Raw genomic sequence first — 144,179 nt, 5'->3', positions numbered from 1 at the left:
ACATCCAGATATTTATTAAGGGGAATTTTACAACACCAAAGTATAAGGTACACCTATCATATCCCCCCTCCCTCCCTCTCATGGGCCATTTCTAACATTATAGGGGGGGGAATCTTGGACAGGTAACCCTCTCCACTTCATTGAGAGATGAATGCCTAAATAATGGGTATTACTTGGAACAGCACCTCCTTAGTTACAATATTGGCAGACCACTGGACAGGTAAGAAGTGTCATAATACAAAGATATAAATACACACTGTACACATTTGAGCACATTTGGACATTCTGCTATTACCTAGCAAGATAATAATAGGATACAAAAACTTTAAACAGTGCCATTTGAAAGTATTCAGGCAGGCACTTGCACTACATGCTTTGGGGAATTCATCCATACATCTGACCACAAAAGAGGTGGGTATAGTGTGTATGGGTTTGGCAAAGTCAGCAGATAGATGATTGAGGATAGATAGAGAATTGGGATCAGCTGACTTAGCAGTTGGGGGGAGGGAGGGTTAAAAATTATTTGGGGACACCACAAAAAAAGCCTCTGGCACTCTGCCTGAATTTAATGCACAAATCAGATTTCTAAACATTTTAGAGTGTATTTAGGGTAAAGCACTACTATAGAGCTGATAAAATACATTAAGTGACTACATGATGTGAATATAGGGCAAGAGACCATGCTGGGGAGGTAAGTGAAGGCAAATATGTATGAAGAAGAAAAAAAAATAAAATTCCAGCATGCATGAGGACAAAGGGACATTCACAGCATATTACAATCATGGTAATTAGGGAATGAGGAAAGAAATACAATATATTATCAAACATTAAATACAATAAAATGTGATATTAAAGGATACAAATCTTACCTTAATATACTCCTTCTGCAGGAGCTGGATGATGGCAGAACAGGTCTCTGGGATAATGATACCCAGAGCCTGGGGGGAGATGCCTGTCGAGAACTTTAAGTCCTGCAGGCTTCTCCCCATCACCAAGTACTGCAGGGCAGCGACGAGCCTCTGCTCCGGAGTGATGGCTTGCCTCATGCAGGTATCCTGCCTGCTGATATAGGGGGTCAGTGAAGCCAACAAACCGTGAAATATGGGGTCCGTCATTCTAAGAAAGTTCCTGAAATCATCGGGATTATTCTCACGGATCTCACGGAGCAAAGGCATATGAGAGAACTGTCACGCTGAAGCAACCAATTCTTGGTCCATGAACTCCTCCCCACCCTGTTCATGGACTGGACTTGTGTCAAGGTCAGGACCCCAGCACCAAGCCCCCACACAGCACGAACTCTATGAGGAGTACATATACGCAACATGGCTAGAAAACGGTCGACTGCTCAGAACGAAGTAACAGAACGCACTGAAGAACAGCAAGGCCTGTGAAGAGCGACCTGAAAAACAGCAACGAACGAACAAGAACACAATGACTAATTCAAGTCATGCATAGCTTGCTTGCACGCACTGAAGAGCAGATACAAACCCACAAGCACAAACTGAACCGCAGAAAACGATCTGAAAGCCACGAGTCTGAAAAAGCACTAATCGTCTCTCAGCAAACTTTTACTAACACGAGATTAGCAAAAGGAGCCCAAAGGGTGCCGCGCTTGGTTCTGAAATGGCCTTTTCTAGTCTCGTCGTACGTGGTTGACGTCACCGCGTTCTTGGCGATCGGAAATTCCGACAACTTTGTGCGACCGTGTGTACGCAAAACAAGTTTGAGCCAACATCCGTCAGAAAAAATCCTAGGATTTTGTTATCGAAATGTCCGATCAATGTCCGACCTTGTGTACGGGGCATTAAACTATCCTACTTCGTTAAATGTATATGATGGCTGCGCTTAGGACAATAATTAGGTGTGCAGCCCCCCTGAAAGGAGCTTCCCTAGGGATTCTCCACCTAATTGCAAATATGTCTATAATGGGGTGTGGCGCTACCTAATGAGTTATATGGGATGGGCAGCTATATGGGGGGTGGGATAGCTACTGTCTAAATTAGTGAGCGTGTCCCTCCTGTGCCCAAAATGTGTGATAATTACAAAATAATTATTACCCAGTGGAAGTTGTAAATATCATCATTCAATTATTCCAAAGTGTAAGCTTCTCTGTGTGATAAAGTGGATCGTGATAGATGCCGTGCAGGTTAATATATGGTTCCTTCTAAAACTGAATAAGAGTGGAACTAGAAAACTATAGTAGTCCCCTATAAATTGTGATGTGCCAATGAAAAAATCATGCATATAACATAGTGGGGTTACACTGTACGAGGCCATATACTGCAACCTCTACATATCAATTCAAACATGTAATCATAACATCAAACAAAATCGTTTAGTGTTCATAGTCCGTAAATTATATAGGATTTATACAAAAAACGTGTTCAAGTTCTTCAAACAAAACCGTGACTGGAGTGCTCTCAATGTTCTTGGTGACTTTTGTGCTCCCCCTCAAGGGTCCCCACTCACCACATCCAATCACCCCAAAAGGGGCAATGTGCGTATGGGTAAAACCTCCACGATCTCCTCACCACCGTAGTTGTTAGGGCACCCAGGGTAATTTCCGGCTTCCGTATGGATGGTTAAATCATATTCATGATCGCTCCCTCTGACACCTTGGGTTCCATGCTGTAGTAGGATGTTATCAATGAGAAACTCACACAATGTCACTGAACCACTTAAAGAGTTTACTCGCCACAAAGATCCTCTCCAGAACTGTCTCTTCTCTCGGTACACCACTCCCAAAGTGATTCTATGGCTGCCCCAACACCAATTAAAGACATTTAATGATAAAAATAATATCCACTCACATTGTTAGCATCCAGAAACAGGCACAATATCCATGAAATAGCGTTGCCCGGAAACCATACCCAAATTGACGCGAAGCTGTCAAACTGAAAGTGCTCTTGCATGCTGGACCCACTCAGCTGTCAAAGTAAGTGATTTCTGCAGCAGCTGATGCCACTTGTGGCCTGGAACAGAGAGTAAATTTAACAGGCAACCGATTACTACAGTTGTTCCTTACTTTGATAGCTGAGTGGGTCCACCACACAAGTGCCGGCTTGAGGTTGACAGCTTGCCAGCTCCATTCCAATGCTGGCCCATTTTCCTGGCAGTGCTGTTTCATAGATATTGTGCCTGTCTTTGGATGCTAACGGTGTGAGTGGATATTGCTTTTATCATTCTTTATATCTATTTTATATTAACCCTTTCATGACACATTCTGTTCTGTTTGTATATGTAATAATATGTATATTATTGTTCTAGATCAGTACCTCATATAATAATGAAGCCGTTGAAACCAGCATGGCAGCCAAGCAACTAATATTTTTAGAGGAAGCCAGCAATGCCAGCTGGTTTCTTTGAAGGAACTTTCAGAATAGACCTTTCATGCTCCTGTGTTTATGCTTTAGATCAGGATGTAGGCATTCCCCATCCCATCCAACAATTCAGAGAAACTCCTCCTGAAAATCAGATGTGAGACATGGACTGTGCTAAGCAAATAAAGCTGGTTAAGAAGAGTTTTATGATTCAGAGCTGTATTCATAGATCATGCTGCTCTAAACACATGTGAATAGTGGAACTTCTGGTTAGGCTTCTTCCCTTTTATCAGTAAGTTTGTTTGATGTTCATAATTGCATTAATTAAACCAGAATGCCATTATAAGGATAGCATGCAGCTTCCCTTTTGAGTGTAAATTTTACCAGTCAGTAGCTGGCAAAGAAAACTGAAAGCTGTTGCTGTCACTTGAAATACAGATAGGCTTGTAACTCTTTCCAGACTCCACTGTATTTCTTCCATTTCAATCTCCACTGTTAGATGTACAGGTGCATCTCATAAAATTAGAATATCATCAAAAAGCCATGTCATCTGCTGGTGTTGGTCCATTGTGTTTTTATCAAGTTCAAAGTCAGCGCAGCTCTCTACCAGGAAATTCTAGCGCACTTCATGCTTCCCTCTGCTGACCAGCTTTATGGAGATGCTGATTTCATTTTCCAGCAGAAATTGGCACCTCCCCACACTGCCAAAAGTATCAATACCTGGTTTAATGCTCATGGTATCACTGTGCTTGACTGGCCAGCAAACTCATCTGACCTAAACTCCATAGAGAATCTGTGGGGTATTGTCAAGAGGAAGATGAAAGACACCAGACACAACAATGCAGACGAGCTGAAGGCCTCTTTTGAAGCAGCTTGGGCTTCCTTAACACCTCAGCATTGCCACAGGCAATCACCTTCATGTCTTGTTGCATTGATGCAATAATTCATGCAAAAGGAGCCCAGACCAAGTATTGAGTGCATACCATACTGTACATGGTCAGGTCATACTTTTCAGTAAGCTGTATTAAAAAAAAAAAATTTTATTGGTCTTATGTAATATTGTAATTTTCTGAGATGTTGAATTTGGGATTTTTCACTAGCTGTAAGCCATAATCATCAAAATTAAAAGAAATAATTGCTTGAAATATATTACTCTGCATGTAACGCATCTTTATAAAATATATGAGTTTTACTTTTTGAATTTAATTACTGAAATAAATTCACTTTTTGATGATATTCTAATTTTATGAGATGCACCTGTACATGTATAGTATGTATCAGAAGGGGATTAGTCAGAGTATAAATACATAGTAATTTAAAGTTTGCTGTTGCCCTATAATATCCTGTTGACCTAAGCACAGGCTTACTTTATGATACATTTTTCATGACAGCCTATTAGAATGAAAGCAAAAAATACTCTTGCGCACAGGTGTATTAGCTAAAAGATCCCAAGGGTTCAGGAAGGACTGTGGATTTCGGCCTTGCTGCTCTTTAAGGATGGGATGTCCTAATATTAGATAAAAAGAAAGAAAAAAAGAGCGCACCAGCCTAGTGCATTATCCTTGACAGATTTATTGATTAAAAACAAGATAAAATCTACTCACAAAGGTAGAAGAAAAAATCGCATTTGTATATGGCACAGCGGCGATTAGTCCAATGGTAGCAGTTTTCCAGGTCCCAGGAAGGAGGCGTACGGACTACTGCTGGCTAACGCATTTCGAAGGTTGCCCTTCTTCATCAGAGCCTTAGTAGTGTTAGTCTCCTGCTGGTTTTTATACATGTGTCCATCCAAACAATACTGGTCAGGTTGGTTCAAAAGGCTCCTCCCTTACTTGGTGGGCGGTTCTCTGAGAGGGGTGGGCCTAGGCTATATTGTTATTATTAAAAGGCTATAGTGAAAAAACTTTTTATGTTTAGTGTGATTTTAGTCTGATTTAATCTTAATTGTAGTAGTTACTAGTTCTAGTTCTGGTATTTTAATTTTAATTTTAAATTTTGATTTATAATTAATGTTTAGATCAGCGGCCATGCATATATTTGGGAGTGCAAACATCTACCAACAAATAAATTAAAATAGTCTAAAATAGTCCTGCCAATACTGTTACATACGTGAGCCAAAGCATAACAAATGCTCCTTGTAGCTCCTCTCCCCTCTTACCTATACATTATACACATCAAGGGACACTGACCAGAGGTTAAAAATCAAAAATCAGAGATGGAGTAGCATACCTTATGGTGTGCATGTCTGATGACAGCTCTTTTACTCGGACAGAATATCTCTGTAGGGACTGTAGCTGTACCGGCTTCCATTGCTGGCCGGTGACACGTTCCTGTGTACAGTAGAGCCTAGTGGAACGCACGCCGCTCCTCCGCTTCCGGGTTGCGGTCCACAGGGCGGAAGTGCGGTCGTGACGTCATATCCCGTGCGCCCTTCGGCGCATGAGATTGACTTGCTATAGTAAACAATAGTCTACATTTTGTCGTAGGCAAGGATAGAGGCAAAAGTGAGACAGAACCGTCTAGGCTATGAATTAGAGGGGGATAATAAATTGAGGTGGAGTTCCTGAAAGAAATATATATATATGATACACTAAATCGGATGATGCCACTAGAAGGGAGAGGGAGGGGAAAAAGGGGGAAAAAACCAGGGGAGGAGATAAGCCCAATTATCAGATACTGGATACAATAGTTAGCTAAATGTAAACTAGATGGAGACAGGGGCTATTAAAGAGATGATTCTAGAGCTGTAACCAAAGGTGACAGTATCCTGAACACATGTATTTAGAAAACCAGCAAGAGATACACTGAAAAAAGTAGTTATATAAAATATATAAAATATAATGTATAAAAATATATATATATATATATATATATATATAAACAAATACACATACATCAACATAGGCATATATGTGCAGCATAGAAATCAGATTAAAAGACAATATTAAAAATTGAAAGTGCTATTGTTCATACCTCTTTCAGACCCAAATCCTCCTTTTTTCCCCATTGGGCCAAAGGAAGATTCATTTCCACCTTTTACGATACGGTTTTTAATACTTTTAAAACAAAGTTTGACAAATCTATGAGTACCAATATGAATATAGATCAAAGTGTTATACCCATAGATGCCCTCAAACAAAACAAGGATGTGATCATCCGAAGGGCAGACAAAGGTGGAAACTTAGTCATCCAAAATAGAGACGAGTATATATCCGAGGCAAGAAGACTTCTAGGTGATACCCAAACCTATGCCAAATTAAAAAGGGATCCTACTTTCGAGTACACAAAGGAGCTCAAAATACTTCTAGACGATGCTGTATCTAAAGAAGTCCTTACTAAAAATGAATATCTTTTTCTATTTAATAAGCATGCCGTCACTCCACATTTTTATCATATACCGAAGGTACATAAAAGCCTTTCAAATCCTCCAGGTAGACCCATAATAGCTGGGATTGACAGCCTCTCTAGCAACTTAGGGTGCTATATTGACCACTTTCTGCAGGACATAGTGGTTGGACTGCCATCCTTTGTCAAAGATTCTGGTCATGTACTGGAGATTCTGTCAAATTATAAATGGATACCCGGCTATAGGTGGCTCTCCCTAGATGTAGCCTCATACATTTGGCCTAAGAGCCATCAATCATTTCTTACTTAAGGATGATAGAATGAACCCTCGGCAGGCCAAATTCCTATTGGACTGTGTGGAATTCTCTCTCACACACAATTATTTTTCCTTTTTTAGGCGAATATTTTTTGTAGACAAAGGGTACAGCTATGGGAGCCAGGTTTGCCCCTAGTTATGAGAATATTTTTATGGGATTTTGGGAAGAACACTTCATATGGAAAAACAATCCCTTTGGGGCAAATCTGGTCCTATATGCGAGATATATTGACGACATTCTGATCATCTGGGATGGGTCGGATAAAAGTCTTCAGAACTTCTTAGAACACTGTAAAAACAATCCGTTTGGGATAGAATTCACTCATGTTCTAGACGAAAAAGGTCTGGTCTTTCTAGATTTGGAATTACAGAGTGACCAAGATGGCGATATTTTTTTCAAAACTCATTTTAAACCCAGCGGGGGAAATTCATATCTACACGCTAAAAGTAACCATCATCCCAGGTGGATACAGAATGTCCCCTTTGGGCAATTTTGTCGCCTTAGACGGACATGCACCAAAAAAGATGACTATCTAGAACAGAGTAAACTCCTTATGCAGAAGTTTAGAGAAAAAGGTTATGAAGCCAACCATATAGAATCAGCCTTCTCTAAGTATTTGGCTCTTTATGATGATCCACCTGGTGGTGATTCAAACAATAAAAAATCTCGATACCAGACCACTTCTGATATCCAACAGGCCTGTTTCTCTACCCAATATACGAATAAAGCGTTCGAAATTCAGAATGTGATTAAAAAGAATTGGAATATTCTGAAGCATGACCCTGTTTTGGGTAAGACACTCCCTGATCACCCTAATATTGTTTTCCGGAAGCCCCGAGATCTTAGGAGCCTGATAGCCCCAAGTAGGGTAAAAACATCTACCAACAAACCAACTAATAGTTGGACAACAATATTTGACTAAAAAGGATGCTACAGGTGCGGTATTAAGAACTGTGGCACATGTATGTACATGTGGCACAGGAAAAAAACTGTAGCAGGGAGAGATGGGCGAGTTCATCAAATTAAACAATTCATAAACTGTGGAACAGAGTATGTGGTCTAGGGTATCGTTTGTCCATGTGGGCGTCTATACGTTGGCCGTACACAACGTCCAATGCGGGTTAGAATTGGTGAACATAAATGTGGCATCATAAACCTAAGAGACAAATATCCAGTCCCTTGACACTTTGTAGAGGCCCACCAAGGAGACCCCGCAGGCATGAAAGTATTCGGGATTGAGTCTATTGGAGGTGAGCTAGATACAGGAAGAAGACACCAGAGGCTATGCAAGAGAGAAGCCTTCTGGATCTTCACCCTTGGCAGTCTCGCCCCGGGAGGCCTAAACGAAGACCCAAAAATACATAAAATAGTATAACGCTAGCACTAAGCCACTGTGGAGGGCTAATTCTATGTTTATTCAACTTTATATTATTCATTTATTTTATCTATTACTGCTGGGACATTCATCTATCACTAGGCCCTACATATCGCTCTATACATAGAGTTTTTAGATACTATCATTTCATTTCCATTTTATCAAGTTATATCCTATTAGATCTTGGACCAATTGTATTTTAGTTTATAGATTACATTAATGTAACACCCCTCTCACAGGTGGTGTCCAATATGCATGTACCATAAGACTAGACCATAGCATATATGGGTCTTTTACGTGGTTGTGTATATATATGTGCTTATATATATGCGTATTCACGAGTAACCATATGTGTATGTATGTGTATATATGTATATATGTATATATATGCATTTATCTGTGGGCAGTGGTTCTATTTAACATTCTATAAATAATTTATTATACCCATATTTATTTTAATTAACCAATTTTTTATAATCTCATTCAATCTAAGGTAATGTAATCTAATCTTTATTGTCATCAAATATCATATTCAATACATCCTAACACTCTTTATAAAACCCCCCTTTTTTATATTTATATATTTATAATTTTTTATTACCATATATATATTTTTTTGTTATTACCATTTGTATTTTTTAAAAAATATAATAGAATTGGTGGTCTGATTATAACCTAAACGATTGCTACTATCATCATCATCATTATCACCATCATTTTACAAATCAATTTGATATAATGTTTCTGTTATTCCTTTCACTGGTGTCTATTTAATAACCCCTAGATATACCAGGAATAATGTAAAAACCACTATATGTATTATTTATATGTAGTTATAACGAACCCTTTTTATATTACATTGGCTAAGTACACATATATCTGTGTACTTCTATACGGATCTATTATTTTTAATATTGTCTTTTAATCTGATTTCTATGCACATATATGCCTATGTTGATGTATGTGTATTTGTTTATATATATATATATATATATATATATATATATATTTTTTTTTTTTTTTTTATACATTATATTTTATATATTTTATATAACTACTTTTTTTCAGTGTATCTCTTGCTGGTTTTCTAAATACATGTGTTCAGGATACTGTCACCTTTGATTACAGCTCTAGAATCATCTCTTTAATAGCCCCTGTCTCCATCTAGTTTACATTTAGCTAACTATTGTATCCAGTATCTGATAATTGGGCTTATCTCCTCCCCTGGTTTTTTCCCCCTTTTTCCCCTCTCTCTCCCTTCTAGTGGCATCATCCGATTTAGTGTATCATATATATATATATATATATATATATATATATATATATATATATATATTTCTTTCAGGAACTCCACCTCAATTTATTATCCCCCTCTAATTCATAGCCTAGACGGTTCTGTCTCACTTTTGCCTCTATCCTTGCCTACGACAAAATGGAGACTATTGTTTACTATAGCAAGTCAATCTCGTGCGCCGAAGGGCGCATGGGATATGACGTCACGACCGCACTTCCGCCCTGTGGACTGCAACCCGGAAGCGGAGGAGCGGCATGCGTTCCACCAGGCTCTACTGTACACAGGAACGTGTCACCGGCCAGCAATGGAAGCCGGTATAGCTACGGTCCCTACAGAGAAATTCTGTCCGAGTAAAAGAGCTGTCATCAGACATGCACACCATAAGGTATGCTACTCCATCTCTGATTTTTGATTTTTAACCTCTGGTCAGTGTCCCTTGATGTGTATAATGTATAGGTAAGAGGGGAGAGGAGCTACAAGGAGCATTTGTTATGCTTTGGCTCACGTATGTAACAGTATTGGCAGGCCTATTTTAGACTATTTTAATTTATTTGTTGGTAGATGTTTGCACTCCCAAATATATGCATGGCCGCTGATCTAAACATTAATTATAAATCAAAATTTAAAATTAAAATTAAAATACCAGAACTAGAACTAGTAACTACTACAATTAAGATTAAATCAGACTAAAATCACACTAAACGTAAAAAGTTTTTTCACTATAGCCTTTTAATAATAACAACATAGCCTAGGCCCACCCCTCTCAGAGAACCGCCCACCAAGTAAGGGAGGAGCCTTTTGAACCAACCTGACCAGTCTTGTTTGGATGGACACATGTATAAAAACCAGCAGGAGACTAACACTACTAAGGCTCTGATGAAGAAGGGCAACCTTCAAAACGCGTTAGCCAGCAGTAGTCCGTACGCCTCCTTCCTGGGACCTGGAAAACTGCTACCATTGGACTAATCGCCGCTGTGCCATATACAAATGCAATTTTTTCTTCTACCTTTGTGAGTAGATTTTATCTTGTTTTTAATCAATAAATCTGTCAAGGATAATGCACTAGGCTGGTGCGCTCTTTTTTTCTTTCTTTTTATTAGAATGAAAGCTATGAGGGCATCACTATTGCTACTAAAATATTTTCCATTTTGCTAAATTGCTTTAGTTTCAACCCATTCAATGTGTGGGGATATATCTACTACAAGTAAATAGACTGTTTACTTTGCAAGGAAAGTTGCCTTGTGCAAGAAAATCTTTGTCTAGAGCTTAGTGAATGTGGTGCAATTTACCTTTGCAAAAATACCCTATCATGGGGAAAAGAAAAAGCTGTATTTTTACTTGCACATAATTGAATGATGGAAGTCAGCAGGGAAAATCCCATTGCTACTTCCCATGTAAAGTAAGCAGTCTATGTGCCCCAAAATGTCAGTTTTGTCAGTTTTTTGTACAAGTGAATAGAATATGTTACTGTGGCTGTGTGAGGCCCTGCCACTGTGTAAAAGTAGGCAAAAGTAACACAGGGTTCACGCGAATGCAGAATGTGGAGCTGCAGAATATTCATTTTGAGCAGAGAAGACTGCCTTTTTAGTTTTCTCTGGGTCTTGTAATTCCCCGATTGGGATCCGGAGTCCAAAGCCTTCAAAGAGTATTGGGTTGGATGAAGCCTTTAACCCAGTATCAAGGTCTTGTTAGAGATCAGCAGGCTGTGTGTTCAGGTGTGCACAAACCTTATAATCAAATGCCTGACAGTAGGTCAGGGTTCCTGTTAGGAGACAGGTGTGCTGTACTCAGGAGACAGAAGGTTCTGGGTATGGAGCACTGAGAGAGTAAAGACAATGAAGCTAGTTTAGAGGACTGAGAGTGCCCAGAGAGCTGGGAGAGCTTGAAGAGCACATGAATACAGAAGTGATGTGTAAGAGGGTCTGAGGGACTTTACTTGAGGTCTGAGTTTGAGGTCTAAGCAACGTTGCTGCAGGAGTGAGCCAGGAGGCTAAGCATAATTTATTTCATGTATTTGAAGTGATGATGGAAATCTCTACATGGGAAATCCTAAAGTAAGGAACTTTGCGTTTATTTGAAAGTAAAATAAATCATCAAGCCCTGAAGTTGCACTTTCCTGGTTGGTGTGAAATCACTAAAAGCTCTGCGCAACTGATTTAATTTCCCCAATGTCACAATATGTATGCATGCATTTAAAAGAGTAAAATAATACTGCGCTGGGTGATGATAACCAAAACAAAAACTTACAAAATTATACAGAAGCAGCACTCAGTGTGCTTAACCACTTGCTGTCCGTGGCAATTTTTTCATTTTTCAAACACATGGTAAAATCATCATTTTTGCTATAAAATTTTTAGCTACCCCAAAACATTATATATTTTCTGAAATCAATGGCCATGGAAAGAAAATGGTGGATGTTTCAATGTTTTATATTGCATAATAGTTGCAAAGCCGATTATCAAATGTAACTTTTCAGAAAAAATACACTAAAATAAATTTTAGTATGCACAAACATGATATATTACCCATTTCTTTTTGTGTAAAATATAAAACATGATGTTACATTGAGTAAACACATACTGGACACGTTAACGCTCAAAACTGTGCGTGCCTGTAAAATGGTGACTAACTTTTTCATAGGCGACACTTAAAAAGCCTTTCCAGCTTATTATTATTATATTATACAGGATTTATATAGCGCCAACAGTTTGCATAGCGCTTTACCACATGGAGGGCACACAGTATAGTTATAATACTATTCAAAACAGGAGGAATCAGAGGGCCCTGCTCATTAGAGCTTACAGTCTAGGAGTAATATGTAGAGTAAATTGTGAAAGCTGGCCATAGCATTATTGCTCTTACTCTGACATACTGTATGTGATGCAATCGCTGTCAACATATTTGTGTGGTACCTACATTTGCATGTATGCACGGGGGGATGGGGGGTGCTTTACATTTTTTTCATTAATTTTATTTATTTTATCAATTTATTTTATCTTTTTTTTTTTCACTTAACTTTATTGCTTTCACAAGGGGGGCTTACAAGCCCCTATGTGATAGATTTGAGCATGTGACAGATACTCTTTATGGAAACATTAGGGGTCTCCCCTGCTCTCCAGTGCAGCTAATCAAACATAGATACTGCTCCTTCAGCTTCTTCTCTGGCTGTTACAGCTCTGAAACTGGAAGCAACAAAATCACTGTCCCGTTTGCCTTCATTAGTGACTGAGAGGATAAGGAAACGGATGTTCCTCCATCTCCACTGTGTGAAGTGATACCAGCCATTTCCCACAGTACTGGGCTAACCAAAGGAACAGCAGCGGGAGGGGAGGCAATTCGGCTGATCTGCTGCAGCCATGAATTTATTGGCTTGTGTGAAAGTTATAATGTCTACAAAGTATGGTAAATATATTTGAAAACTCATCAGTCCTGATGTACCGATGGCCTTACTAATTTCTTAAAGGCGCTTAAAGAGGAAGTAAACTTACATCTTTAAATTTTACCTATAATATAGGTAGTCTAAATATCTCATAAACGTGCACCGTTTAGAAGATATGTACTGTACATGCAGCCAGTGACATCACTGGTGCATGCGCTCTGAAGAAATGGCCACCCATGCTGTTCCTTTATAGCCCGGTGCCGTGACCGGCAGCTTCCATGAGCATGCGTGGGAGTGATGTCATCGCGGCTCTGGCCAGTCACAGAGCTGGAGTCCTCGAACCCAGAAGCAAGATGGGTGAAGATGGTAGCTCCAGCGATGACAAGGCTTCATGAAAGGCTTCATTTTTAGGTAAATTTCACATAATGTGCCAGTATGCGATTTTTTTTCATTAAATCATTTTTCATTCAATTTTTTAAACATTTTTTTTACTTCTTTTAAAAACAATTTTTTCTTATTATTTTTTTTACATACTTTCATTAGAGTAGTTCAGTGTCACCAAAGTGACACTGTACTACTCGGGGGGGATTAGGTTATTTTTTTTTTATACACTTTACTGTTACAGTGATGATTACTGTACCAGTAATGTTTTGAACTGTCATGAATGGGTTACATTTATAACAGCTGTGATTACTATTGTGTGCTGTGATTGGCCCACAGCTATCACATGGTACAGGGTGCGGTGACTGGCCCAGGTTCCATGTGATAGAGTGGGCCAATCACAGCATCACTATAGGAATCAGAGGTGTTATGAATAAAATAGTGATCACATGATCCCCCTGCTGCTCAAAGAGGCCAGGTACCGGAATGCTGCACGCCCCTCAGCTGGATGACGTACAGGTACATCATCCAGCCTGCCCATGCCTTCCTGCTGCAGTAAATGTACTGGTCAATTGGTTAAAATAGTAGATTTATATATTCTTTTATATATGCTCAATGAATTATTATTTAAATCTGTAACAATAAAAAACATATAATGTAAAATTATATAACAATCCCCACCACTTTAATTTTGTTGTCCTTAATTGTGCTATTTTTTGCAGCCCTATCATGTTTGGCTCATATTCAGGCATTTAACCAGCCATATAATAAACAAAAAACCGCGCTAAAATAGTAAATTACTAAAGTATGTGTAATCTTAGTATAGTCCGTGTAGTCCCATAAAAATGTCCACAGAAAAATGAAGAGAGTAGTACTTTTATACGTAATTAGCATGAAAGTGCATCCAATGTGATAAATAATAAAACGACAGTGGATCTGGAAAAAACACCAAAATGTTGCGCTTACCAGACGTAAGCCAAATAGAGGCAAATGGCTTAAACCCAGCCTGGGCCTTTAAACGGATGAATCAAGATGATCGCACTCGTCTCATATGCCCAGTCCATAGAGGTATTTATCCAAAAAAATATATAACACAAACATTGAAAACGTCAGGGTGTGACGAAACGTGTCTGGGAGGGACGTGCTGACGTCACCACGTTTGCTGTTTTTAACTTCTCTGAATGTAAGTGTTACTCTTATTTAAATAAACCGGATTATACAGTATCACACTATTGGCTATCCTTTACTTTATATGCATTGCTGAGCTTGGACTTGATTGGCCAGGACGTGTCTACGCCGCTCCAGATAGGAGCCTGTTTGTGCTCCATCTCATCTGTCTACTCTATAAGGATGTCTGGTAAGCAGAATATCCCCTAGGTTCGCTGGTGCCAATCTATTCTATTTTACACGTTGGGTTGTGTGGAACATTGCCTATACGAATTTGCCATTTGGTAAGCAGCCTGTGCATGTGACGTGCTGCTCGTAAAGGGTTCTTTTCCTCTTTTTTTCTTTCACGTTCACATTTTTTCTTTTGCCAAAATCTAATTTTGGGTGATTTGGTACAGCCCTGCTATTACCTGATTCTATCAAACAGATATTGGGTGTTGCTAATTCTCTTTTTATATAATTCACCCCACTTTATTTCTTTGCATGATTGCATGATACTCACCTACCACCCTTAGTTGCTGTGTCAACTTTGGATGATATATGACACAAATGATTAGTTTTTTGTTGAGTGTTGCACTTTTTTCCCATTTTGAGTGCTTTATAATTGTCAGTATTACACTATGTTTGTGTTATATATATATTTTTTTGGATAAATACCTCTATGGACTGGGCATATGAGACGAGTGCGATCATCTTGATTCATCCGTTTAAAGGCCCAGGCTGGGTTTAAGCCATTTGCCTCTATTTGGCTTACGTCTGGTAAGCGCAACATTTTGGAGTTTTTTTCCAGATCCACTGTCGTTTTATTATTTATCACATTGGATGAACTTTCATGCTAATTACGTATAAAAGTACTACTCTCTTCATTTTTCTGTGGACATTTTTATGGGACTACACGGACTATACTAAGATTACACATACTTTAGTAATTTACTATTTTAGCGCGGTTTTTTGTTTATTATCTTGTTTTTGGTGTGCCACACTTATAATCGCAGCTTTAATTTTTCTTTTTCCAAGCGCAGTTTTTTCTTTTTGATTTAACCAGCCATATTGTCCTTCACTGAAATTGCTGTCTAAATATATGCTGAGGTTTCAACCATATTTACTCTAGTTGGTCATAAGATAGAAGACACCTGACTCTCACATTTATATAAAATTGTTGGACACCCCATTACAAAACCAGGTGCATAGATACAAGCACACACTTGAGCCATTTCCACTGACAAACATTAGCAAACAATGACATTTTAGACAATCGTGTACTTCCAATCTTTTGTTAGCAGTTAAGCTGGCCATACATTAGTAAATTTTTGACTGAACATTCATACAAACATTTGTAGTTAAATTCTGATCAATGCATTCATTGACTTGACAAATGTTTTTGAAAGTCCTTCAAAAATGTTTGCTTTTGACATTCAGTTTTGGTGTGAATTGACTTTTACAAACAAAGATCATATTTACTGTTAGAAACTTGCTAATTCGATAAAAGATTTCCATCTTGTTCTCTCAGATGTTCTCGTCACCAAATAACAAATGTCAACATGAACCCACTAACAAGGGAAGGCCTTTTTCCATTCCAGCAAAACTGTGCACAAAGCCAGGTCTGTAAAAACATGGTTTAATAAGTTTGGTATGGAGGATATCGAATGCAGAGAAAAAAGTCTTATGGAAAACTTTCTTAGAACAGTAGAGGCTGTTATGGCTAAAAAGGTAGGTGTGTGTGTGTATGTGTGGTCAATTCTATATTAGTGCCCATAATTTCAGAACTAGATGTCTAGACGTTTATGTCTTTTTCAAATTTTCTTTAAATTTTCAGGTTTTTTTTCGGTTTGAAGCGTTCAAATTGATACATTTTGAATCAGTTGAATCTAAAACATTAGATTTTTTTTTTTTTTCGATTCAAATGTGGTAAAGTGAACAAACAAAAGAAAAATCTTCATCAAATGATTACAATGACTCCTTAAATCACCTTTAGCTTAACAAAGAAAAGCATTATTTTGAAATGGTACTCTAATAACACACCCAGGGGTTTATTTACTAAAGGCAAATCCACTTTGCACTACAAGTGCACTGCAAGTGCACTTGGAAGTGCAGACGCTGTAGATCTGAGGGAGACTTGCAAGGAAAAGAAAAAACAGCATTTTTGCTTGTACATGATTGGATGATAAAATCAGCAGAGCTTCCCCTCATTTTAGATCTTCCCTTCAGATCTAAAGCAACTGCACTTCCAAGTGCACTTGTAGTACAAAATGGATTTGCCTTTAGTAAATCAATCCCACATGTCACGATTACGCATGCCCACGGTGAGTAGCTAACCACGGTCGTGTGTTCCGTGACTGGGATATATGAGGAACTAAGGGAATAAGGGGGAGCTTATACTGAGCATGTAAGACTGGCTGTGGTACCTTCACAGCCCGCACTACCTTTGGCCAGTAGTAGAAGGAGACCCCACTCCAATGCAGCTAGCTGACCACACCCAGGCAGATACGAATCTTACATACAATCTGGTGCACTCTAAGGTTTGGGGAGCAGTCTAGCAGTTAGCACACACTTCTAGGGTTCCTTCAGCTATACTGCAAGCTTAAACCCCGGTGTTTATCACTCTTCCCACTGTCCCCACACCCACACACCAGTCACACAATAAACAATAGCCTGCCACCACCCAACAGTTTGTCCACAGGTCTGCTGAGCCACCACACACACAGATCTCCGTCTGGCATATCTGTTAGCGTACAATTTGCATGCAATCTGCCAACACACAGTGCAACTGCATACTGATTGGCACGTAACTTAGACCAAGTACTTAGTGTCAGAAATCATGAACCAGACCAAGACAGAAGTACAGTAAAATCACACTTGTTTATTAATAAAAATAAAAAGGTAAACAGAGTAAGCGTAGTAAAAGCATAGCCAGAGTCCAGTAACCGGATCAGGTAGTCAGCCAAGCCAGAGTTCAGTAACCAAATCGGGTAATCAGCCAGGCCAGAAGTCAGGGATCCAAGTAGAGGAACAGCAAGCAGGATAAGGAGCCAGAAGGGATGTCAGCAAAGCCAGTCTTTAAACAGGAACGCAGGAGATGGTTTCTTGTGATGTGATCAAGGCGAAGGCAGGAATGAAGTGAGCTGGAGATCATTAAGTAGGCGGGACTGACAAGCAGATCCGCAACAGCTGGTTAACCTGGAGAGAGATGAGAGCTGGCAATTAGCCGACAGCTGAGCAGCCAGCTCAGAGAAGGAAGGGCTGAGCCAGCCCTGACAAGTACCCACCTCATCAATGACCCCTCCCCCTCGGAGGACCACCGGGCTTGAGGGGAAAACATCTATGGAAATCATGGAGGAGGGCAGGGGCATGTTCTTCCGAGGATGAGACCCAGGAGCGTTCCTCCGGACCGTACCCCTTCCAATGCACCAGGTACTGTATGCGCCCACGGAACCTAAGGGAGTCAATAATGGATTGTACCACATTCTCCTCATGGTTCTCAACCTGTATAGGGTGAGGACATGCACCAAGGTGGTAAAGCGGTTGCAGACCAACGGTTTCAATAAGGAGACATGAAACACATTAGAGATGTACATACTAGGAGGAAGGTCCAACGCGTAAGCCACTGGGTTAATCCTGCAAAGGATATGGAAAGGCCCAATAAACCGAGGTGCGAACTTCAGTGAGGGAACACGAAGTCGGAGGTTGCGAGATGACAGCCAGACCCTGTCCCCAACCTGGTAAGAAGGCGCAGGCAGGCATCTGCGGTCAGTATGGAGTCTGTACCTATCATTAGCATGACGTAAAACCTCCTGGACTTGTGCCCAAGTGGAACGAAGACCACGGAGATGCGCCTCTAGCGCAGGAATACTCTGCTGAACAAATGAGTCAGGCAACGGGAAAGGTTGGAAGCCATAAGTCGCCATAAACGGAGATAATTGGGAAGCAGAATTCAATGCCCTGTTGTGAGCAAACTCTGTCCATGCTAATAGGTCTGACCAGTTGTTGTGATGGTCAGAAATATAGCAACGTAGGAATTGCTCCAAGGACTGATTGGCTCGTTCTGCGGCCCCATTAGACTGCAGGTGATACGCAAAGGAGAAAGCAAGCTGAATTCCAAGCTGTGCACAAAAGGCTCGCCAGAACCGTGGACACAAACTGATTACCCCTGTCCGAGACAATCACCTTGGGTAGCCCATGTAAGCAAAAGATCTCCCGAGCTAAAATGGAAGCCCGTTCCTTAGCAGTGGGCAACTTCTTAAGTGGAATACAATGACACATCTTTGAGAACCGGTCAACCACCATAAGGATAACTGTGTTGCCTTGGGAGTTGGGCAACTCCACAATGAAATCCATAGACAGGTGGGTCCAGGGCCTCTCTCCATTGGGTATGGGTTGTAGGAGGCCCACTGAAAGGTGTCGTGGAGTCTTACTCTGAGCACACACAGAACAGGCAGCTACGAAGGTAGTTACAACAGCACGTAGACTAGGCCACCAGAATTGTTGGCAAATGGCCCAAACGAGTTGATTCTTACCAGGGTGGCCAGCTGCCTTGGGAGAATGGTAACTCTGGAGCACGGCAGTACGGAGGCACTCTGGGACAAAGCAGCAGTCACAAGGTTTCTCAGGAGGAGCATCAACCTGAGCAGCAAGAATTTTGTCACCCAAAGGAGAAGTAAGACTGATGCGAACCGCAGCCAGAATACAATCAGGAGGAATCATAGGAACCGGAACTGACTCCAAATTGGAAGTGGAGGAAAATTGTTGTGAAAAGGCATCAGCCCTTACATTCTTAGTACCGGGTAAGAATGAGACAATGTAATTGAAACTTAACAAGAAAAGAGCCCATCGCGCCCTTCTGGGAGAGAGGCGTTTCGCCTCAGACAAGAATGTGAGATTCTTATGGTCAGTAAGAATGAGAACCGGCACAGTGGTACCTTCGAGGAGATGTCTCCATTCTTTCAGGGCTAAAATGATTGCCAACAGCTCTCTGTCATCAATCTCGTAATTGCACTCGGTAGGTGACAATTTCTTGGAAAAGTAGCCACAAGGATGCGTAGCACTCTCAGAGGTAGGATGTTGAGACAGAAGGGCGCCAACACCAGTCTCAGAAGCATCAACCTCAAGGATAAAAGGTAACGTAGGATCAGGATGTGCCAACACAGGAGCAGAAACAAAGGCAGCCTTGAGACTTTCAAAGGCCTTAATGGACTCCGGAGACCAACTCTGTAGGTTACCGTTCTTTCTGGTCATATCAGTCAGGGGCTTGACCAGAGACAAGAAGTTATGAATTAACTTCCCATAATAGCTGTGCAAAACCCAGGAAATGCTGCAGAGGATGTAACCCCACAGGTCGAGGCCACTGTAGGACTGCAGAAAGTTTCTCTGGGTCTATCGAAAAACCAGCAGTGGAAATTACACAGCCCAGAAATTTAACCTGTTCCCAGTGGAACTCACACTTCTCCAGTTTACAATAGAGATTGTTCTCTATTAATTTCTGAAGCACATGGCAGACATCTATGTGGTGGCTCTCCAGGGACTTGGAAAATATGAGTATATCATCAAGATAAACCACCACACATTACTGCAACAAATCTCAGAGGACATCGTTAATAAATTCCTGGAAAACTGCTGGGGCATTACAAAGACCAAAAGGTATTACGAGATACTCATAATGGCCTGTTCTGGTATTAAACGCAGTTTTCCACTTGTCGCCCTCCTTAATGCTCACGAGATTGTAAGCCCTTCTCAGATCAAGCTTAGTGAAAACCATTGCTCCCTTGAGGCGATCAAATAACTCTGTAATCAACAGGATCGGGTAGGCATTCTTAATCAATACAAGGTCTCAGTTCACCGCTCCTCCTCTTCACAAAGAAGAAACCAGCAGGAGACGAGGATTTGTGGATGAAACCCGAGAAAGTGCATCTGTAACATACTTCTCCATGGCTTTATCCTCCAAGACCGACAAAGGGTAAACCCGGCCACGAGAGGGAGTGGCACCAGGTTGAAGGTCAAAGACATTGCTAAAATCACGGTACTCCTCTGGCAGGGAGGAGAGTGAAGAGGTATACATGACCTTGGCTACCTTCCGGAAGCATGTTTCACTGCATTGTGATGATCAGGAGAGAACCTCAGCATGGAGCCAATCAAAAGAGGGGTTGTGCCTCTGTAACCAAGGATAACCAATAACCAGCCGAAACTTAGGAGAGGAAATCACTTGGAATTGGATTATCTCATGGTGAAGAGCCCCTATGGCCATGGACAATGGAACCGTCTCATGAGTCACATGGGCAGGCTGTAGAAGTCTCCCGTCAAGAGCCTCAATGGCAAGTGGAGTGTCACGCAGCTGCAGTGGAATTGAGTGCTTTGATACAAAGGCAGCATCAATGAACAGGCCTGCAGCCCCAGAGTCGATTAGAGCCTGTACCTCGATAGACGACTTAGCCCAAGAAAGGGTGACCAAAACCAGGGGCTTATCCTTCTGGATAACTGGGGATGACACAACACCACCTAAGGTCTGTCCATGACAGGACCTCAGGGTTCGGGTGTTCCCAGGATGGGTAGGACAATACTTAAAAAAGTGACCTGCCCAGCCACAATAAAGGCACAATCTCTGCCTCCTCCTAAAGGCTCTCTCTCATCCGCAGAGAGACCCAAGAAGCCCAAGTGCATGGGTTCATCTTCACTGACTGACTTGGTACCAGGAGGCATGGGTGGAACTGCAAAGCTTGGAGGCAAACGTACAGGAGGCTTCCGCAAGCGCTCCTTAAAAGAAAGTCTTTCTCTGAGTCTGGAGTCAATGAGGATGGCAAACTAGATCAAACTCTCCAGCTCAGTGGGTATATCTCGGGCTGCTATCTCATCCTTGATGGAATCTGAGAGACCATGAGAAAAAGCAGCCACGAGGGCCTCATTGTTCCAAGCAACCTCTGCTGCCAGAGTACGGAACTCAATGGCGTAGTCAGCAACAGTTCTCGTACTCTGTTTGATGGACATGAGGCACTTGGCAGCAGAAGCGGAGGGTGCAGGAACGTCAAATACCCTTTTAAAGGAGACCACAAACTCAGGGTAACTCAAGACAACAGGTTTTTGCGTCTCCCATAGAGGGATAGCCCAGGCCAAGGCTCTCTCAGAAAGCAAAGATATCATGAACCCTACTTTGCTTCTGTCCGTGGGAAACGCCTGGGACAGCATCTTAAAGTATATCTCAACTTGGTTGAGAAATCCTCTGCATTAAAATGGATCGCCCCCAAATTGCTGGTGAAGCGGGGAGGAACCAGACATACCTCTTATAGCAGTAATACTCAAGGCGGGTGCCTGCACAGAGACTGGCGCAGCAGCAGGGGCGGCCTGCAACTCAGGTTGTACTGAAGCAGCCACAGTGGGGGATTCCAGGTGAGCCGTGTGACTCAGGATCGTTTGTAACACCATGGCAAACTGATCCATGCGGTGATCTTGCTCATCCAATCTGGAAAAAATATTACCAACAAGTGGATTGACTGTATCTTCTGAATTCATGGCCTTTGCCTACTGTCAGAAACCATGAACCAAACCGTGACAGAAGGACAGTAAAATCACACTTGTTTAATTATAAAAATAAAAAAGTAAATAGAGTAAGCGTAGTCAAAGCATAGCCAGAGTCCAGTAACTGGATCGGGTAGTCAGCCAAGCCAAAGTTCAGTAGCCAGGTTGAGTATTCAGCCAGGCCAGAAGTCAGGGATCCAAGTAGAGAAACAGCAAGCAGGATAAGGAGCCAGAAGGGATGTCAGCAAAACCAGTCTTTAAACAGGAACGCAGGAGATGGTTTCTTGTGATGTTACATAGTTACATAGTAGGTGAGGTTGAAAAAAGACACAAGTCCATCAAGTCCAACCTATGTGTGTGATTATGTGTCAGTATTACATTATATATCCCTGTATGTTGCAGTCATTTAGGTGCTTATCTAATAGTTTCTTGAAGCTATCAATGCTCCCCGCTGAGACCACCGCCTGTGGAAGGGAATTCCACATCCTTGCCGCTCTTACAGTAAAGAACCCTCTACGTAGTTTAAGGTTAAACCTCTTTTCTTCTAATTTTAATGAGTGGCTGCGAGTCTTGTTAAACTCTCTTCTGCGAAAAAGTTTTATTTCTATTGTAGGGTCACCAGTATGGTATTTGTATATTGAAATCATATCCCCTCTCAAGCGTCTCTTCTCCAGAGAGAATAAGTTCAGTGCTCGCAACCTTTCCTCATAACTAAGATCCTCCAGACCCTTTATTAGCTTTGTTGCCTTTCTTTGTACTTGCTCCATTTCCAGTACATCCTTCCTGAGGACTGGTGCCCAGAACTGGACAGCATACTCCAGATGCGGCCGGACCAGAGTCTTGTAGAGTGGGAGAATTATCGTTTTATCTCTGGAGTTGATTCCCTTTTTAATGCATGCCAATATTCTGTTTGCTTTGTTAGCAGCAGCTTGGCATTGCATGCCATTGCTGAGCCTATCATCTACTAGGACCCCCAGGTCCTTTTCCATCCTATATTCTCCCAGAGCTTCTCCCCCTAGTGTATAGATTGCATTCATATTTTTGCCACCCAAATGCATTATTTTACATTTTTCTACATTGAACCTCATTTGCCATGTAGTTGCCCACCCCATTAATTTGTTCAGATCTTTTTGCAAGGTTTCCACGTCCTGCAGAGAAGTTATTGCCCTGCTTAGCTTAGTATCGTCTGCAAATACAGAGATTGAACTGTTTATCCCATCCTCCAGGTCATTTATAACCAAATTAAATAGGATTGGTCCCAGCACAGAACCCTGGGGAACCCCACTACCCACCCCTGACCATTCCGAGTATTCCCCATTTATCACCACCCTCTGAACTCGCCCTTGTAGCCAGTTTTCAATCCATGTACTCACCATATGGTCCATGCCAATGGACCTTATTTTGTATAGTAAACGTTCATGGGGAACTGTGTCTAATGCTTTTGCAAAATCCAGATACACCACGTCTACGGGCCTTCCTTTATCTAGATGGCAACTCACCTCCTCATAGAAGGTTAATAGATTGGTTTGGCAAGAATGATTCTTCATGAATCCATGCTGATTACTGCTAATGATACCGTTCTTATTACTAAAATGTGACCAAGGTGAAGGCAGGAAAGAAGTGAGCTGAAGATCTTTAAGTAGGCGGGACTGACGAGCACATCCACAACAGCTGGTTAACTGTGGAGAGAGATGAGAGCTGACAATTAGCCAACAGCTGAGCGGCCAGCTCAGAGAAGGAAGGGCTGAGGCAGCCCTGACACTCATGCCGCATACACACGAGTGGAATTCTCGGCGGACTGAACTCCGAAGGACATTTCGACGGAGTTGCGACAGAGTTCCGACGGAGTTCCAACTAAATGGACTTGCCTACACATGATCACACCAAAGTCCGATCATTTCGAACATGATGACGTACGACCGGACTAGAATACGGCAGTTCATAGCCAGTAGCCAATAGCTGCCCTTGCGTCATTTTTGGTCCGTCAGACTAGCATACAGACGAACGGATTTTTCAATAGGAATCAAGTCCATCAGAAAGATTTGAAACATGTTCTATTTCTAGGTCCGCCTGAATTTTCGACAGAAAAGGTCAGATGAAGGTCCGATGAAGCCCACACACGATCGGAATGTCCGACGGAATCGTTCCGTCGGACCTTTCCTGCCAGACATTCCGCTCGTGTGTGTGCGGCATTAGGCACTAGCGATCTTAGTACACAGAAGTCACTTATTAATTTTATCATTTAATATCCCGAAAGTGGGCAGTGCATAAAAGATGTACAAAGAAAAAGAGTTATCAAAAAAAATACAAAAAATACAGAAAGACACACAATTGGCAATTTGCTATGAAAATAAGAAAGGATAAAAACAGAAATGAACTTTACCAATGTCTATCCTTTTTGTAGACGCTTACTGGAACATGTGGGAACTCCCCAGTTTCGAACTGGCTTCGTGGAAGAACAATGTCCATATCTCAGGCTACCCAATTTATTGAAATATGGATGTGGGCTGGACTTTAGCCCCTGGCCAATTAACCCTGGGGGGTGTTCCTGTCTCAGCCCACAGGATGTTTTGTGTTCTGAAATTACCAAAGTCGAATTGGCCCAGAACGACGCTGATTGCTGGGTCATGGATAGGATTTCCGATACCAGCGCATCAGTCCGATCGCGACAGTACCAATCACTGCCTGCCTGCCGCAATCAGGTGCCATATAACGATTTTGTGTGGTTCTCTAAGATTCCACACATGCTAAAAATACAGAGTTACATGTACACGTAACCCATCACGTGTACTATCAAAAGGAATTATTTTCATCTCTCTGCCGCTAATATTTTAGCTTTTATGAGAGATAAAATAGGTTCCTTAGATCTGTTGATATTAATCAAAGTTTGTAGACAGGCCTTGCTTATGCCCCCTGCGGATCTGTGTAGCAAAAATGACTAGCAGTTTTCTTTGAAGCCTCAGGAAGGTGGTAATCTATGTTTACTCTAATGGGAACTTTTTTTGGCATCTAGGTGTCACTTCGATCCTAAAAAATTGGCTCTGTCCTTTTCAAATGCTAATGAAAGAACATATGTGCATGACTGACATAGAATACTATATTTTCAATAACCCATAATTAAACTACATCTACAATTACACTACTTCCACAGATCACATCACATCTCACTAAGGCAAAACTATCCTATGCTTACATTTTCGTTACACCACAGTCTTTGATTTCAGCAATATGTGTACAGTTAGAATTCGACATTTTTAACAGCCTTTTACTGTATATGCTCATCAGTATCATAAAAAGTTTCAATGATATCACCATCTAGAGGCTAAATGTAATTAATATATATGTGTGTATATATATATATATATATATATATATATATATATATATATATATATATATATATATAAACAGTACACCACTCAAATTTTTGTAAATATTTTATTCCATATTTTCATGCGAATTCTATCTTTTCAAGCATGTCTCCAGACCTAAACCCTATTGAGCATCTGTGGGGCATCCTCAAATGGAAGGTGGAGGAGCACAAGGTCTCTAACATCCACCAGCTCCGTGATGTCGCCATGGAGGAGTGGAAGAGGACTCCAGTGGCAACCTGTAAAGCTGTGCTTCATGCCCAAGAGGGTTAAGGCAGTGCTGGAAAATAATGGTGGCCACAAAAAATATTGACACCTTGGACCCAATTTGTACATTTTCACTTCAGGGGTGTGCTCACTTTTGTTGCCAGCGGTTTAGACATTAATGGCTGTGTGTTGAGTGATTTTGAGCGGACAGCAAATTTACACTGTTGTACAAGCTGTACACTCACTGTACACTCACTACTTTACATTGTAGCAAAGTGTAGCCATCGTGTTGCAGCTAGTAACAAACAATCTGCCAAATCACCCCATTGACAGACTTCATAGATCACTTCCAGAGACAATGAACAGTCTTTTGCAAGTTTTGTTTTTGTTGTTTTATTGGGGGGTACAACTTGGATAGGGGTTGGATAATGGAATGCCCATAGGATAAATCATTGCCATCATATTTTTAGGATTTTAGTACACTTTGATAAAATTAGAGCCAGAAGCTTGAATGTGCAAATTGAATTAAGTACGAATCTCCTCCTGCATCTCCATGCAGATTGTTGCTCCTCCTTTGCTCAACCTCAGCAGAATATTACATTTAAGAGTTCTCTTACCATCACCTTGTGAAGGACAGAGACATCACTTTTGACTCTCCTCCTGCCCAAAACTTATTTACTCCTGCACAGAACTTGTGGTTACTATTTCACTGACTGTCACATCCTCTTCTTTTAAGTGATAGGGGTCCACTCTGAATAAACCCCTAGACAGGCTCTGGTTCTTTGCCTAGTAGGTTAAAAGCAGTCTTTAGGATAATGGACTACTGTTCCCAGCCAGCCCAACTTGCAAATCATGTGCCAGCAGGCCACATTGACTTGACACAGATCCCCACAGTCTCTTCTCTGATTCAGGACCCCCCATCATCCACCGTGTTTGATGAAGGCTCTGCTAATTACCGTATAAAAGCGGAGTTCCCTCACAGACTCCTTGGCACCTCCAGCCCTCCACTTTGGTAACATTCACCGACCTTCCAACAGCCCTGAGTCCTTGATGAGGAACTTGACTGGACCATGCGTACCGACAGCTTCACCTGCCCCTCTGCTCCAGGAGTTCCTTGCCACCGACTGTGTGGTGACAGAGACATTGCCAATGATCGTGTAGAGGCAATGTTCCCTCACAGCTCTCCCTGGGCCTTCTCCTGCGATCGGACCTGATGGGGTGGCCTCCTGCTGCTGTCTAATATGCCGTTCCTCACTTCACTCAGCCGACTTCTTCCTCAAGTGGCATATCACCTCAGCTTATATATGAGACCCACCCCCTGCCAATACTATTTGGGGCTTGGTCAGGGCTCACACACAAGATGCCTGCCACTCCAGTCCCAGGCCCAGTCCCTCTTCCAGAATATTCTCCCCGGAAGCAGGGAAGGCGCCTCAGAACTGAAGTGCAGGTGGTCACACCCACTGCTACTCTAACCACTCTCAGCCCCCAGATCAAAACAGACAGGCCTAGCTTGCAGCATAGGCCTGCCTAAATTTGCCTGTGCTGGAAAATCCTAGTAAAATAACCCTTACTAGCACCTATGTATTGGTAGAGGGTGCTACATTCACCCCCACCAAAAATCACAGCTGCCCTCAGCTTTGGAAAAGAATTTACAAAAATTCCTCCTGGGCCCAGGAGTAAAGGGCCTCCCATCAATTTGGTTGGATGGGGAAAAAGGGTACACACTTGGACGGGAATTTTGCTTAAAAGTTCAAAAATATAGTATATACACTTTGGTCATATATTTACATTGTACATTTTACACACACATCCTAACCTACAGGTACCTGTAGCTACATCCATACAAGTGGAGACAGAACACTACTCCCGGACTAGGAATACTATGCCTACCACAGGTCTTCATCTGTTGTCCCACTGTGGGGATGGACAGCCGTCCCATCCCCGTGTTCCTAAGAGAAGACAAAACATACACACAGTCTATCTATACACTAACTATACAACATTCACCAGGTAGAGGGGGTTATCATCCTTTACTTGGTGAATAAAACACATTTTTTTTTAATGTATCATAAGTGGCATGCAGTCTTCTGCTTTTACTGTCACTCCCTCAAAATGAGTCTAAGAGACCTCCTGTAGAGTGCAGCCTAAACAGACATGCCAATATCAAAAGAAAACCTTCTGGTTGCTCCTAGGTGGAGGGGCCCCAACCGAATGTCAGGTAGCAGGAAGGTTTAACAGGGACAGTGCACCCTGGTGTCCATGATGACTTATCCTCCTATCAGGCACCCTGGGTGGCGGGCAAAAGCTGTCCCTGTAAAAATTTGAAAAGTGTCATTGAGGAAAACCACCCAGGCCCTGCCCTGTTCTTGCAGTCCTAGTGGCCGGCTCCATGTGGGCTGCACAGCACAGCAGTCCTTCCTCACACATAAAAGCAGGGATCCAGCAATCTCCTCTAACTATCCCCCTCCCCTCTGACTGAGACTGAATGGCCCCTGGTAGGCCGACCCGCCTTCACAATCAAGACCCAGTCTCTATGAATGGCACACCCCAAGCTCCACTCCTGCTTGATGTCTTTGAATCAGGCCCAGGCATCATTCTCTGGTACCTGGAGTGGCTTGGGGACATGCAGAAAGTCCCAAACCATATCATGCTCCCACTGTCCCCATTAACTAACTATGATGTTCATGGTCTGGGTTGGGACATAGGGGTAATCAAAGCCCCATTCCAAGGCTACCCTCCTTTGCACTTCCCGCTGGAATCTTGAAAGTCGGGGGAATTCCTTAATTTTCCCTTTTCCCGGCAGGACACAGGCATTTGGGGCCTCGATGACCCATTGCCTGTAGGTGGGTGCCCTGGTCTGGGTAGTGGAAGACTGATTACAAAAAGTTCTGCTGGTTTGCGCTGGGGTCAATGCTGGGGACTGTGGTTCCTCCAGTGCTTCAGATGGGGCATTAACAGATGGGGAATCTCAGGTCTCCCTTTCTTCCTCATTGCAGCCCTCCTCAGGAGAGGACCAGGAAAACAACTTCTCCACTGATCTGAACCTCGCCAACACTCTGGGTGAACCCCAATCTATGACCCAGCCCTTGCTCACCACATCCAGCTTACCTGAATGTACTCCCTCCTGAAGCATAGGCTCCCTCCGGATGGGCACAGCAAGGGTGTTATTTGGAGCTGGCTCTTCAAGGATATCAACCGGAGGCTGCACACTGATTCCTGTAGCCTCCGGGCCCCTGGCCAGGCCACATGTCTCCACAGCAGTCTCTTCTCCTCCTATGTCCCTGAATTCTGGGGTAGACGCACCTGTCAGACGCTCCTCTCCATCATTGGCAAGTGATCCTTGGCCCTTTCCGGCCCTCCGAATATCCTGTGGCTGCAGCGTGCATAGTCCTGTGAGCGGATGAATAATGTAGTATCTTGATTCCTGATGCACCGGCCCTAAGTGGGTTAGTGGATCCCCACAGTGACTGCACCGGGCCCAGTCGCTGACTCCGATCACTCCCAAGGCGAGTCTCCCAAAAAGTTACAATCGGATGCCAGTGTCAACTAGCACCCGGTCCTGCAGTTCAAGCAAACTCTGCACAGCGGGCATCCTCCAATCACCCTCCGCCATCTTCCTCCACCTCGTGTCTGGTTCTTTTTTGTCCTCCTCTGGGGCGTGACTCCGCCCACATGCTAGTTGGTTAAGCGTGCGAGGAACTGTAAGCAGACTTCAGACAGTGTGCGCTGTAGTGACGCCTGGTGGCAGGCGCTGGTGAATTGTGGGCACTGTCCAGGTTTAGTTTTAAAACTGCGTCATAGAGCTGGAACTGAAAGCAGGCAAACTGTACAGTGATCACCATTAACATAGTAAAGTCTCTCCTGTGATATCCTACGGTGTGGGATACCTATTGGGGATTGGTCAGGGCTCACACACAAGCTGCCTGCCACTCCAGACCCAGGCCCAGCCCCTCTTCCAGAATATTCTCCCTGGAAGCAGGGAAGGCACCTCAGAACTGAAGTGCAGGTGATCACACCCACTGCTACTCTAACCACTCCCAGCCCCCAGATCAAAACAGACAGGCCTAGCTTGCAGCATAGGCCTGCCTAAATTTGCCTGGGCTGGAAAATCCTAGTAAAATAACCCTTACTAGCACCTACCTATTGGTAGAGGGTGATATATATATATATATATATATATATATATATATATATATATATATATATATATATATTTTTTTTTTTTTTTTAATCAGTGATAAACATTCATCCAGCACAGGAAATAGCCTAGTAACAGTCATTTTTATTTTATTTTTTGCCCCATTCACACAGAACAAAGGTATATGCACTTTCACTGGGAATTTTTTTTTTAAATACACCCTATAGTATATATTTGTATTTAATATAGTTTACTTCTAATATAATATGATATTGCTTTAATTTTATTTGTCTTTCAAAAATCCACTTTTTAGGCTTCTATGATTTGAAGTAATTTCTACATTTGCTTCAAATAAAGTTAACATTTAATACATCATAATGTGTTACAAAAAAAGACATGAAAGGCCAAATTAGAGTAAAGTATGTTTTGTTCTAATTGGAATTCTTAGAACTCTGTGACCATAAATGATTGAGGACATTGACACAGAGGCCACTGTCTAATCTTCTGTGATGTTATTTTCATAGTTGGCTGCTTTTTTTCCTATTGCTCCGAACACAAACATAGACATTCCCAATTCCCAGGATGCAACACATCCGTGTTTATAGATAGGTGCTCAGAGTAAGTTTTACTAATATTTCTTTGTTCTGGCCTCCCTATTTACGTAAAAGCTTAGTTCTGAAAACAAATCTTGGTAAAATGATTTACATTTTACAGCTTAATAATAATATGAAGCTACAGCCAGGCACTATTTTGTTTATAGAAGACTTCCTTTACACCATATGTAATAAATGAAAGATATCTGTTCTGTGCCAACACACTTGGATCTATTTCAGAGATACATGACTCAGATTTAATATGGTAGGCTCTATTTTCGTACTGTACATGCAAAAAAAGGGAAAAACGTGTAATCAAAGCATGATCTGATATATTTCTAATTCATCAATGAGGTGACTTGAATTATACATTTTATTCATGGGATTGAACAAAAGTAGCTCTTTCACCCACAAAACATTCCAAACACATGTAGAAATTATTTTATTTCATTTTTAGACCCTCCATCATATGGTAGAGAATGCTATACTTTTTAACTTTTTCCAATACGTTTTTGCAAAAGATATGTTAAACTGATTAAAAGTATTACTGTCACTTTGCACATTTAGCTCACTTCCCCAAGCATGGTATAGTCACCCATCTACACTGTTTGCTGGTTATATGAGTTCTCATTCCACTACTCTAACGGAGCAGGGCTTAAATTATGAGGGAGAATGAGACTACCTTTAGGTACTTGCTTCAAGTGTCTGGTTGTCACGCTTACCCCTAATGCAGGTGGTCAGAAGCTATAGCTAGCTTCTGTGTCACCTATAACAGCCCCCTTTCCCATAAGACAAGCAGGCCTACTGATACTCGGTTGCCCCTAGGGCTTATACAGGATGCTATAGTGTCTGGCCACCACACCGGGAAGGCACAAACTGAGCAAAGCAAACAGGTACTTGCAGTTGGCAGACAGGCAGAGTGGTTCAATGACAGTCCAGGTACAAGGCAGGCAAGATTCAGAATAGCCGGGGTCAAAACAGCTGAGCAGGATAGACAAACAGAGAGCTTGGAGCATGCGTTACAAACACAATATCACAAGCTTGAGACTGCAGGCTTGGCTGGTTTAAATTAGGTTTGGTCTCCACCCAGAGACTGGCCACATCAATCACCTTACAGGTGGACAGACTAGGAGAATGCCACAACTAAAACCAGGATGCTGGAATGAGGAGCAGGCACATTACACGCCCTTACACTGGTGGAGAGGTCACATCTGGTGTGCAGCGTGGAGCAGCATGATGTTGAGTAGGGTTCGGACTGGAGCGGAGCAACTAGCAAACAGCACATGTGGTGTGCAACATAGGAACACTATAGTGGAAGATGAGTGGGGACCAGAGACAGAGGAGGATCAGCAAACTAGAGAATCAACAGAGCTGGGGGTTATCACTGAATGGGGGATCAGCAGAGTTGGGGGTTACTACTGAGTGGGGGATCAACAGAGCTGGGAGTTACAATTGAGCAAGGGATCAGCATAGCTGGGGGTTACTACTGAGTGGGGGATCACTAAAGCTGGGGGTACTACTGAGTGGGGGGTCAGCAAAGCTGGGGGTACTACTGAGCAGGGGATCTGCTGAATGAGGATACTAATAAGCTGGGGATATGCTAAAAGAGAGTACTAATGAGCTGAGGATCTGATGAACAGGGGTTGTAATTAGCTGGTGATATGCTGAGTGGGGGTACTAATGAGCACACTCTTCGGTCATTTTGCAAGCTTTGTTAAATCATCACCAAAGCATCACAGAAGCATAAAAGACACATCTAAAAAGCATGTTGAAGCGGTAGGCACTTTAAAGTGTGTTAAAGTCAAAGCAAGTGTAAATGAGCCTTACTGCTGCAACATTTGTGGGGGGGGGTGGTAATGATTCCCATTTCACAAGCGGTTCTACCTCACCAGGGAGTGCTGGACAACTATTTTAATATAAGGTTATTTTAAAATATAGTTAGTTGCAGAGGTTATATCTAGTACACTTAAATTGGTTGTAAACCCCAGACATGAAATTTGAACAAAGTATATCCCAATATATTGTGTACTTGTCTCAATTAAGAGCACTGGGTGTCATTTCTGTCTGCAGCTTGGTTCCAATGCTATCAGCATGAGTCACTTCTGACAAGTTTTTCTGAAACCAAGGGGGAAAAGGTGACTGTGTGCTATGTGAAGGTGTGTCCCTTCCCTCCACTCAGATCTCTTCATACTGAGCTCTGCAGAGTGTGACTTCAGCTCTACACCCCTGCTGTCTGACAGCTCACACAAGCTTTACAAATTCTGGACTTTGAATGGATGTTTAGAAGGTAAAACTGCAGATAAACAGGTACAACTTATGTAGGATGATTTGTTTTATCTCTGTGTATCACCTGAGGCCAGCCACTTCACTGGGTATATGTAGGAGTTTCCAAAAACTTTAAAGTGATTGTAAAGCCTTGTTTTTTTTAAATAAAAATAACAAACATGTTATACTTACCTGCTCTGTTGCAGTGGATTTGCACCGAGCAGCCCAGATCCTCCTATTCTTGGGTGCCTCTTTTGTGCTCCTGGCCCCTTCCTCCTGTTGAGTGCCCCCACAGCAAGCAGCTTGCTATGGGGCAACCCGAGCCAAGCTGCAGCTCCGTGTGTCCATTCAGACACGGAACTGCAGTTCGGCCCTGCCCCTCTCTCTCCTGATTGGCTAACTGACTGTGATTGACAGCAGCGGGAGCCAATTACGCCGCTGCTGTGTCTCAGCCAATCAGGAGGGAGAGTCCCGGATGGCCGAGGCATCGCTGGACAGAGATAGGGCTCAAGTAAGTATTAGAGGGGCTAAGGGGGCTGCTGCACACAGAAGGCTTTTTATCTTAATGCATTAAGATAAAAAACCTTCTGACTTTACAACCCCTTTAAACTTCTTTGGGCGCTATATGTGAACCTACAAGTATGCTTTCCACAGCTTTGCAATAAATGTATGCTCTGTAAGCTGGTTTCCTGTTAGTAACACAAGCACAAATACTGTATGTCCGATTTATGTTTGATAGAACGCATTCTGTGTATTTATTTTTGCTAAAAATTGTAGATAAACATAATATAATACTGCATTCAAATTGCCTTTGGTGTGTGCACTGATTTATTTTCCTGTACCTTTAGGGTTTATTAATCCCTACTGAGGATGAGCTGGTTTGTGTTTACCCACTTGCCAACCGCCTCATGCAGATAATAAAAATGCCAAAAAAAAGGCCATAAATCTTTCCAATAGTTTGCAGATGCTCTAATTTTGCGCAAACCAAGCAATATACGCTTATTGCAATTTTGTTTTGTTTGCCCAATGCACCGTGTCAGTACCTAAACCAAAAAGTTCCCGTTGCTTTCTATGAGCTTTAATATCCTGGCTATTATCTTAACCACTTACAGACCGTAAGACTTCTCTCCTTAATGACCAGGCCATTTTTTGCGATACGGCACAGTGTTTTGCTTTAACTGACGATTGCGCATCCATGCAACTCTGTACCCAAACAAAATTGATGTCCTTTTTTCCCCACAAATAGAGCTTTCTTTTGGTGGTATTTGATCACCTCTTTGGTTTTTATTTTTTTCGCTATAAATAAATATTTTTTTTTTACTTTTTGCTATAATAAAAAATCCCCCCAAAAAAAAAAAAAAAAACAAAAACAAATTTTTTTCTCAGTTTAGGCCAATATGTACTCTTCTACATGTTTTTGGTAAAAAAAATGCAATAAGCATATATTGATTGGTTTGCGCAAAAGTTATATCGTCTACAAAATAGGGAATATATTTATGGCATTTTTATTATTTTTTTTTTTACTAGTAATGGCGGCGGTCTGCAATTTTTAGCGAGACTGCGACATTGCGACAGACAGATCGGACATTTTTGCCACTTTTTAGGACCATTGACATTTATACAGCGATCAGAGCTAAAAATAGCCACTGATTATGGTATAAATGTCACTGGCAGGGAAGGGGTTAACATTAGGGGGCGATAAAGGGGTTAAGTGGGTTCCCTGGCAGGGTTTCTAACTATATGGGGGCTGGGCTGACTGGAGGAGGAGAAAGATTGCTGTTCCTAATCACTAGGAGCAGCAGATCTCTCTCTAACTCCCCTGTCAGTACAAGGATCTATCTGTTTACATTGACAGATCCCCGTTCTTACTCTCGTTCCCACGATCGCGGGTGGCCGGCAGACATTGCAGCCGCCGGCCACTCGCATCGGATCCCCTGCTATACAGCAGCGTGTACGCACCTGATAGGGCTCCTTGAAGGAGCCGACGATTTGGCGGTTTGCGAGAAAGTGCCGACCTATCGCCGTATAACAACTGCGGCTGGTCAGCAACCAGCAAGTCCCGACCAACTGCCACAGTTATACTGTGGCAGGTTGGCTCCCCTGCGCGAGCCATCGTAGCTATACGTCAGCTCGCGGGGTCAGGATAGAAGGCGCGCGCGCGCCCGCTGTACAGCGGGGGTGCCAATGCTCATGGCCGACTGTCACGATGACCGCCGGCTACAAGCGATCGTGAGCAGGAGACACAGAACAGGGATGAGTGTGTGTAAACACACACTTCCCTGTTCTGTTCTGACAGGAGTGACAGATCATGTGTTCCTATTAGCTAGGAACCACGATTTGTCACTTCCTCTAGTCAGTTCCCTCCATCTTCAGTTAGAATCACCTCCCAGGTAACACAGTAAACCCCTAGATCGCCCCCTAGTGTTAACCCTTTCACTGCCAGTGACATTTTTACAGTAATCAATGCATTTTTATAGCATTGATCGCTGTATTAATGCCAATGGTCCCAAAAATGTGTCAGAATTGTACGACGTGTCCCCCATAATGTCGCAGTCAGGATAAAAATCGCAGATTGCTGCCATTACTAGTAAAAGAAAAATAATAATAAATACATAATAAAAATGCTATAAATCTATCCCTTATTTTGTAGACGCTATAACTTTTAAGCAAACCAATCAATGTACGCTTATTGCGATTTTTTTTCCAAAAATATGTAGAAGAATACATATATCGGCCTAAACTGAGAAAAAAATTGCTTTTTTAAAAAAAAATAGGGATATTTATTATAGCACAAGTACAAAATATTGTTTGGTTTTTTTTCAAAATTGTTGCTCTTTTTTTGTTTAATGCGCAAAAAATAAAAACCGCAGAGGCGATCAAATACCACCAAAAGAAAGCTCTATTTGTGAGGAAAAAAGGACGTCAATTTTGTTTGGGTGCAACATCACACGGCCGCGCAATTGTCAGTTAAGCGATGCAGTGCCGAATCGCAAAAAGCTCTGGTCAGGAAGGGGGTAAATTCTTCTGGGGCTGTGGTTAAAGTAGACCTTGCATCAGGTGTATATGTTTTTCCAAGTGCATGCATTCTAATGTGTTAGTGTAACACTTGCATGTATTTTTTTTACCTTTCATGAAGATCACAATACACCCCTGACTATGCCTTACTGCATTTTTTTCATCAGAAGGACAGACCCGTCTTTGTTCTGGTATTATTCAGGATAACTTCCTATGTTGAGATCATGGCTCAGAGATAACAGAACCATGTGAACCCTGATGCCTGTGCCACCATTATTATGTTCTTGCCTGTGTGTACACAAGTCTCTAGAAAGAGCTGTTTTAGCCTACAACATTGTGCTTCATCATGTTCTGTAATATGCCATAGTAGCAAAAATGCCATTAACCAGTTGAACTCCAGAAATGCTTTACTGTGGCTAAATGGGCTTCAATGTTCAGCCTCTTCAATCTTTTTATCTAATAATAAAGATATTCCATAGAAAATGTGTTAATTGTTGTCTCATGTGCTCACTCCCCCTCCTATCTCTCACCTTATGATTTGCAACAAAGTTACAATTTACAGTTCAAGGGAAAGGTAGCTAGGGACTGGAGACTGAGAAAACACTTTCTTCTGCCTGTAGCAGAATGATGACATCATTCTTTCCGATTCCTCTTCTCAAGCTAGACATAGTCACTTAACTAATGCATAAAGACTTGTTTTCAATGATAAAAAGAGTATTTTTAAAAAAACAATTATATTGTATAATGTGATATGTAAGGAATTTATGGAGACCTTTAATGCTGAGCTAAAGTCTACTGTACTTACTTCCTCCTTATGGATGCCAAACTCCACTGCTTACATTCTTGCCTGCTCTTCTTCTGAGTTTGGCATCTTGGGCCATTTTAAATAGCTGGTAAGGATAATAAATAACTGGTGATGTAACTCCCACGCATGTGCAAAGCAAGTAATTGATCCCAGCACCAAGGCATGTGACTGGTGTACACTAAGTTGCTCATAAGCAGCTCAGTGTATGTTTTGGAGAAGAAGAGCTGGCAGGCAGAAGATGATCTTTTATTGAAAAAGAGACATACAGAGCTAACATAAAGGAGAAGAGTTCATTCAGTTTTCAAGGGGAAGCTATGCTGATGTCAATAATTCAATCATGTCCTTGCATGTTATTGGGTAATCTTTGCAAATAGAATTTTCACCACATTCACTGACGTAAGTGAAAATTCCCTCGCAACAGTAAAATACATTTTCCAAAGTGAACATACTTTATGTCCTTTAATAAATAAGCCACATAATGTTCCCTCTACAATCAAAGTCTACCTGCCAGCAAAATCTTTACAGTACAGGGGGTCCCCGGGTTACAAACAAGATAGGGACTTTAGGTTTGTTCTTAAGTTGAATCTGTTTGTAAGTCGGAACAGGTAAATTTTTTAAGTGTAGCTCCAGCCAAAAAATCTATTTTTAAGTTTTGTAGATAGCATAGGGAAGGGTTATCACCCCTGTAACATTTGTTTTGCTGTCTGTGCCCCTGTTCAGAAGATTTCACCTCACTTTCTGTCCCAATGACAATTGGATTTTGAAAATTTGGGGTTATTAGGGAAATAAGGATAGGTGATAAAGCATCAGTGGAGACACCTTTTTCCCATATTAACTCTTACAGGAGTGAATTTCCCTCCCTAGGGGTAGATTTCCTCTCACTTCCTGTTGTCTCCCTCCGTTTGTAAGTAGGAATCGTTTGTAAGTCGGGTGTTTGTAAGTAGGGGACCCCCTGTACAGTTATATTTACATCTTTAAGTGTTACTAAACCCACAACAGTAAAATTAGTCTGTATATGCAGTAAAGCATGGTCCCCCAAACTTTCTGAACAAAGGGCCAGTTTACTGTCCTTCGGACCTTGAGGGGGCCGGACTATGGTCAGTGGGTGTAGAAAAATCCCTTGGCGTCAATGAGAGAAAAAAATGCCCCATCATTGGTGTCAGTGGAAGAAATAGCACGCCATCATTGGAGTCAATGGGAAGAATAGTGCCCCATTGTTGGGGTCAGTGGTAGGAAAATTATACTATTGTTGGTATCAGTGACAGGAATTATGCTCCATTGCTGGTGTAGAAAGAATAGCTTCTTGTATCAGTGGGAGAAATAGTGTCCCAAGGGCCTGATAAAGGCAAGAAAAGGGCCACATCTGGCCCCCAGGTTGCAGGTTGGAGATCACTGCAGTAAAGCATGCTTGTTATACTCATTGTGGAACATAAGGGGATAATCCTTCGCATTGTATAAAAAGGCTGTTTGATCCTGTCTTCTCTGATTCTCCCATTCTTCTATTGTCTTTAGTCCATTGCTTTTGGAGTCACTCTGCACATGCTCAGTTTGGTGTGTATTGCTAGAGAGTCTTTATTTTCTTGGGAGGGTGCATGTGATCAGCACAGGACCAATAAGCATTGACCATACAGAGGGTCAGGGGTCCTGCAGCCCCATAGGACAGTCAGTGGAGACTGAAAACTCTTCCTACAAGCTTTAACCAGACACTGATAGAAGTCACATGAATGCTATATACTGCTGATGAGAAAAGGTATGTAGCAGTTTATATTTACTAAAATGATTGCATTTCCATGTTCTGTGTACTGTGGGAGGCCAGATATAGTGAATGCAGGGTCCTGGGTTTAGTAACACTTTAAGTAACATATTGGTTTACTAGAGTTAGCGTCTTCAGTTACATAGTTAGTAAGGTTGAATAAAGACACCAGTCCAACCTGAGTGAGTGTGCGTGTCTACAATTATCCCTATCCCTGTTGCATCTCATTAAGATGCTCATCTATTATATTATTATATATTGTACCCATATAGCGCCATCAATTTACACATACATTGCACACTCACATTGGTCCCTACCCTCAAGGAGCCCACAATCCAAGGTCCCCAACTCACATTCATATACTAGGGCCAATTTTGGACAGAAGCCAATTAACCTACCAGCATGTCTTTGGAGTGTGGGAGGAAACCAGAGGAAACCCACGCAGGCACAGGGAGAACATGCAAACTCCAGGCAGGTAGTGTCATGGTTGGGATTCAAACCAATGACCATTTTTACTGCTAGGTGAGAGTGCTACCCACTACACCACTGTGCCGCCCCAATCCATATGAAAAAAGTTAATCCGTATGAAAAAAGCCTCTCCAAAAGAAAATCAAGTTTTGGGTATATGACAGAGAATTTTCTATCAACTGGTGTTTTAAAGGCTATCTCCAGGAAAATATTAAACCCTTTCCCATCCGTGCTAACCCATCCTGCATTTTTTTTTTTAATGAGGGGGATTGGGAGGTAGGGGGGCCTGCACAATAGCTTTAAAGCATCACGTGCCTTTTCCAAACACTGCCTGTGGGAGCCATGCTTTTAACTGTCAGCCTTGCAATGCCTCATGGGACTTGTCGTTTGAGACCCCTGCTCTAGATAATATTTTTTTAATTTTTGTTCCTAGTAGGGATAAATAGCTCAGATCTGGTCCTGATCAGCATAATGCTCCTTGGAACTGATCAATGGAGCTATACTTTCTAAAAACATAAAACAAGTCTCTCTAAAAGAAAAACAATCTTCTAATTGCCAACTTATGAAATATGGACAATTTACTCAATCATGCAATATTAAATTTGTCATATTAAACCTTACTTTAAATGGAACAATAGTATATAAACACTATCTGGCCTGTACATGCCAGGAACAAAAGCCATTTTTGAGCAACCAGTAGCGAATATCAAATGAAAATTGCTCATAAAAATGCACAATGAAAAGATGTGTTCCATATGTGTCTTCAAGCTGTTCTTACAAATACCATCAGACCCATTTGGGAAATAACAGAAATGTTCATACTATATGCTCAATATGTGTTTCCTCTTGATAATGTAGCAGAGTATATTTATGTCAAAATGAACATAACTGTCACCGCTTTGCTTCCAATGTATCCACCAGCAGAGCACAGTGAATTAAGATGTTATTATTTGAGCTCACAAGCAGCTGAAATTTTGGATGTTTTGTGATTTCATGTTGTTACAACGTACATTAACATAAAGCAAACTGCTGCTCTGGTGGTTTCCGAAGTAGGGAGTAACAGGTGATGGGAACACCCAGAGGAACTTTTCCGGCATGGTTTCTTGTGCTTATATTTTTATCACTTTTCACACCCTTGAGTTATCTAAACTGCTTGTTTCCTCTATGTTTTTAAAGGAAGTCAATCTTAGATACTGTTTATTCCTGCCCCACGGCACATAATGCATTTATCTGGAGAGAAAACGTATTAGGTTTCTTCCCATGCCTGTTTTTTTAAAAAGCCAATGCCTTTCATGGCGTTTACATGGTAGTTAACACCTACACATAAAACAAAACATAACCATTAAGTTAAAGCACAAGCAAAAGAGCAAATATAACAGTAATGTGCAGCAATACATTGCCACATCATGTTCTTATATGAGTTACTGTACTTTACAATATAATTGTATACAACAATTATCAAACAAATCAACTTAAATGAAAAATGTACCAGTGGGATTCAGGACTGGGATAAGGGATGAGAGGAGGCAGCTGCCTTGAGTGCAGTGATTTAATGTTGGGGGAGAGCGCAGTCTGCCAGGTACTGCTGTGACCAACGCAGATTTTGCCGCAGGATGTATCACAACAGACTGCCCGTGGCTTTGGTCCTGCATGTAGGGCAGATCGTAGCACTACAGGAAGTAGGAGATGGAAAGCCGGCAACTCACTCATCCAAAATGATGATAATCTAAATGCAGGTAGAGTGCAATAAATACAAGGACTTACACTTTTTGGCCTGTAGCTTTAATCATAGCCAGATCCTAGCATTACATCTGCTCCCCTGCATGCACAGCGCACTGTACTATTTCCTCAGTACAGAATGGAGCAGGTGGGTCACATGAGGTTCGGAAGGCATCGGTTGTCAAAGCTTTTTTTGTCAATGCTTTTTTAGACCCTCCCACTCCTATGCTTGCCTACACAGTGGCTTCTGCAACCTCCCCCCTTCATTTCCTTCACTCCTACTCTCTTATTCACATTGTCCCTGAAGTCTCATACACATGGGGCACATTTTTTCAGCCCCCTAGTCTCCTGTTTCTTTTTGACTCCCTCCTCTGGACAATTCCTTCTCTGAATAGTGACTCCTCCCCCTGTGTCCTTTCCCTCGAGTCCCCTCCTCTCTTGCCTTACTGACAAATTGAGTGGCGCTCTCTCCTCTGTCTCTTTGGATTAATTAAAGACAGTCCATTTCTTGATTTCCATGAAATATCTTTAAATATTCCATGAATGCATTTCAGCACTGAGCACCATGCCCCAAGCTATACAATAGACTCCCCTACCCCATCAATTCCCTTCCCATTTTTCCCCCATCATTTATTATTATTTTTGACTATTTTTATTACACAGGATTTATAGTGCCAACAGCTTGCGCAGCATTTTACATCATGAGGGCAGACAGAACAGTTACAATACAATTTAATACAGAAAGAATAAAAGGGTCCTGTTCATTAGAGCCTACAATCTAGGAGGGAGGGTTAAATGATACAAAAGGTATAACTGTGGGGGAGGAGTTGATGAAGAAAAAATAAGTACAGTTATTAGATGGAGGCTACTCTAAAGAGAAGGGTTTTCAGGAATTGCCTAAAAGTGGACACAGTAAGAGATAGTCCAACATATTGGGGTAGGGATTTCCAGAGGATGGGAGAGGCTCTGGAATTGAGCATGATAGTAAGTGACAAGAAAGCTACAGAGTAGGAGGTCTTGGGAGGACCAAAGAGAACAATTTGATTGGCATTTTTAGACTACAGTAGATCAGTGATGTACCTGGGGGCAGAATTGTGGATGTTTTTTTAAGTCGTCGTTAGTATTTTGAATTTAATTTGTTGGGTGAGCTGAAGCCAGTAGAAGGATTGATAGAGAGGGGTGGCAGACATTGAACCATTGGTAAGGTGCATGAGTCGGGCAGCAGCATCCATGATAGACTGAAGGGGGATAGCCTATGTAAAGGTAATCTAATGAGGAGGGAGTTGCAGTAGTCAAGGCGAGAGATAACCAGGGAGTGAATTAGAAGCTTTGCTGTGTCATTGGTTAGGAAGGGGTGTATTTTAGAGATGTTGTGGCGGTTGAGGTGACCAGATTTGGACAGTGATTGAATGCAATGCCTAGAAGAGAGTTCAAGATTACACCTAGCACATTGGCATGTGGAGACTGGGTGATAGTTGTACCATTGATCATGACAGAGAACTCAGAGGAAGGGGCACGTTGGAGAGGAAATATTATGTGCTTGATTTTTGCTCAATAGATTAAGTTTGAGGAAGTGGTGTTACATATAGACTGATATGTCTGTTAGTAAATTGGAAATACTAATAACCCAATATCATCGCACTGAAGCTTACACTTCTGTTAGTAGTTATACATAGGATACGAATATTAAATCCCTGTATGTCAGTGATATATTGATATCTGTGATTTGTGAAAATTATGCATGGCTATGTCTTCATAAATAAAATCAATAACTAAACAACAATCAATTATACATTCAAAATATGTGCTGCCAGAATATGGTGTCATTGACACTGTCCGTAAAAATTGTACTGCGTCATAAGAATCTCTCAAACATGTAATTTAGTGGATTGGTGTTTTTTCTATGTCACCTTAAAGTTGCATTGAAAGGACCTCCTACCCAATTTTTATTTCTTTTTTTTTTTTTGGCTTTGCAAAATGTCCCCCAAACAGTGCTTAGATCCATGCAAATTTTTTTACAATAACTTGCCTATTAGCATTGTAAATGAACAGAATTTAGTATCAAGATTAGTAATCATAGACTTCAATGGGATTTACTGCTAAGCTTGAGCTTCAAAAATTTCAAACAGGCTTCAACGGACTCAATCAAACTCTGGCAGATTTGTCCATTCATTCTTTTTTATTTTTTAAAGATACGTTTGTTGAGTTTAAAAAGACAAACATACAGAAAAAACAATACACCCAACACAATGTACAGAGAAAAACTGTGTACATAAAAAACAATAAACAATACCTATATAATTGTCACAAAGTCTCTTGTGAGCATTAAACATGCAACTTATAAGGAATTACACAGACAGCATAACTCAAACGAACATAACACTTGTCAGAGCGGGGTAGATGGCCAGTACGAATGTATAGGGACATGGCTAATCACACGATACAGGGGTTAGAGTTAACGGATTGGCCACCCATCTACCCCAGAATTTATGAAATGTTTTAACTCTTTTCTGAATCTCAAAGGTGAGCTTATACAGATGCAGGGAGTCATTGACTAGTTTCAGCCAGAGGGATCTTGTTGGGGATAGCGATCCCTCATGACAATAGAAGGGACTTCTTTGCATAAAAATAGAGGATGCAAAGCAGTCTCTTGGCATGGGAAGAGATGGGCAGGTCACCAAAGATACCCAGAAGACAATTTTTGGGATTTACAATATTCAACAGACCCAATGCAGAGGAAATAAAGGAGCCTATATCCACCCAAAAGTCCCAAACTATGGGTCATGTCCAGAAACAATGGAAAAAGTCAGCAGTTTGGCCACAACCTCTAAGGCACTCACATTTTATATAATCTAGAAGGAGTAAGGTAAGAGCCGTGGAAGATCTTGAGCTGTATAACAAGGTCTCTAGTGGAAATGACAGAGGTCTTATATGTGTCACCAAACTCTGACCACTCTGCCTCCATGAAAGGTATATACCCAGAAGCCCACCTCACCTGAGAAGCCTGGAATCTAGGGTTAGAGTCTGCTATAAGGGCAGCATAATAAGTGGAGGTAATTCTAGTGGGGTCTGGGTGTCTTACCAATTTCTCCAGAAGTGGCACCTGAATAGGGTTATCTAAAGAGCCAAATTGTGCACATACAGCATGCTGAAGTTGATAATAGTAAAATAAGTAGGTGCGTGGCAAATTAAAGTCCATGCACAACTGGTAAAAGAGCCTAAAACCTTGTGTGGTATAGATGGTGATATAAATATTTAACCCCTTTAGAAGACCACCGCTGTTGATCAGGTAGGGAATATAATTCTTGAAGGCTAGGGTTTAACCACAAGAGGTTATTGTGGGATGTCGACCATGAGTCTTTGGAAATTTTTGCAACTATGGATTGAGACAGAGAGAGAGAGGTACGTAGAATCAACGTGCCTGGACATGTGCCTGAACACAACTCCTATAAACAATATTGTGGAAGGTTTCTAAAGAGGAGGCAATAGCCCTTTCTGTAGAGGTACAAGCATTGAGAAACTGGATGCAGCCAATCGTGAATGTGAACCAATTGTGATGCCAAATAGTACAAATAGAAGTTAGGGAACGCCTGTCCTGCCAAATGGGTCGGAAGTTGCAATGTTTCAAGTGCTACTCTAGGGGGATTGGTGTCCCATAAGAACACCGTACATATTGTATCAACACGTTTAAAAATTGATTTGGGAATTTTGTAAGTGGAATTGGCCATAACATTGAGCAGTTTGGGGAGATAGATCATTTTAATGACATTGGCCCTCCCAATGAGGTCTAGGGGTAAATCCATCCATTGTTTGGTCCGTAGTTGCAACTGAGAAAGCAAGGGACACAAATTATTATTAATATACCAAGATCGAGGTAATTGAACTACAATACCCAAATATCTAAATGAAGGAACAACCTGTAGTCTGGAATCCGAGTGAATCATAGATATAGCATCTTGGTGTAAAGGAAAAAAGTTGACTTGTCCCAGTTCACCCGGAAGCCAGAGTAATCTCCAAAGATATTACATAGTTACATAGTTACATAGTAGGTGAGGTTGAAAAAATTACACAAGTCCATCAAGTCCAACCTATGTGTGTGTTTTCTATGTCAGTATTACATTGCATATCCCTGTATGTTGTGGTCGTTCAGGTGCTTATCTAATAGTTTTTTCAAATTATCGATGCTCCCCACTAAAACCACTGCCTGTGGAAGAGAATTCCACATCCTAACCGCTCTTACAGTAAAGAACCCTCTACGCAGTTTAAGGTTAAACTGCCTTTCTTCTAATTTTAGTGAATAGCCACGTGTCTTATTAAATTCCCTTACGCGGAAAAGTTTTATATCTATTGTGGGGTCACCAGTATGGTATTTGTACATTAAAATCATATCCCCTCTCAAGCGTCTCTTCTCCAAAGAGAACAAGTTCAGTGCTCGTAACCTTTCCTCATAACTAATGTCCTCCAGATCCTTTATTAATTTTGTTGCCCTTCTCTGGACTCTCTCCAGTTCCAGCACATCCTTCCTGAGGACTGGTGCCCAGAACTGGACAGCATACTTCAGGTGCGGCCGGACCAGAGTCTTGTAGAGTGAGAGAATTATCGTTTTATCTCTGGAGTTAATCTCCTTTTTGATGCATATCAATATTCTGTTTTCTTTGCTTGCCATTGCATTCCATCCTAGATTCCTGTCATCTACTAGGACCCCCAGGTCCTTTTCCATCCTAGATTCCCCCAGAGGTTCTCCCTCCAGTGAGTAGATTGCATTCATATTTTTGCCTCCTAAATGCATTATTTTAGATTTTTCTACATTAAACCTAATTTGCCATGTAGCTGCCCACCCCAATAATTTGTTCAGATCTTCTTGCAAGAGTTCCAAATCCTGCAGAGAAGTTATTGCCCTGCTTAGCTTAGTATCATCCACAAATACAGAGATTGAACTGTTTATCCCATCCTTCAGGTCGTTTATGAATAAATTAAATAGGATTGGTCCCAGGACAGAACACTGGGAGACCCCACTTTCCACCCCTGCCCATTCCAAGTACTCCCCATTTATCACTACCCTCTGAACTCGCCCCTGTAGCCAGTTTTCAATCCATGTATTCACCCTATGGTCCATGCCAACGGACTTTACTTTACTTTGTACAGTAAATGTTTATGGGGAACTTTATCAAATGCTTTTGCAAAATCCAGATACACCATGTCTTTGGGCCTTCCTTTATCTAGATGGCAGCTCACCTCCTCATGGAATGTTAATAGATCGGTTTGGCAAAAGCGATTCTTCCTGAATCCATGCTGATTACTGCTAATGATACATTTGTCATTGCTAAAATCTTGTAAATAGTCCCTTATCATCCCCTCCAAGAGCTTGCATACAATTGATGTTAGGCTAACTGGTCTGTAATTCCCAGGGATGTATCTTGGACCTTTTTTAAATATTGGTGCAACATTGGCTTTTCTCCAATCAGCTGGTACCATTCCAGTCATTAGAAATTAGGAACAATGGTCTGGCAATTACTTGACTGAGTTCCTTAAGTACCCTCAGGTGCAAGCCATCTGGTCCCGGTGACTTATTAATGTTACGTTGTTCAAGTCTATTTCTAATTCTTTCCTCTGTTAGCCATGAGGGTGCTTCTGTGACCTGTCATGAGGATAAACATTGCAGTTTTGGTTACTGAAGCCCCGTGATTCCCTCATGAAGACCGAGGAGAAGAATAAATTCAATACCTTCGCCATCTCTCCATCCTTAGTAACCAGATTTACTTCATCATTCCTTATGAAACCATTATGATCTGACCTCCTTTTCTTACTATTTATGTACTTAAAGAATTTTTTGGGATTTTCCTTACTCTCCTCTTCTATGTGCCTTTCGTGTTCTATATTAGCCACCCTGATTGCACCCTTACATTTTTTGTTGCATTCTTTGTAAATTTGGAATGCTGATGATGATCCCTTAGACTTTTTTGAAGGCCTTCTCCTTTGCTTTTATATGCATATATTTTATCCCCCATTATGATGACACTTCCCATCCTTGCCGCTAATCCAAACTGTGATAGGAGGTCCGCCTCCACCTCCACCTCCTCCCTGTCTCTGGTTTAGGGAATCATGAGGGTCAGCCAAATATACTAAAGTGTCATCTGTGTAAAGAGAAATAAACTCCTCTGTAGTGCCAATAGGGACACCTCTAATTAAAGGGGAGCTACAGACATGTATGGCAAGGGGTTCCATAGCTAAGGTGAATAGGAGGGGTGACAAAGGAAACCCCTGCCTAGTGCCCCTAGTTATTAGAAAGGCATTAGTAACATGAGAGTTAACCCATATACTGGCCATCGGTGAGGTATAATAAAGTCATATCCATGCTATAATATGGGGGCCAAAGCTGTAGAGCTGCAGCACGTAAAATAAACAGGGCCATTCCAAACTGTCAAAGGCTTTACATGTATCTAAAGATACGATAGCATGAGTGGGGGGACAGTCATGGGGGTACTGTAAGTTGCGGAATAATCTACGAATAGTCATCCTAGTAGAGCGACCAGGTACAAAGCCTCCCTGATCACTCCTAACCAATTTCGCAACCACTGTGTTTAGGCGGTTGGCCAACACTTTAGCTAGGATCTTTACATCAACATTGATAAGGGAGATCAGGTGATAAAAATCACATTTAAGAGTATCTTTATGAGGTTTTAATAGCAGGATAATCAATGCCTAATGCATGGGGGGGGGGGAATCCCGTCCTCCAGAGCCTTGTTGTAGATATGAAGAAGAAATGGACACAATAGGTGGCAAAAGTGGGAATACCATTCAGCTGGAAATCCATGTAGGCCTGGTGTCTTATGTGCTGGTAGTTGTGAAATGGCTAGGGTGAGTTCCTCAACAGAGAGAGGTGCATCCAGTTCCTTACATGCACGATCTGACAGGGAAGGAAGCGATAACTGTGCCAGGTATTCACCTAGCTGACCTGCAGAATATTGAGCTCTAGTAGCATAAAGATCTTTGAAAAAAGATAGAAAAGCCTCCACAATATCCTGAGGGGTGTCACCAAGCTGACCCTGGGGAGTCAAGATCCGAGGGATAGATATAGGAGTGTGGTCAGGTCAAATAAGCAAGTAAATGACCAGCCGTGTTTCCATGCTCAAATGTTTTTGGGGTAATATAAAGCATGCGTTTTTTGATGAGGTCTAACAAGTGGAGCTCATATTCTCTACGTTTGTGCAACCAAGAGTCTTGTGTAACTAAGTCAGAGTTATTAACATGGCACTTTGCAATTCTTCAGTACACCGTTGGGTATTTTTACATAATGCACCTGCAACCAACATAAAAGTGCCCTGCAGCTTAGTCTTAAAAGCCTCCCATTCTGTAAAGGGGTCAGTAGTACACAAATTTGTATTCCAATAAGTCCCAATACCCTATCTACATTCTCCCTGCACCACCTCATCCTCCAGCCACTGGGAATTTAAATGCCATATAACGGGACTCGAACTCAGGAGGAAGAGAAGGTCCACAGAAAGAGAAGCGTGATCAGATACACCCTTGGCAAGTAGGACACTTTAGATACAATGGAAATTGTAACATCAAAGGCAAATGCCATATCTATGCGAGACATGGTGTGGAAAGAATCGGAGTGACAGGAATACTGGCAGACATCTGGATGTTTCCACTGCCATAACTCACCTGTACTCAATCAGTGAATGAGGAATAAGATCTACCACTACCCCCAAGCAATCCACAGCAGGGTCTAGGACAGCATTAAAGTCCCCTATGTAAAGCAGAGGACCAGGGTGCTTAGATAAAAGGGACAATTTAGAGATTAAATCTGGGGAGAATGAGAGGATGCATGTAAACGTTTACCAGTGTAAATATCACAGAGATAATCCGTAGAGTGAGTATAACAAATCTCCCTTCCGGTTCAGTCTTGACTTACAAAACCTCCACCAAAAGGGACTTAGCTAATAAAATAGAGACCCCCTGGGAGTAAGTAGTATGGGTGTCATGAAACGAGTTAGCCAGCCAAGGACGTTTAAGGGCCAATCATTTTGTGTCAATGAGATGCGGTTCCTGAAGACAGATTATATGGGGCTTATATGTCTTCAAGAAGGAAAAGACCAAGGACCGCTTCTGGGGTGAGCCTAAACCTGTAGTGTTCCAAGAAATTATTTTCAACGACTTAGACATAGTGAACCAGTCAATGCATAATAGGCACAGTAAGGATTTTAAATATAAGCAAAACATTGCAAGCCATACCACTCATGACATACACAAGCGAGGAAGGGTGAGACTAAAAATAGGAGCAAGTAAACGGGAAAAATAATATATAAAAAAAAAAAAAAAATCAAGCGAGAAGGGCCAGAAAAAAATCCTACCCAACCCACCCCGCTGGGCCATTCCAAACTCAGCGAGCCTTGGAACCCATAACAAAGAACACTCAACTGAGGTTATAAATGACCCATGGCCTCTCCACAAACTGGTGTGGGGGTGTGCTAAATCCAGAGAGGCTCATGGTAATGCGTATATTGTTCTTGCAAAGAGGAGAAGTTCATCTTCAGAGTAAGGCACAAAGAATTACGCAGTTACATGAGGGGATGCAGGGAAAATAGTATATAGAGCAGGTCGGAGACCATGTCTAGGCTCAGGGCAGTCATAGCCCAAAACTGTAGGCATGTAGAAAGATGAAAAATACCTTCCATGGGGTACATAAAGTAGCCAGAACATAATTAATGTCCACAGTCATGCCAGCTTCCTCATACGGATGTAGGAACCTGTAGGCGCCTGTATAGGAGCAAAAAAAAAAATTTTTTACAACATTGCAGTGACAGCCAAGATTAGTTGCGCATGTGTCTAGGTGCTGCTCCAAAACGGTCATCTAGCCAGGCCATAGCTTCCTTCAGGGTAGTGTAAAAGCAAACTTTACCATCATGGATAATTGTCAGCTTAAAAGGGAAAAGCATAGCATACTGCAGGCCTTCAGTGCGTAGGTGGTCTTTCACAGCCACAAAGTCAGGGTCACTGGAGATAGTATTGCCATTATATTTCAGCGTCCCTTTTTACCTAGCAAGGCGTAGAATAGTGACTTTGTCTTAAAAATTAGGGATCCTTGCGATTAGGGATTGTGGGGGGGCCCCTGAGGTGGGAGGACGTGGAGGAGTGCGGTGTGCACGCTCTATAACAAAAGTATGAAAAAATAGGTTTAGCCTCTATAGCAATAAATGTAGTGACAAGGAAATAACAAATTGTACCATCATCCAGAGATTAGAGATATTGGGATCGGGAGGATGGTCCCCAACCAAACCTTTCAGGAGAGCAGGGGCAATTGGACTATCATGGTACTAATTAAGCTAAGATAAATTCAAATTATATACACAGAGGTATGAAAAATATATATAAAATTTTATTAATACAGAATTAATAAAAAAGCCACATATAATCAAATACGAATTAAAAAGTATGGTATCAAGCCATGTATATCACCAATATAATGGTCCCCAGAGGGGGAGGATCACAGTGGCACAGTTGATCATATCTCAACTAGTTTTGCGGTCTAATGCCGCTTTGTCAGGGAAATATCTGCAATTTCATTGACAAGTAATCAATAACAATACATTTTGACAAGAAAACAATTTATAGCAATATATACATAGGGCGAAGAAAGAGCATTGCCGCTTACCCGTAGCTCAGGCCAACACAGGCCAATGGGCACCAACAGGGGCTCCCCCGCGGCGACTAGGGGGGATGCAAATCAATGGACTGGTATCTAAATAGATAGGGATAGAATAGGGGTAGAATAGTTTAAGTAGAAGAACTTCTAGTCCATCTACTTAAACTATTCAACCCCTATCTATTTAGATACCAGTCCATTGAGATGGATCAGAGACATGGCCATTATCTAAACAGAAAAAAGACAGCAGGGATAGAATCACTCACCCATGGAGTAGAGAAGGCTCCAACATGGCTTCAGGCATGTCTGAGGGATCGATGTCATCTTGTCTATGGAACCGAGCCAGCTTTTCCACTGTGGATAGGGGCGCGAGCGGCACGAATTTCACCATCATGCCAATGCTGGAGGGTGCCCACAGACTTGGGGAAGGACACAGTACCTTTTGGTAGGAGATAGGACACAGGATGCCTGCAGGATCGTTGGTTAGAGTTGGAGCTGTGGGTCCAAGCAGCCACTCGCTCTACCATCAAGCCACGCCCCCTGTCCATTCACACTTAAGAAAAGTTTGTATGAGTACTCTAACCATGAATCAACCAAGTTTTTTTTAAGTTTTTTTAGTCTTTTGTATTTTCTACAAAAAAATGAAAGGCACCCAATCAGGTTTCTGTTTACAAACTAATATATTATTGTTTCTGTTTATCCACTTGACCTCCAGAAGAATTACCCCCCTTCATGACTGGGCGTTATTTTAACTGACAACTGCGCTGTCATGCAACGCTGTACCCAAATAAAATTAAAGTCATTTTTCCCCACAAATAGAGCTTTCCTTTGGTGGTATTTGATCACCACTGCAGTTTTTTTGTGCTATAAACAAAAAAAGACAGACAATTTTGAAAAAAAAAAAATTTTACTTATTCTATAATACACATCCTTTAAAAATTGTAAAAAATCTAATTTCTTCATACATTTAGGACAATATGTATTCTGCTACATATTGTTGGTAAAAAAAATCCCAATAAGTGTATATTGATTGGTTTGCACAAAAGTTATAGCGTCTACAAACTATGGGAAATATACTGGATTTTTTTTATTTATTTATTTTTTTACTAGTAATGGTGGCAATCAGCAACTTATAGCAGAATTGCAATATTGTGGTAGACATTTGGACACTAACTGACACTTTTGACAGTTTGTGGGAACCAGCGACACTAATACAGGTACTCCCAGTCCTCACTTAACAACAAGGTTCTGTTCCAACGACCAGGTCGTTAGATGAATTGGTTGTTAAACAAGGAGTCACAAGTAATCAATATTTTAAGCATTCTTAACTACTGTACTGTGTAAAAATATTTGATCAATAACACGCTGTCAGTGAAATACAAAACAGCTGCCAGCACCACAAATGACAATTGTAAATAGCAGAAAATATATAAAAAGATGCAGCGCTAAATCCAAACTGGTGTTAAACCATATAGAAATGTCTAATAATTAGACATTGTGCGCAAAATATGTTTAGATGTATAAAAACATATACAGTATTTCACAAAAGTGAGTACACCCCTCACATTTTTGTCAATATATTATTATATCTTTTCATGTGACAACACTGAAGAAATGACACTTTTCTACAATGTAAAGTAGTGAGTGTACAGCTTGTATAACAGTGTAAATTTGCTGTCCTCTCAAAATAGCTCAACACACAGCCATTAATGTCTAAACTGCTGGCAACAAAAGCGAGTACACCCCTAAGTGAAAATGTCCAAATTGGCCCCAAGGTCTCAGGTGTGAATGGGGAGCAGGTGTGTTAAATTTGGTGTCATCGCTCTCACTCTCTCATACTGGTCACTGGAAATTCAACATGGCACCTCATGACAAAGAACTCTTTGAGGATCTGAAAAAAAGAAAAGAATTGTTGCTCTACATAAAGATGACCTGGCTTTAGGAAGGTTGCCAAGACCCTGAAACTGAGATGCAGCACGGTGGCTAAGACCATACAGTGGTTTAACAGGACAGATTCCCCTCAGAACAGGCCTCGCCATGGTCGACCAAAGAAGTTGATTGCACGTGCTCAGTGTCATATCCAGAGGTTGTCTTTGGGAAATAGACGTGAGTGCTGCCAGCATTGCTGCAGAAGTTGAAGGGGTTGGGGGGTCAACCTGTCAGTGCTCAGACCATATGCCACACACTGCATCAAATTGGTCTGCATCCCAGAAGGAAGCCTCTTCTAAAGATAATTCACAAGAAAGCCTGCAAACAGTTTACTGATGACAAGCAGACTAAGGACATGGATTACTGGAACCATTTCCTGTGGTCTGATGACCAGGATAAACTTATTTGGTTCAGATGGTGTCAAGCGCGTGTGGAGGCAACCAGGTGAGCAGTACAAAGACAAGTGTGTCTTGCCTACAGTCAAGCATGGTGGTCGGAGTGTCATGGTCTGGGGCTGCATTAGTGCTGCCAGCATTGGGGAGCTACAGTTCATTGAGAGAACCATGAATGCCAACATGTACTGTGACATACTGAAGCAGAGCATAATCCCCTCCCTTCGGAGGCTGGGCTGCAGGGCAGTATTCCTACATTATAATGACCCCAAACACACCTCCACTGCATTGCTAAAGAAGCTGAGGATAAAGGTGATGGACTGGCCAAGCATGTCTCAAGACCCAAACCCTATTGAGCATCTGTGGGTCATCCTCAAATGGAAGGTGGAGGAGAACAAGGTCTCTAACATCCATCAGCTCCGTGATGTCATCATGGAGGAGTGGAAGAGGACGCCAGTGGCAACCTGTGAAGCTCTGGTGAACTCCATGCCCAAGAGGGTTAAGGTAGTGCTGGAAAATAATGGTGGCCTCACAAAATATTGACACTTTGGGCCTAATTTGGACATTTTCACTTAGGGGTGTACTCACTTTTGTTGCCAGCGGTTTAGAAATTAATGGCTGGGTGTTGAGTTATTTTGAGGGGACAGCAAATTTACACTGTTATACAAGCTGTACACTCACTACTTTACAGTGTAGCAAAGTGTCATTTGTTGTCACATGAAAAGATATAATAAAATATTGCCAAAAATGTGAGGGGTGTATTCACTTTTGTGAGATACTGTATACATATAAAGTGCCAAGTTATCAACATTAAAAGTCCACACTGAGAAAAGTGATTAAAAACATTAAAATATAGTCCAAAACCATAAGTGAAAAAAAGATTTGTGAAAAAATATGTTTTATGAAAAAATAAATATATATATATTATTGAAGTTTTGATCACGATGAATATATATCAACCTCCAGATGTAAACATAATAGTGCATGAAAAATGATGAGAGAAACCACCACCGATAAAACTGAGGCTTACCGGAACATATGGACTCAATAAGGCATATGCCAAATGAGTCTTCAAAGCCTTTTGGTGACAATGCACCAATAATTGGAAACGTCAGTGTTTGATGATGCTTAGACACCGGAAGTTAGTGATCCCACTTTCCTCCAGGGAACACAGATCACAAGAGCAGAGCTTCAGAAATAGGGTCCATAGCATGGATTCACAGATGCATGGCCATAAATGAATTAAAAATCCCACATAGTGTGAATCTGTTTAACACAGGGGTCTTCAAACTACAGCCCTCCAGTTGTTCAGGAAATACAATTCCCATCATGCCTAGTCATGTCTGTGAATGTCAGAGTTTTACAATGCCTCATGGGATATGTAGTTCTGCAGCAACTGGAGGGCCGTAGTTTGAGGATCCCTGGTTTAACAGGAAATGTATTAAAATAGTATATAGAAACACTCACATTTGAGTAGAATAACAAGCGCTTGTATATCAGGATTAGTAACACAATGGAAACAGTATTCTTAATCTGATGCGTTTCATCTAAGACATCATCTGGGGTGTCGCCCTACCAAAACCATTGCGTTTACATATACAAAAGACCCCCAATAATTAGGAAACAATTAGGAGCCACATCATCTTCGGGAGGTACCTCTTCCCTGTCGGGCCTTTTGCTATTCATAGCGAGGCTTGAAGGGCACGCACCGCACCATGTTTTGGGAACTTATTACACCATTATTTCAGCTTATTTCCAGCAGGTTTGTTAACTAATTATTGGTCTTTTGTATATATAAACACAATGGTTTCAGTAGGGCGGCACCCCAGATGATGTCTTTTCAGATGAAACACGTCGGGTCGAGCCTACTGTTTTTTTGTATTGCTTTACTAATCCTGATATACAAGCGCTTGTTGTTCTACTCAAATTTGAGTCTTTCTATTTACTATTTTAATAAATTTCCTGTTAAACGGATTCACACTATGTGGGATTTTTATTTCATTTATGGCCATGCATCTGTGAATCCATGCTACGGACCCTATTTCTGAAGCTCTGCTCTTGTGATCTGTGACCCCTGGAGGAAAGTGGGATCACTGACTTCCGGTGTCTAAGCATCATCAAACACTGATGTTTCCAATTATTGGTACATTGTCACCACAGAGTCCATATGTTCCGGTAAGGCTTATTTTTTCGGTGGTGGTTTCACGCTGTATTATGTTTACATCTGGAGGTTGATATCTATTCATCGTGATCAACACTTCAATTATATATATATATATATATATATATATATATATATATATATATATATATATATATTTATTTTTTCACAAACTTATATTTTTATCTTTTTTCACTTATAGTTTTGGACTATATTTTAATGTTTTTCATCACTTTTCTCAGTGTGGACTTTTAATGTTGATAACTTGGCACTTTATATGTATATATGTTTTTATACATCTCAACATATTTTGCACACCATGTCTAATTATTAGACATTTCTATATGGTTTAACACCAGTTTGCATTTAGCGCTGCACCTTTTTATATATATATTTAACTACTGTACTGTACTGTAGTACACACAACTCCAGCTCAATAACGTTGTTTTAATCTGCATAAGTACAGAACACAAACAAAAATTCTGTACTGTACTGTACAATACAATGATGTATAGCGTGTTGTTTCGGTGTGGAGAACTGGTCGTAAGTCCGAGTGGTCGTTAAACAGGTAAGTCGTTAAACGAGGAGTATTTGTACAATGATTAGTGCTAAAAATATGCACTGTCACCGTACTAATGACACTGGCTGGCAAGGGCTTAAACATCTAGGGTGATCAAAGGGCTAAATGTGTGCCTAGCCAGTGTTTGTGTACACAGTGTGAGGTGCTTTCACTAAGGGAAGTAATGGATTTTATTTCCTGCTTTGCGGGGAAAGAAAATCCATTACTTTCCCGCTAACAGGACAGGGTTCTGCCTTGTTTACATAGGCAGAGCCCTGTCCTGGGTGTCTTCCCTACGATTGGCGGGTGTTTAATCACAGTACAGCTGGGTCACCCATGGCACACGCGCCCCCTACCCGGAAGTGCTGCATTAAGATCTAGTTTGTAATCTGGCACAGGAGAACTGCCTTACTATCGTATATGTAAGTTATATGGTCTGCAAGCAGTTAAATAACATGTAAGTCCACTTCAAGAACATAAGGATTTAGTTTAAGGCAGGGGAAGCTGGGAAGGAAATATTTTTATGCAGGGAATCTGACCTCTGGGGTTCATGCAAGGATTTTTTTCGTAGCCTCCCTGGCGGTTTTCCCGAGTGTGGCTCGGGGTTAAAATTCAGTACCATTAGCGGTAACCCCGAGCCACACTCGGGATCGCATTGCAGGATCCTGGGGCGGCGTTACTTACCTTGTCCCTGGGATCCTGCGATGTCACCCGCAGCGTCCGAGGGCTCCGTCCTCCTCCGAAGCCTCTCCGTGCCAGGCTCCGTTCCCTGCGAGTGGCGCGACGCACGGGGGCGGAGCCTGGCGGCAAATTAAAAAAAAAGTAAAAATCATAACACATACAGTACTGTAATCTTACAGATTACAGTACTGTATGAAATTATTTCACATCCCTTTTGTCCCCAGTGCTTTGGCCCATGCCCTGCATGCAGTTTTACATGATATACACTGTTCTTTCTGCCTGGAAACTGGAGATTGTCCATAGCAACCAAAAAGTGTCCCTTTACGTCAAAAGTGGCTTTAGACCAGCTAGAAAACAGCGATAGTAAATTAGAACACTTGCAGAATTGTGCGATAGTGAATTGTGGGGAAATTTATTTTATTACTATTTTTTTTATTTTTTTTTATTATTTATTTTTATTTATTATATTATAATTTATGTTTTTGTGTTTCAAACTTTATCATACCCGGGATATCTACTAGACTCTTGTTTGGACAGATTTAAGTGTGTTATTGTTAAGATTTACAGACCTACAATATAAAACGCCAAATTTCCATGCAAAATAATGGTACCGCTTTCAGCACCTAAAATCCGAAATAATCATACCGCCAGGGAGGTTAAAGTGTTACTAAATCTAAAAACTTTTTTACCCTAATGCAGTGCTTGCATTAAGGTAAAAAACGTTTTCAGTGTCCCTGTGCCCCCCTTCCCTGAGTGAAGTGGAAGATAGGGGAGAAGAGATCAGCGTTGTGCAGGGCTGCCTCTTTTCTCCCCTTACTTCCTCTTTACACTGCATTCAAGCATTGCTGCTTTCAGACAGAGGAAGTAGGGGCTCCGTAGACACACAGCTCAGGAGCGCAGGGACTACCTTTCCCCATAGCCAGCAGCTGGCTATGGAAGTCCCACAGAAGGAGAGGAGGAGCCAAGATCGCCACCGGGGACCCCAGAAGAGGAGGATCGGGGCCGCTCTGAGCAATACCACTGCACAGAGCAGGTGAGTATAACATGTTTGTTATTTTAATAAAAAAATAAAAAATGAGCTTAGTAACACTTTGATGTGCGCCAAATTTAGCAACAGTTGAAAAGTTGCTTTCCCCTGGTCCAAAACTGTAGGAATCAAGAGGTTAAACTCAAAGGACTTGCTTTTTTTTTTTTTTCTTTTTGAATATGTAGCTATATTATACAAATAGTGAGCTCTGAACTTCTCACCTTGTTCCATAAAATAAATCATCAGCCTAGCACTTCTATTTTCCATCACTCACTACAGAGACATAGAACTGTTATTGTTCACACTATGCAACTAGAAAACTGCAAATATGCACCTAAAATTGTTCATTGTCACTTCCTTTACACTCTATGCACAGAGAGAAGTATTCAATTTACAGTACATTTCCAGGAATCATGTTATTCAGTTCATTATACATTCAGGAAGAAGTCACGTTTTCCATTCCAAACATGGAACAATTTTTTTGCCAGTTAGCTGCTGATTTTACTATCTTGGCCTTGATACCAGCATTTATTATTGAAAACAGATTAAAGATATATTTCATCTGTATTCCAGGAACCAGAAGCTGCATGACAAACAAGAATAGGAAAATGCTTTGTGTGACAGACCTACAGGTGGCCATGACTATAGGAAAACTGGAATCATACATGCTCAAATATAAAGATACAGCTTTTGTCCAAAACTGGAATGCAGGGGTCACACGAGTGCTTCCATTTAACCGATGGAGCAACAGGTGCATGTTGAGGATTCCCAAAACAATTTTCTTGAATAAAAAAAAAGCAGCAGTGAGGCAAATTTTGGACTGGTCTAGACGGTCTCATCATCTTATCTATAACAGGAGCCTCAAAGACATTAGATTGTCATCCATTCCAGCTGCATGTATAGTGTTCAATGTATATGTGCACCTTTAGGGTAGAAAAAATGATGGATATTGTCCTGGGAACAAAAACACAGTGTTTTTCAGCCTTGACACCTGCTGCTATGCTTCAGAACCACAGGGAGGAAGATGCCCTTAGCACATTATTAATGCACAAAGCAAACATGCATATCCAGGATACCATACAGGAGTTAGGCAGTCTGTGACTGTACCGCTATTATCTTTCTGTGTGCATCCTACACTTCTGCCACTTGTGTGATGATATCACCCGACTCCGCCCTACGCATTGCGTCACTTGACTTCCTCAGGGCTCCTCTAAGCGAATAGTGAGCAGTGAATAAAACATAGACTGAAATAGACATGTGCATACTGAAATATTTTGTTTCAGAATTTCGTTTTCGTCCGCAAAAATAAATTTATTTAGTTATTCACGAAATTCGTTTTTATTTATTTTGTTTCATTAAAAAAATTAATTCGTCCGAAAATCTGATATAATTAAGGTCGAATCTGTCATTGAAGGCTTATGGTGTCTGTCGAATGTTTTAAGAAGATTCGACGGAGCAGCTAAACTGTACGACGCCGCAATTGTACATTTCCGGTCGAATGTTCCACCTACAAGCTATAGTAGAATTCTAATGTTGTATGACACTAGTAATAATTATATTTATTAATTATTATTACTAGTCAACCAACATTAGAATTCTTCTATAGCCTATGGGCGGAGCATTTGACCATAAATGTCCACTCACGGCGACTGCTTCGTCAAATCTTTATGTCAAATCTTTTCTCTCTATGTCGAATAATCTTGGACTAATTGAGTTAGGTTAGGCACTTTCAACCTTTTTTGCTATTGTCTCTATAATGTCGAATCTTTTCTCTCTATGTAGAATAATCTTGGACTAATAGAGCTAAGGTTAGGCACATTCGACTACAGGTTCGATGGACACAGATCGCTATTGTCAGCGTCATGTCGAATCTCCTATCTATATCGAACTGTTGTCGCAACGAAAATGAAAACAAAGCATTTGTTTAAGTCGAATCTTTCGGTTTTCGGATTCTGCACGTTCGTTTTCGTTTGTTAAAACGATAATGAAAATACCCGAAATTCGGACGAAAATGCATTCGGACGAAAATGCATTCGGACGAAAACGAATGCACATGTCTAGACTGAATTATGTACAGATATATTGGAGTTTAATGGCACATAAAATATGAAGGACTCACTAAGACATGCATGATTCATTTTTGTCTTTGTAAATTAAGAAGCACGGTGGATTGCAAATAATTATTGCTTTTTAAATGCTTATATCAGAAAGTAATTGTGTGTACAGAATGTAATAGTTATACGTAATGCTGTATATTTTTTGGAGGTTTGGGAATCACAAACAGCATAGGCGTGCGCACAGGGTGTGCCAGGTATGCCTAAGCACACCCTAATCACCCTGTGTGATGCAGATACCCCCTGTTTAAACCCCTAATATTTCACCAAAGCCCCCTATGGGGCTCTTAAAAAATTAGTAAAAATAAAAAATAAAAAAATTGCAAAAAAATAATAAGAAATAAAATAATACAAATAAAAACTACTGACACCAATCATCAGTATATATACACACGCACACACACATATGTGTTTGAGCTTTGAGGTGCACACTCTAATAGGCTGCACACACCTATGACAAACAGCTAGCTGGCTGCAACAATATAAAGTGCCCTACTAACAGTGCAGGGGAATCATTTGACATTGAATCAATACTGAGGTTATAAAAAGATTTTCTTAACATTAATCATAATTATTTAGTAACTCAATTTATTCATAAGGAAAATAATTAAATAAAAATTGGTATACTTTTAAATTTTGATTTATGACATAAGATCAAGGCTGCTATATATATATCAATGGATTTTCTTTCTCCCTTTTGTAGCCACCCTGTTACTGAATAGCATCATCTCGTCAACATCTTTGTGATATAACAGTTTAAATCCTTGCTTATTAGGTTTTTGCACTGGAACACATGTAAATATGGGTAAACGCACTGCAACACAATGGTAAGCATCATGATTATGATTTTTCAAGAAAAAAAAAAAAGGAAAAAAAATGCAATAGAACACACAAAAAATGCATGTAAATGGGCATGTGGAAACATAAAATGAATGTGAAAGTGCTGCGTAAACTGTCGGCGCTATATAAATCCTGTATAATATAATAATGCAGGAATTATGGTGTGAGCTGTCCCCTAACATTTCACAGATGAGGAAAAAAAAACATGTTTTGGCAGAATTACTGTTATTGTTTATGGTCATAACTGTGGCATTTATGAATATAGTTTTACTTGCATTTACAGCTAACACTTGGGACACTAATAATTGTTATGCTGATCTGTGCAATTACTTACTTACTTACGTTGAGTGGTATACCTATTATCATATGCATCCCCATGGTAGGTTCAGTGTAATCACATTTGAAATTTGTAAATGTATGCACTGTGGCAATAACGGATGTAATTACAGTATCAACATTATTTATCTGATGCATCTAAGTATTGTAATTCATAGTAGACGTGTGCTAATTAAGGTAAAAATATGCCTCTTCTCTAATCATGAATCTACACATTTACCAGTACCCTAATCCCACCTCAGTTGCTGGCATTTTTTTTTATTTCAATTCTTGAGCACACTAAAGCCTCATACACACTAGTCTCCGCTGCTGTTCTATTGTATTCTGACAGGGGGACCGCCCCACCTCAAGAACACTCCAGTCAGTGAGCCATTGACTGAGAGTGCTGATTGGGAGAAGATCGGCAGACCTTTTTCTGTCATGCCCCTTCAACAGAAGCCAGCCGAACGGCCGGCTTCTGTCCAACCGTTTCCAGTATACACGGGCCAAATGACGGCCAGTTTCTATTGAACCAGCAGATGCCGCCTGACATTCAGCCCATGTGTACTAGGCTTGAAATTGAATCAATGGGGTTGATTAATAAGGCAAATAGGTTGTGTACTTGGCAAGTGCAGTTGCTCCAGAGCTTAGTAAATGAGGGGAAGCTCTGCTGACTTTCACCATCCAATGACGTGTAGGCAAAATTGCAGTTTTTTTTATTTTCCTTGCATGTGAATGCGTATTCTTTGCAATGTGGGACGTCACCTCCTTCACTGGAGCAACTGCACTTGCAATTATACCATCTATTTGCCTTTAGTAAATCAACCCCAATGAGTTGCAAAGTTCAGACAAATCTAAAGTTTGCTGCCACCAGGAAAAGCATTCCCATCTATAAAACACCATTCTTCAGGATCCCCAGCCTTGCCAAAGCCACAATACAAGCACAAAAAGTGCTAAATTGGAAATGTAAGGGAGAGCCCCTTACCCCTGGGCGGTGACCCTCCTGCAGCTTGGAAGACTAGCATCTCAATAACAAGTTTGGATCCTTGATCTATGACAAGCAAAAAAATGTATTGGGCTTCAGTCATTTTAGTCTATTTACCTTTTATTGCTGAACTGGAAACTAGAAGAGAGTGTTTAGGGGTTCAGCACACCCAAAAGAGCACAAAGGAGTACAGGTCCTCTTAAAGGAGAAGTATAGCCAAAGCTATTGTGGCTATATGTCTCCTATGGATCGCAGGAGTGCAGTTCATTCTGCACTCCTGTGACCCATTTTCAGCCGACAGTGGGCTAATATCTGTTGTTAGTTGATGTCAGTCAGCTGGTCCATATTCATTAAAGATCTTACCTTGTTCTGGAGCAACTGCACTCCCAAAATGCATAGTCTTTTTGCCTTTAGTAAATCAACCCCACAGTCTTTCTTAAGTTGCAGTGAATCTCTCTCTTGAAGTAGTTGTAAACACTTACTGTACATAAACTCATTGAAGGGTATACTTAGGTAATGCACAGAGATGAAACAAATCCTCCTCCGTAAGTTGTACCTGTTTATCTGCGGCTATTTCTTCTTTAGTTTATTCTAAAAACACACAGTTCAAAGGATTGTTTCTCAGCTCTAGCACCAGGGGGTGGGAATCTGATGTCACACACATTGAAGAGCTAGAGCACAGAGTTCCCTGATCTCTGATAGCTGATTGGAGGGATTTGACAAATCACCCTATACACAGACTTACAGGCTCATAGAAAAATACACAGATCTATAGCTATGAGTCAACTGCTGTGTGCAGCTAAAGCAGAAAAGTTTGGATCAGCTGCATCACCTACCCAAAGATGATGATTCGATTCCTTTATTGAAAAATCATAAAAGCACTAGGATGAGTACAGACAGGGGAAGAGGAAAGGCAAGGTTGACGCATTTCATACAATTTACGTGCTTTGTCAAAACCACACAGGTACAAGCACAATACACTCTATTATAAAATTCAGATCACATGGCAATTTAGGTGTATTCAATTAAGTGATTGCACAAACCATTCTAAAAAAGCTTTCCTGTTATAAAAATGAAAAATGGAAAACATACAGTGTACCTCAAAACTACAAAAATTATTAAAAAAAAAGGTTCTATAATATATAGCATCTATTCGGATATGGGAAAAACATTTATTCCAATAGGGGAAGAGATAAATGCACACCATAAGTGGTCACCACAAATAGCCCATGGATGGGGAAAAACCCATAAGATTTGGATAGTCATCTATTATTGTATGGTCCTTATAAATGTCCAAAGTGCCAATAGGATTGTTTCTCAGCTCTAGCAGCAGGGGGTGGGGATCTGATGTCACACATATTGCAGAGCTAGAGCACAGAGTTCCCTGATCTCTGATAGCTGATTGGAGGGAATTGACACATCACCCTATACACAGACTTACAGGCTCATAGAAAAATACACAGAGCTATAGCTACGAGTCAACTGCTGTGTGCAGCTATAGCTATGGGCAGGGGCGTTGCTAGGGGGTGGCTTTTGGGGCTATAGCCCCGAATCTGAGGCCAATAGCCCAGAGTCTCTGCAGGGGTCCCCAAGGGGAGGGGAGGCTATCTGGGGACCCTTATGTAAGTGGGGGGGGCTCTCTGGGGACCCTGATGTAAGGGAGAGGCTCTCTGGGGACCCTGATTTTAAGGCCTAGGCTCTCTAGGGACCCAGATTTAAGGGGGAGGCTCTCTGGGGACCCTAATGTAAGGGGGCCTCTCTGGGAACCCTGATGTAAGTGGGGGGGCCCTCTGGGTACCCTGATGGAAGGGGGAGGCTCTCTGAGGACTCTGATGTAAGGAGGAGGCTCTCTGGGGACCCTGATGTAAGGTGATGTAAGGGGGGGCTTTCTGGGGACCCTGATGTAAGCGGGGGGCTCTCTGGGGATACATATACACCCACAGGTATATTACTGTATATACCTGTGTATGCCCGCCCAAGCGTATGACTTTCTTTGCTACGCTGCTATGGGCTCTAGCCCCAGATCTTTTGTAGACCTAGCAACGCCCCTGGCTATGGGTAACCTACTATGTGCTAGAAGCAGGTGAGTTGTGTCCCGAGAGGCTGTTGTGTTGGGAAAAATTGTCAGAAGTAGCTCAAGCATATAGTAAAGAGATCAGAGAAGAACCACACTCAGTGCTTGGAATTCATGCTAGTACACATTAGCATGAATCCAACGCAATGCATTCATTTCTCAATTATGGGGTTTACAACCACTTTAATTCATTTTTCCTACATTGTCCAAATGACAACTTCTACCAAGCTCCTATGCAACAATCTTTAGGAAAATATTATTTTTCAGCCCAGCTTCCTCCAGATATCCACCCCAGAAGCTAGCTAAAGTCCTTGGGCCCTGGCACATTCACTAGGCTGAGGTCAGGTTCAAGTGTAGAGACATTCCAAATACACATCCTTTCCAGGTAAATACCAGGAGAAAAACACTCTGGGAATGCGCCCCTAAATATTTATCATCTCCCAAACCACACCTCTGACCAAGGACCCCAATGATTGGTTTGATCAGATAAATATTCATAACTCTGGAATTTACATTCCCACACTGCTTTCTGGAACCTCCTCTGTAGTAAAGGAGCATAACCAAACAACCCAGTGAGCTTAAGGAAGTCCTGCAGATCCAAAAAAGGTAAACACCAGCCTATGCTGTTTATAGTCCATTGGCAACACTTCAAATTAAGTTAGCAAGGGTCTTCTACAGCAGTGTTTCTCAACTCCAGTCCTCAAGATGCCCCAACAGGTCATGTTTTCAGGATTTCCCTCAGATGAAACGGCTGTGGTAATTACTAAGGCAGTGAAACTGATCAAATATCCTGTGCAAAATAATGGAAAGCCTGAAAACATGACCTGCTGGTGCGCCTTGAGGTCTGGAGTTGAAAAACACTATTCTACAACATGAAGGAAGAGGACATACTTTTCTACTTAGAATGTGGCTGTTTTCTAAAGAAAACTAACTGCACTACTGTGTACAGTTTTTGTTTTAATGCATGACAAATGTTTTTAGCTGATTTAAACAGAAAATTTAATTGGGCTGTAAAAATTATTTTTGAAATTATGTTAAAATTGTTAAAGCTTCTATATGATTTTACCTATCCGGATTACACATATTTTTTTAGGTCCGATTTGCAATAATAGTGTTTCCTGCGCTGACATTTTAGAAAAGCACAGACAAGAATATTTATAGTCCAGTTTTTCTGGACTCCATCACAGTCTATTTCCCAATGAATGAAAATGGTGTCCATTTGCTGCATTTAGTGGTTTTAAAATCTGCTCATTTTAAAACTGTATTCCACATTTTCACAACACAATGAGTAGTTTAAAATTTGCAACTGGAGCATTCACAAGTCAGTTGCTCACCACATCTTGTCCCTTTGACGCTCTTTATTCACAGAAAAAGAAAGTTTAACACAAATATATCACTGTGGAGAATCATCACAATGTTCCTTTGGTTGTTAAAAGACACATGCAGATATCAATCTACACCCCAGGGGCTGTATATCCTCACCAACATTCCTTTCTGTGTCTTCTAAGACACAGCACTGCACTACAATAGTCTTATTCAGCTCCATTTAACAGGCAGTCTATATGGCCCACAAGGCAGAATGCCACCAACATATTCTGGGCACAAGACAAGAAAATACATTATAAAATGTGTTGAAATAATGTTATTAATCACTGTGCAATTCAGCTAAAAACATTTAATGTTTGTCAACTCTGCCTTTAATAACATTCTAAAGTGTACTACTATATCAAATAGCATACAATCTGCTGTGTCAGCCTGCAGTCTCTATAACTGTTAAAATATATGTGACATGTTTGCTTCCTATAGGCCATTCCTTATTACCCTTAGCTGGAACAACATCACTTACACATTCTGACGAGGTGTATTTTGAATAAATAAGGCTCTTTTGGTAATAATGATATGCACCTTGAAACTTCAAAAATGCATTTTAAATTTGTGAGCCCAAAATATTTATATCAGGATTAAAGGCCTACAATTGCAAAACAAATATTGTATTCTGGTAATCATATAGGGTTAACCCTTGAACTAATAGACATTAGTATATAAACTTCTTTTTTCACCAGCCTTTATTTATATTTTTCTCAATTTTTCAATGCAAACCAAGTGTCCAACAAAAGTGACAGTTACAGGGGTTGGGACAACCAAAATAACTTTGCCAGTGATGCTTAAAACAGTCAGTTTTTATTTAAGTGGTTTCAATTATTTTTTTTCAAATGAAAGAAAAAAATAGTTTTTCTGCACATGATGAGTTGGGCTTTAATTTGTCTTTCACTTGCTTAAAGCAAAGCTCCACCCCCCCCCCCCAAAAAAAAAATGACTAGCTGCTGACTTATTATTACAGCACTTACTAGTCCAGGGATCCTGCGGTGTCCTCACCTAAGCCGATTCTTAAATCGGCTCTCGGATGCTGGCACCGCTGCCTTGGGTAAGGAAAAACAGCCGGTTTTCTACTGCATATTTGCGAATCGCGCTGCACTTTCTCAAGGGGCTGGCTGTAGGGAACTCAGTAGGAAGTAGGAGTGGGTGCCTGTCAAAACCGGGTAACTGCTCCCTCCCCAAATGTGGCACCAGAGGGGGGGAGGAGGCAGACAGGCAGAGCTTCCCCTTTAAAGCTGAACTTCACTCCATAAAATACTCACCTCCATTTCACCAACATGACTGGATCCCTCTGATATCTACTCTAGGGCTTTTTCTGGGTGTCGGGTTTTTGGCCTCTTGATTGGCTGGTGGGGATGACATGACTCCTACATAGGCCGAAATGTGCATGCATGGCTCAGTGCACATTTGGCCTAGGTTCACACTTTTGCAACCTGCGTTTTGCGGGTAGGCAACCCATTAACTTCAGTGGGCTGCAAAACTCGCAGAAACGCAGGGAAAACAGTCTCTTTTTTCAAATCACGCCACACTGAGTCACATGGTGCCACAGTATCATACAATTTGTCCCATGAATCTTGCATAAAAATTAATGGCATCCCTGCCTGTCTGCTAAAGAGACGCACATCGTGCCTGCGGGCCGAGAAAATGCATGATTTTTGCAAGCATTACGGATCCGCGTGAATGTGAAACTAGCCGTAACAGAAGACTGTGATCAGGTGGGTATGTTTGTTTTATTGCAGAACAGACAGAGCATGTTTCTTCTGCAATAGAAAGCAGATTGCTCCCATTTTTTTTTTTTATTCTACAGAAGGTTTGTTGCACTTTAAAGCCAATCGGAAGCTACATGTCCACTTAAGACTACCCTGTCCACGGGGTGACAATACTGCTTTGTGGTTTCATTGCAGAATAAACAGTGTTGTCAACCAGTAAATTAAAAACATCAGATCTTCTAGGTAATAAAGCTACAGCAAGATCAAAAGGTAATAAAACTATGTTATATGAGGACTCATAAGAACAAAAACCGCTGTGATATTGCTTGTGACAGCATCATATATGTCACTTTTATTTTTCCCATAGCACCACTTTAAAATTTAAAAGAATACATTTTTAAACCACCACATCATTTATAATGTACTGTATATGAAAGTGAACTTGATATAACATTGTACCGCAGGCAGCAACACTGCAGTATTTGCTTTTAATTTTTAAATACACGCCCTTTCATAAAGTAAGGCTTCCTTCACACTAGTGTGATTTTAGATGCGACTTAACTACCAGTAGAAAATCTGTGGGTTTTGTATTATAAATTTTCAAACATTTCAACCTATTTCCCCTCACTGATCCATTTCCCTAACAGGCTTTTCTCGTATGTTAGGGAGATGGAATTAGAGCCCTTCTGCTCTATATCTATACATTATTCAACATGGCCCAGTTTGGACCCAGTCTGAACTTATTATTACATTGTTGCCTTGATTCAGACACTCTGTAAATAAACTATTTTTTTTTCTTTCAAACACGTAAAAGGAAACCTTAAACTAACTTTTAGATGTTGTTTGTAAACTGTTGACGCTCTGTAGTATTTTATGAACACTCATGTCTGATGTTATGACATACATGTGAAAGGTTATTCAGTTCAAGAGATAAAGTGCACATTTCCCATCAAATATTTACAAACCAAAACAAAGGTTTCTAAACTGAGATTTTTAGGAGCCAGGTTTGTCTGCAGTGATAGCCCAGTTTGTGATCTGTTGCAGTGATGCTGTCCAGACAGCCAGCAAGGGACAGGGATAGGGGAGAAAAAGGTTGCTGCTTTGTAGGAGGGAGCAGGCGGGGTCTGCCAATGACCGATGTACAAGTATTTGACTAGTGGATTTCAGACACATGCACATACCAAAGAAAGGTCTGATATGTTCACTGATGTCCACTGAGATGTTACAGGAGACTCTGTGCACAGGACAACTCACAAACTGCAATTTATGAACCTTAAAATTCCCTACTTTTCCTCATTCCTTACTAGTAGCAAGACAAATAATAAGGTAAATAACAACTAATTGTATTCACTTTTATAAATATGCTAAAATAGGTTTGTTTTAAATGTGCATTTTACTTAATTTAGCTTTCAGCATTTTTTTACCTGACAATACTTTTTTAAAGTAAATTAGAGAGTAATATATACAGTAAATGGTTACCTGTAAATGATTTAATATGCATAAATCAATAGCAATATTACTTATACATACATACTGTATAGCTAACTATTCAAGGCAATAATGTATCACGCATTATTATAATTATATCATAATTTGTATGTCTATTTGTTAAAACGTGTTTTGTTTTTAACACGAATTAAATAAAACAATATTTTGTGTTTTGAGAACTTTAGATATTAATTAAATCATTACATTGCTCTTGTTTAAATTCTGCTTTTTTTGTTTCTGCTACATTTTAAGTGATAGTCTGCTAAGACTGGCCTTGTTTTGTACATTAACAGAATTAATAGAATTATTATGCTATAGATTAAATCACAAAGTAGCAAAATCAAAAATGTCATGCATGTCCTTTCCTGGGAGCATCATTTATGAACAAAGACCAAATCATATTTATATGACATTTTGGGATTTTAAATCTGCCACCAGTAAGCAAAGACCATGTTGCATGTACCCAAAATAAAGATTTTTTTTAAATAAAAATGTGATATTTTTATTATACAAAGATATGTAAAAAAAACTTTATTTTGGGTATGTGTAACGTTGAACTTTGCTTTCCTAGTGGCACACTTAAAATCCTTAATTGTCATATAAATAATTTGGAATTATTATGCTATCATTTAGTTTAAAGTAATAAAATAAAAGTATAAAAACAAGATTAGGTTATAATACATTTATATTTTTGTCATTTTGCTCAGGTCCTGCCTGGATATATTGATTGATTATCCTTTTTTTTACACCTGCTTTGATTAAATAAAATAGCATTTTTTAACCTAAAGCACCATGCAGATCACAGAGCAGTCTGCAGGTTTGATGTTACTGCTGTTGTCTGCAGTTGCAGTTTTTGGAGAAGAGAATGGTCCATCCCTTCAGCCATTACCTAATGAAGGACTTTCATATTTGGGAAGCGTGCCCACGACAGCAAAGGCAGCTGATTTCAGAACTTTGAATACTAAGATGTTTAACCACACTGCATTTACAAACAAAGCTTTTGCTGGTGAAAGAAAATCGACCCCAATGTGTGATAGACAAGCTAGGATTCAGGACACATTCAAATATATTACCACAGTGGTGTCATGCCTGATATTCATAGTGGGCATCATTGGTAATACAACACTTTTAAGGATCATCTTTAAAGATAAAAGTATGAGAAATGGTACCAATTTACTGATTGCCAGTTTAGCTTTGGGAGATGTCATTCACATCATCATCGATGTGCCAATCAATACATTTAAGGTAAGAAAGGTTCAATTTCCCTCTGTGACTTCTAAGATTGTGGTAAATTAGTGAAATGTATGCTTTTATCATATACATGTATAAATATATATGTATGTATCTAATAGTCATTGAGGCACTAATAACAACTTGGATAGTACATCTGGAATATATAAGAGATTTAAATTAAATGTGTTTGCTCTTTTTCATTTATTAATTGGTTCTGGTTCTGGTAAATTATTGAAATGTATGCTTTTATCATATAAATATATATGTATCTAATAGTCGTTGTGGCTCTACCAACAGCTTGGATAGTACTTAATTTATAATTTATAAGAGATTTAAATTAAATGTGATTGCTCTTTTTCATTTATTAATTGGTTACTTTGGGAGTATATTACACCCAACCATTGATTGTCATAACAGAACAGAAATACTTGAATAACCCAGAAAAAATCAAGGGATACCATAGACACGATTTAATTTTACTATTTCACATGATCCATTTCATTATCCTGTTTACCTATTTTAGGTTTTATTTTGGTTTTATGCAGTTGGATCTTACAGGTAGCACTTTGCAGTTTTTTTTATTGTCAATGAATAAGTACTAACTGAATAGATCCCAGCATATATTTTTTTGGTTTTATTAATGTGTGATGTGTTTATAAACTGGGGTGAAATTATTATTAATGGATGTTTATATGATTCACAGTTTTTTTTTTTTTTCTCCAAATGCTAGAATGCATCGATAATGATTTTAACCAACTTGCATAACAAAATCAAGGGAGTAAAAATGTAACCATGGGTTTCAAAAAAAGGCTCTTATTTCGTTTGTATTGTTTTAGAAAATAGTAGGCTCATTCATTAAGTAAACCTCTGGGATTATCATGCTTTGTATGAGGTGTACACTCCCTCTAGGAATAAATCCAGTAAGTAATTTTAATGTATTGAAATAACGTCAGGAATGGTGTGCTGTGATCTAAGAGGAAGGAGAAGGGCAAGTACTGTAAATATACAAAACTTGACATAGAGGTTAAAGCAAAGAGGAAGCCATTTATAATCCTAGACAAGTCATGTAGTCACTGCTGAACTGGGATCAGATATTACATAAGAGGATTAGCACTGTAAACTATGTATCACAATGCTGCCATACAATGCTATAGGAGATTAGCTATGTTGCTGAAATGGAAACATAGCTTGCCTCCTTTGACTTGTATGTAATATATACAAAATAGAGTGGAAAACAAATGTATATATGATATAAAAACTTCTTTATTGAGATGTACTGTAAATATCTATACTATCAGTCACATTGCCCCTTGAGCTTAGACTTATTCTAAAAGAAATAGACATTCTTTGTATGAAACCTACTTAATCTGCTGGTCAGGCTTCCACAAACTGTTCATGCCTAGCAATTTTATTACTTGGAGCATTTCCATGCTAAGTTACCTTACAGTAATAGTTTACAGGCAGGGAATCTTGCACATGTAAAGCAATTCTTTAAGGTTGCAGATTGTAGTAATGTAGAAATTACTTAATTTTTAAATTGGCTTTTGCATTGCCAAATAATCAACAGTGGAAAATATGTGTTTTTTTTAAGTGCCTTCTTTTTAAACAGAAGCAGGAACTGTTGACATAGGTCTGTGCACGGACAATACAGATAAGTTATTCATAACGTCCACGCTGATGTTGAATATAACATTACTTTGTATTGTTAATCTAGGCACTGACAGATTCAGTGGAAACAGGTTACTTTACTCACTAGTAAAAGACTGCAAATGCCATCCCCAGGGACAAAGTGCTTTCAGCATGTTGCTTTGTAGAATTTTATCTATGTTTCTTTGAACAATATGTGTTAGATAACCACGGGAACTGCAACTCTAAAACCAATTTAACAATAATATATTTTATTTCACCAAGTCCATCTATGTCATTATAGCCATTCTGTTATCTAGATACGCTGAATCAATAATATAATTTAGTAAAGATACCATATGTAATGATTTCTAACAAGCTATGTGGCTCATGAGAAAACTATAATTAGAAGGAAAATATAGTAAACCTGTTACACTTTTCAGGCAATCGTGGTACTGTACAGACTGAAAATCTTCAAAAACTGCTTCTTTCGTTTCTTTACTTTATGCTGCCATAGACGCGTAATAAGCTGTAGCATATCAGTAATTTAACTCATTTAATTCATGTAATACACAGTTCTGGAGCTTTTGAGGAAAGCAGCAATAGGGATTACTATAGGGTGAACAAATTATGCAATGCTTTACATAATGTACATTCATATCAGTCCCTGCCCTCAATGACCTCTCAAAAATCTCATCTAAAATCCCTCTATCACACATGCAAAGATACATGCACATGCTAAGTCCAATTTAGATTGGAGTGTGGGAGGAAACCACCCATGGCCTTTGTAGACTTTTGCAAGCACAGGTAGAACATCCAGTCTTCATTGAGAGTACTGGCTGGGATTTGAATCAAAGACTTCAGTGCTGCATGGCAGAAGTGCTTACCACTAAGCCACTGTGTTGTGTTATTCAACATGGTTGTCCACAAGGCAAAACCAGCTACTTGCAAACCCCCCCCCCCCCCAAGAAAAAATAAAACTGAATGATCTAATGTAAGCATAAAGAGGGGAGGGCAGCCTGTTAGTCTGTCACAGCGTTTTATAAGGGTGAGGGTGAAAGAGAGGGGGTGAGAGAGAGAGGGGTTGAGAGACGGGGTGAGGAGGGAGATGACAGAAAGATCCCTAGCCCTGTCCCTGTCTGCAGTCTCTCCTCTGCCCCCTGGCCCAGTCTTTGCCTGCAGGTAGGTGTATATGATGCCCAGTACCTTCCATGCCAGCAATAGGACGTTTATGATGGCCAGCAGTGTGCAGGGCCCATTCTCCTTCTTGATCCAGGGGTTCTCTACACCTTTCAGCTGATCCCTGGCTGTCTGTGCCTCCCGCCCAGCCTCATCCTCTGGGCTCCCAGTCAGCCTGACCTCGGGGCCACTGACACTGTTGATGTTGAAGCAGAGAGGAGGTTGGAGAAGGAATCCAGGCTCTGGGAGGCGCTTCCATGCAGCAGATGCTGCACCCGCTGCTGCTTGCCTTTTTGGGTGTCAGGGAGACAGTGGAGCTCTTCTCCCTCCTGGGCTCTCAGGCCTAGCTGCCCTAGCTGTTCGCCTTCCCTGTGGTCTCTGTCTTCAGGACCACCTGCTTACCATGTGGAGAAAGATGCCCGCACCCCGAGGACCCCACTGTTTGCTTCCCCTCTCCCGCCGCCACCGAACTGGGACATGACAACCAGTGGCTGTGGCTGCGCCCTAGGTGGCAGTGCATCCTAGGCAGCTGATTGGTTTGCCTAGTGGTAGCACCGGCCCTGGCTGTCCATAGTAAGTTTTCCATTACAGTATAATATTAATGTAAAAAGAAATTGACATGTGAAGCTTCATGTAACTTCTGAACTTTCAGAACTCTTTTCATGTTGATGTTTTCCCTATAAAAATAATAATGACCTGCTGAAGAACTTCTTAACTATCTCAAGTCCACTTTCATCTCCTTCCTGTCCAGGCCATTTTTCAGTTTTTAGAGCTGTCACACTTTGAAGAACAATTACTTAGTCATGCAACACTGTACCCAAATTATATTTTTATAATTTTTTTGAGATAGACGTTTTCTTAGGTGGTATTTAACCACTTGTGGACCAGCCGCCGCAGTTTTACTGTGGCAGGCTGGCTCTGCTGCGCAAAATCACGTAACTGTACGTGATCTCATGAGGTCCGGATAGCGGGCGCCTGCGCCCGCCGTAAGTTCCGTGAGTCTGACCGCGGGTCCCGCAGACTCGATGTCCGCGGGGATACCTGTGCTCGTCTCACAGAGCTGATGTAAACAAGCATTTCCCCATTCTGCCTAGTGACAGGACACTAATCACCGCTCCCAGTAATCGGGAGCGGTGATCAGTGTCATGTCACACATAGCCCATCCCCCCCACAGTTAGAGTCACTCCCTAGGACACACTTAACCCCTGCAGTGCCCCCTCCTGGTTAACCCCTTCACTGCCAGTCACATTTACACAGTAATCAGTGCATTTTTAATCGCACTGATCGCTGTATAAATGTGAATGGTCCCAAAATAGCACCAAAAGTGTCTGATCTGTCCACCATAATGTCGCAGTCATGATAAAATTCGCTGATCGCGGCCATTACTAGTAAAAAAAAAATATTAATAAAAATGCCATGAAACTATCCCTTATTGTGGAGACACTATAACGTTTGAGCAAACCAATCAATAAGCGCTTATTGAGATTTTTTTTACCAAAAATATGTAGAAGAATACGTATCGGCCTAAACTGAGGAAAAAAAAGTTTTTTTATATATTTTCTGGGGATATTTACTATAGCAAAAAGTAAAAAATATTGCTTTTTTTTCAAAATTGTTGCTCTTTTTTTGTTTATAGTGCAAAAAATAAAGACCGCAGAGGTGATCAAATACCACCAAAAGAAAGCTCTATTTGTGGGGAAAAAAGAACGTCAATTTTGTTTCGGAGCCACGTCGCATGACCGCGCAATTGTCAGTTAGAACCGTCATTTTAGCAGTGCCGAATCGGTGCCGAATCGCAAAAAGTGCTCTGGTCAGGAAGGGGGCAAATCCTTCCGGGGCTGAAGTGGTTAATCACCACTAGGTTTTTTTTTTTTGCTAAACAAAAAAATACAAAAAATGTAAGAAAAACAAGTTTTTATTTTACAAATAAATAATCTTACTTCATAAATTTAGGTCAAAATTTATTCCGCTACATTTCTATTGTAAAATTAACCCAAATAAGTGTATATTATTTAGGCTGTAGGATTGATTTACTAAAACTGGAGAGTGCAAAATCAGGTGCAGATCTGCATAGAAACCAGTTTTTTTTGTCAAAGCTTAATTGAACAAGCTGAAGTTAGAAGTTGATTGGTTACCATGCAAGACTGCACCAGATTTTGCACTCTCCAGTTTTAGTAAATGAACCCCGGTGTGAAAGCTATAGACTCTACAAACTATGGTTTATATATTTGAAAATTGATCAGTCCTAATGTACTGTGTTGAAAGGGGAATCAAGCTATTTTCTTTCTTTCCACCCATGGTGGAAGGAAAGAAAATCAATTTATCTATGGCTTGCATTACTTAAAGGAGCAATCAGTCCAGCCAAAACAGAGATTTTTGGCACATGCTTGAGAGGTTAGCCACTGAAGGGTGTTTTTATCTCTCAGGATCTGTACTTGAGTTCCAAATCTGCACATGAGTCATTTACAAAGAGGTCTTACTGCAACTGCTATTTGTTATAATATATTATATTATATTATATTATATATTATATTATATTACTGTATTATAGTTTGCAGGTTATAATCATAAAACTATCTTTACTAAACACAGTAGGCTCAATTTAAAATGTTAAACTACCAGGATAAGGATCTTTATTTTCACAAAAGTTGTTTTTTTAACAGTTATGGTATTTTTAGTTGAATCCAAGTAGATTTGAAAACTATATGTACATACCTAAAAGTAAAACTCATCATTCGTGTGTAAAGCATGCATAATTAAAGTGCATCTATAGCCAAAACAATTATTTTTTTGTTTGTTTGTTTGTGTAGAGATTCCCTCACTCCCCCACCTGTCTGGTAAAAAGGTTGTCCCCAGGACATCAAGTGAGGGGGAAATCTCTTAAACAGCAACAAGGACAGAAGTAAAAATGTTTAAAGGGTTTGTAAACCCAACATTTCATATGCTATATGCCTGATGTAGCATGTTCTTGTATGAGAAAGATTCCTGTTCTCTTTGTATTTCTTCCTTTGTGTGAAATCCCTGGTGTTCCTGACAGTCTCTGACCATTCTAAGCAGGAGAACACATGAAGGTTCATTTTCTAGCTATGCTGGGAACTTAGCCTGTCCTCCTCCAATTAGCAGATTTGTCCTTTTGTTTCGTTTATTAATTTTCTAACGAATTCCACATTTTTAGAATGATTCAAATTCGGATCAGTTGAAAAATGATCGACCGATTCGAATTCTGTGTGAAGAATAGCTGGTTGTTAAGCAGCAGGCTGGAAAGCCGGCCACTGCGTTCATCAGCTGTCAGCCCCCCTGCCCCAAAGCACCCCCCCATGTTAAGAGCCTGGTATGGCTCAGGAGGAAGGGTTCTCACTCAGCCCCCCCTTTCCTGGCCTGCTGGGCTGCATGCTCAGATAAGGGTCTGGTATGGATTGTAGCGGGGGGGGGGGGTTCACGCTGTTTTTTTTTCTATTGCCGGCATTGTTTTGCCTACATTTCAGCTGTCAGTGGGGAAGCCAGCTGACAGCTGATGACTCATTGGTTGTTAAGGACACAGCGGCCAGCTTCCCAGCCTGCTGCCTAACAACTAGCTATTCTTCACACAGAATTTGAATCATTTGTTTATTTTTTGATCGATCCAAATTCTAATCGTTCTTAAAATTTAGAATTCGTTAGAAAATGAATAAACTAAATTAATTTTAACGAATTTCAATGAAATTAGTTACTATTCATTACTATTTCATTTAGCGATTCGGATACACCAAAAATTTGTCTGAATTTGTACTCAGACCCAAACGAATTACACGTGCCTATTAAAGACACCTAATACAGCCATATCCATACACAACCTGAGATGAAGGTATATACAAGACCAATATATAAAACAGATGCAATATTATTAACCAGCGACATTATAATGTTACACCATTATTTCCCTTTGGTTGATAGCTTCACACAGTTTATCAAGGGGTATAACATTTTAATATACCTAGTATGAATTGTAAAGAATTTGAATTACAGATGTTTTCTATGGATTGTAGAATATGATTCACAGTATTTACCAATTAAAGATGTATATTTATGACCAGTGAAAAACCAAAAGTATTCTATAAAACATCAACAATGGGGAAGAGAGTTTTTTTTTTCATTAAAGAAAGGAAGGGTAAGACCCTCAGATAAATTATTATTAATGGCTGTGTCCCTTTTGAGAAATATTAACCCCTCTATTTTAGTTGGTGACCATTGGCACAGGAACAGAAAGTAAGGGCTTGTTCACATGTGAAGAATGAAGCAACGCTCCTTAATGCACCTATAGCATTTATGACACGCTTTTGATGCATTTTTATTGTGTTTTTGAAGCATTGCAAAAACATCAGGAATGCTTGTTAAATGCCCATAAAAGTGTTGTTTTTCTAGGGGGAAGTGATGTAGAGGAAATGCTTTGGGGTATGAATAGGTTGTGATGTGATAGCTGACATTTTTGTGACTTTTCTGAAAGATAGATTTGTATAGTTTGATCTCTTTGACACTTGCCATGGCCCAGCTGAAGATGATCATGGAAAGAATGGCCTAGCGGAAAAGGAGGAGAGTTTTGCATTGGTATTGGGCGCATGCCATAGTCTAGCAGAAGATTTCCAAAGGGCATTTCCATACTCTTTACCACGAATTGCGGGCATACGCTCAAAAGTTCTTAATATATCTGCATGAAGGTGTTCACGTTTGATGCCTTTCTTGAGATTGTTAAACTTTAATTATTACTTATTTATTCACACTATTTATTTTTCTCTATTATTTCTCAGTACATTCTGGGATACAGGAACCTCCCACTGCTTTCCCTCCAGCTAACAATTTATAAAGGTTTTACTAACATACCATAACTGCTGTAGGCATTTTTAAAGTGTGGTTACAGCATGCTACTGTTGAAATTAATGGAGGCAGCTGATAAGCAGTGATGCCTCATAAAAGTGGCATGCTGTTTAATTTTTAACAAAACACATTGCTACAGTTCCTAAGCGTACTGCACTGTGTGGTGCACACTGTAATATTCATGGCAGTCATTGAGGGGCGATTATGAGGTTTTTTTAAAAAGCTGATTAAATGCTGCTTAAAATCTTGCAGACCACCCGCCTGCATTGTACTGTGGACGGGCAGCCCGCACAGGCACAGCTAAGTACTTGTCAGTGGCAGTTAGTCAGTAATCCCCCCCCCCCGCATCAGTTTGTGTCAAAAAAATTCAAATGTATGTACCACAGTTTGTAAACACAATAACTTTCACGCAAACCAATCAATATGCACTTATTGTTTTTTTTTTTGTTTTTTTTTTACCAAACACATGTAACAGAATACATTTTGGCCAACATTTATGAAGAAATTTAAATGTTAATTTTTTTTTTTTTATTGGATATGTTTTATAGCAAAAAGTTACAAATATTGTTTTTTTTTTTTTTTTTTTTTTCAAAATGTGCGATCTTTTTTTATTAATATCCCAGAAAAATAAAAAACCCAGTGGTAATCAAATACCACCAAAAGAAAGCTCTATTTTTGTGAAAATAATGATACAAGTTTCCTTTAGGTACTGCATTGCATGACCGCGCAATTACCAGTTAAATAGCACAGCGCTAAATAGTAAAAATTGGCTTGGTCATGGAGGGGGTAAAACCTTTCCGAAGCTCAAATGATTATTAATGCACGTGTGAACAAGCCTTAGTTTCAAAGTTTTAACACTCTCACCAGAGGTGAGGGCTCGTTTTCCAGTGGGAACATCTATTCTACTGGCAGTTATCTTAAAAAGAAATTTCTCTTATTTTGTGAGGTTCTTATTAACTTCCTGTTGTGTCTCCAGGTCAGGAAGTTAAGGGAAAATTTCCAATCTGTATTTAGACACCCTGACAAGGGTTTTTTCTTTTTTTACTTACTGTCAAAGCTAATAAAAAAAGCTTTGGCTTGACATAGACTTTGATTAAAGCCTATTTTCTATTTTTCCACTATAGATTTTAACTGGTAAGTGGTCATTTGGACAGACATAACAGCAGCAGCATGTTATTAATGAATGAACAGACAATAGCTCATTTTCAGTTATAGTGATCTCAGGTTTAACATATCCCATAAAATCATTTTCATTTGCAACCCACAAATTTTAGAAGTCAGTTTTTACATTTATGATGTACTTAAGTATATCTATTTTTTCTTTGAACACTCTACCCCCAACAGAATAATGCACCGCTTATTTGTTATAAATGGAGCCCCTGTCATTCATTATTATATTTAATATGAATTATTGTAACAGAAAAATTTCCTTCACTGTTTGATAAATTACCCCAAAAACTATGATGTTTTAAAACCAGCATATTATAACTGCTAAACATGTGTGAGATTAATTTTCATGACTCCCTGCGCTAATGTATAGTTGGAAACATGTTGTTTAACCCATGAAATGTCTCTGACATAATACATGTGGTGTTAAAGTTAAACTACAGGAATTACATTTTTTGCTTACCTACATTGGGCTAGCTTGGCTTGATGTGCTGTATGTATAAAACAGATATCTGGAGGGCTACTGGGGAAGCTGTAAATCAAGTAGTAGTCTACTCTACATGTAAGGAGAGCTATGATCTTCAGGACTTGCTCAGCACCTTCACCACTCACAGAATGTCTCGACATTCAATGGTTATGAGGCATTCTTTAACTGAGCATTGTGGAGATTGTGATATCACCACCCCTCCTCTCCACCTCATCTAGAGAACACCTTGTATTCATTGAAAAAAAATGCAAGGCATTCTGTGAATTGCAGAGGTGCCAAGCAAGCGACCCTCTGTGGTTAGTGTGCAGCAGGGAAGCTGTTTACCTGGATGATCACAGCTCTCACTGTAAATAGTGAGGACTACTACAGTGATTTACAGTATCTCCACTAGCCTTCTGGATATCATATATGCAAAGTTACATTGAGCCAAGATGGCTCAATGTAAGTTAGCAGAAAATATAACTCCTTAGAAAATAAATTCTTTGATGTCAGCTTTAATGTAAAATACAATTTTATCATGACAGACTTTTCTACTAAACTTAGAGGGACAATCGTTTAAACTCCTTAATATTGCTGTAGCTCCCTCATAATTTGGTGCCCTTTATTGTGGTCAACTGGCACTTTAACACGTTTACTAGGTGCATTCTTTGAGCAATTGCAGATTACTGCAGACAGACTTAAGCTGGGCATCCATGGGTCTTTCTTTTCAATCAGCCTGTAGCCACACAAGCAAGGTGGCTAGAGGAATTCCACCCACTGAGCTATTGTATACTGTCAGTGGGGATGCCTCTGATGATTGGCTGTTGTACTTATTGAACAAATTAAACAAATATGCTACAACCAGCCTACTTGTGAGAAGTTGATCATTAAATCAACTTCCCATAAATGGGAATGACCATAGATTTAATTTAAATTTGGCTGGTCCCTACTAAATCATCTATCACCAGCCTAATGCTCGTGTAGGGGATCATATAGTCATGCAAAGTATCTAGCACACACAGAAAGCTGTAGCATGAATAGGGATAAGCATTGCTTCCACCTACCGGATAGAAAGATTTAATGAGTTTGTATTGTTAAGGGTAACTGAAGGCAAAACTTTTTTTTCATTTTGGATAGTGTAAGAGAGGGTTATAACCCCTGCCAGTACCCTAACTTCTTGCCCCAAGGCCACAACAGGAAACATGAAGTGAGTGGAAATCCCTGCAAAGTGAGGGAATTCTGGTGTGTCAACAGTGTCACCATAACTATTGTCCCCAAATAGGAAGATTTCCCCTCTATTGGTGTTCTGATGTCAACTGAAAATCCCAAAAATCCCACTTTCAATGATAACAGTAAACAGGGCAAATAGAAAAAGAAAACTTCCATATTGTGGGCACAGACAACAATAAATACTGAAAGGTGTTCTAATCCCTTTCCAAAAAAAAAAAAAGATTTCCCTTTAGTTACATTTTAAGGGTACAGAAAGCTAACTCAAGACTTTCAAAAACAGAGCAGGACACTTTCAGAAATAAAATATACTTTGTGGCCCAACTATTGGATGTGTAAACAAATAAAATGTAAAATATTATTAAATACCAGAATCAAAATCACTCCTAAATTTGACATCAAGTGAAATCATAATAACTTTTTACATACAGTATGTACGTGGACAGCATAGGAGTTGAGAAGTGTTCATGTTTGACAGACAAATACAAATTCCATTGTATTGTATCCCGAGCTGAAGCAATGCTTCATATTTTCCTTTCATTTCAGTGTACTGATGTGATCCAAGGTGGGACAGAACCTTTGTTTTACTTACACAACTGAACTGGAAATTACCAAATCCAGAAAATATTACATATTTATATGAACATAGCTCTAATAACATCAGTAATGTGCAGGCCTGTACTTCACTGCCAAGATCCAGCTTTCTTTTAAGGGATGGTCAGCTAACAAGGCTCTCAGTGCTTACATTACTGTACCCTCTTCCCCCACCATCAGCACCACCCTGTTTTCACAACACAAAGAAAAATACATTTAAAAAGAAAAAAATCAGTAAACATATCTTAAATATGAAATTAAATCATATGTTAAATATGAAACGATATATGCATGAAGTGGAGAGTGGAAAGAAAACACTGGACTAGAAAAAATGAGCGTATTTAAGCTATGGAATCATCACTACATTCAATGTTATAATATGAAAAAATCAAGTAATACTGAATGACATTGTTATTATCCCTCCTCACCCTTACCCAGACAAATAAATGTACCAATCCTAGCTTAAGTGCATAACATGCCTTTTAAGCCAGGGATGAGATAGGACCAACCCTTAAGTTGGCCATACATGGACTGAAATTCGCCCGGTGCAGCAGGGACCAGTCAAATTTCCATCCATGTATGGCCACTGTGGTTGTACAGAAGTCTATGTATCTATTGACTTTTGTTCAACCACCCTGTCGGATTTTCCTTACTCAATTGGCGCTGCAGGTTATAGTCTGCAACGCTGATCAGTCTATTCTGACCGCAGTGACGTTTTCCCACTGTCAGTATGAAAAGGCTCAGCAGGGTCAATTCCCCTATCCATCTTAAGTGTATGGATGAGAGAATTGAGTCTATTTTTTTATCATAGACAGAACTGGATGAATTTCAATCCATGTATGGACAGGCTGATTGTACTAAAGTTGATCTATAGATCTACTTCAGTACAACCAGCCTATCATTTTTTTTTTTTTTTTTTTCGATCACTGCTGGAGACTATAGCCACAAGCACTGATCACTGGATTCTGATGGAGTGGAAAACCCTTGCTGACAGGACACAATAAGGCAGCGGGAGTGATTCTTCCATCAACACTGACTGTGTTGATGGGGGAATCAAGCAATTTTCTTTCCTTTAACCCATTTTTTCACCTAAATAGGGCCTTCAAGACTGCAGGCAGGCATATGCAGACATTTGATACCAAAGAAAAAAGAATAAGCTATTGTGCTGACTGGAACCCAACCGTCATTGAACAGGCCACACAAAAGGGCCAGGAGAGTGGTAGGGAACACCAGGTAAAATGGATGCATCTCCTCTCAAATTAGGTCTTCAGATCATAATGCACATATAAAAAACAAACACAGGCAGTGCCTCCATCTAGGTGTAACGATTTATTAAAAATGCATAAAAGACAATTAAAATGCACTCACTAGATAAAAGCAGATCAAGGCTTGTCATAAACCCATACAGACCTTCATAGAATCACCGTGAAGCTACAGAGCTCTGCAGGCATGTGGCTGGTTGAAGCAGAGTTCTTGAAGGAAATAGAACTGTCAGACTTCAGGCTGGAACATAAGCATCAGCAGCTTCCAGAAGTGGCAAGATGGCTGCAGCTCCAAAACAGCACCTCTCTCAACTGGGTGAAGACAGAAAGTAGAGGGGATGTGGCTACATGTTTCAAGGCAGAAAGGAGGGCCCTTTATCAAACCATAGGGGGGCAGGCATTTACTATTTGTAGAAAGCAACATTCATGAGCCATCTTTTTCACTTTCATCTGCCCAAGACTATTTTATGTAATGTAGCTCATACAGAAATGAAATAATCTTAACAACTGCATTTCCATAACTGGTAATTTTTTACTGGATGGTAGGATGCCTGGTTCCTCTCAGAACAGGCTTAGATTTGTAGGTTTTCTTACAAAAGTGGCAAACATATCTTTAATTGTGGAAGGAAAGTATACAGTATCTCACAAAAGTGAGTACACCCCTCACATTTTTGTAAGTATTTTTATATCTTTTTATGTGACAACATTGAAGAAATGACACTTTGCTACAATGTAAGGTAGTGAGTGTACAGCTTGTATAACAGTGTAAATTTGCTGTCTCCTCAAAATAACTCAACACACAGCCATTAATGTCTAAACCGCTGGCAACAAAAGTGAGTACACCCCCAAGTGAAAATGTCCAAATTGGGCCCAATTAGCCATTTTCTCTCCCCGGTGTCATGTGACTCGTTAGTGTTACAAGGTCTCAGGTGTGAATGGGGAGCAGGTGTGTTAAATTTGGTGTTATCGCTCTCACTCTCTCATACCCGTCACTGGAAATTCAACATAGCACCTCATGGCAAAGAACTCTCTGAGGATCTGAAAAAAAGAATTGTTGCTCTGCATAAAAATGGCCTAGGCTATAAGACGATTGCCAAGACCCTGAAACTGAACTGAAGCACGGTGGCCAAGACCATACAGCAGTTTAACAGGACAGTTTCCACTTTGAACAGGCCTCACCATTGTTGACCAAAGAAGCTGAGTGCACATGCTCAGAATCATATACAAAGGATGTCTTTGGGAAATAGACGTATGAGGGCTGCCAGCATTGCTGCAGAGGTTGAAGGGGTGGGGGGGGGGTCAGCCTGTTAGTGCTCAGACCATACGCAGCACACTGCATCAAATTTGTCTGCATGGCTGTCGTCTCAGAAGGAAGTCTCTTCTAAAGATGATGCACAAGAAAACCTGCAAACACAAGCAGACTAAGGACATTGATTACTGGAACCATATCCTGTGGTCTGATGAGACCAAGATAAACTTATTTGGTTCAGATGGTGTCAAGTGTGTGTGGGGGCAACCAGGTGAGGAGTACAAAGACAAGTGTGTCTTGCCTACAGTCAAGCATGGTGGTGGGAGTGTCATGGTCTGGGGCTGCATGAGCGCTGCCGGCACTGGGGAGCTACAGTTCATTGAAGGAACCATGAATGCCAACATGTATTGTGACATACTGAAGCAGAGCATGATCCCCTCCCTTCAGAGACTGGGCCGCAGGGCAGTATTCCAACATGATAACGACCCCAAACACACCTCCAAGATAACCACTGCCTTGCTAAAGAAGGTGAGGGTAAAGGTGATGGACTGGCCAAGAATGTCTCCAGACCTAAACCCTATTGAACATCTGTGGGGCATCCTCAAATAAAATGTGGAGGAGCGCAAGGTCTCTTACATCCACCAGCTTTGTGATATCGCCATGGAGGAGTGGAAGAGGACTCCAGTGGCAACCTGTGAACCTCTGGTGAACTCCATGCCCAAGAGGGTTAAGGCTGTGCTGGAAAATAATGGTGGCCACACAAAATATTGACACTTTGGGCCCAATTTGGACACTTTCACTTAGGGGTGTACTCACTTTTGTTGCCAGTGGTTTAGACATTAATGGCTGTGTGTTGAGTTATTTTGAGGGGACAGCAAATTTACACTGTTATACAAGCTGTACACTCACTACTTTACATTGTAGCAAAGTGTAATTTCTTCAGTTTTGTCACATCAAAAGATATGATAAAATATTTACAAAAATGTGAGGGGTGTACTGACTTTTGTGAGATACTGTACATAGAAAGGTGTTTATGATAAGGCACAACAGACTTGTACCTAGATGCATCACTACATGAGAGGTATTACATAGTTACATAGGCAAGGTTGAAAAAAGACACAGGTCCATCAAGTCCAACATACAGTATGTGTGTGATTTTATGTCAGTATTACATTGTATATCCCTGTATGTTGTGGTCGTTAAGGTGCATATCTAATTGTTTTTTTTAAATTATCGATGCTCCTCGCTGAAACGACTGCCTGTGGAAGAGAATTCCACATCCTAACCGCTCTTACAGTAAAGAACCCTCTACGCAGTTTAAGATGAAACCTTTTCTTCTAGTTTTAGTGAATGGCCGTGTGTCTTATTACATTTTCATTCGCTGAAAAGTTTTATCCCTATTGTGGGGTCACCAGTATGGTATTTGTACATTGAAACCATATCCCCTCTCAAGTGTCTCTTCTCCAAAAAGAACAAGTTTAGTGCTCGTAACCTATCCTTATAACTAATGTCCTCCAGTCCCTTTATTAGTTTTGTTGCCCTTCTCTGGACTCTCTCCAGTTCCAGCACATCCTTCATGAGAACTGGTGCCCAGAACTGGACAGCATACTCCAGGTGCGGCCTGACCAGAGTCTTGTAGAGTAGGAGAATTATTGTTTTATCTCTGGAGTTAATCTCCTTTTTAATCCATGCCAATATTCTGTTTGCTTTGCTTGCAGCAGCTTGGTATTGCATGCCATTGCTGAGCCTGTCATCTACTAAGACCCCCAGGTTCTTTTTCATTCTAGATTCCCCCAGAGGTTCTCCCCTAGTAAGTAAATTGCATTCCTATTTTGCTACCCAAATTCTGATTCTCTCGTGAAGACTAGGGAGAAGAATAAATTCAATACCTTCGCCATCTCTCCATCCTTAGTAACCAGATTCCCTTCATCATTATTTATGTGATCAATATGATCTGACCTCCCTTTCTTACTATTCATGTACTTAAAGAATTTCTTGGGATTTTTTTTTACTCTCCTCTGCTATGTGCCTTTCGTGTTCTATCTTAGCCGCCCTGATTGCACCCTTACATGTCTTGTTGTGTTCTTTGTAAAGTTGGAATGCTGATCATGATCCCTCAGCCTTGTATTTTTTGAAGGCCTTCTCCTTTGCGTTTATATGCATTTTTACGTTGGAGATAGGCCACCCAAGACTTTTATTAGCTCTTTTAAATTGATTTCCCATTGGGATGCACTGGCTAATGCCCTTATTTAATATGCTCTTAAAGCACACCCATTTTTCCTCCATGTTCTTTGTTCCTAAGATTTTATCCCAATTATTATCTTCTAGCAAGGATTGTAGTTTAGGGAAGTTGGCTCTTTTGAAATTCAGTGTCTTTCTATTCCCCTTATGTTTCCTATTTGTGTGATTTATACTAAAACTAATTAACCTGTGATCGCTGTTTCCTAAAATGCCCCATATTTCCACATACATGATCAGGTCTGTATTGTTGGTAATCAGTAGGTATAGTAACGCTTTGTTTCTAATTGGTGCATTTACCATCTGATCCATGAAATTGTCCTGCAAGACATTTAGGAACTGACGAGCCTTACAATAGATGAATGTGCGGTTCCTTCCACCCAGTCTATGTCTGGATAAATAAAATCCCCCATTATAATGACACTTCCCATTCTTGACGCTAATCCAAATTGTGATAGGAGGTCCGCTTCCTCCCTGGTTAGGGGGCCTATAGCATACTCCCAGTATTACTTTCCCCTTAGTTTCCTCCCTTTGTAGCTCTACCCATATACCACCTCCTCCCTTGCTCCCTTAGTGATGTCACCTCTCACATTCACTTATACATCATTTTTGATATACAGGCATACCCCTCATCATTTTTTATCCTCTCTATCCCTGCGATATAGGGAATATCCTTGAATGGTTGCCAGGCAATCATGACAGCTGTTGAACAAAGTCTCTGTAATTCCTACAAAATCAAAATCCTCCTCGTAAAACAGTAGTTCTCCCATCTTGTCTGCCAGACTCCTGGCATTGGTCAACATGCTATGTAGTTTAGACCGGTCACATACTATCTCCTTATTGGGTGCTCTGGCGTTGCAAATACAACTTGTTACTATACTTACCTCGGGTTTAGGTGCTTTAGTCAACCTACCACTAATGCCCTCAATACTACCCTCTGGAATATGTTCCACGCTGACTATCTCTACCTTTGGACCCTCCCCCCGTCACCTAGTTTAAAAGCCCCTCTAACTTTTCGGCCATCTTCACTCCCAGCAGATCTGCGGCCTCCTCCTATTTTTAGCGGCGTTTTACCGTTGGATTTGCGGCACATTTCGGCCACTAGCGGGGCGCTTTTACTCCCCGCTAGTGGCCGAGAAAGGGTTAAAACCGCCCGCAATTCTCCGAAATAGCGGCGTTTTGCCGACGGTATCCCAGCGCTGCCCCATTGATTTCAATGGGGAGCAGCGGTGGAGGAGTGGTAAACACACCGCTCTTTCACTGCTCCAAAGAAGCTGCTGGCAGGACTTTTCCTGACATCCTGAAACAATGGAGCAGCTGTTTGAGGGCGGATTGCAGGCGCTATTTTTATCGCTATAGCGCCTGCAAAACGCCCTCGGTGTGAAAGGGGTCTTAGATGTAATTGTAAAACTGAGTATTTACCAACAAAGTTAATTAAACCTAAGACTACTGGAATTTGGAATGCTGCAAAACTAAGCAAGATGAAATACACTGTCCAAACTATTCTGTAACTGTTTTCTTAGCCCTTTGTCCTACTGTCAATAACTATAATCCTACTAGAAAGGAACTGATTTGATGTGTACATTCGACTATATGAAATGAGCACAGAGCAGAGTGGAAGTTAAATACCTAGAAAGTTGCTGCAGTTACACTATATACAGTGTATATATATGGTGTATATATGGTATATATATATATATATATATATATATATATATATATATATATATATACGGTATATAGTACATTTTTTGGGTTCCAAACTTAAAGCGGTAATAAACCCCAAAACAAAAATGTAATAACACACTTCCTGTCACAAAAAAAGTCCATCCAGTTCAACCAATAGAAGGGGAAAATATATATATATATATATATATATATATATATATCTATATATCTATAGAGATATATCTCTATAGATATATAGATATATATCTATAGAGATATATATCTATTTATCTATATAGAGATATATATCTATATATACACATATATATATAGATATATATCTATATATATATTTACAGTCCTATATACACAATCCTATACCCACAGATGATCCAATGGAAGGCAAAAAAAAATCCCCAATAAAGCATGCTCCAAGGCAATCAGATATTCCCTGAATCAACTTTACCTATACAGGCTCTCCTCACTTAACGACCAGGTTCCATTCCAATGACCAGGTTGTTAAACGAGGTGCCACAAGTAATCAATATTTTAAGCATTCTTAACTACTGTACTGTGAAAAAAGGTCTAAACACAAAACTCAATAACGTTGTTTTAATTTGCATAAGTAGAGTATACAAACGAAAATCCTGTACTGTACTGTACAATACAATGATGTATAGCGGGTCGTTAGGGTGGGGAGAGCTGGTCGTAAGTCTGAGAGGTCATTAAACAGGTAAGTCGTTAAACGAGGAGTATCTGTAAATATTAGTGTCCAGTTATAATTTGTGTATGTAGGAAAGAAAAAGGGCATTTTTAAAAACAATCTACTGAGCTGGACATAACCAGCTCTTGAGGGGGTCTATTCCACATTTTCACAGCACTTACTGTGAAGAAGCCTTCCATATTTGGAGATGAAATCTCTTTTCCTCCAGATGTAAAGAGTGCCCCCTTGTCCTTTGTGATGACCTTAAAGTGAAAAACTCAACATCAAGTTACCACTTGGACCACTTATGTATTTATACATGTTGATCATATCCCGCTTAATCTCTTCTCAAGAGAGAGTAAATTCAGTTCCTCTAATCTTTCCTCATAGCTGAGCTCCTCCATGCCTCTTATCAGTTTAGTTACATTTCTCTGCACTTTCTCCAGTACCCGAACCGGTGCCCAAAACTGAACTGCATATTACAGATGAGGCCTTACTAATGATTTGTACAGGGGAAACATTATGTCTCTCTCTCTCTCTGCAGTCTATACCTCTTTCAATACAAGAAATGACTTTGATCACTTTGGAAACGGCAGCATGCCATTATTAAGCTTATGATCTACCAAAACACCCAGATCCTTCTCCACCATTGATTCCCCCAGCTGTTCTTCTCCTAGTATGTATGTTGCATGCATGTTTTTAGCCCCCAAATGCATCATTTTACATTTATCAAAATTAAAATTCAATTGTCACATAGTTGCCCAATTAAACAGTGCACTGAGGTAAGTTGGAGACATCTTAAATGGACATAATTCCATTGCATAGCTTGGGGTCATCTGCAAATACTGAAATAGCATTTTTAATCCCAGACCCTTTATCATTTATAAATATGTTAAAAAGTAAGGGTCCCTACACTGAACCCTGGGGTACACCAATGATAACCTTAGACCATTCAGCATATGAATCATTAACCAACACTTTATGAATACAATCCTTTAGCCAGTTTTCTATCCATTTACAAACATATTTTTCCAAGCCTTTACCTTACTCATGTAGACTTTACCTTACCAATTAGCCAGGTGTGGGGAATTGTGTCAATCTCTTCTGTAAAATCTAGTATACTATGTCCACAGCCACTCCTTTGTCTAAGGTTCGGCTTACCTCCTCACAAAAAGCAATCGGATTTGTTTGACAGCTTTTTTCTTTCATAAATCCATGCTGTCTGATTTTTAAAACATTTTTTTTCTAGCCGAGACTCATCTATGTGGTCTTTTATTAAAATCTCAGGTATCTTCCTTGTCTTATGGTGTCTCCACTGGATTGAGGAGCAAAGGAGACACCTTTGGACAGCAGCACTGTCACTGACATATTACTGTAAAACTTTTTTTTTTTTTTTTACCATGTTTTTATTGAAAATGTTTAAAAAAATGAAAAATACAAGCAAACGAATAGAAAAATTTTAGTTTTCTGTCAATAGTAAGATAAGTACAGAAAAAACAAAACTTGGTCCATTTAATGCAAACAATGTAAAAAAAATTATAATATAATCGAACAAACACTGTGTATTAATAAATACTGTAGCAGTTTTAGATAGACTTGACTAAAGAATTAACGGAAGACTCCTGATAACACTTTTAAGCCATTATTAAGCTTGGCCTGTTAGAGGAAGTTAAACATTAACAGACTTTCTAGATCAACACGTGAAAATAAAGATAAAATAAAATAGAAGACACCAATGCAACCACCACATTTAAGAATTAGTAAGCTGCAATATAGTTTTTCTTTGTGTTTGGGGTTAATACCTATGCCATGCACAGATGGCCAGTGTCTTTAGGAATCATGAATAATGTAAACAGTTCAATCAGACAAGAAGGATTGTAAAGAACAATCTGAGACACAGCGCACAAAAATCAGGCGCTGTAATAGTTATGACGCTTGTTAAAAATAGAACATAGCATAATGCTTAATACCAAAATGTTTATTTGTATGTAGTCTGAAGACCTGATGACCTAATAGACTAAAGCAGACCATACATGGATCGAAATTTGGCCGGTTCAGCAGGGACCAGCCGGATTTCCATCCATGTATGGACAACATAACTGTACAGAACTCATTCTACTGGTTGACTTCTGTACAACCGTTAATCAGATTTTCCCCACTTGACCAGCATTGCAGGCTAAAGTCTCCCCTCTGTCAGAATACAATGACACAGTGGACAGAATTCCCTGACTTGCCTTAAATGTGGGTGTCAGGAACATCCCACACTCCGCTTGAGTGCTTCCGTCATATACCGCTTCCTAAGTTCTGGAACACGAGTCCAATGGATCTGGCTATAGGAACCCCAAGAACTAGACAACACCAGTCTTGGAGTACATCAGAACTAACTTTTTATTTGAGATCTCACAGACATTTATACAGCAGGGATGACTCAAAGCTAACCTAATTAACATGAGCTAATTTACTACAAAATGTACCCAGACCAGATGACAGACTTGTGGGCACCGAGCTTCACACATTAATATAAACACAATAGCTGGAGCTAATTACAATTAAGAATACAAACAACAATCTACCCCCTCCTCAGCCTAGACCATTCGTCTCCTAGCCAGTGCTGGTGGCTAATGTGATCAGCTCTCTCAATTAACATAAACACAGGTTGATGACACCAGCATCTCCTCACAGGATGTGTCCCAACAGAATGAATCAGTCTTATCAGCAGGGGGCTGCTGGAGGAATCCCCCCTCCCTCTTCAGGGACACAAATCTACAGTAAGGAGTCCCCATGCAATATATACATATATACACGACTGAGTCCGATTAGTACAGTTCAGACTGGATTTCTCATTCACCTCACAAAGAGTATTGTTCCATTGAAAATCCAGGGCCCATAATCAAAAGGCAACAGGCTTGCATTCAGTCCTCTTCAACAGCCTCTGTCCCGGCTAGGTCTGTGACAGTGGGGATAGGTGAATGGGGTTTGATTTTTCTGTTCAATCTACTGGTTGAATGAAAAAACTGACTAATGTATGGGCTGCCTAAGCTTGCAATGGGAAAGGGCTCAAAAGACTTTACAACATCAGTTTTCTAGTCATTGAGTGCACGTCTCCATAAACTCCAGTCCAAAATTCCAGTAGTAGATGGCTGCTTTAAAATACTACCTAATGAAGGTATATTTTTTGTTAGAGAAACAAATTATTGTTTTAAATGAAAAATCTAATAATGTTTAATTTTAGGCATGTCCAGGTGAGTAATGTTGTCTTTATCTACACTATTTCCTTTTATAGCTCATAGTGACTTTGGGACACCATCTTTATAATTATAGTACCATAATAGTAAACAATTGAATATACCCACTTTAACATGGACAGTGAAATATATAAATATCTCAGAGACTAAAACTCCATTCATGACAAGGCAAATTAGCATCACACACAGCCCACTATCTGGATGTTTTTCACCTAATTCAATGTAAAAGGGATGTATTGTCTTGTCAAACAGTATTCTTCTGAAAACCAAGTGACCCATGTCAACAATTCCCTGTTGTTGATGTGACAACACAGAAACATTGAGAAATATAGTACCACCCACAGGCTGCACAGTCTGTAGTGAACAAGTACATTCCCATACTTAATAGTATTCACCTATCGTCAATTGCCAATCAAGGCCAAATTTCCCACATTTTGTCCTTCTAACTCCCAAATCAAAACGGTAGTATTGAATTTCGGTAATTATGAATGAATAATTAGATGCATTAAGGATAATTGAATTGACAACCTGATTTTCGTTTTGTGTGTGTACTACAATTATTTAATAAATGAGTCCTGAAATATATTTTTTTTCTATCTTTTGCAAATAATTTATAAAAGCTTCATTGTAATTTTTTTTTCAAAATCAATTCAATATTATTTTAATCTGTTGTCATGGGGCCCTTAAATGGAATGAGGCATACAAGCCAGAGCCTACTCTGCCTATTTGGTAATCCAGCACAGCATTGGGGAGACTTCATCTCACCATCTGTTTTCTCATAATAAACACACATAATCTCAAGATGTATGCTGTATGCAATGCAGCTTTCATATGGACTAGGCACCTATCCATTTGAAAGTCACAAAAAACTATCCCACCGCAATGCTGAAATTTATTTCAGCGTTTCAATGTTTTTTCTCACAAAGATCTAAGAGTCAAATTATGATAAATAAAACAGTAAAAAGTACATATATAGTATATATGTATATATATATATATATATATATATATATATATATATACATAGGGGCGGCACAGTGGTGTAGTGGGTAGCACTTTCACCTAGCAGTACCTACTTGCCTGGAGTTTGCATGTTCTCCCTGTGCCTGCGTGGGTTTCCTCTGGGCACTCCGGTTTCTCCCACACTCCAAAGACTTGCTGGTAGGTTAATTGGCTTCTGTCTAAATTGGCCCTGGTATATGAATATGAGTTAGGGACCTTAGATTGTAAGCTCCTTGATGGGAGGGACCGATGTGAATGTACAATGTATATGTAAAGCGCTGCGTAATTTGTCGGAGCTATATAAGAACCTTAAATAATTATATATATATAGGTATATATATATATATATATATATATATATATATATATATATATATATATATATATATACCTATATATATATATAAAACTTTTATAGACTATATTGCTTTCAATGGGACTGCCTCCTGCAGCTAATCCCGCTGGGACTCCCACATGTAATTGCACAACGCTCCATTCACAAATGAATGAATGGAGCCTAAAAGCTTTGTTGATAAAGCCCATAATTTGCTGATAAAGCCACATAACTACAGACAGACAGATTGTATCACACAAAGGACAGACCTTGAATCTAACCTAACTTTAACCCTAATGCCTGGTACACACAATGATATTGTTTTTTTGCATGCTAATCTCAGATCGAACTCGAAGAGTTTACTAAAGTCATGAAAATTCTTGTACGACAGAATAAAAATTTGGAAGTGTTGTAATGTGTTGTAGTGTATTTGTATTGCATTTTCGAACCACAACTGTACTGATTAAACGAAAATCGTACGATCTGGCATTGTACGAAAAAAAAATTCTGTGCATGCCCTATTACTTATATGCGACACACATGTTGGTGGCCAATCCCGAGACCCTTAATCAAGATGGCAGACAACAGTGCATGCATGGAACAGCATGTGGTGATGAAGTTTCTTGTGAACGAAGGTGTAAAACCCTCAGATATCTACAGAAGACTTCAAGCACAGTATGGAGATGAGATGCCCAGCTGCATTAAAACATTTTAATGTTGTAAACATTTCAAAGAGGGCTCTATGTCCATCAGTGATGATCCCGGATGTGGTGGTTCCCAGCCCACAGCAGTCATTCCTGTAAAACATTTAGCACATGGAATGCCTGATCCTAGATAATTGATGCATAACCTGTCATGAAATTGCACAAGAGATTAATCTTTCTGTGGGAACGGTGAACACTATCAACAGTGTTCTGAGTGATGTGCATATGCATCTGCGGAAAAAAATAGCCTGGTTTGATCAATAAGGGTGTCCTGTTTCTCCAGGACAATGCACAAGCTCATACTGCTCACCACACTATGTGCACATTACAAGGTAAAGATAGTTAAAAAACGCGTTCTGAGCTACCCATATGGTGTGTTTGCTACTCAAATCAAATAAGTTAATAACATAAAAAAATTATAAAAAATATTATATAAAAAATGTGCCACTAAACATATATGTGCTTGCAACAAATAATATGAATGTGCCAATCCTATCACCTTTTAACATAGATACTATAAATAATGTACATTGTTTTAAAAAAAAAGCAGGAAAGTCCGAAGTGAATGCAGGCAAAGACATAATACTTCAACACCAAAGTGAATGATTGTGCACCGTGTATATACACCGACATGTGTATATACAGCTCACTCACCAGAGCCTCTTGACCCCCATTACAGCAAGTCAAAAACAGCGTTTGGTAATCTCTAGTTGGCAAGTTCTAGGTTCAGAATTCTTCACTTCTATCCACTCGCATCTGGCCAGATATTCAATTGTACAGAAGGGCATCCAGAACCAAACTCTGGCACTCCTGAGCTTTTAAACACACAACATATAGCTTACATAAAGAGAAGGAGAGAAGAGGGACCTCTCATAGTGTAGCATGTATAACATTTATTAAGAACAAAGTAAAATTGCACTTACACTAAGGTATAGCAGTTTCAGCATTAAAATGAGAGTGGAAATGCCGGTTTGCTGTCCTCCTGCGTTCCAAATGGTGGAAGTGATGTGTCTTGGAAGTCCCACCCAAAGCGTTTCATCAGCGTGCCTCTGACGTCATCAGGGGACATTTTAGACCTATTATTTACCTATATGTGCGCATTACAGCAATTGGGCTGGGAGGTATTGCCACATCCCCCGTGTGAAAAGCAGAAGTAGGTATGGTGCTGCCCTTATGGCCCTTATAGTTCTGACTTCACTCCGAGTGATTTCCATCTGTTTGTACCCCTAAAAGAGTTCCTTGGAGGTCAGCATTTCAGCACTGATGACCTTTCTATGCTGAAGTTTTATGCATTAGTTGAATGCTGGGATAAGTGTATAAATGTAGCAAGGGGCATATGTCAAAAAATAAATGCAGTTTCCACTCCTTGAAATTTGTACTTTTATTATATAAACTGAAAATTCCCAGCTTGATTTGAACTCCCCTTGTATAAATAATGTCACCTGGTTGGCTATGGAAGAGACCAAACACATGGGAAGAAGGGATGGGCATGCAAAGCAACATAGGGGAACTCACCATTTTCACAAGGAACTAAAAATAGTGCTAATGCTTTAACATTAGATAAATATTTGTAGATGTGTCTACTGTATATTGGGTGTATTAATGCAATATGGTTCCAGTCCTGGTCCACAAAAAATCTACTTATCTCAAGATCAAGAATCAGGAGAGGCCAATGGTGGACAGGTTACAATAAAAAAAGCCCCCATCATGTATTTATATATTCAGAATGTGTATACATTCACAAGCCAAAGGGGTTAATACTTAAAATGTATGTATATGCCTGTAATTCAATCAGTACTTATGACTAACTCCTATTTAAATTACCTTCTGTTTAAAGCTTGTTACTCAGACTTGGCCATTCGGTGCTGAAATCTGCAAACTAGTCCCATTTCTGCAGAAGTCTTCAGTGGGAATCACAGTCCTTAGCTTGTGTGCACTCATTATTGATAGGTAAATTTCTTTTTATCATACATTGTTTACTATTTGAATTAAGATGACTTTTTTGTTCTGTTTTAAGCTGTCCTTACATGAGCTGATTTTCACTGGAGATGATGTAATTTTTATTTATTTTATTTTATTTATTTCAGGTACTTATATAGCGCTGTCAATTTACGCAGTGCTTTACATATACATTTTACATTCACATCAGTCCCTACCCTCAAGGAGCTTACAATCTAAGGTCCCTAACTCACATTCATACATACTAGGGACAATTTAGACAGGATCCAATTAACCTACCAGCATGTCTTTGGAGTGTGGGAGGAAACCGGAGTACCCGGAGGAAACCCATGCAGGCACAGGGAGAACATGCAAACTCCAGGCAGGTAGTGTCGTGGTTGGGATTCAAACCAGCGACCCTTCTTACTGCTAGGCGAGAGTGCTACCACTACACCACTGTGCCGCCCAATTTTAGATCTAATGTTCTACTACTATAAACTGATCTGTATACAGTAAGTTACAAATGACACCTAAAGCCCAACAATATCAGCTATGCCTGCACAATAAGTCCATATAGGCTTCAATGAGGTTGTATATAGAGGATCTCATTTCATTGTATAGCCTCATTTAAGTAAATGCACAAGCATGGCTTGTGTTAAAAAGAATTTCTGCAGAAAGTATGGAAACACTGGAGCAGGCCACTATTGTGACATGAAGGTACGAAAGCAGCTGGGTTAGGTGAGTTAATGTAGATTAGGAGGATGCGAAAGTGTAGGCTGGTTTTAGTTCATAGAAAGGTACAGTTGCATTGATTTTTAAATGTAGCAATCAATAAAAAACGGAATCAAACTCCATTCAATAACAAGTCAGGCTAGAGTGTGGTTGCTAAGGGTTGTGTCAATTAAGATATATATTGGAGCATTATGTGGTTTCTAAAGATATAGAAAAGCAAAAGCTGGTCATACACAGCCCAATATTTGCAAGGATATGGCCAGTTTTTGCATTGCTTGCAATAGATGGGTGATATCAGGTCAAACAGGGTTTCTCTAATGCAGTGTTTCTCAACTCCAGTCCTCAAGGCGCACCAACAGGTCATATTTTCAGGATTTCCCTCAGTTGAAACGGCTGTGGTTATTACTAAGGCAGTGAAAACTGATCAAATCACCTGTGCAAAATAGTGGAAATCCTGAAAACATGACCTGTTGGTGCGCCTTGAGGACTGGAGTTGAGAAACACTGCTCTAATGGTTCAAAATATGTGAATCTCACTATCAAAAGGGCTTAGTATAGCATGCAAAGATTTTAAATCCCTATGCGCTGCATTCATCCACTGGTCTAGAAAGTCCCAGTCATATACAGTATGACCTGCCTGTTGTTATCAGTGAGATATTTAGCTATGACCAGCTCCACATCCAGTGCAGCCATTTTCTTTATAACATGTACTGCAATTTTGTGAACAAAGAAAAACATGGGTAGAACCATAGAAAATCACATGTCTCACAAAGTTTTAGAGACCGTAAGATGTTTGCATATCCTGGAAACCCCTGAAACCTTCTGCATTGGCTGACAGCAAAAGAGACACAGGGGTTGATTTACTAAAGGCAAATAAGCTATTAATTTTGCAAGGGAAATTCCACTAGAGCTTGGTGAATGTGGTGAAATTTCACTTTGCAAAAGATACCCAATCATGAGCAAGGAATTTTGTTTTTAAAACAGCAGAGCTTCACCTCATTTGCTAAGCTCTAAGGAAACTTCCCTAGCTGAGTTAACAATCTATTTGCCTTTACTAAATCAACACCACAGTTAACTAATGAGATGAGGACTTTATAAACTTTTTTAAAAGTTTATAATTCATGTGTAGAATTATTGGCACTTAAAATATTTTAAGTGCGCATTATTGCCTCTAAATCTGACCACATATGTTACAATAAGTTGCAATCTCCTTTAGATTTAGCAGCAGCTTGCAATATAAATGTGTAATCTATAGTCATTGTACTTTACAGTAGATCTGCCAAAACTATGTAGCAGAATCTCTGGCTAAGCAATCCCCCCAATTTGTTGTCAGGTAGGCTCTTCAGCTAAACAAGATTGATCAATCAGATTGTGAGATGCATGGCCAAGATAAATGAGATTATACAAACAATTTTCAATCATACTACAATGTATATGGCCAGTTTTAGTATAGTCCTGACCTGATACTTGTCCAAGTGCTGGCAAAAGTATGGTTACTATAAAGTGATTGTAAAGATGAATTTTAATTAAAATAATAAACATGTTATACTTACCTATAATACCATTGCACAGAATGGCACCGAAGCTCCTCTTCTTGGGTCCTCTGCCAGCATTCTCCCAGCTCCTCCTCTTCTTGGTGCGCCACCATAGGAAGCTGCTTACTATTGGGGTGCACCTTTGGGTTTGCTCCTGAGGCGGCTGTGTGTATCTATTAACACAAAGCCCAGCTCAGCCCTGCGCTCTGCTCACAGGATTTGAATGACAGCAGTAGGGTACAATGGCTCCTGCTGCTACCTCTGTGAGCACAGAGAGAGGAGAGAGCTGCTGCAGATGGGCACAGTGCTGGATTCAGAATAGGTCTCAGGAAAGTATACAGGGGGTAGGGGAGACATAAATACAGGGATATTTTTACCTTAATACAGGGAATGCATTAAGGTAAAAATGTCCAGCCTTTAGAACCAAATTAAGAGATAAAAGTGAATGAAAATAATCTGTGGGGATGTGATATATATCTATATATAGTGTATTGGTTTTCTCACTGCTCAATATTTTCTGTCCATGTAGATATAGAGCTGCAGTATCAAGTAATTGTATTGGTGGAAGTAGAACATCCAAATTGACTCTGCTAGAAATTGCATTTATCTGGGTTTTATCAGTTGTGCTGGCTGTGCCTGAGGCCATAGGCTTTGATATTATCAAATTCAACTACAAAGGACATAGCATAGAAACGTGTATGCTCCTTCCAGAACAAAAATCATCCTTTATGCAGGTAAGCTGTGTTTTATTACATCTTGCACCCATTCATATATTATAAAGGATATCAACAAGAATTGATGTTCTAATACACATAGATCTCTGCATTAGGGTGGATATTAAAGAATATTTTGACATGGTTCTATCAAAAGGTTTGCTTACATAAGCAATGTTGTTAGTAGCACACATATATCCCAGTTTACTGAAAGATGCCTTTCCCATTTTAGTTCTACAAGACCTACAAAGACCCATGGCTTTTCAGCTTCTATTTTTGCCTTCCTTTGCTTGTGACAGCAGTCTTTTATACTTTGATGAGTTATCAGTTATTATGGAAGAAACGTGGACTGGGGATTTCAATGAATGACCACTTTAAACAGGTAAGTAATAAAATAAATTAAATATTTTTTTGTTGTTGTTTTATTTTGGATAATGTGGGGAAGAGTTAAGCCGCATACACTGAAAGCTCAGGTCGGAGCGGCTGTACTAATAATCCGATGTTAGTACAGAGATCTCCCCTGCTGTGCTATTGTGTTCTGACAGGGGGATGCCCCCTGATCGGGAGCTGGTCAGCAGACCTTTTTCGCTCATGACCCTTTGACGGACGTTTCTATTGAACCAGCCAATGCCACCCGACATTCTGCCTGTGTGTACTAGGCTTTGGGCTAGGTTCCCACTTGAGCTTGATCTTCATTAAGCGTGTTTGGAGCATTTTCTTTTGTACATCTGTGCATTTTTCAGAGGTTTCAGGCTTAAGTGCTTTTGTTTTAGCAAAAGGAAAGCTAGTTACTAATAGAAGGAGAATCAAGAAATCACGCATAAAATGTGTGTTAACTGCATTTTTTAATATGTTCCTATTGAAGTCTATAGGGACAATAAACATGCAACTATGCCCCAGTGAAGCTCCTCTAGTTATTCCAGTTTCAAGCAACAAGCTTCAAGTGACACAACACTCAAGTGTAAATGAGCACCATACAATATAATACCAATCCTGTTGTTCTTCTAGAAATGTATTTTTAATCACTAGGTGTGTACTAAGCTTAAGGGCCTCTGGTTTTTCTTTTTTACTATTGTCTGTGTCCTTGTTGTGAAAATCAGATCCTTTTTTTCTTTTCCTGGTGGCAGTTGTCACCAGACAGAAAGTGACGAGAAATCCCACCAATATGGGGACACCTGTACCAGTGACAGCTTTGAAGGTGTGATTTCCCTTTATTTTAGGAAGACTTCCTACTCCCACTTCTTTCTCTGTCTTACAACAAGAACAAAGTGCAATTCTCCTCAAAGATGTTACATCAGATGATAAAAACAAGGGGTTATAGGCCTTGCTCGTTCTATTTTTAATTTGCAAATTTTCGGGCTGGCATTCTGCTTTAATAGCTGTACCATAAATACAAATATCTAAAAAAAATGTTAGATTATTGGTTTTTCATAGCCCATGTCTTAAAGCCTTCTTCTATTTGTGGTGATCATTATTTTCACATAGAGCCTGTTTAATTTAGCTGTTAGAATTGCAAGTATAAATGAGCCTGTGGAGGTGATCACCAATAAAAAAACAGAGACATTGTCAAAGGCTTAAATCACAGTGGCTAACCCGTAAACTCTGGAATGACCCATGAATATTTGGATAGGTGTTAACTACTCTGTATGTCATGCTGCACATTCCCCATTCCAGACTGCCTCATATTTCCATGCTGTTCACTTCAAATTCTGGCTACCTCATTCTGTTTTTGTTACTCTACATTTCATATTTTGGCTGCCATATTCTGTATTTGTTTTGCTGTAGATTTCATCTTCGTTCTCACTTCATTTCATACAGCATGCTGTACATTCCCTATTTCAGACCACCAATATATATATATATATATATATATATATATATATATATATATATAATTATTATTATTAATAGTATTATTATTATTATTATTATGCAGGATTTATATAGCGCCAACAGTTTACACAGCGCTTTACAACATTAGGGCAGACAGTACAAATACAATACAATTCAATACAGGAGGAATCAGAGGGCCCTGCTCGTTAGAGCTTACAATCTAGGAGGGAGGATCAAGTTATACAAAAGGGTAATAGCTGTGGGGGATGAGCTAATGGAGAACATAGTGCAGTTGTTAGATGGAGGCAGGATAGGCTTCTCTGAAGAGGAAAGTTTTCAGGGATCGCCTAAAAGTGGATAAATTTGGAGACAGTCTGAAAGATTGGGGTAGGGAATTCCAGAGGATAGGCGAGGCTCGGGAGAAGTCCTGGAGGCTGATATGGGAGGAGGTGATGAGGGAGCTAGAGAGCAGGAGGTCTTGGGAGGAACGGAGATGGCGATTAGGTTGGTATTTTGAGACTATGTTAGTGATGTAGCTGGGGGCAGAGTTGTGGATGGCTTTGTAACTTTTGTTAGTATTTTGAATTTAATTCATTGGGTGAGTGGTAGCCAATGGAGAGATTGGCAGAGAGGGGTAGCAGACACTGAGCGGTTTGTGGATGAGTCTGGCAGCAGCATTCATGATGGACTGAAGGGGGGATAGTCTATTTAAAGGTAAGCCAATGAGGAGTGAGTTGCAGTAGTCAAGGCGAGAGATAACCAGGGAGTGAATCAGGAGCTTTGTGGTTTCACTGGTTAGAAAGGGATGTAGTTTAGAGATGTTGCGGAGGTTGAGGTGGCAAGCTTTGGAAAGTGATTGGATGTGGGGCCGAAAGGAGAGTTCAGAATCCAGGATAACACCTAGCACCCTGACATGTGGGGATGGGTGGATGGTTATGCCATTGCTCTTGACAGAGAAGTCAGGGGAAGAGGCACGTGGGGGAGGAAATATTATAAGCTCGGTTTTGGACAAGTTGAGTTTGAGGAAGTGGTGTGACATCCATACAGATATGTCGGTTAGTAAGTTAGTGATGCGTGAAGAGACTGATGGAGTGAGTTGAGGGGTGGAGAGATAGATTTGTGTGTCATCAGCATAGAAATGATATTGAAAGCCGTGAGAGGCTATCAGCTGACCCAGGGAAGAGGTGTAGATTGAAAATAAAAGAGGTCCAAGAACAGAACCTGGGGGGGCCCCCGACAGAGAAGGGAAGAGGAGTGGAGGAATATATATATACGTATATATAAGTTATCCTGTACATATCTCATTCCGGACCACCTCATTCCATATGTCATGTTGTACTTTACTTATTCCAGTCCACCAATGTGTATTTCTGCCTCCGGATGCATTTCTGAGAACTTCTGATTGGGTTCAGCTGGCACAGTTCATTAACCCATTATTGATGTGCACTGGTAGGAGTAGTGATTGTTTGGCTGACACCTGTGTCATTTGCTCTTTTAATTACTTAATGGGAACATAATTTGCTGTGGGATAGTTAGTCAAGTCAAGATTTCTATATTTATTTATTTTTTTAAAAGAGTTTTTTGTTAAAATTAGGTATATTATTTTCCTTGACTGTATCTGCTCTTTTTGCTGTTATACTGTATTATGGTTTGGGTTTTTCTGTATACATTTAACCAGGCAGATATTACCCATGACATACTTAGGGTACATGCATACTGTAATGAAAAAAAGGCCAGTTCTTTTGGCAGAAACAAACGCCCATTTAGAGCAATTTTGTGCAGGCATTTAGGAGCACTTAGTGCCTCTAACCATCCTACTGTGCATGGATGCATAGGATAACATTAGTTGCTTCTACAGGCAAAACGCTTAACTCCTCAAAAAACAGAATTTGTTTAAAGCCAATGTGCATGGACCCGTAAAGATTTCTTTTATGCTGTTTTCTCACATGCCATGGTTATAGTGTGAACTGTTAGTGCTCTGTGACTTGAACATGGGATTAGGCAGAGAGATGCGAATTTCAACTGACAATTTGCTGCCTTGTCAGTTGCTCTAGTGGTAACTTTATTGAATATCATTAGGCTGTAAAAAACACAGAAATCAATGCAGTTTAGTAATTGCTTTAAATTTTGTATTTATCTTTTAGAGGTGGGATGTGGCTAAAACTGTGTTTTTCTTAGTTCTTGTCTTCGCCATATGCTGGCTACCCCTGCACCTCAGTCATATGATCAAGTTTATATTTTATGATTCTGAAGATGTCAAGAGATGTGATCTTCTCAGGTAAAACCAAATATTCTTAATGTGTTTATTTTTTAAAGCAGATGTATTACTGTCAGGAACAGAACTTAAAATGGGATTCCAGCAGAGGATGCATACAGTATAACATAACCTGTTAAGGGGTTTACCATGGTGCAGAGTATGCACTGATTAGTACCCATGGTTTGTATTGTGCTGCTTATGACAGTGTTATTATATGTACCTCTTATGAACAGCAAATATTAAAAAATAGTCTCCAGATGGCAGCCATGGAATCTTAAAGTGACTGTAAATGCTCACCTATTTTCTCTTAAAATTCTAAACATGTTATACTTACCTGACCAAAACCTATGCACAGAGCGGTCCTAAACCTCTACTTCTGTGGTGCCCTGCCAGCACTCTTAGCTACTCCACTTCTGGGTCTGCCCCCATAGCAAGCACTTGCTATGGGTGCAGAACTATGGGCTTGGTCCTGAGCTGAGCTTAATGTGTCCATAGTGCGACTTGACCCTGGTCTGCTCTTCCCTCACATGATTTGATTGTCAGCAGCAGGAGCCAATAGCACCTGCTGCTGCCTCTGTGCCTGTGAGGAGAGAGAGACTGCAGAGATGTTGTTCTCGGGCACAGCACTGGATCAAACGAGGAGCCATGTAAGTATTTGGAAGAGCTGATACTGGAAGTTTTTTTTACCTTATTACATAGAATGCATTAAGGTAAAAAAAAAACAACCTTATGCCTTTAGAACCACTTTAAGGTGTCTTCCAGATCTACACTTGCATCACCGCTCAGTCTTGCCTAGGTGGCTTTCATGCACATGAAAACTTAAAGTGGAATTTAGCTTAGTGAATGTGGTGAAAATTCACTTTGCAAAAAATACCCAATCACATGTAAGGAAAGTAAAAAAAAAAAACTGTATTTTTGCTTGCATGTGATTGAATGATGCAGGTTAGCAGTAAAGTTGTTCACTGAGTGAACAGGCTATTTACCTTTGGTAAATCAACCCTTGTATGTAGTTAAAGGCCTTTTAAAATAAGTACTTTTGGAGTTGTGCATGCTTCAATAGGTACTGAGCTCCCAGCAACTGTCCCTGTAAGAATTTCATATGCCTGGCGATGATATCACATTTAAAAATAAAAGTTTCTTACTATAGAAACAAGGTAAAATAAAACATGTATGTTCAGAAATTCTCTAGATGGGAAGGGAGATTTGAGTTAAAATTGGTAAGGGCCTTTAAAATGTAGTTAGTACTTTTATATTCATATTCTGCAAGGGTGGCAAAATAAATTAGGTAGGATTGCTAAATGCTGAGCATTAGTATTTTTAACGATAGTGGGCATTAGTACTACGCTTTATACAAAAATACAGGATATTATTGCCGAGTTACTACTGCTGAGCATCATTGTTTATGGCAAACATGCATTTTTTAGTGATGCCTTTTCAATTAACTTAAATAGCACTAGTAATGCAACTTTTCAAAAATGTAGCATGCAAGACTTTTTCACCACTTTTTTTGGTGGGGACAGATTTTATAAAACAGTATTTTTTTTTTGTACATTCATACATTGTGTCTTCCATGAACCAAGCCTAAATGCCCTATCTTGTAATTGGTCTAATCTCAAAGATTATTCACCAAGCAAGCTGGCTAAAATGATCTGACACACATGGAGAGTGAATTAATGGGAGAATCGACAAATCTATACAGTATCAAATACCTTCTTAAAATATACAGTACCATAAAAGTAATTCATTAGTTACATCAAAAATACTGTAACATTCATGTATTACTTTGTAGTAAAAATTAAAAATTTTTACTACAAGCTTGTAACTGTATCTTGTCTTCTTGGATTATACTAAAAATACTACATTAATTAAAAAAGTTTAATATGTGACTTTGACTATAGTGTCTGTCTGCTATATAAAAATGACAACAAACTACTTTTTTTTTTTCAATTGCAGCTTTCTGCTCCCGTTGAACTATGTTGGTATAAACATGGCCGACTTAAATTCATGCATTAATCCTATTGTGCTTTACTTAGTAAGCACAAAATATAAAAATAGTTTTAAGGTAAGATTTTACAAAATAATTATTACTTCTAACATACATATATAGTATTGTTTACATCCCAGGTGAATTCTTGCACTTTCTTTATAGCCCTGTGTCCCCAAAATGTTATGGTTTGAAACTGATTTATGATTGGAAATTTATAAAAATTCCTCTTTTTTCACCCTGCAGTGCTCTAGGCTGGCAGAGCTGAGTAAAAGCCTCACCTCTCAGGACAAGTCTTCTTATACTGATTGTATTACAGAGTAGGGGTGGGAGTGTGTCTGACCAGTTCTGTTACATTCTAGATTTTACTAAGTCTAACTCTGGAACCTATTACAGTCACATTTAAACTCACTGCACAGCTTCTGTTACAGGAAAGTTAGACTACCAAAATGTAGGTTGTTAGTACAAAGTATCTGACTGCATGTGCATATCTATTTGTGTCACCTCAGTTGGGTTCTATACTCAATAAAAAAAAGCTGTGTGTATAAAAGGTAACATATGTTTATGATCTTCAAAAGTTTTTAATTTCAAATTTAGAAATATGCAAGTGCAAATTTTGCTTACTGCATCCTATTGCAGCTGTGCCTAAAGCAGAACTTCACTCAAAAAGGGATTTTCCTCTCTTCCTCCATATTTGAATTTTTTTTTTAAGGGGGGGGGGGGTGAGTCCCTGGTTTTGGCAGGTACCTGCTCCCACTTCCGTTGTAATTACCTAGGCAATCTAAGCAGACGTTCAGTCCCCCTCCCTGCCCGTAACCTTATGGGACATGTTACAGGTCCCAGGAGGCTGCGGGACCACTCGCAATGCACAGCACGGCTTTTCTAATTGCTGAGGGTACACTGCTGAATAGGATTGCTTTGTATGTAATGACTGTCTGTAATCTAATGTTGTTGGTGACAGGCCTTATTCCTTGCTACAGGACCAAAAATGTATGGATCATATTTTTTTTTCCAAACTGTGCGTCATACAACAAAAATAAGACATGCTGTAAATAATGCATGTTATATAATTTTTACTGAATTTAATTTACCAAAAGTTTATAAAAATATAAAAAAAATAGTTCCATTAAATTGTAATTTGGAAGTCCAGTACAGGATGTAGTTCATGAGATTCGACTTAAAATAATATCACGCATGATTTCTGCAACCATTTTTCACTACTACTTGGCAATTAAGTGATCTTATCTAAAGCCTACCATACATGTTACAATTTACCTGTACAGTTTACGTACAGTCTTCCTCAGGTTTACACTAACTATATAATATGATGACCTAACTAAACTATCCAGTCAATCTGTATCCAGTCAGACAGGCCCTTGCAACTAAAGAATTGTTGGTAGATCTAAAAAAATTGCAGTCAGACTATAATGTTTGTGAGCTTAATGTTTGCTCGTGGATCTACGTACATAACAACTACTGCTCTAACTAAGTTCTAGGTGAATAATGAGAAGGCATTTTAGTAAAAATAAATAACCCCTTGTCTTGACAAGATGCTACAAGGCAAAGAGGGCATCTAATATATCCAATTTGTATTCTAAGATGGTGGTCCAAAAATTGATGCATAAATATTATTGTTACTTCATTAAAGTGTATAAAAAGTCAGAAATGTTTTTTTGTTTCATGTAAAATTTAGAAGGTTTAGAACCTTTGTCAGGTTTTAAATACTGTATCCCTGTGGGGAAATTTGTTCTCATGTGTGACTCTGGTGACCATTGGGATCGGAACAGAAAATGATGGGAAATCCAAGTTTTTGGAGATTTCACGGGAACAGGTGGTGAGGGAAATCTTCCAAAACTCTAAATAACTGTCTAAGAGGGGTATATTCTCACTTTAAAAGAGATCTCTGCTGACTTCCTGCTGTATGTCTGGGAGAATATATGAAGGGAAATCTTCCTGATAGGACAGAGACATTAAAAAAAACCTGGTTGTGGTCTTAACCATTCCCTTCCTGATCTAAAACAAGACAACATGTATTGGTTTATATACACATTACAGTACTCCTGAGGGTATTATTATTTACACTCTATTGCCTAATACACACAATAAGAAAATTACACTGACAGAATGAAAGATTTTCACGTAATTAGTATAGTATTTGTATGAAAAAAATCATGTGTCTAAGACTTTGCATGCTCGAAGATGAAAGAATATACTACAATACAATACATCACATTACACATACAGTTGTATTCTGTCTTAAGAGAATTTTTGTAATTTTATTAACCTATTGGTTTTCAATATGAGACTAGCATGCAAAAAAATGGACTATCATTTGTCCGATATTCTTATCGTGTGTGCTAGGCATTAAATATCAGTGGCTTTCAGTTGCTTCCCTATACTTTTATTACATATCATGCTTTGCTGTACTAACCAAAAGTATATGTTTCTGAACTCTAAAATGAATATTTGAATATTTTGATTTTCTGTTCTAAAATATTCTTGCATCTAACAGCCAATTACATAAAAGTATCAACAATGAATATAATATTACAATGTTTTTATTCATTATTTTCCTTTCAGTCATGCTTGCGCTGTGGTTGTCAACCCAACGAATCAACAAATATTGAAAATAGGCAATCCTGTATAAAATTTAAAGGCTGTGATCATGCCTATGAGACTTTTTCTCCAACAACTAAATCCATTCTTGTTGAAACAGAAGATGTGTCCATATGAATATTTGTATTCAAGATCAAAAGGAAATTCAGAAAGGACTGGGAATTCTGAAGATTGGCAATGTGAGAACTTGGAACCCTTTAGAATAGGCAAAAAAACACTTCAGTAGGTCTGCACCTAAATGGCACATTTATGACTACAAGTTGCATCTGGTATTTGTAAATGGCAAAGATAATGCTGCATTTTTTAGGTATAATAATACAGCCAATGAATAGGCATGCAATCAACTGCCAACACCTTGGCTCGTGCAAGCCCAATAGAAGAAGAAAATAGATATCTGAATTAAGGTCTGCTGTCAATTATTAGTATGGTGACCTGCTGGTGGTAGAGTTCATGGCAGGTTAACAGAAGCTAAGAGAACTACACTAGGTGAAAATGTAAGCAATTTGGGCCAAGCAGGTCTTTGGCGCAAGCTATCCTTATGATGTCCCTTTGCTCTTTAATGCTGAAAGACAGGCAGATATAACAGACACAAATTAATGCAGTCCTGTATTTATCACTACATCAATACATCTGATTAAAGCTTACAACTAATATGCTTATATTCTGCCTTTTCTGGTCCTACCCCACCATGACCATTCTTAAGAGATTTTTATAGAAATATTTTTTCTTTTTAATTATATACTTTATTTTAGACCCAGCAGTGTCATTTCTGAGCCTCTCCACTTCTTTATGTAATACAAGAAGATCATGGCTGTTGGGAAGGACTGGCAGTGTAATGTACATAGGTTCCTGAAAACATCACAGCACCCTGGCCCAGTACACCTCTCAAGACCCCTAAGGGTACCCTGCTCCATTATACCTCTCAAGACCCCTTTAAGCATCCTGCCCCCAGTACATCATTTAAAACCCCTAAGTCCTGATTAAAGCAGTGGGCAGGCTCTTGGGTGGAATTGTGTAAATATTATAACGCATTAAAGACTGGATGCCAGTCTGGAGGAGAGGATGTTACTAGGAAGACTTCATTTTTATGTAGACCACCCTAAGTAATGACCAAATGTAAAGTCCATGACTGAAAGAACCAATACACAACAAATATAAATGGTGGGCAAGAGACAATAAGGCTGAGGAGGAAATGGCTGTACGTTGCTCTTCCAGTCAGGAATTGAAGCAGGCTTTATCTGACTTAATTAAACTTGTAATGCACACTATAAGAAGCTTACAGTTTGTTGTGAAATCAAAGTAAGCAAATTCAGAACCGGAAAGGAGCCTGTACAACTATGAAATACTGAAGGTAAGGCTGGAGTTTAATACAGAACAGAGCTCCGAGATCTCTCTGAGCTGAGAGAAAGTATCAATACAATGAGCCAATCAGTTATACTACTGTGCTCAGGTACCAACAAAAAACCTGCTGATAGGAGGTGTGCTGTTCTATTTTCACTGTCCAGTCACAGCCTAGGTGTGCAGGGGGGACATGACTTGTATATGTTAACCAATCACAGCAGAGAAAATTCAGATCTTTCATTCTGCTAGACAGGGCCATATTTTGAGGCAGAGATGTGTAAATCTAAGGATTCGATGGATAGAAATACAAATGCTTTGACAGGTAACATTGTTTTTATATATGTATATCAAATGTTTATGTAGCTGTTTGTCTGGAGTTAAGCTTTAAAATATGATTCTTTTTTATCTATTTCGGTAATTAAAATACAGTGAAATAAGCTTTAGGACTGGTTCACACTGGAACACGGTGCTGGAAAGGTGCATACCATGCATGTTTCCCACACTGCATGTGAATGCAATGCCCCTGCGGTACATGAAAGGATACCATTACTTGGTAAATTGCTGTACCATGTGGTTGGGTACAGCATGCCATGAAAAAGCAGTGCTTGTACTACTTTTTTTCATTGTCCATTGATATGAATAGGCTGTCAAAACAGAATATGCAGGGCCACAACAGGAAAGCACATGTTCTAGTTTTGAACCAGCACCTAACCTTAAAAACAAGCCCCTTGTACTGTACTTTTTGAAAAATATTAAAATCAATAAAGTATTTACAGAAAATTATATTTTTGTTAGTTTTGGATAGAGAATGGTAGGAAGAGAACTGTTTCTTATCTTACTTTGAGAGGTACAGTATGCTCTCACTTACTTGAAGGAAAAATCTTCATCAGCAACACAGACAGTTTAAGTAGCGTACGGGAATACTACCACACCTGTCAGCTTTTTATTGGTGTGTGCCCTCACTTCCTATCTGGTAACAAATTCCCACTGGGACAATAAGTGGGGTAAATCTCTCCAACAGAACCCTAGATAACAATGGAATCCCAAAGGGAGTTCTAATCATTTTCTAATCAATCAAAACCATTTTGGCTGGATGTACCATTTATTTGTTGTGTACATAGCTTGTGAAGAATGAAACAATATGATATAAAATGTGCGTTCAATTGCTTTTCATTTTGTCATGTGTTACAAAACAATTGAAAGGCAGATTTTACAAGTACTTGGAACTTAGTGGCTATTTCTCCTGCAATCAGGCTCTGAGGAAGAAGGTATCCCTTCGAAACATGTCAGTCAGCAGTGGTTCTTAAGTCCTCTCCTTCACCATCTGGAGACTGTTGTACCTAGATTGACTGCTACCATTTGGAGGCTTTTTTCAAAATGAACTTCACATATTTGTGAGTAGTTTTTAATGTTTTTACAAATAAATGTACTAAAGGATAATGCACAAGGCTGGTGCACCCTCTTTTCTTTATTCCCTCCCTTGATTGCTAGGATACACCTATCCTGGAGGGCACCAAGGCCTGAGGAATTATCCTTTGAACATTAGATCACCCAGATATCCAACTTATGCACAAGAGTATTTGTTTGCTACATTTTTAGATTTCCATTGGTCATGGGGATGTGTTCAATGTCTGCGTCTGCTTTAACATTTTTTTTAAACATTTTTTTAAAAGCCAGGGTATATTTTAAAAAGTAATACGTCACATCCTCCCCATCAACAATATAGCAGATATCCATTTACAGTATTTAATGCCTGTTCACACAATAGTGTGGTGACTGCCATTTTTCAGCACTAGAAGAACACCAATCACCACTAGAACACATAGAATACAATTGTTTCCTATATGCCCTGTTTATACTACAATGCAGCCCGCACGTGTGGTGCACAGTGGAAGGGACCACATGTCACCGCACAGCAGTGTAAAGCACCATGCTGCTGTGCAGTGACATAAATGAAGCTAACACAACAAAAGGGAACTGTGTGATGCGCTGAAACAAACTTTATGCCACCTCCTTATGCTGGCTCACTGCCATCAAAATAGACCACTGCCCACATGCTAAACTGATTCAGTTTAGAGTACGGGCAGTGTGACAAGGCCCTTAGTGTCCTGGATATTTCCTTCAAGGATTTTTGATAATTTGCAACAAATACTGATTCCATAGCGCCTGCATATTTTTTATGTATCTGTGAAGTACATAACATATTTAAATGTCAACTATGTTTAAATTGATGGGAGGTACTGTGATACAAATAGTTAGAACAGGTGGTTGGAGAAGAATGTGATCCACAGGATTTGCATTTCTGACTTTGGGCTGCCACATTGGTGGCTCAATCATGGAGCTGCATGTTGCAATGAAGATTTAGAATGTATAATGAAGAAAAAATGGGGCACAGCTACAAGTGCAATGCTATATAGGAGTGTATGCCCATCTACATGCCTGGGTATAAGTCCAAAATCACCACAACACTTACAAATGATCGTAACTAGTCTGAATCATTAATCTTCAAAAATAGAAAAAGCATCCGTGCTTGAGCAAAATGGATAGTTAGCCAATAGATGTTAATGGTCAGGGTCCACAACACATACAGATCATTGTCAAACAACCTGCATTAGAGTCAAATGATCTCAACTTTTGAATTCAGCTTGCTATGTGATCTGTAAAATGTTTTATCTGCAATGATGTGCTAACTAACCATACACCTACCTGTAATCAAATGATATTACGTATTTAAATCTAAATAGTAAAATGTAAAAAATGTATTTTTGGATAATTGATAGATTAGCATTCAGTAACCAACCTATCAGAGTTGACAAGACATGCTAAGCAAGTGGATATTTTTTACTGATTTTGTACCTGGACAGGTTTATGCTACAGTAAAAACGGGTAAAAGCAAAATTATTTAACAGACAATGTTAATTTTCATAACAATTTTCCTCATGTATTTTTATTTTATTCTATTAAAAAATCTATTTAGAAAAAAAAAATCATATATGTGTCTTTATAGAAATTTTATAACATTGTATATGCAAAATACATGTCAATAAAACTATTTTAGTTACATTTTGTGGTTGTCTTGCTTTCGTAAAGCCGGTAAAGCTAAAAGTGAGATGATAATATCATGGGACAGCAATTCATAAGACTTCAAATTCATGCTTTAAAGAGTAAATAGCAAGTAGGACTATGATGTTTTTCTTTTAACATTACAGGTACTTACATCCATTATGCTGTAGCGTACTGCTGTCCAGAATGTACAACGTACATTTCCTCAAATTGTTGTTCTTCCACACAGGAAGTAAAGTGTAGGAAAAGAATCCAGCTAGATCTGCATGTATAGTTTACCACCTGGTATCCATGTCAGGGATGAGATGTACACAAGCAAACACAACTCATTCCTTGGCTGTCCACAGAGATCTGTGCTCCAGCACACACATGGGCCATTCCATGGCAGTAGTGATATTTGCACCCAAAGCTCACTACACAATATCCATTCCACAGGGGAGACCCCACACAAGCACATACAGGGAGTTATTTACGAAAGGCAAATTCACTTTGCACTACAAGTGCAAAGTGCACTTGAAATTGCACTGAAAGTGCACTTGGAAGTACAGTTGCTGTAAATCTGAGGGGTAGATCTGAAATGAGGGGAAGCTCTGCTGATTTTATCATCCAATCATGTGCAAGCTAAAATGCAGTTTTTTTATTTTCCTTGCATGTCCCCCTCGGATCTACAGCGACCAAGTGCACTTTTAGTGCTATTTCAAGTGCACTTTGCACTTGTAGTGCAAAGTGGATTTGCCTTTCGTAAATAACCCCCACAGTTTCCTTCCTGGTATCCATAACATGTATGAGATCCTTGGAACCTTAGATGAGCCTTGTGATAACATAAGGATTTAGGAGATATTACAGTAGGTTCAACTGACAAAGCTTTAGTACAAGAATATGTATCTATATTTTAGACAGATGACTGCAATTTCCAAATACCATAACAAAAATGTATTAACCATTAAGCCAATCATATTTTGTTTTACAATAGTCAGTGAGTGTAGGCAATGAGTAAGGGATGGTCCACCCTGGTTCCTGTACAGAGCCTATTTCAATTTACCATAGCAAATTAGATATTTTACATAGTAAGTTCCCAGTAATGACATTAAACTTTGTACAGTCTACTTTTTTTTTTAAGATTTTTTCTTTTGCACAGTCAGGTTGTAATGTGTATGACCATATTTTTCACATGTTCAGTGTACCCATATTTCTATTAAGTTTAAGTTGAATACCAAGGAAGAAAACACACAGAAAGCATTAGATGCTGCTAATAACAACGCAAAAAACATAATTTAGCATAATTTGTGCCTGACTTTATACTGGAATTCAATACATTCTTGAGGCTTTCTCTAGTCTATTACATTAACAGAGTAACCAAAAGACCGGTAGGCAAATACTACACTATCTCCTACCAGGGGCGTACCTACAGGGATCAAAGGGGTTGCAATTGCGATCTGGCCCCATGCTGTAGGGGTAGGTACACCTGGATAGGAGGAGCAATGGGGGAAGTTGCATATGGGGAACCAATCTCTCCATTTTCCTCCTGCAGCTGCTGAATGCCCGTGGGAGGGAGAGGAGGAGAAGCGGGCATTCATCAGCTGAAGGAGGAAAATCAAGAGATCGGTTCTTCTATATGCAGCCACCCCCACTGCTTGTCCTATCCAGCTTCTTTATGCTGCCCACTGTGTGCATTCTAGCTCCTCTGTGTTTTTTACTGCCCTCACCCCTCATACCTGTCATGGATGGAGAGTGGGGAAAGGGGCCAGTAAATGTGTAATTTACCATATCCTTCCTTTTCTGAATAGAGAATCAGTAATACGTAGCGATAACTGACTCTGTCCATTTATAACTAAAACATAGTAATCTGTTTTACATTGCTTCAGTTTATGAATGAACAGGAAGCTCTGTACAGAGCTATTCCTGTCCATTTACTCTGTGTAGCTGAGGTTGCAGAGATGGAGGTTGAGGGCTGTGTCCTCAATTTCCTTTCTCTTTCTCAAAGGTGGAACATCAGAGATCTGTTTAGACCCCTGATATGTCACCAACCCCCCCCCCCACCAGAGGGGGCATTCATTGTTTCTTGCACAGGGGCCCTGAAGATTCTAGTTATGCCACTGTCTCCTGCAAATCAAATTTGATATTATACTTTCAGGTCTATTCTATAAACAGAAGAAATAGTGACAGGATGTTCAGGGGGCTGTAACCCATAGCACGCAATCAGGTCAAGCTTACTGGAACAGGCCAACACGTGATTTTTGGTTTCAGTGGGTTATTGCTTTTTTGCTCTGTGCTACCTTTCTGTTTCTCTCCTCTTTAACAAGAAGTACAACATAGATGTCATGAAATAATTCTAGTACTGTGCACAATGGCAGTATAGTATTTCCATCACTGGAGCCTGTAGGCACATCACCTTTGGTGTCCAAAGAATTGCCCCTCTGCTAAAATCACCTCTACATAGTATTTTTGTTTGTATGTTTTACTGGTTGTAATCTAACTTACTATATTGTGACAGCATGTAAATTAGCTTACAAAAATCACTGTATTTTGATTGATGATGTAAAAAAATGTGTGGCTGATGGCATTACAGGGAAAAGATGCCTCTTTGCCTTTGACACATAAGCATAGGCCTACTGTACTTAATGGTATGTCCAGCCCTGCCACACACTACTCCCAATTGCCAACCAAATGTACACATATTGGCTAGTCAAATAAAACCCAATAGTTGTCTCTTAGTTTGACAGATTAAATGGAAAATCAAAAAGAAATGCTCTATGGTGCTAAGCTTAATTTTCACATTGTCTCATCCCACCTTATCGTTCATCCACCGTTAACATCACGTAATATAATATTATCTTCAGTAGTTCAATACCTCAAATAGTTATACCGTAGGATCAATAGAATGTTTGTAAATAGAATTCCTCACCACATTTGTTTAAACCACTTATATTCATGTAAATGTCTATTTATCTATTTCTTTTTCTCATAAAACTTTTATTATACATTATGCCGCATACACACGACCGGACTTTATGGCATACTTGGTTCGGCAGACCGGAGTCCATCGGACAATTCGTTCATGTGTGGGCTCCAGCTGACTTTTTTTCCCCATGTTTCAAATCTTTTCGACGGGCTCGAGTCCGGTCGAAAAGTCTGTATGCTAGTCCGACGGACAAAAATCGACGCTAGGGCAGCTATTGGCTACTAGCTATGAACTTCCTTGTTTTAGTCCAGTCGTACGTCACCACATACGAATCCGTCGGACTTTGATTGATCGTTTGTAGGCAAGTCCGTTCATTCGCAAAGTCCGTCGAAAAGTCTGCAGGATAAGACTTGCCAGCCTTTTCAACATGTGATAATTAACACAATGCATTTATTTTTGTCCTGTTTGTACTGCATGTAATGTATGTAACAGTATATGGAGCAAGACACGATGTGAGTTTATAAAAGGCAATCTTTATGGAATTGTATTTAAGAAAAAATGAGAAGTACAGATTGATTTACAACAGCTGTAGTAAAGTAGACCAGAGCAAAACTGGAATTGCAACCACATTGTTTGTTGCAGCTGAAAGATTGATTGGCTGCAATGGGCAACAGTCACTTACAGTATGTTCTTTTTTTGGTAAATCGGGCCCATGATCCATTACAATACAATTGTTTCCAGGCCATGGACATATATACAGGGGAGGGCTGGCAGCCTGGGGGGCAAGTTCAGTCAAGTGGCCCACTGAACCACCGAATAAGCTCACCATCACCAGTGCCCATCAGCGCAACTTCATCAGTGCCCATCAACGCAGCCTCACCAGTGTCCATCAGCACAGCCTCACCAGTGCCCATCAGCACAGCCTCACCAGTGCCCATCAGTGCCCATCAGTGCAGTCTGATCAGTGCCTATCAATGCATCCTCACCAGTGTCCATCAATGCGGCCTCACCAGTGCCCATCAGCTCAGCCTCACCAGTGCCCATCAATGCAGTCTGTTCAGTGCATGGGGATTAGGGAGGAGAGCAGCCGGATTACATAGAGCGGAGATCTCCCGCCTTACCCAGCGTGGTCACTGTCATACGAAGTCCCGCCTCCTGGACTGGCTCCTATGATGGACATCATCAGTGTGCTGTCTATCATAGGAGCCAGTCCAGGAGGCAGGACTTTCGTATGACAGTGGCCGCCAGGTAAGCACCCCAATAGGCACAGACCCTGGGTGCCCTCCCACTGCCCTAGCTCTCGGTCCACCCGCCCCCGATCGGCCCTGGTCCAGGGACAGTATCTTCAGCCCGGGGACTGTCCCTGGAAACTGGGGACGTCTGGTCCCCCTAGGCTAGTGGTCAGCAGGACCCACAGGTCAGTGGCCAGCAGGACACACAGGTCCGTGGCCAGCTCTCAGCAGGACCCACACGCTGTGGGGTGGGGGTGTGAAGTGATGCTCCTGTCCTGGGGTCAAGTAAACTTGCAGCCTGTGCCAGTCACGTGGGTCCCAACCCCCTGGCATGCCTTGCTGCTCAGGGGTGGACTGACAACACCCAGGGCCCCCAGACCAAATAAAGCAAGGGCCCCCTGTCAGGCCCTGCCCATGACCCATACCTGGCCCTACCATGACCCACCCCTGGCCCCGCCCCTTGATTTTGCACAAAGTACAACCTTTTTTAAAAAAACACTGTTTAACAACAGAGTCTAAGGGGACCTGGAGGGGGGTCTAATAGTGTCCATTAGAAAGTCTCTGTTAGAGAGAGACTCCCCCCCTCCAGGACCCATTGGAGACTTCAAAGGAGTCTAATGGGACCTGGAGGGGGGTCTCTATAACAAAGGCCAATTCAATCAGTGTCCATTATAGAATCTGTTAGAGTCCCCTCCAGGTCCCATTAGAGACGGAAAATGAGTATAATGGGACCTGGAGGGGGGCCTCTTTCTAACAGAGTGTACAGTGAACGTCTTCATTCACTCTGGTCCTCATGGGACCCCCTCCTTGAGCCATGACTCTCACCCCTGCCCCAACCTCTCACAAAGTAAAAATAAAATTGGCACTGTGTAGCACTCCTCTTACCTTAACTATGGGTGCTGTAGCTGTGGCTGGCTCCCGCATCCTCTGTGGCTGGCTTGCTCAAATGTCCACTGTGGCTGGCTCCTGTGGGTGGCTGGCTGGCAAAGGGGTGGTGGGCTGACAGAGGAGAGGTGGCCTGACACAGAGGTGTGCTGACAAAGGAGGGTGGGCTGACAGAGGGGGCAGGCTGACAGAGAGGGGTGGGCTGACAGAGGGGGGGTGGGCTGATGGGGGGGTGGGGGTGGGCTGAAAAATGGGGGGTGGACTGACAGAGGAGAGGTGGGCTGACAGAGGGGGGGTGGGATGACAGAGGGAGGCTGACAGAGAGGAGGGTGGGCTGACAGAGAGGGGTGGGCTGACAGGGGGGGCTGACACATAGGGGGCTGATAGAGAGGGGAGCTGACAGATAGGGGCTGGGCTGACAGAGGGGGGCTGACAGAGTGGGGGGTGACAGAGAGGGGGCTGACAGAGAGTGGGGCTGACAGAGAGGTGGGCTGACAGAGAGGGGGGCTGACAGAGGAGGGTGGGCTGACAGAGAGGGGTGAGGGGGTAGATGAGAGAGACCTCAGAAATACACAGCGCCCCAGGCAGAGAGGCAGGACTCCAGCAGCAGGTGGTCGCGACCGGCCCTGCCTGGCCGCATCCACACGTGAGCAGCTCCGCCGAGTTATTTGCAGGGCGCTCGCATGGACTACAAGTCCCAGAATGCCACAGCATGCGACCGTGCTCTTGGCCGACTTCCTCAGAGAAAAAGAAAATGGGCAGCGGGCGACAGCCAGCCGTTTTGCATATAAGTCGGGGCGGCCTGGGGGGAAATCGCCACCCTGCCCCCCGGTCCAGCCCGTCTCTGCGTTATATAGATATATATATAGATATATATATATATCTATATAAAAATTCAGAAAATGGGATTGCTGCACCAACACTTCTTTATTTAGAAAAAGTTCATCAAAAAGACATCAACATGACATTGATGTCTTTTTGATGAACTTTTTTCTAAATAAATAAGTGTTGGTGCAGCTATCCTATTTTCTGAATTTTTTCTATATCGAAGCCTGTGGAAAGGCTTGATTGCTAAGCACAACCAACTGTGACTGATGTGCACCTCACCCCTTGGATTGGATCGTTTATATATATATATATATATATATATATATATATATATATATATATATATACACGCACACACACTGTATATTTACATATTCTAATCCATCAATAAAATAATCCTTCACTGACCTCTTAAGTGTAGAAATGTAGAAATTCATCCTTCAATTTAAGAGCTAAGCCCTTGCCTAAGCCAGCTTCGCTCTGTTTGCCCCCCCATTAGCAGTGGCTTGGTAGCCTATGAGCCCTCTATTCTCTAACATTAACCCAGATAATATATACAGTATAATATGTAGACGGTAGAAGGCCCTGTTAGATATATATGCTGCTGGACTGAATATTGAGTTCCAAAATTTACGTTTGATGTCCAAAATAAATTTAGTAGATGATATACAAGTGTTTTTCTCATTTTAAAACCTGGTTTTATTTAAAGGATTACTGGAGGCAATTCACATCGTCAATTTAGGAAAGATGGTGCCAAATCTCTATGAAAACCAGAAAACATGGCAGTTTAAAAAAAACGTAAATATAAACCAGTAGTAACCTAGGCTCCATTTCACCCTTGAGAAAGTCTCATGGCAAGTGATGAAGCACGTAGGGCGGAGCCTATGACATCAGCCCGCATACCTGTAAGTGGGCGAATAGCTGTAATCTTTGAGTTGCCAATCTGAAATCCTCTTAAGGGCAATGCAACATTATACTGCAGGGAGACCAGTTCATTGTGCATAATACAAAGTGAGCGTATTTTCGGTATCTATTAATAAAAAGTGATTTTAACAAATGGAAAGCATGACAATGGTTCTATTCTTTTAAATCACATACTGAAGAGATTTCTGCTGGGATAAGGTTGATTGCTATAATTGACCTAAGGAACTATAGATTACGTTAGTGATCCAGAAATGTCTGGGAGGTGTTTAAGGCCCAGTATGACCTATCATTTCATATAGGTTAATATTTTCAGGTGAGAGCATAAGGTGACAGGTGGTGAAGCATGTGGGATTGACAGTATTGGATTCATTTACTGGCACTTCTGATGAACTTACACGTTGGACTTTGTACATCTTTGCTGAGCCAATCTATATAATATTTTGATTATAGTATATGGTGTGACTGTTGTAAATAAGCGTTTTTTCCATTACTATATACTATATATATAAATTATATGACATTATTTCCAGCACGCAGATTATTTTGTATTTTTATCTTCTGGTGTGCAAAATAATTTCATGTAGCTGTGCGACACTATATAAGTATTAACACAGAAAAATAGATTTTTCTAAAGGATTTAGGCTCGGTTCACACGAGAACTGGCTGCGGAACACACAGGAACGCTGTGCGTCCCCATTCTCCGGTTCAGGGATGAATCAGGGCTGAATCTTTGCCTGAATTTGGCCCTGAAATGGAGCTAACCGCTTGCTGACTGCCGCATGTACTTATACGTTGGCAGAATGGCACGGCTGGGCAAATGGGCATACCTGTACGTCCCTTTGAATTTGCCGCCATGCCATCATGTGCATGCGCTCCCGCCGCGAGCTCCGTGAGTAGGATCGCGGGTCCTGCGGACTCTATGTCCGCGGAGATATGTAAACAAGCATCTCCCCGTTCTGCCTAGTGACACTGTCACTGATCATAGCTCCCTGTGATCGGGAGCTATGATCAGTGATGTGTCTCACACACAGCCCCTCCCCCCCACAGTTAGAATCACTCCCTAGGACACACTTAACCCCTCCCTAGCCCCCTAGTGGTTAACCCCTTCACTACCAGTGTCTTTTTTACAGTAATCAATGCAATTTTATAGCACTGATCGCTGTAAAAATGACAATGGTCCCAAAAATGTGTCAAAATTGTCCAAAAAAAATCTCAGATCACCGTCATTACTAGTAAAAAAAAAATTATTAATAAAAATGCCATAAAACTATCTCCTATTTTGTAGACGCTATAACTTTTTGTGCAAACCAACCAATAAACGCTTATTGCGATTTTTTTTACCAAAAATATGTAGAAGAATACATATCAGCCTAAACTGAGGAAAAAAAATGTTTTTTGATATATTTATCATAGCAAAAAGTAAAAAATAACGCGTTTTTTTCAAAATTGTCGCTCTATTTTTGTTTATAGCGCAAAAAATAAAAACAGCAGAGGTGATCAAATACTACCAAAAGAAAGCTCTATTTGTGGGAAAAAAAGACGTCAATTTTGTTTGGGAGCCACGTCGCATGACCGCGCAATTGTCAGTTAAAGCAACGCAGTGCTGAATCGCAAAACTCTGGTCTTTGGGCAGCAAAATGGTCCGGGGCTGAAGTGGTTAAAGACGCACAGCGTTTCTGTGCAGTGCACTCCGCAGCTGCCCCCGCATCCAATTGGCATAGGTGTGAACCCAGCCTGAATATTTTCACACAATAAATTATATGAATATTCACTCCAGTTTTCCAATCATGTGAAAAGCAAATTCCTGTTCACTTCTTTCACCTGCTCGTGATTAGATAATTAAAGTGAATATTTACACAAATTATTCCACTTCTTTAGTAAATCATCCCAAACGCATATGTTTAGGAAGCGGGATCATTGGGAGCTGAGCTGTCTGAAAGTACCACCTGAAATCTTTCAGTGCTTTTCTTGTGAACATTGATGCAGTGTACACACGAGCGGACTTTTCGACCGGACTGGTCCGACGGACCAAGTCCGGAAGACAATCCAATCCTGTGTGGGCTTCAGTGGACTTTTCCAGTCGAAAATCTGACAGACTTTAGATTTGAATCATGCTTCAAATCTTTCCGACGGACTCGAGTCCAGTCGAAAAATCATCTCGTCTATATGCTAGTCTGACGGACGAGAACCCACGCTAGGGCAGCTATTGGCTACTGGCTATCAACTTCCTTATTTTAGTTCGGTCGTACGTCATCACGTACGAATCCGTCGGACTTTGGTGTGATCGTGCATAGGCAATTCCGTTCATTCAAAAGTCCGTCAGAAGTCCGTCAAAAGTCCGTCGGAAAGTCCGTCGGACCAGCCCAGTCGAAAAGTCCGCTGTGTGTACACGGCCTAGGGATAAATAGCCCTACAGCACCTGTGTGCTAGTGGCGGTGCTTGTTTAAAGCTTGTTTACTGTTTGTTTAAAATATGTGACTACCTAAATGTTTATAGGCTGGCCACAGACTTTAAATTTCTCTGTATTAAGGAATGATACAAAACAACATACATATGGACATTTGACAGCACCTCCTCTACCATATAAAAAAGTCATGCCACTTTCTTCAAACTTTTTTGGAAAATATAAACATGAAATATTACAAAGTTTATAAAACTCATCTGCTGAGGTTTCATCATTAACTCAACAAATGACATGGTACGTACATTCTAAAGCTGTGATGGTTCAATTTTCAACACTACTTGGATCAAGCAAGGAAGCCAGATGTTTATTTCATTGCACCAGCCTTGCAAGCAGGCCAGAGGATCAAGGTGAAATCTACACAATGACAAAAGCAAGTAGACTGTAAAGTAAACACATTGTACACATTACACGCCACTGTCCACATAGCACAAGTCTAAGACCCCATACACACTATAAAAACTTGTGTTGTCTAATTTCCTTTAGATTTACCAAAACCATGTAGTGCAAGGCCCTGCCTGGTTGCATACAAATTGAAAAAGGAAAAAATCCACAGAAAATTGTATACTGTGTATCCAGCTTAAATGACTCTATAATTAAATTAGACAAAAGTCACTTCCCCAAATTTTAGTGGTGGACTTCAAAGAAAGGAAACATCAATGAGGCTCCATGCACAATGGGCTTAAAAAACGTACTTGCAGAAAAAAAAGTTCATATAGAACATATTTGTAGGCGCGTTTAGCAGGAGTTTAGCATTTTTTTTTTCTCCCAGAAAGCTCCAATCACGCAAACCAGAAGGGTTTTTTTTCCTGCCTCTAAACTTTGAGCTCAAAATATGCTTGTAATCGTCCTAATGTGCATGGACACATAGGATAACATTGAGCTGCTTCGATAGGCAAAACACAAAATCCTGTAGAAGCAAAATTTTTTAATCCTGTGTTTCTAGCTGTGATTGGTCACAGTGAACACATGGTACAGACAGCCCAATCACAGCCCATCTGTTCCATATTATTAGCTTTGATCAACCACAGCTAATTACAACAAAAGACACTGAATGAAATTGTTTCATTCAGTAAAAATGGTTGCTTATACCAATTAAAGTGGTGTTCCACCCCAAAAAACAAAAATTCATAAATGTGCATGAAATCAAGTCAAAAAAATAAATTGGAGAAGTTTTTTTTTTTTTTACTTACCTTTTTTTAACTTGTTGCTATGTGGTCCCTTGAAATCTGCCTCCTCCAGTACCTGGGCTCCTGACGTCACTTCCCACGGCGCTCGTGCTCCTGGGAGATGTGTGTCATCATTTGCCAGGAGGCAGTGGGCAGCTCCGAGGGCTAGAATCGCGGTACTTCAAAACTGGAAGTGACACGATTCTAGGGGGATTTTGGCGCCATTTCTGATATGGGAATCCCTTTGTTTACATTCTGTAATAGCAGAGACAGAGCGACCAGCATAGGAGAAGGACGTGCGGCGAGAGGCTCGAGCATTGCTTACTTCTATTGATTGTTCATCAGCAGCAATTTTGCACAAACAAAAGGTAAGTGATGACTTATTTTATTTTTGGTGTATTTATGTATTAATTTTTTTTTTTTTAACATTTAATTTTTTTTTTTTGTTTATTTTTTTTTTAAGTTCGCAATATTGTTTATTTATTTATTTATTTTAAATATTTATTTTCGATTTATAAATTGACTTTCTTTTCCCATATCAATTTTTTTGTATTGTTATTATTTGTATATTAATTTTTAATTTTATATTTCAGATTTATTTTGTTTCGTATCCTCTGAACGATTGTTTTTTTTTTGTAAAATAACTATTCTCGTCAATTGGCAGGTATTGATATTTAAAAATATATTTATTTTTTTGTTACAGTATATATTTTAGATCTTCTCTTCTCTATTCCACCATTTCTCATTCCCTCTCACCTCCCTGCTCACTCCCTCCAACCTCCCTGTTCAATCCCTCACACCTCCCTGCTCACTCCCTCCCACCAGCCTGCTCAGTCCCTCCCACCTCCCCTCTAACTCCCTCTCACTAGCCTGCTCACTCCCTCCCACCAGCCTGCTCACTCCCTCTCACTAGCCTGCTTACTACCTCCCACCAGCCTGCTCACTCCCTCCCACCTCCCTGCTCACTCCCTCTCACTAGCCTGCTTACTACCTCCCACCAGCCTGCTCACTCCCTCCCACCTCCTTGCTCACTACCGACCACCTCCCTGCTCACTCCCTCTCACTAGCCTGCTCACTCCCTCTCATTAGCATGCTCACTCCATCCCACCTCCCTGCCCACTACCACCCACCTCCCTGCTCACTCCCTCTCACTAGCCTGCTCACTAACTCCCACCTCCCTGCTCACTCCCTCCAACCAGCCTGCCTACTCCCTCCAACCAGCCTGATCACTAACTCCCACCTCCCTGCTCACTACCACCCACCTCCCTGCTCACTCCCTCTCACTAGCCTGCTCACTCCCTCTCACTAGCATGCTCACTCCCTCCCACCTCCCTGCCCACTACCACCCACCTCCCTGCTCACTACCACCCACCTCCCTGTTCACTCCCTCTCACTAGCCTGCTCACTAACTCCCACCTCCCTGCTCACTCCCTCCAACCAGCCTGCCTACTCCCTCCAACCAGCCTGATCACTAACTCCCACCTCCCTGCTCACTACTACCCACCTCCCTGCTCACTCCCTCTCACTAGCCTGCTCACTCCCTCTCACTAGCATGCTCACTCCCTCCCACCTCCCTGCCCACTACCACCCACCTCCCTGCTCACTCCCTCTCACAACCATGCTCACTCCCTCCCACCTCCCTGCTAACTCCCTCCCACCAGCCTGCTCACTCCCTCAAACCAGCCTGCCTACTGCCTCCAACCAGTATGCTCACTACCACCCACCTCCCTGCTCACTACCACACATCTCCCTGCTCACTACCAACCACCTCCCTGCTCACTACCACCCAACTCCCTGCTCACTACCACCCACCTCCCTGCTCACTCCCTCTCACTAGCCTGCTCACTCTCTCTCACTAGCATGCTGACTCCCTCCCACCTCCCTGCTCACTCCCTCCAACCAGCCTGCTCCCTACCACCCACCAGCCTGCTCACTACCACCCACCTCCTGGCTCACTACCACCCACCTCCTGGCTCACTACCACCCACCAGCCTGCTCACTACCACCCACCTCCTGGCTCACTACCACCCACCTCCTGGCTCACTACCACCCACCTCCCTGCTCACTACCACCCACCTCCCTGCTCACTACCACCCACCTCCTGGCTCACTACCACCCACCTCCCTGCTCACTACCACCCACCTCCTGGCTCACTACCACCCACATCACTCCCTCCCACCTTCCTGCTCACTACCTCCCACAAGCCTGCTCTCTCACCTCCATGCTCACTCTTTCCTCCCTCCCTACCACGTCTCTCATCCATACTACTTCTCTTCATCCTCCAAAGTACATATCCGTCCTCCCTAGCATGGTTCTCATCCTTCAACTGGAAATGTTGATATTGTTTTAATTATTATGCCAATTGATTATTTTATTTTTTTAGGTAATACAGATCCAAAGCAACTGTAATTATCCTTCATTGATTACATTTCTTCACTTTATATTACAGGTAGGCATTATATTCATAGCTCTATATCATAGCCTGCTTACTACCTCCCACCAGCCTGCTCACTCCCTCCCACCTCCCTGCTCACTCCCTCTCACTAGCCTGCTTACTACCTCCCACCAGCCTGCTCACTCCCTCCCACCTCCTTGCTCACTACCGACCACCTCCCTGCTCACTCCCTCTCACTAGCCTGCTCACTCCCTCTCATTAGCATGCTCACTCCATCCCACCTCCCTGCCCACTACCACCCACCTCCCTGCTCACTCCCTCTCACTAGCCTGCTCACTAACCCCCACCTCCCTGCTCACTCCCTCCAACCAGCCTGCCTACTCCCTCCAACCAGCCTGATCACTAACTCCCACCTCCCTGCTCACTACCACCCACCTCCCTGCTCACTCCCTCTCACTAGCCTGCTCACTCCCTCTCACTAGCATGCTCACTCCCTCCCACCTCCCTGCCCACTACCACCCACCTCCCTGCTCACTACCACCCACCTCCCTGTTCACTCCCTCTCACTAGCCTGCTCACTAACTCCCACCTCCCTGCTCACTCCCTCCAACCAGCCTGCCTACTCCCTCCAACCAGCCTGATCACTAACTCCCACCTCCCTGCTCACTACCACCCACCTCCCTGCTCACTCCCTCTCACTAGCCTGCTCACTCCCTCTCACTAGCATGCTCACTCCCTCCCACCTCCCTGCCCACTACCACCCACCTCCCTGCTCACTCCCTCTCACAACCATGCTCACTCCCTCCCACCTCCCTGCTAACTCCCTCCCACCAGCCTGCTCACTCCCTCAAACCAGCCTGCCTACTGCCTCCAACCAGCCTGCTCACTACCACCCACCTCCCTGCTCACTACCACTCATCTCCCTGCTCACTACCAACCACCTCCCTGCTCACTACCACCCAACTCCCTGCTCACTACCACCCACCTCCCTGCTCACTCCCTCTCACTAGCCTGCTCACTCTCTCTCACTAGCATGCTGACTCCCTCCCACCTCCCTGCTCACTCCCTCCAACCAGCCTGCTCCCTACCATCCACCAGCCTGCTCACTACCACCCACCTCCTGGCTCACTACCACCCACCTCCTGGCTCACTACCACCCACCAGCCTGCTCACTACCACCCACCTCCTGGCTCACTACCACCCACCTCCTGGCTCACTACCACCCACCTCCCTGCTCACTACCACCCACCTCCCTGCTCACTACCACCCACCTCCTGGCTCACTACCACCCACCTCCCTGCTCACTACCACCCACCTCCTGGCTCACTACCACCCACCTCACTCCCTCCCACCTTCCTGCTCACTACCTCCCACAAGCCTGCTCTCTCACCTCCATGCTCACTCTTTCCTCCCTCCCTACCACGTCTCTCATCCATACTACTTCTCTTCATCCTCCAAAGTACATATCCGTCCTCCCTAGCATGGTTCTCATCCTTCAACTGGAAATGTTGATATTGTTTTAATTATTATGCCAATTGATTATTTTATTATTTTTTTAGGTAATACAGATCCAAAGCAACTGTAATTATCCTTCATTGATTACATTTCTTCACTTTATATTACAGGTAGGCATTATATTCATAGCTCTATATCTATATGGATATTTTTTATATTGTTTGATAATATATATTTATGATTATTAAATTATTCATTTTTTTCCTATTATCTAGAATGAAAAGACAATTGGATTTGATTACTTTCAAAACCAAGCTAATCAGAATTGTACATTAGATATTTTGTTGAATATACTTGCAATATGTAATGTTTTGTTTTATGTTTTACCCATATTTTTTATTCTTGATCGTTTCTCTCTCCATCCCTCTTCTCTCTTTCTTCCTCTTGTTTGCTCTTCTATCTTTATTTTGCTTTATCTGTCTTCTCTCACTCGCTCTTCTCTCCTTTGCTGGTTTATTTTTTCATCTCGCTAGCTTTTCTCTCTCTTGCTTTTTTTTTTCTCTTTTTTTCTATCACTCGCTCTTTACTCTTTCTCTTTTTTTATCTCGCTCGCTCTTCTCTCTTTCTCATTTTTTCTATTGGTTGCTCTCCTACATTTTTTTTTAAGCGCTCGCTTTTCTCTCTCTATTTTTTCTTTTTTTTTTATCACTCGCTCTTTTCTCTTTCTCTCGCTCACTCTTCTCTCTTTCTCTTTCTTTCTCTTGCTCGCTCTTCTCACTTGCCATTTTTTTCTATTGCTCGCTCATTTCTCTTTCTCTCGCTCGCTCTTCTATATTTATCTATCTTTCTCTTGCTCTCTTTTCTCACATGGTCTTTTTTTATCAGTTGCTCTTTTCTCTTCCTCTCGCTCGCTCTTCTCTTTCTCTTTCTTTCTCTCACTCGCTCTTCTCACTTGCTCTTTTTTTCTATCGTTCGCTCTTTTCTGTTTCTCTCGCTCGATCTTCTCCATTTCTCTTTTTTTCTATTACTTGCTCTTTTCTCTTTCGCTTTCTTTCGCTCGCTCTTCTCTGGCTTGCTCTTCTCTCTTTTTTTCTTTCTTTCTCTCACTCTCTATTCTCTCTTTCATTCTATTTCTCTCGCTCGGTTTTCTCACTTGCTATTATTTTATATTGCTCGCTCTTTTCTCTTTCTCTTGCTCACTCTTATCTATTTATCTTTCTTTCTCTCGCTCGCTCTTCTCACTTGCTCTCTTTTTCTATCGCTCGCTCTTTTCTCTGTCTCTCGCTCACTCTTTCTCTATTTCTCTATCTTTCTCCAGCTTGCTCTTCTCCCTTTTTTTTCTAGCCCCCTCTTCTCTCTTTCTTTCTCTCGCTCGCTCTTCTCTCTTTATTTCTCTCTCTTGCTCTATTTCTCTTTCTTTCTTTCTCTTTTTCTCTGTCTTCTCTCTTTCTCTGTCTCTCTCTTTATCTTTCTTCTCTCTTTATCTTTCTTCTCTCTTTCTCTGTCTTTTCTTTTTCTCTGTTTTCTCTAGCTCACTCTTCTTTTTTTATGTTTGTATATTTTTAAAGCTCACTCACTCTGACACTCACTCACTCTATATTTTTTAATTTTTATTTTCTTTATCTTGCCTTTCTCTCTCTTTCTTTATCAAGCTATCTCTTCTCTGGCTCGCTCAGCTATCGCTCGCTATTCTTTCTCTCTTAATTTCTCGAGCTGTCTCTTCTCTCTTGCTTTATTTCACTCACTCTTCTATCGCCTGTTCTTCTCTCTTTCTATTTATTTATCTCATTCACTTTTCTGATGCTCGCTCTTCTGTTATTCTTATTCTCTCTCTCGACAAATGTTTTTTTTTAATATTATAAAGCACAATTATTTTCATAAATAATATTGTTTTCGTATTTTGTTTAAATTTATTATGTATTTTATTCTCTCTCTCTCTCTCTCTCTCTCTCTCTCTCTCTCTCTCTCTCTCACATTACATTTTTTGTTATAAAATTTTAATTTATAAATATTGTTAATGTCTTCTTAAATTGTAAATTAAAAATTGTATACATTGTATTTAGTAAACTATCAATTTTTAAAAAAAAAGTAATAAAAAATAATATATTAATTTTACAAATGTTGTCTTTGTTTGTATTTTTATATGTCTATTTATGTTTATATTTAACTTTAAAATTTTAGACTTTTTTTTTAAGTTAGCTGTTACCTCATGGTGTCATTATAAAGTGTTTTATTAGAAGACCAAGCAATTTATATTTTTGATTAGATCTTTAAATACATCACAAATATAAGTGCATACATATACACATTAATTTTACTTTATACACATTATAATTTTTGGCAAATAGTTTAGATAAAATCATAATTTTTATATTAGAAAAATAAAAAAAATAAAAATATAACTATAATAATCAAAATTTCTTTATAAAATAAATCAACTCTGTCATGTTAATATTAAATTTAACAGCGATTGTAATTCCTTTTATATTTATTCTAATTTCTACATCAAAAGGTAATATAAATAGTTTTTTTTATGTGTTTGTTTTTGTATGTTTGTCGGTGTGTGTGTGTGTATATATATATATATATATATATATATATATATATATATTTAGATAGATAGATAGATAGATAGATCTATACATAGATCTATAGATAGATCTATATCTATCTTTCTATCTATCTATCTATCTATCTATCTATCTATCTATCTATCTATCTATCTATCTATCTATCGATATAGATATATAGATATATATCAATATATATATAGATATATATCTATATATATATAGATATATAGATATATATCTACATATATATAGATATATATCTATAGAGATATATCTATAGATATATATAGATATATCTCTATAGATATATATCTATATATATATATATATATATATATATATATATATATATAGATAGATAGATAGATAGATAGATAGATAGATAGATAGATAGATAGATAGATATATAGATATAGATATAGATATATAGATATCTATATATAGATATAGATATCTATATATATATATATATATATATATATATATATTTTTTTTTTTTTTTTTTTTAATATGATTTATAAAATATAATATGTATAAATATATTTTAAATCTTGAAACTTTTGTTTCCTAGAAATGCCGAGTTGCTTTATACAAAATTGCAGCCACATGAGTGGGAAAATATCTACTCCAGTAAACATAACATTATATTGTTTCCCAAAGGATTCTGATCAAATCAAAATTTGGTTGGAACACGCAGGCATGGAGCATTCTATGATTGATAAATTCACAGCGCTGATAATGGCAGACAAAAGAGGACATTCTTTTTGCATATGTTCTAAACATTTCTCTTCTGATTGTTTTATTTTTGACGGTACAAGAAGAAAATTAAAAACCGGATCGATACCTACAATTTTTACATCATTTATCAAAAATAGCTCATAAAGAGTTCATGATGTCTGCCAGTTCACAGCAGCTTCAATTTCAAACATAGGCTGCAACTGTGACTGTCATACAAAAAAAGAAGAAAAAACTGTGACAAACATTGATGTTGGTATGCAAACAGGCATGTTTGATTTTCCATCTTTTGAGTCAGAGGAAACCTACTGTAAACTAGCAGACAAACTATTTGTTAATTTAGATCATTCATATTTTGATAATGATTTAATGAGACCACTTGATGCCTCAACACCGGACATTCAATCCAAAATTAGAAATGACAAATCTTCAGAAATTGCTGCGATTTCTAATACCAAAGAGGTGGAGCCATTGCTCCTACATTCACCTCCAGTATGTGATTTTCCATCACACCCTGGAAATAAAGATAAGACAATCGTTGATAAAGATATAGAGAGTACAATCATTGTCAAAAAAAAAAAACTGGCATATGATGAAGACCCGAGTTGTCACAAATCTGATTTTGACACCCCTCAAAAAAGTGATTACACCTTAAGTGAAAGTGTAAATGAGACAAACTGGTGAAAGAATTAATTATCCACTTAATTTGGAAACCGAAAAAATTTTTATCGTATTTGAAAGTAGTCTAGATACACTGCTTTTTCAAATGCGATGTCCCGATCAGACACGTATTTCCAAAAAAAAAACAATTGAAAAGAAAATTGTAGGTAAAATGCTGTCAGTGTATTCTACCTGTAATGCAATGCATCGCATCAAACTTTGGGAAAGCCAGCCGAAGATAAAAAATTACGCAGCAGGGAATATCTTACTTGCTGGCGCTATTTGTCAGGTGTAAGCTTTCAAAAGGTAAAAGAAATGTTTGATATATGCGGAATTTTGATGTTTGGAAAATCGTCATATAACAGAGCAAAAAATTTTCCTTCAATTGATTATAGTTGGAATGAAAATTGTAAAAAGGTAAAAGAGGAATCGACAGGAACTCTGTTATTCCTCATAGGGGACAGACAATGTGACAGCCCTGGGTTTTGTGCGAAATATACTACTTATACTTTTATGGATATATATTCCAAAAAAAAGGTGGATTTTGAATTGGTGCAGGTGTCCCAAACAACATCCTCTGTTGCCATGGAAAAATTGGGCTTTACCAAAACTCTAGACAGAATAATGGAAAATGAATTTGATGTTCAATTCGTAGGCACTGATAGGCACACGGGAATTCGTAAACTATTGACTACACCTAAATATGAAAAAGCTTTTCGTCCAATTTTACTGTGGATTGGACCCATATTGACCCATTTCTATTGGTGTAGCATAAATTGTGATGGAAAAGAGGAGGTTTTCAAAAGACTATGGGAATCTCTGCTACATCATGTAGTGAATGAACACACGTGGAAAGTTGGACTTCACATGGCTTCATATGCCCACAGGCAAGATGAAAACGTTATTGATGAAAAGTTATACATTTATTTTTTAGAAGAAAGCGGACATCACGATTCTTGGTAAACGGAAAACGTGAGTTATACATTGTTAATTCATCATCTTTGTCAGTTAGCCAAAAAAGTTTTATACAGTGGAACATCGCTTAAATTCATTGGTATATGCATATCATAATGTGTAAGAAAAAAAAATCCTGATCACTTTCCCAAGTAACACTATATTGCTCTGGTCCCAGTGAAAAAAAATTGTAAAAAAAAAGGAAAAAAAAACAACTTTTAAAAAAATTATTCATTTTTTTTTCTACATACTCTCACGAGTCAGTGTCCTTGAACACCACCACACCAGTTATATGTACTGCACTGGTAACAGCATGTAAAAAAAAAATTTTGAACATTTTTATCCAAGCAGAAGACAACATCTGTTATCTTCTGCTGGGATAGGCTAACCACAGCTTGTGTTTTATCGGCCATTCATAAAATGTGTGTTGTAGTGTGTGGCCTGCATTACCCCACAGTAAAGAGGGCTCAATGATTGAGGGAAAGTTGGTCATATGACTTTTACAGGACACATAGACAAGGTTCCTCTCAGCTTTTTTGTTTGTCCCTTTCCCCTATTCACTGTTGTTGTGGTCTGCTGGCTTTGGACTTGCAAAGTGTTCTAGTAATGATGGTTCATTTCTGGTGACAGAGGTAGAAGAAGAATTGGCTCAGTTAAAGCAGTCTGGCTCATTATTTATTCCAATCATCGCAGGGGATTCGCCCTTGGGTTGATCGAGGGGATGGAGCGGATGTGTCTGCTGTAGCCAGAGTGCTGGATCCTGACCGCGGTGGTCAGTGCCTGGATCCAGTGTAGGCATTGTGATGAACTGCTTACTTGGTTTGCATCCAGCCAGCCAGCAGGATCCGCAATACTATCAAGTGGACCTGCGTTCAGGACTCTGCACATTGCAGCCGTGGACATCCTGGAAAGCCGGAGCGGGAATGGAGTCATCCCAGAAAGGTGGGGTCGAGTCTGAGCCTGGTGACTCCCCTGTGAAGAAAAGCGACATTGGAGGAGAGGCCTCTGTTATGTATTGCAGCCTGGTCGGGGACATGGAGACTGTAAGTACTGCCGTGCAGAAGCCAGATGTCCCTGAAATGCCTTCTGCATTTATGCCCCTTGCTATCTCTGATGGGAAGGAGCCAGCATTGGAGGGGAGTCTGCCCTCAGGTGAGCTGGAAGGGGAGTGCAGGGGTAAAGCCATAGATTAGACATTTCCCAGACTGACAGCGGAGTTCGGGTCCCTAGAGAAGCTTGATCGTCTCCTGAAAGTTGCTCAGAGGAGGAATGGGAGACAGGAGGTTCCAGGTTCTGGATGTGAATCTGAGGGAGGAGAGGAGACAGATTTTGCTGGGGAACCTGGAGGAGCTACAGGAACCCCTATCTGCAGCAGACAACTATTTGTCCAAAGAACTTCCACCACCCAAACCAGAGCGCCCACTTAAAGGCAGTGGGTGAAGAAGTCCCCTGACGCCTGTGTCCTGCCCGGGAAGGGAAAACCTAGAGCTGCCCAGGTTTACCTGGTTTCAACAGGAAGTTCAAAGGAGGGTTGCTTTGGAGTGGGGTCTGGGCATCCCCTATTTCCCTCCGGAAGTCATGGACATTGTTGAGAACTCCCGGGGAGAGTGAAAGGATGACCTGATTTGGGAGTTCTTACACGTCCCTAAGCCACTGCGGGTGCCAGAGTGTGAGGAAACCTGGGCCCATTTTGTGGACATTCAAAAGGAATGGCGGATGGGGAGGTCTATTTACAGAGACAGAGTGTCACTCTGTCTCCATCAGGGGGGAAGTGGGTGGGAGACAGAGGTTGCCTGACCTGCACTTTTATGCGTAAGGAGGACTGTTGGAGTACAGTTGCTACAAAGTGCCATTGGACTGCCGATGGCACTTTGTAGCAAATGTGTCCTTCTTTTTCCCTGACTTTGCAGGAACAGACCAGCCTGCCACCCTGGGTGCCCAATGGATGAGACGTTTCCTGTTGCAAGGACACTAATGCCGCATACACACGATCGGACTTTCTGGCATACTTGGTCCGGCAGACTTTCCGACGGACTTTGTCCGCCAGGTGCGCCGGACTTTAAAACGGACAGACTTGCCCACACACGACCGGACTTTCTGGCGGGCTAGGTCCACCCGTCTTTCCGACGGACTTTCGCCGCAGTTACGGTGGACTATCTGAGTGAACGGACTTGCCCACACATGGACAAGTCCGTTCATTTTGAATGTGACTCAGGTACGACGGGACTAGAAAAGGAAGTCAATCTTGCCGCTTTTATCGGCGAGTTTGACACCTTGCGAGCCCTGTCGTGGGTCATACCAGGCCCTTAGGTCTGGTATGGGTTATAAAGGGAAGCCCCTACGCCGAAAAAATGGCGTGGGGTCCCCCCTAAAATCCATAACAGACCCCGATCCGAGCACGCAGCCCGGCCGGTCAGGAAAGGGGGTGGGGGTGAGCGCCCCCCCCCTCCTGAACCGTACCAGGCCGCATGCCTTCAACATGGGGGGTGGGTGCTTTGGGGGAGGCCGCAGACCCCAACAACCAATGGCCAGGGTTGTCGGGAAGAGGCCCTTGTCCTCATCAACATGGGGACAAGGTGCTTTGGGGGAGGGGGGCCCCGCAGGGCGCCCCCCTCCCCCAAAGCACCCACCCCCCATGTTGAGGGCATGCGGCCTTGTACGATTCAGGAGGGGGGGCGCTCGCTCGTCCTCACACCCTTTCCTGACCGGCCGGGCTGCATGCTCAGATCGGGGACTGGTATGGATTTTAGGGGGGACCCCATGCTGTTTTTTCGGCGTAGGGGCTTCCTTTTAAAATCCATACCAGACCTAAGGGCCTGGTATGCCCCGCGCTCGCCGCAATAGGAACATTTGTTTTTCCTATTGCAGCGAGCGCAAAATGCAATACCCTGCCCTTGTGTCATATCTGGTCCGTTGGCAGCATACAGACGAGCAGGCTTTCCGTCGGACCAGCACACAGACGAGCGGACTTTCCGTCAGAAACTGAATCCGATGGAAAGATTTAAAACATGTTTCAAATCTAGGTCCGGCGGACTTTTGGGAACTTTTGGTTTTCTTTCTGGGCTGGGAGTGGCCTAGGGCAGGGCTGGATGACTCACAGGTAGCATCACTGTCGCCTCCCTCTTCTTTCTAGAAGATGTTGGAATGAAGGGAGGAGGGGAGAGGTGGGGCTGCCTGGGGTACCTTGAGGAGCCTTGACCAATCTCCAACTTGGATTGGCAGGGGGCAGGCCTCCTCAAATAACTGGGGTCAGCCTAGCTATGGGAAGTTGTCAGGTGGAAGAGCTGGAGTGAGAGAGTGTGGAGGCTGTCGGGGCCCACGGGGAGCTCCCCAGTCTGGGGGGTGACCCTGGGCTGGGGCTCGGGTGCATCCAGGAGGAGTGGAGAGATCTTGGAGAGGAGAGGCATATGAGAGAGCAAGGAGAGGACAGCAGGAGAGAACACTGCTAAGAGACTCCAGGGAGGACAACTGGTTGCAGCTGGGAGGGCTGGTGAATGAGCACAGTCAGGAGGACTGGGGACGCACACCCGAGAGAACTGAAATATTGCAATTTGAGATAGGTGCAGAACCAGAAAAGAGGACAGTGGGAAGGGCAATGGAAAGAGGTCTGTGCAGCCAGGTTGGTTGGCAGGGCCTAAAGAGAGCTATCTGGGAGTGGTAGCTGAATAGAGGATAGTTAACACCTGAACTACTTCTACACCACAGGGGCCCGAGGTCCCTGCCCGCAAAAGGCAGTTCATTGAGGCCTGGCACAAGTAGTGCCAGGCCTAACCATGCGGTGCTAGCTAGTCTGGAGGAGTAATGGTGTGCAGCAAGTGAAGTGCTGGAGAGAAGACTGGAGTGTATATAGAAAGTCTCGAGCAAATTGCACTGAATATTCCTGGGCATCCCATAATTCCCCATTACCATCCAAGTTCAATCCCCTCAATAAAAGAAAACAAAAACAAAGCTTATGGACTGTCTCTGAGTGACTGATAGATGGATGTCTGGCTGGGCAGGGTAACAGGTGAACCACTACATTCAGCAACCCCTACGAGTCATGGCTAAAAATATAGAAGATGAATCAATTTCATACAAACAATAGTACTGTAAAATAAAAATATTGGAATATAGTCAAATAATGTGTGGTGCCGCAATAAATATAAGGTAAATCAATTTCATGCAAACAATATATATCAGATAATATTGACTGGTAAAATATATATATATACACATGGTAGCCAATTGCTATATTTAAATAAAGTGCAAGGTATATATTAAAAGTGATAAATAGTCCAATATTTTGTGATCAGGTGTGTCAATTGATTAAGTTATCTCTGGAATAAGGTGTATCCCTTCACCATAAAGAAGGATGAAGGAGAGCTTGTGTCTTCTTTTTTCTCTGCTGTGACACCACTGTGTACTCTAGCCTCTCACCTTAGAGATGCTTTAGTTAAAGCATGTAGATGTCATATCTGTTGGTGGTCCTGCCATGCGCGTCCACCTCTAGGGGTCCTCTGATGATCCTTCCCACCTAGTGGTACTCTATGGTGAATGGGGCCTCCTCTATGGTAAACCTAGGTCTCTGCTTACAGGTGCATCCCAGGTTATTTAAGTGTGTGTAGCTCTACCCCCGCAGGAGTTGCTTGAATTTTTGTGCCCGGGTCTCCCACTGATTAATCCACAGCCAGTCACAGGGTATTTTCACATAGCCAAGTGCACACACTCTTCCGCTCATTGTCTCCAATAACCAGTCTAGGGGATGTGTTCTATATTGACCACAATATGTTGGACTATTTATCACTTTTAATATATACCTTGCACTTTATTCAAATATAACAATTGGCTACCATGTGTATGTATACAGTCAACATTATCTGATATATATTGTTTGTATGAAATCGATTCACCCTATATTTATTGTGGCGCCACACATTATTTGTATATATTCCAATATTTTTAATTTACCTTTGTTTGTATGAAATTCATTCATCCTATATATTTATTGTGGCGCTGCACAATATTTATGTGCTCATCATCAACACAATGTATATAGTACACCTGGATTAACATAACTCTTAGCAAATTTTGTGTATATTGTAGCAACGCAGCACCACTCACCATTTCATCTATGTATCAGGATAGCTTTGGGTTAAGCTATTAGGTGCTTGCAGCAGCAGATTCCTCTGTTTAATTTCATACCTTTCACTTTCTAATTATTTTTACCTACCTCATTAGTAGTGATAGCAGGGGAGTACCCGCTACACATTGACCACTTGTCCACCTACCTTTCATTTATCAGGTGTGGCTTCTCTGAGCTGCTGAGTGAGGCTGGGTCCACACATATGCGATTTGGATAAAGTTTACACCACATCCAATTTGCAGAACAATTGAAAATATGTGCGTTGCAGTCCGCATTGCACAAAAAACGTGTGCGTTTTCTAGGCAGTGTGGTGCGAATTGCAGGCACATAATCCTCAATGGGAACACATCTGATTTGCAGATGTGTTCCATTCTGAAAACAAATTCTCTCCCCCTCCTCACTACACCTCTCATCTCTCCCTGGTCAGCTGAACCACAGCTACAACTGAGAGGAACTTCTGAATGAATCATTTTTATCTTCGCAGGGAAACCGGAGCTGTAATTCACACCGAACATGTGTGAACCCAGCCTCAAGGAAGCATAAAAATGTATCTCCCCTAGGTAAGTCCAGGAATCCAGGGAGTTGTAAGAAAAGGAGTTAAAGGGATCTGCACTTGCATCTGAGCATGGTAAGTAAATGGGCCTCCACAAAGTATAATGAGACAAAGTTGGGAGATGTAGTGAGTGTGGGTGGTAGTATGAGGGGTGATGAGATGGAAGTAAGGAGGATAAAAGAAGAGAAAAAAGATTGGAGAGGATGGAGTGAAGGGCCTTCACTTTTGAAAAAAAATTCCAATGGGGATACTAGTTCTGGTGACCTGGGGGACCCCAAGGAATTCTCTTAATTTACAGGGATTTCCTCTCCCTTCCTGTTTTGGCAATGGGACAGGAAGTGAAGGTAAATCTCCTCAATAAGACACAGATGGCAAAAAACACTGACAGGGGTTCTAACCCTCCATTACTCTATCCAAAATGAAACAATAAAAAGTTTTGCCTTTTAATTACACTTTCAAGCATCCTTTGTCAACCTTTGCAACACAGAGGAACCCTTGAAATGACTTTCCAGCCTCAGGAAACCCTTGCTAGAAATTACTATACGTACAACTCATGATACTTTAGTGTGATGGTCAGTGGGAAGAATGCTCCTTACACTTGTGGTCACTGGGAAGAATTACCTCCTTATAGATAGCTAAAAAGATCAATGGTGTTAGTGGGTACTTGTCAGTGGGAAGATATCTCTGTAAAAAACATGACATATGTGTGTACATTGTATTATGTTTGGAGTGATTTAGAGTTTTTTTTTTGCAGCAAATGATGTATATGCTTGTATATTCACAAAAAAGTTTAAAAAACTATGGTGAAATAGATTTTACTACATGTAATGGGGTGGATTTACTAAGGCTGGGTTCACACGTGTCCGGCTGCGGTTTGCAGTCCGGAGTCCGGTGTGTTCTGTTCACCTGTTCAGGTGCGATTCAGGTGTGAATTTTTACCTGAACTCACACCTGAACCAGTCCCATAAATTCACAGGACCCTTTTTCAAACCACACCGCAGCCGCCCGGTTCTATTGAAAGCTGTTCACATTCACATGTTATGCTAATTGGATGCGGTTAAAAACGCATCCAATTCGCATATATGTAAACACAGCCTTAAGGCACATAGAGTGACCACTCTGCTGACTTCCATCATCCAGTCATATGCAAGCAAAAATGCTGTTTTTTTTTTCCTTGCATGTGATTGGGTAGATGCTCTTATAAAGCTTTTTACATAGATAAACTCTGAAAACACATTAGAGATCATGAAGGATATCTCTAATGCCCGATGGCTTGCAACTTTGCCAATTGACATGGAAATAGCAGGGTTGTGTTTCACAGCTTTGATCAGGATACACCTGTATACTGTATTTAGACCACACCGTCTATTTTCATTTTTAGATAGATTATTATATAACACATTTGAGAAAAACAGGTATTTGACTCTTTTCCACAGTCAGTTATTTTTACTAAATAAGGTGACTAGTAGACCCCAACCTGAAATCCTATTTGCTAGGCTCACTAACCAGATGAATATGATTATAACCCTTCCATAATTATACTGTAATAACTTCCATGTAGACTCAACCTCTTCCAGATTCTTTTATCCCATAATGTGTGTAGCAAGTCATCTTGATTACAGAAAGATCAGACTAGTGATGCATGCAGTAAGCACACATGAAAATTGTTACCAGCATTTTCATCTCAAGGAAATCCTTATTTTAGGGTAATGGGATGAAGAGTTTGTTTAGGCCTAGTGTTACAAAAGCAAAACAACAGGAACAGATGCCGTTAATGTGAATGGAATACAAATTAGCTACAATAATGTTAAAAAAATAACTCTAAAATTAAAAAAAAAATGTAAATGGACAGCGACCAAAGCCTAAAAACTTAATAGGCATGCAAATTGTCCTCTATGAGGTCCCGGTTATTACCACTTATTATCATTATTATGCACATGGGTGGCCTGGAAACATAAGGAAGTACTGTCAAAATACAGTCGGTGGTGATATTCATAGTCTCTTTCAGAAAGTAAGTAACCTTTAACAAAATGGACTATGTGGATATAGAAATGGTAACAATAATACATTAGGATTGGAGCATTAGCCCTACCTAATTTTTAATGTGAGTGTTCAATTTGCTTCCATATAAATACACTTACAATACCAAATGTTACCCCACATTTTTTTAAAGGCCATATTGAAAAGACAGCACAAGAATATCACATGACTGATCTTGGTGCATGAAAGTCAGTTTACATAGTAGCAAAAAGAAGTTCATTTAAATAAAAATATATAATCTACAATTATGGGATTGCAACTGGCTGTTTTAAGAAAATATATATATATATATATTTTTTTTAACATATATACATGTGTCCTATGTGATTGGAAGTAGAATACTACCAACATCAGCCGTCACAATACAGTGCTCTGAATGTAATACTCTTTTTGTATTTACTTATATTTACAGATTACAGTATGGTAAATGTACTTGCTTATTATACAGTTGATAGAGGGTCTGTTGATAGAGAAGTAAATGAAAATTTGATTAAGGCCCCACACCAGCCTTCCACCCTCCACCCCCACCTTCTAACTATTTGCTGGCAAAAACATACCTAAATGCCTCTTTTATTCCTCTAAATTAATTGTAACATAACATTCTGGTCCAGAGTCTTCTTCCTTCTTCTGTGTACAGGAGGTGGGATCCTTTTTCAGGTATACACATCATTATCTGCATGATATGGTCACTTCCTATTGGTTTTCTAGCAGCAGAGTAATCTCAAGATCCAGAAAAGGAGTCTCAGCAGTGATGTCAGCAAAAGGGGACCATTGAGTATTGGCCAGTTTAGGCACCTCTGCATCACTGGATTATCAGTGTAAGGTCTCTGCTCCCTGAGCGTGGCCACCAGGCTCCAGGTTGTGGAGGAACTGCACCAATCAGAGCCCATATGTTTCCTTAAAGGGCTAGCACATGTAATGCTCTGCATCAGCACACTAGCTGCCAAGCCACCTGTATTTCCAGAGATTATCTCTTGTTTCTGTGAATGTCGAGGTATCCCTGTGGCTTCAGCATTCCTGCCTTTCTTCTGGAAAGTTTTGAGCATCCCTACACTTGTTTAGTACTTCCAGTGAACTCCCAACATTTCTGCACTCTGTGCTCTCAGTACCCCAGTGCATCCAGTGACTGTCCAGTCTTCATATGTTCCTAGTACTCCCACTAACTTTTCTGTGTTCCTGTAATCACAGTATCCCTGTACTCCCAGAGACTTTACTATGTTCCTATGATCCCAGCACTCCAGTGATTTCAGAGACTCTCCTGTGCTTATGTGATCCCAGCAATTTGGTGCTCCCAGATATTTTGCTCTGTTTCTGTGATTCCAGAACCCAGTGTTTCCGGTGTCTTTTTTGTGGTCCCAGAACATCAGTGCTCCAAGAGCACCCGTTCCTGTGTTCCCAGCATCCTGGTGCTTCCAGAGATTCATCTGTATTCATGTGATCCCAGCATCCAGACTCTCCCAAAGACCTTCACTTGTATTCCTGTAACACAGCACCCTTGTGCTCCTAGAGACTCTCTCCTGTGTACCCATGCTTTCTGCTATGTAGTTGCCTGTTTGGGCTGGTAGGGAGTGGCAACCTGAAAGCTGTCTTGCAGCAAAGCCTATCACTCTTTCTGGAGTGCTCTTGCAAAAAACAAGTCAGTTCTTTAGACTCTGCAGGACTCTTGAGAAACTGATTCCCCTCACTGTCTCCTCTGAGGCCTGCACCTCCTTGCGGCCTCAGTTACAACTACCTTACTGGTGTGACCTATTTCTATTAGATAAAGACTCCTCTCTACAACACAGTTCCCTAGCACTTGAGAAAGCAATGGGTGTCAAAAGGGATGGCAGGGAGGGATTTGGAGGGTTAAGATATGCCTGGATAAAAATGTATTTGTTTTATCTGATGTTTCACTGCATTCCATTACCGCCTTAATTTCATAGCCACCCTAATGGGTTTTTCCTATCTATGAAAAGATTAAAGTGATTGTAAACCTTCATTTTTTATTGTTTTTAAATAACAAATATATCATACTTACCTCCACTGTGCAGTTCGTTTTGCACAGTGTGGCCCCGAACCTCGTCTTCTGGGATCCCCCGGCGGTGCTCGTGGGTCCTCCTTGCATCGGTAAACCCCCTGGGAGAAGCGCTCTCCCTGGGGATTACCTTACGGACGCGCTCCCAAGTACAGCATTTGCGTGCATAGACACAGAATGCCGGACTCGGCCCCGCCCCCCTGGCGCCTGCTTCATTGGATTTGACAGCAGTGGGAGCCAATGGCTGCGCTGCTATCAATCTATCAAAATAAGAGTCGAGAACCCTGGGCAGAGAGGAAGAGCGCGTCTCAGTCGAGGGAGTGAACGGGCTCAGGTGAGTAAAACGGGGGGGGGGGGGGGAGTTTTTTCACCTTAATGCATAGGATGTATTAAGGTGAAAAAACATGAGGGTTTACAACCCCTTTAAGTACTTTTCACCATCAACATTTACACATTGTTTCAATCCAATATTTTTAATGGTATGTAGCTAAGGAAGTTGCTTCTAAGCAGTATAGTGGCCCTTGAAAATGTTACTTTTTTTTCTCCCTAGTTTATGCTAGCTTAGTATGGTGAAAAGAGATCAAATATTAAAGGAAAAAGACAGATTTTACCACCTGCTTTTAAATAACCATATGGAATCTATTTGTAAAAATGGAGAAAAGAAAATTTTAAACTGCAGTAGCTGCATATGGACAAGGTATGTGCTTTGTTACTGTTTTTCTATTTAACATCAAATGTTTTAAAGTTAACACCAGGTAAAGAATATTTGCATAAACAATTTTACCTGTCAAAAAATGTGTAATTCTGTTCAGCCATAGTGGTAATTCAAGTACTTCTGTGAGAGAGCACAGCAAACTCTAAGACCCCTTTCACACTGCGGCCATGGGCGCATTCGCGGTACAGCACTGCTCGTTTTACTGGCGCTTTAGCGATGTTTAAGCAGCGCTTTTCGGCCGCTAGCGGGGCGCTTTTAACCCCAAAGAAGGGGTTAAAAACACCTGTTTTTTTATTCCAATGGGCAGGGCATTTTGGGAGCTCTAAATACAGTGTTCCCAACCCGCCCGGAGATGCTGCTTGCAGGACTCTTCAGAACGTCCGAGTGTGAAAAGTCACCCTTGAATGAATGGGAGCCGGTTTTCAGGCACAGCTGTATGAATCTTCCACTGTAGCTATTGTATTTTACAACTGGTCCCACCAACTGTCAAAATTCCTGAAAAGTTCTGGCATCTGATTGGATGCAGATGCAGTTCAGCCAACAATTTTTCAATCCACGGATGTTGGGCGGAAGGGGGCAGGCAGGGACACCTACTGAGCAAATTCACTTTGTGTATGGCCAGCTTTAGGTAATCCCTGTGCAAAGCAATATAATCCTAATATATTTAAAATATGTTTCAATTTCAAAAATACATATCTGCATTAAACTGTGTTTTTACATCTGCCTGGAGAGTAGCTTGCCTTTAACCACTTCAATACAGGGCACTTATACACCTTCCTGCCCAGACCAATTTTCAGCTTTCAGTGCTGTCGCACTTTGAATGACAATTACGCGCTCATGCTACACTGTACCCAAACTAAATTTTTATCATTTTGTTCCCACAAATAGAGCTTTCTTTTGGTGGTATTTGATCACCTCTCGGATTTTTGTTTTCTGCTAAACAAATAAAAAAAGACAGAAAATTAAAAAAAAAAATGTTTTTTTGTTTCAGTTACAAATCTTTGTAAATAAGTACGTTTTCTCCTTCACTGATGGGCACTGACTGAGATGGCAGCACTGATGGGCACCGATGAGGTGGCACCAATGAGGTGGCACTGATGAGATGGCATTGATGGGCATTGATGATGGGCACTAATATGCAGCACTGAAGGGGCACTGATAGGCGGCACTGATGGGCACTGATAGGTGGCACTGATATGCGGCACGGATGGGCACGGATAGGCGGCACAGATGGGCATGGATAGGCGGCATGGATGGGCACGGATAGGAGGTACGGATGGGCACTGATAGGCGGCATGGAAAGGGCACTGATAGGTGGCACGGATGGGCATGGATGGGCACTGATAGGTGGCACTGATGTACTGTTATGTATGGTACTGATGGATGACTGATTGGCAGCCATTGTGGGCACCGATTGGCATCCATTGTGGGCACTGATTGGCATCCCTGGTGGTCTAGGGTGGCATACCTTGTGGTTACATCCCTGGCGGTCCTAGTGGCATCCCTGGTGGTCCAGTGTGGGCATCCTCGGGGGGGCTGTGCTGATAATCGATCAGCACAGATCCCCCTGTCAGAGGAGCAGCTGATCGGCTCTCCTCTACTTGCGTCTGACAGACGCGAGTGAGGAAAAGCTGATCACCGGCTCTTCCTGCTTACATTGCGATCAGCCATGATTGGACACCACTGATCACGTAATAAAGAGTCTCCGTCAGAGACTCTTTACCAAGATCATAGTTGCAGTGTGTCAGACTGACACACCGCAACAACGATCGCCGTGAGGGGGCGCGCAGCGGTTTAATATCCTGAAGACGCCATATGATGCCCAGTCAGGTTATTGAAACCACTTTGCCACCGTCATTTTGCTATATGGCGGGCAGCAAGTGGTTAAACTATAAAAAACAATGGCAATGTATTGTATTGATGGTAATTAAATGTACAGTAAAACCTTGGATTGCAGGCATAATTTGTTCCAGAAACACGCTTGTATTCCAAAGCACTTGTATATCAAAGGGAATTTCCCCATGAGAAATAATGGAAACTCAAATGATTCGTTCCACAACCATTTATTCATAAGTCCTGCAGTTTATAGTCCATATAAAAAGATTATAGCATTGTGATTGGTTGTGTAACCAAAAAATGTCCATCCACAAACGGAAGCCTCCACAAGGGGATTAGAAGCAAAATCCAGCAGGAGCTACAGACTATAAAAAAGAAGAGAGGTGCCTCTAAGTGTAGTAATACGGTTTCATTTATTGAAGGTGCAACATTTATCAACTCACATGGTTGATGATTAAAACAGGCACATTTAAGTAAGCAGGCATCCGGGGTAAAGCTGTCCCCATAGACCATCCCCCGCACCACCGGCTCTTACTGCTGTCAGTCTGCAATCGTGACCGGGAAGACTACCCTGCAGTAGAGCGGTCTGAAAGCGAGGTTTGAACCGCTCATGGAGCGCAGCGTGGAAGGGATGACTTTGATGCCGGCTGAGGAAGATGGTCTATGTGGACAGCTTTACCCCGGATGCCTGCATACTAAGATGTGCCTGTTTTAATCATCAACCATGTGAGTTGCTAAATGTTGTACCTTCATTAAATGTAACCATATTGCTACACTTAGAGGCACCTCTCTTCTCTTTTATACTCAGTTGTGACATTATGATACTTGTATATCAAGACATCGCTTGTATATCAAGTCTAAATTTATTAAGAAAATTATCTTGTCTTGCAAAATGCTTTCAAACCAAGTTACTCTCAAACCAAGGTTTTACTGTATTTGAAGTTCTCCTACTTTTTAAAAAAATATATGCAACCTAACTTACAGATGGGGATGTAATAAGACTGCTTTCCAGTCTCCAGTCTGCTTCTGCTAATAAATTCCATATGATGATTATAGCAGCAGTGACAAAAAACAGATCTCTTGATCTTTAGGGTGCTTTTAGCCTCTGTCTAGCCAAACACAACATGTAGTGTAAAACACAGCAAGACAGTAAAGCCAGATTAACCTGAGATTGACTTGTGTTAGCTATTCTAGCTGACTGAATATCATCATCCAGAGAGGCAGCACAATAAACCCAAAAACATATGACAGGGTAACTTAATGGGAATGGCTAGTCTTTTCTATATTTTTTAAGATAAACATTTAATAAAGCTTTAAGTAAATAATCTTAATAAAAGGGTTAATGTTTAAAACATTTGTGTGTTTAATTTGTAATTTTGTATGTGTAACCAGGTGCTGGACTACAGAAACATGAAGGAGACATTTCCTCCATACAATCAGTTTATTTTCACTTTCTACTGTTATACTGATGTTATAATGCACTATTCTCGTCTGGGAGTCAAAGTTTGGAGTGGCAGCCATATAGACTCTTTGGAATACACACCTATATCGCAACTGCATCTTCACAGAATGCTGGTTTACTAAAACTGTCATTAAGTGCGCCACTGCTTCTTAAAGGGCCCCAACAATAGCCGGCAGAAGAGCAGCATAAAGGACTGTCCTCCAGCAAAACCATCCTGCAAGTCCATGTTGGCCCCTTCTCCGCCTTTCTTTGATTTTTTATGGACAGTGAAAATCCAGTTGGTCTAGACCTAGTATAGTCACTGTACTATACTGCATTTTGGCAGTATAGTCGTCTTTATTCTGTAAATTAAGCTTTGGTTAATCCAGCTATGTGCACAAGAGCAGAGGCTCTCTCTCTCCTTATTGGTTCAGACACAGCAGTGGGAGCCATTGGCTCTTGCTACTGTCAATTACAGCCAGTGTGAAGGGAGTGGGGGCGGGGCTGAGGCACACTCAGCGTGTCTTATGGCTTTGGAGCGAGCATGCACAAGTGTCCCCATAGCAAGCAGCTTGCTATGGGGACACTTGGCAGGATGGAGAGAACCAGAAGCGCCCGCAAGAGGAGGATTGGGGCTGCTCTGTTGAAAACATTGCACAGAGCAGGTACGTATAACATGCTTGTTATCTTTTAAACATAAAAATTGAGCCTTAAGAATAACTGGGTTTTTTATTTTTTGCACTATAAATAAAAAAAGACTGACAATTTTGTAAAAAAATGAATTTTGTATGTATTTGTTATAAAAATTTGC

At 40.6% G+C, this 144,179-nt stretch overlaps 1 protein-coding gene across 1 annotated transcript; it reads left to right on the top strand.

The window, feature by feature from the left end:
* Nucleotides 1-67,247: 67,247 nt before the first annotated feature.
* Nucleotides 67,248-110,474, top strand: EDNRB (endothelin receptor type B). The gene is made up of 8 exons (XM_073614350.1): nt 67,248-67,553; nt 68,423-68,960; nt 94,301-94,413; nt 97,197-97,401; nt 97,613-97,762; nt 101,358-101,491; nt 103,424-103,532; nt 106,035-110,474. Exons 2-8 carry the CDS (start codon nt 68,508-68,510, stop codon nt 106,185-106,187), a joined length of 1,317 nt encoding a protein of 438 aa, XP_073470451.1. The 5' UTR covers nt 67,248-67,553; nt 68,423-68,507; the 3' UTR covers nt 106,188-110,474.
* The last annotated feature ends 33,705 nt before the right edge of the window (nt 110,475-144,179 follow it).

This window comes from Aquarana catesbeiana, linkage group LG02 (assembly GCF_042186555.1).
Source record: "Aquarana catesbeiana isolate 2022-GZ linkage group LG02, ASM4218655v1, whole genome shotgun sequence".
Classification (NCBI taxonomy): Eukaryota; Metazoa; Chordata; class Amphibia; order Anura; family Ranidae; genus Aquarana; species Aquarana catesbeiana.
This window is presented reverse-complemented; position numbering and strand designations above follow the sequence as displayed.

What these genes read in the sequence shown, in the direction of transcription:
- EDNRB (XM_073614350.1), top strand. Translation starts at nt 68,508, where the DNA reads ATGCAGATCACAGAGCAGTCTGCAGGTTTGATGTTACTGCTGTTGTCT. An exon ending in TGCCAATCAATACATTTAAG is followed by an intron (nt 68,961 to 94,300) that starts GTAAGAAAGGTT and finishes TTCTGTTTAAAG; the next exon opens with CTTGTTACTCAGACTTGGCC. An exon ending in AAGAGATGTGATCTTCTCAG is followed by an intron (nt 101,492 to 103,423) that starts GTAAAACCAAAT and finishes TTTCAATTGCAG; the next exon opens with CTTTCTGCTCCCGTTGAACT.